The 111851-nt window shown below is 38.8% G+C and overlaps 1 protein-coding gene across 9 annotated transcripts; it reads right to left on the bottom strand.

Annotated features, from left to right (window-relative positions):
* Positions 1 to 19183: 19183 nt before the first annotated feature.
* Positions 19184 to 111496, bottom strand: mast4 (microtubule associated serine/threonine kinase family member 4). 9 transcript variants are annotated; one of them, XM_086152345.1, is made up of 30 exons: positions 110903 to 111496; positions 94368 to 94521; positions 91379 to 91512; positions 71276 to 71307; positions 51425 to 51513; positions 46863 to 46932; positions 46545 to 46565; positions 46100 to 46178; positions 44962 to 45116; positions 44809 to 44884; positions 44516 to 44725; positions 43444 to 43545; positions 41770 to 41902; positions 39611 to 39672; positions 39426 to 39511; positions 37886 to 38094; positions 37639 to 37777; positions 37221 to 37353; positions 36963 to 37128; positions 34657 to 34758; positions 33888 to 34010; positions 32243 to 32352; positions 31171 to 31292; positions 30530 to 30744; positions 29360 to 29560; positions 28685 to 28911; positions 28073 to 28195; positions 27797 to 27933; positions 26611 to 26795; positions 19184 to 26509 (listed from the first exon to the last, which is right to left on the bottom strand). In XM_086152345.1, exons 1-30 carry the CDS (start codon positions 111131 to 111133, stop codon positions 22923 to 22925), a joined length of 7413 nt encoding a protein of 2470 aa, XP_086008471.1. In that variant the 5' UTR covers positions 111134 to 111496; the 3' UTR covers positions 19184 to 22922. The 9 variants fall into 9 exon arrangements, with proteins under 9 accessions (XP_086008471.1, XP_086008475.1, XP_086008472.1 ...); XM_086152349.1 differs by having other exon boundaries at positions 26701 to 26795; XM_086152346.1 differs by having other exon boundaries at positions 44962 to 45098.
* Positions 111497 to 111851: the final 355 nt, after the last annotated feature.

Here is a 111851-nt window from a genome sequence, read left to right as displayed (position 1 = left end):
ATTTTTTCATCTTCTACGGGTTCTTTTTCTTTTAAAATACTTATTCCGGCAGAAGCTCGGTTGTAAAAGAGCGATGTCTCATGACTACTGAGAGATAAGAGGAGCACGCATATGGTTGGAATCAATAACATTCATGTTAGCCATCCACTGATGCAATACCACTTATGCTACCCATACATCAGAAGACTTTGAAAGGATTTGAAATAGACTTGAGGAAAACCATTATCTCACACCGGCTCACATCCAAAGACATGTTGCTAGAGTTTTTTAGTCACAGCCAAGAGATTTTACTAAGAGCGTGAATCTTACAGGGTCACTGTTTACAAGATTACAACTTGATTCTTTCAGCAATTTTTTTTCCACCATGCAATGTTTTCCCCATCATTCGCAGAGCCTCTGCTATTTCAGTCCATTGCTTTTTGGTTGTGACACATGGGAAGGTTGTCATCGTACAAGGTGGATACTGATACAGATAGGGGAGGGAATACTGATAAGGAAGTCCTTCGCCAAAGAAATACTGTCTCTGGTGCTCTGGTGATTGTTTGTCTACCAGTTTCCTTTCTCTGGTTTTGTTGGAGCTCATGTATCGGTTGTCGATTGTGTTACGTAATAGTAAAGACTGAAAGGCTTGCAACAGTATCAAACATGTTTGATATTGCCGTGAGCCCGAGACAAGGAAAGGAATGATCTAATGCCACTCAGATTACCATTTTATACTAAACGATTGATACGACGGGAGCGCTGTGCTTATTCTTTGTCATATCTTCACATGCCTTCCTTGGTGGAAATCTTCAATTGCTGAATCAGTGGTTTTTTTTTTTTTTGTCAGATTTCATTTTTATCCAACATTTTGGCACACGCTAAGAGATCGCGTAATAGGTGTTCTTATTTGCGGCGACGTTCCTTTTGTCCTCCAGTTATCGCAAACATGAGATTTTGACTTTCCATCGAAGCAGAGGTTCCACAATTCAAATCAGAGAACAGAAACTGACTGCATGAACTAGAAAATTTTGGCCTGATGTCTCATCTGGCTTTTCCATACAAGCTTAAACAGGTCTGCATGTCTGGAGGCTGCGACTGCGTGTGCAACCAGAATAGACTCATAAAACAGGATTGAGCATTGTTTGACATATATTATTAATTAAGTGGCGCAGTCTTCTGTCGGGGCATGACAGACATTTATGAACATGGCTGTGAGGCATTTCATCGCTCTGGGACAAGATGGAGAAAATATTTCAGCTCCCTGTCGGATCACAGGGCCCGTCTCACACACAACTGGGAGAAGAATTGCCTGGAAGATTCCTTAAGGGCAAGAAATAATGTCTTAACCCTCAAAACACCAATAATGATGAATGAAGATACCTTTGAAAATAATTCTGTCCATTCATGTGGAAAAAAAAAGGGAATATTTAACAATAATATTAGAATTAATATGACTTAATTATACATTAATAAAGATGGAGTAATGATATGAGGAGTAAAGTCTATTATTTTTAAGATATTCAGATATTTGTTATTTTGTAGGGAAAAGGTCAGCAGGTCAGTCCGCTTAATTGTATTAGCATATTATGAGGGACGTGGAAGACGTAATTAAGTTGATAATTTGAAGTAAAGGATTTGCAAACAATCCCTCATGTTGTGACCCACTTTCTCATCTTCAGCAAAAACATCACCAGCAAATTGACAAGAGATGTGTGTGTGACCCAACAAGGTTATAGATGATACACATTTTTTTCTTGAAATATGGTGATCTTTTCAAATGAAGAAACGTATTCACTCATAGGTTCTTCAGATATTAGAAGTTTACAACTACAATTTTTCTAATTTCTATTGATTTCGCTATTTTTTTTCTTCCATTCTTTCCAAGCTGTCGAACTTGTAAAAGTCATCTCAGTTTGCCATTATTAGCAAAATGATAATGTTGATGATGAAAATCTTGGGGTAATGACATCCAAATAAGTAGCGCCTCCTGTTCAGACAAACTTTAGAAAATAATTGCCAAAATTATGGCAAAAAATGTGGTCTGGACAGAGTTACTGCTTAATTGCCCATGTGACTTGGCAGACACATTTCTCAAACGAATTCCCCTTTTTCGATGAATGAAAATTTAATTTTAACATTTTAACTAACCAGGTATCATGTGTAATAATGGTGCCTCCTTAAATTAAAACTCAACAAGAAGCTAACCATAACCCCCCAAAAAAGAAACAAAAAAAATATATAAGAGAAGCTTTCAGTTGAATATAAAAGACACAGAAAACAAACAAAATGGATTTTATGTGTTTTCCAGTCTGGTAGAATTCTGGTAACTCTGTTTCTTGTGGAAAAACTCTTACATGAATCAACACCCCGGACCGAATTCAGATGTAAATTCCTCTTACACAATTTAAGCACACATTCTTAGCAGTTACACTCTGAAAGTGCCTCTTCTCCAAGCGTGTAACCAGTAAATTGCTTGTGAGTGACTTCATGGGGGTCATGTGTACAGAGTGGGTTGGCCGTGTCTCTTCAAAAACGGTTTTGCTTTCAAAGTCTCCAATGTTTGTTTTTTTTTTTTTTTTCTTGAATCCCCGGCGCCAGAAAAAGTCCGTGACGCAGGAGCTCACAATGTTATCGCGGTACCTCCGGACTATCTCAAACTCAAAATCGATGCTCATTTGTTTTATCTCAGGTAAAAATTAATTAAAAATTCGAAATGCGCGGCCATGCTGGAAAAATAAATACTGTTCGAAATGAGAAGAAAAAAAAAGAAAAGAGAGAGATAGAGACTCGGGTGGGGGAAGTGGGTATTAGCCCATGTGATAACCTGGCGCTTAATTCAACACTAAATGGATAATGTGAGTGGGAGGTTTTTCATTACCAGCTTCTAGGAACACCGGGCCGTGCTCTCGTCAACAACAAGCAGCGTGAGTCATCCATTAGGGCCGAATGCTTCCTACAGGATGAGGGAGAGGAGGCCAAACGGGGCTGCGTCAGAACAGATGTAAGGCTCGACATTTGCTAAAGGATTTTAAATAAATGCTTGGTTTGATGGTTAAATGGATCTCAACATGTATACACCCCTCCCGCTGGAATGTTTCAGTGAGCCTGCTCATAGGAAGGGGACTAAAAGAACTGTGACGTATTTTAACGGAGCTTTTTTTCTGCATCTGTTCCCGCCGTCTATTATTACCATGTGAAATGAGCAATTTTCTGCATTAATGGGTGAATCTGAGGCCGCCCTGTGAAGAGCTTGGCTTCTGTCCGAGACCAGCAGGCATCGGTGTGACCACGCAAATGTGGATGTGTGATCCGTTTCATACGTTTCCTTACGACTCAATGAGAATTCATTGTTGCACACATTTGCAACGTTGGCTGAGAGGCAGATATTTAGGAAGCAAAACACACAAACAAACAAACGTAACTTCATGCGGTTGATATTCGATATCAGAGCCCTGGAGTTTACTACGAGTGGTTACACTTCATACTCAGAAGTAATAATGAGGCCTTTTGAGAGGTTTATTATCTGATTCAGTGGCGTTACGTATAAATGCATAATGAGCATATTTATATAGACATTCAGACACCAAAATTGCCAAGATGAGTGAACGAGAGATTGAACGGCTGCATGTCTCTCTGTGTTGCCCTGTGATTGACAGCTGGGAAAGGACGGGTCGTATATAGATAATGAATAAATGAATGACTTTATACATCAGTGTGTTTACGTGTTATTACTTGCTCTAACTCCCCTGATAATGTTGATATATGTGTTCCTTATTGTGGGATTATGAATACAGTTATTCATTCTTACTCAGATATTTATTGTGTTTAAATTCTTAGAAAAATGTAACCTTATTTTCAAAACACTGGCAATAGAAAAAATAAGCGAAAGCAAGTTTCCGTCTTCTGCTTTAATTGGAATCGTAAGAGCGGATCTGTCGAGACGGACGCCGGGCTTCGGACCCTCTTCGGTCTGACAGAACGACAGATGTCCACCGTCTCTCTGTCGAACTGGAAAGGGTTCTTGAAGCCGTTCCATTCAAGATTTTTGTAGACTTGGATCGGTCTCTTGAACTGGCAAGAGCTTTCTGTTTAAGAGCAGAACAATTGCGTCAATGGAGGATATTTGATATCGAAAAACACTCCCAGATGGACCAGAAGTGAGAATCGGATCGGAGGATAGTTGGTTCTGTTGTGAAGGTGCTGTTTTGTTTAAAAAAAAAAAAAAAAAAGAATAAATAAAAAATTAGAAAACACTGAAAATGGTGAAAAGTCAAATAAAGCCAAGAAGACTGGCAACTTTATTTCAAATGTTTATGTATCCTGGTATAATGAAATGTTCCAGCCAAGAACTATTTAATACCCATTAATAAAACGTCATAGCCAAAAGAGTGTGGAACGGAAAGTCGGCAAAATTATACTGAGCAATGAGAGTGTTTATAGTTCACATGCAAAACAATTAAATATGGTCAGAAAATCTAACTTGAATGAAGAAAATTAAGGCGTTTCTCACTTCGGAGTTGAAATGTTGAAAACACTGTTATTTCCTTGTACCTTAAACATTAACTGCTCAAACTGTTCTTTGGGATCAGAATCAGAATAACTTTAACTGCTTTATTCGCCCGGTCATTTTGAAACTACGAGGAATTTGCTTTGGTCGACGGTGCTGAACAGACAACATGTAACCGACATTAAATAAGTGAAAAATAAAAGTGAGAACAGGGCGTCCGAGGTTGGTTGTCCAAAATGGCAAGTTGTACAAAGCAGTGCATGGCAGTGCATGATGGGAATACATGCTCACGTCCTGTTTGTGATTGGACTTCTCATAAAAAAAAAATGCTGAACGCATTTGTCCCATCATGACAAGAATCCACTGGTAACAATAATCACCCCATTAAGGCCTTACTAAAATTGTCTAACACTAGGGCATTGATATCGCCCTCCTGGGTCCAGGAACTTTGAGGTGCAAAGTCCATTTACGGTCAGCTCAGGCACAGAACACACTCTGCTAATAAGAGAGTGAGCACGTCTCCACCAACCTGATTATTGCACAAGCCTGTAATCTGCAAACATCTGCAGCCCGACTCCTGTCCCCGCCGGGCTCCGCCATGTGAGAAATCTGTCTAAAAGCTGATTTGTCTACTTTTGCTCAGAAGAACGATTACCGTTCGGAGGTTACCGTGGCTTTTGCTCAATGTTTGGCACGGCGGCGGGGTAAAATCGGAGGCTGGATCCGGCTCATGCGACTCGGAACAATCCCCCCCCTCCCTCCCTCTCGCTACCACGTAGAGATTGTTGGTGCAACTCGAGAACGGTCACGGTCGCCGAACCGCGTCGTGTGCGCAGCAAGCTCTACGTTTTTCCTGACGCTGAATGTTTAGATGAACTGACAAGGCTCGGCGCAAGCGCTGATGGGAAAATGATTTGTATATAGAGATGGATCCCTTCAACAAAATGTAAACAAGGAGCCGTGAAGCCGGCTGAAATATATTCCAATAATCCGGGATTTTGGTATCGCGGCCCAGAGACGCTCCGCGCTCCGGCCGAGGCCCCGTCGTCCCGGTTTGTGTAACTTTGGCGGTATGAGAATGTATGTTCTTTGCCTTTCGCATGATTTCCGAGTTTTCTCCCTGTAACACAAAGTCAAACGCATCCATGGAAACGGCACAACTGTGCCCTGACAGCGGAGGGATCCCAGACGTGCCCCTCTGTGCAGCGGGAAACATTGGGAACGCCTTAAATCATTTAGTGTACACGTTTGCCGGATAATAGCCTTAATCTTTGGTGGATTTAGAGTGTCACTCAAATATTCTTGTGGGTTTTAGACTTGAAAAGGTCTCGAAAGTAAATGAAAAAAAAAAAATCCCGCAAGACAACCGCAGGGACAAACAACAACTCTGCAAGTGGGAAATGGAAACCGATCGAATATCACGAGAGCGTATGACAAACCCCGAATTAGGCTTCGGCTGGAAAGGACACTTTTTGCCTACATTTTTCTGTCCTTCTACTGAATCTGAGGTTTTGAGGCTTAAAATTTGGGTGTAAGCTGACCAGACCCACTATTATTTGGGTTGACTGTTTGGTATAATGTAACATAGCGCCCAACCTTCCAAAATAATCATGTCATCTCAATAGGATATATTCAAATTACGAACCAGATCTACAAACCTTTCCTGCATTTTTTTTTTTTTTTTTTAAACAAAATCTGCAGTGCTCAATGCAAACATCTGCTGGACAAAAATATTAGCCGTACAAATCAGCTTGACAAGCTTCTTTTCAACAGTAGCTCATTGTTGCAGTGGTTCTGGGCAGTAATCCGATGAGTTGAGCAGATGTAAGCCACAAGGTCCGGGGACAGTTTGGACTGTGCCATTCTGGCAGAGCGATCGGGGCGGATGCAGTTCATGCCAGTCATACCGCGGCACATGCTTTACAACTGCTCGCTGGAGTGCATTAAACTAGTAGACCGGACTTGCTGGTTCATGTCCTCCCCTCGTATTCGTGCTACGGTAAGTGTTCCAAAAAACAAAACAAATAAACAAACAAAAAAACTCCAATTATCCAACCGCAGAGAATTCTCGCATCCATTCTCATTCGGAGAGGCATCTATTTATGCGTCGCCTAAAGAAAGAAACATTTAAAGAATTGAATTGTTTTCTTTTTTTTTTTCTGCCCCCCGGTCCGTCGCATCGGCTCGGTCTTTTCATAGAACTTCCATTTTTGAATGGGTTCCTGTGGTATTTCGGGATTTCAACTCGCCCACGTATATTGGAAAAGACAAACTCCGTTCATTAGACCAAAGCTGTGATCCTTCCCAGCCGCCGTACATGGATAAAGTCACACAGTTGTCTCACGAGCCAAAGCAAGGTTTTACTGCTCGACAAAATATGACTTCATCACAGTTTCCCAAAGTGGAGCCAAGACCTTTTCCATCAATTGTTTCTCGAATAGAAAATCAAATGATTTCATGGCTGCTGTAGCCAAAAGCGGTCGGATGCAGCATCTTAACCTGGACGTGCCCCTCCTTCGAGGGCCCCCCAATGCCTCCGTGGGATATTTATGAAATAACATTTTCAAAAACACACGTGACCAGTGAAGCCTTATCTCCGGCCACGACTCCGATTGCTTGAGCCTTTCTCCGTTAGTGCGGTTTGCAAAAATGCAACATCGAGGTCTGTACTTAACTAGCACGTTAACGGCCTCGACAGCTAAGTCTCGGGAAATTCGGAGACGGTCAAAACAGTTTGATGGGGCGTATTTGGCCGCGGGGCCATTTCGGGACTTGGTGTGCCGCGCCGGGGAGGTGAGCCGCAAAAATGTTAAGCCATAAGCTTCGAAGGATTTCGCCGAACATTTTCCACCAGTTTCCTCTCTGCGCCGTCGCGTTCACCGGCTCGTGGCGCCAAACGCGGCTCCGACTTATCGCCGTGACCTTTTCCAGAATCACAGCAGAACATCGGAGCGGCCGCCCCCGGGTCCGAGGCTGCGGCTCACAGGCAGCCTCACCCTTCGCGTCACTGCCGGCTCAAACTCGTAACGGTTTGTGACATCACGTCCGGAGGTGACTGAGAGTGGGCTGACGGACGGACACACTTGGGTTTGCCCTTTTCATATCTGCTCTTCTGGGCCGGACTAACAAATGGATTAACGCCTCCGCTCTCATCCCTGGACGCCGCAACCACTTTCGCCGGTTTCCTGCGTATCACGTTTTTGCATCGTGTCGTCACCTGTCCCAATAACACGAGCACTACCGGGGACACTTTACAACCCCCCTCCTTCTGATTATTCTATTCTATTACCCCCTTCTTCTATTCTATTTGTCTAATATATTTTTATCAAAAGCCACCCCTAACCCCTCTCGCTGTGCTTCTGGCCTCCAGCCACAAACAAAACTAGGCTCGTCCAGAATCCTTCAGACTTTGTGTGTGAAGGAAGTGTTTCACAGATGCTTCGGCGCTCCGTTATTTTTGTTGCTTCCCTTTCGTCTGAGGGTGGATGTCCTGTTACACAAATATTGGATTGTAAATGTAAACCGTGTCTTCCTGCGGCGCGTGCAGGGGGAACCTCGGCGAAGCTATCCAGAGGTCTCCGTTTCTGTTTGCGTCCCTTTTTAGCGACGAGCTGCTCGCGGCCATCGTCGAGTCCGAGTCCGCTACGATTCATTTGCGGGGAAAACAGACACCGCTCCGACCCTACTTGATCTCCGGCCTGTTAACAGGTTAACTGGATTACCCGGCTTTGTGCTTAATTCACACTAACCTCTGCCAAGTCTAGGGTTAAGTGAGCCGGTCGGTATCGGTTAGTCAGATCGCCACGGGGTCGTGTTTCCATATTTAAATCGGCCGGCAACCCGGTTGTGCGGCAGTGGAAACATTTTCAGACTCTATTTGTGATTCCGGCCTCTGTGCGGCGTATTGTTATAACAGAGGAGCAGTCAGCGGGGGGATTAGTGGCCCTGAGGTGGAGAAATGACACAATGGCTTCTAGTGAAGACTCGGCTCGGGCTCCTCGTGAGGACTTTAACTCCTACTGGAGAGATCGGCTCTTTAAAGCGGCCAACTGTGAGAGCATTCAGGGTTTTTGCGGAGCTAAATAAAGACGAGATGCAGGCGACATGAAAGGGGCCTTCGGCGGGCGTAAATATTTGATGTGCGGCGGAGGAAAGTGCAAACGCCCCGGCAGGAGGGGCGTTGTAGTTCAGGTGAAAGAAAAAAGAAAAAAGAAAAAAAAAAGAAAAAGGAGCTCCCACGGCTTGGACCGCAGCGGGGAGAAAGGAATGTTCTGGAGATAGAGAAGTTAAGACACGAGGCCCCGTCTCTGGGAAACTGATCTGGCCCGTGCCCAGGCCAAACAGAATTTACAGTTTGAGCCCTAAAGGTTTGGTCTTATAAATAAAGCGAGCCTTCAGGTTGTGCCAGATTTGCAGAGATAAATTTCACATGCCTCTTCGACTGCATCGGCGCAGACGTTCTGCCAACTTATGGTGGATCCCGTTGTTCAACGAGAGACGAGACAACGTTCGTGCGCCGCCGGCTCGCTTTGTCATTTGCAGACGCCGACCAAGATTGTGCCGAAGCCGCCGGCGAGGCTGGAAGCGTTTGACACACACTGGGTTTGGGCTTCTACCAGCAGCGCGGATGAGAGACGCTCACAAAAATTAATGTCTGGCGTCGACGAGACAAAATGAAACCCTACCGAGCCCTCCGGAGCAACCACGGCATTTCAGTGCAAGAGAAACAGTGTGTGAGTGTGTGTGTGTGTGTGTGTGTGTGCGTACAGTCACACACCCTCTTCCTCAGAGGTTGTTTGAGGCTACAGAGCAGGAACAAACCGATTCCCGGGCTAATGAGGAGATTGACCCCGCTCGTTCTGCAGTCGGCACCAGATGGTTGTTTCACTGGTGAGGAGCGGCAGGAAAGTACCTCCGAAGATATTAAGCCATTCAAGGACACGGTACTTTTTAGGGTTTGTGTGTGTGTGTTTTCTCTCTGTTGACTTGCTGGTTTCACCGTTGGCACATTCAGGTTAAAATAAACGGACGGGAGTTACAAAGTGCATCGGGGGGGCGGGGGGTGGGTGCAGTTAAAAAAAAAAAAAAAAAAAAAAAGCAAAAGTGGATCACGTTACAATCCGGTATAAAACCCCCCGGTGACCCGCTGGGAGAAAAAAAAAAGTTTCACGGGAGCTTTTGGAAATCACTTAGAGGAAAAGTCTCGTTATCTGGGCCAACCTCAATCCCGCGTTTATGTTAATCCATCCGATGCAGTGCCATGCAGCCGGTGGTTCTGACACAGGACTGAACTAAAGCAGATTTCCAGTGATCTGCAAAGCCGGCTGGTGTACACAGTCTGAGCCAGGGGCCTCTTACGCAAGTTCAGCCAGCTGTGGCTTTTTGGGTTGTGCGTGCCAGGTATGTGTTTACATAACACTCCTTTTTTCTCTCCTGCTCTCTTTCTCCTCACAGGTCCTGTGGAAAGTTGAAAGCGCAAAGTTTTCGACTCCAAGTAATGCTTGGAAAAAAAAAAAAGCCTTTTTTTTTTTTTTTCCTCCTCTGAGCCTGGATATTTGGTCATTAATGAAATCGAAAATACTGAATGAATGATGGCTTTGGGTTTTCCTGGAGTGAATGAGGTGGTTTTTAAACGGTCGTATTGGACAACGTCCAACATTCGGACGTTCTCCTCCAACTTTCAGCCCAGGAGTTCACTAGATAGTCAGGTCCACGTTCTAAAAATGAAGGCGTCTCCATAACAACCAGGTTGAAACCGCTCAGTTGCCGCGTTCAAAAAAACAGGCCTGTCAGATCTCAAATCGGAATCGTTATAAATTGTTTTCATCTGGAAAAATGTTGATATAAGCAGGATCCTCGATTTGGAGTGACTTCTTGATGATCTATTTCATTTTTTTTTTTTTTACTTTCAATTACTTTTATTACTTTTCTCTATCATGTGTCAAATTACGGGAGGGAAGTGAATTCCCTGCAGCGCTTGCACAAACGACCCAGCGGCTCAAAGTCGAGTTACGGTGACACTCTGTGTCATGTGACCAGTAAAAACATTAACATGCAAACACTGTTCAAACAAAGTCCACCGTGGAGTCACAGTTGATGCTTTCAAAATAGGAAGAAAAAAAAAAAAATGGCTGGAAAAAAAAGTTAATTTTCCCGCTCATAATTCATTATTGTCACACTTGAAAGCATCTATTACCTTTAAACAAACAGTGTTTTTGTTAATGCGCTGTGAGCTCACACCATGAGTCTGTTAGTTATAAAAAGGCCAAAGCTGGATATGAACAGTTCCCTTGGCCAACACCATTACCAACACTTCTAACAACTTTGAACCGACACAATTAAATACATGGTAAAATCCCATTAATAAAGCCCAACTTGGATTTCTTGGAATCGACAGGATGAAAAACAGCCCCGAATAAAAATGTGAAGGAAAAAAATCACGGAGCGACAAAAAAAAAAGAACTGCAGCAAAAGCAAAAGGTGAGGAAAATGAGGGACGACAAGGAGCTGATTGGACAAAGGAAGTGGGCGGTTCTATGACTGATTAATGGAAGAGACGTGTCGGACCACATGAAAAGGGGTCGTGTGGAAAAAACAGGAAGTCGGATGGATAATGAGGTACAAAATAAATGCATCATAAAATGAAGGGAAGTGACTGAAACTGATGCAAAGTGCAGGGCGATACTGAGCGGCGACCACAGGCCGGTTTGCGCGTTGTTTATTTTTCCAGCTCCGTATTGAAAACAAAACCCAACTGTGCGACGACATATAGAAGAAGAAAATCCCCGACCGCGATAATCATCATGGATATGGCTGAGAAAAGCTCATCCTTCCGCCAGTTTCACCCAGAGATTCTTTTTCCACGCTGCCCTATAAAGTGTCCCATTGTCTCTTTCAACATCAACAACATTGGCCGTATTTTCTCTTAATAACTACAATATGAAAGGGCCCAACTGTGACGGAGACTGTCCGTGCACTGGTGCACTTCATGGCCCTTCGGATGCTGGATTCAATAAACTTGACTCGAGAGATCTTTATCACGGTTGACCTTTTACTTTTTTGATATTATTAGCATTGGCAGGGAAGTTTGGAGAACAAACAGGGGACTTTTTTTTCCATTTATGAAAGGGATTGTATGAAAAACAAAATAAAGACAGGGAACCTCAGGTCTTGCATACATTTGCATTCAAATGTTCGCGTCCTCCCGCGCACGGGTCTTGGGCCCGGGGTTGATCGGAAGAGTCTTAAAGGGTTTCCTGCACGTCTGCCTTCATGACGGCGGCTCAGACTCGTCCCGCTTTCCTGAAACAGAGATTCAGCGCCTGATCTGTGCTAAGCCCTGGACCTTAAATCCCTCTCAGACGTTCATTAATGCGCTCGGTGTGGACCCACACCGGGGTCACGTCACTCTCCTGAGGCCAGACCCCTGTCCCCTGTCTGATAGGAGGATCATTTTGTCCCTCCGATGCTGACTTTAACCAGAAATGACTTCCCATCCCAAACAGGCTTCCTGTCACCCAGTTTAGATTTAAAAAAGATGAAAATAAGATGGAAATATAAATATTAAGAGGAGGAAAAAAATACAATAAATCAATAACATCTCATAAACCAGAGTTTGAGATTTGATCGCAAGGATTTACATACCGACAGGAGACAGTAGTCAAAATGCAAACGTAACCATGCAGTCTTTGTAAAGGTCCTTATGGGGAATAATTCAAAGTTGAAGACATTTGCAGGAACAAATCGGACGAGATGAAATTAAAAGGACGCGTTGTACTTGTCGCGGTTTGACCTTCGACCCGTCTTTGCCTGTGGCGCGGTTATTCTCCAAAGTAAATCAAAGTGATTTCTATCTCCCGCTTCAAATGGGCTCGGCAGGCAGGAGGAGCCGCCGGAGGGCCGACTGGAGCCCAGAGTGGGAAACACAAGGACAGACAGGAGGGTCCAGAGTCACAGGTGACCCTGAAGGCGCAAGACTGACTGACAGCTCATGTTCTCTCCTACAAACATTAACTGGAATATTATTGGCTTCAGGTCTTAATCCTATATTTTGTTTGCATCTTCACTCATCACTGATTTTCTTTTTTTTTCCCCTTTTGCTGTAGCACATTGCTAAATTTCCAAGGAAGCACAAAATTATAGTGGCTCAGTCTGGACCCGCCGGTCAGCCGCTCCCCGTCTCTGTACGATGTGGTGAGAGCCGAAACACCGGTTAAACACAGTTTTTCAATTCCATCGCTATGTTGGTTTTGAAATGATCTCAGAATGCACAAAATTCTGCAAACATTCCCCCCCTCACACTTCCTTCCTGCATGTATAAATAAAGACCTCTTATACCATTGCAAACTCATGACAGAGCCCAGATATGACACATCATCATATGCAGCTATTCCCCTTCCTGACTGAAGCCCAAAAAGCTTTGTTATGCACTTATAACACATGTGTATATTTATTTAGAGTGAATATCTTTCGGCATATCTGTGGCTCTCCGAAATTATTTATTGACATTCCAGACCGCTCACAACTTCCATGGCGCAAACTCAGAAGTCCAGAAACTGACAGACCCGTTTCCCTGGGTTCGCAAGGAGTCATTTGTCTGCTTTTGTAGGCGGGGCTTTGTCGGGCCAGCGAAATATGTTACAACAGTTAAAACGTCACATGTCTGACTGGTTGGCCACAAGGGACGTTTAACTGTTGAAACAGTTGCTGGGTCATCAAGAATGTTGTTCCTCTTCTTTTAGAGAGAGAGAGGCTTGCTTGTAAATGGTTGAATATATACTTTGTTGCTTTAAATATGCTTTTCCTCGGCTATTAACCTCCTGTGACAGAGGCTCTCAAATGTTCTCGTGTTTTGGACCCCCCGCGCCAACTCTTGACCTCCAAACCGTCTTTTGAAGGGATCTAAATATCTGGAGCTAGTTTGAAGTGGTTTGCATTGATATGCTATTTCAAAAACGAAAACATCCGTCACTAGTCCGAACCTCAAAAATAGACATTCATACACATATGATATTATATAAATGTTTTTAGATATTTTCTGTATTTCTTCTTCTTCAAATTGCGGGGAATTTCATAGGACCTGCAAAATACGGACAAAATAATCATTCTTTTTTAAATGTGGAAAGAGAGAAATCCCTAATTTGATTTAAAGGTCAGGTGAGAGTTACCTGATCCGGCTACAGGCGGAATCACACCTGCGCGGAAAGGAAAAGCCAAACTAAACAAGGCGCAGACTGAGAGACTCCATGGACTTTTGTTCTATAGTGTCCAGCTTAAAGATGGATCTTATTTCAAATAATCAGGGTTTATTTTGATAAGGGTCAAAGGTGCGGTCAACCCGCTGAAATCATTCTTCCCTGATGCGGGAGTGGAGAGTTATAAAATCACTGTTGAAAGAAAGTTGAAAAGGAGGAGAAGGAGAACCAGCAACCTAGTACAAATCAGAATGCCGTTGTTGATGTTTTAACCGAGGGAATAAGGATCTGCATTCCGCACTCAGTGGTTCTAATGCCACTTGTAAAATGTGAGCTACGATAAGCTGGCTCCCCTCTGCGTGCCCGATCGTCCGACGGCCCGGCTCGAAGGCTCGGACAGAAGCCATTAGTTTCCACATGAGCTTTGAGAGCTGGGCTGCGGCCCTGGCTCGCGCCCAAGTAACAGAGTGTACTTGAACAAATTCCAGAGGCAAAAGTTAATACGGGCCAGAGTGGATTTATCTATCGCGCTCTCAGATTGCACGAGTCCACACAAAATAGCAATCTTCCCACTGCTGACTGAGATGTCGCAACCTCTTTATTTACTGTTGCGGTCTCTTTCCTCGTCGCCCGGCCCGCTTGTACGCACGTGTCGTTGTCGTTGCCTGAAGTAACCGTGCACACTTTGCCCCTTCTATTGTCGTAGAACATTCGCAGTTTTCATCCAGCTCAGCGACAACCACGCAAACACTCTTTAACAGCGCCAATGATGGTCGCCAACGGAGACGAAATACAACAGATATGCTGGTCCGGTCCCCTGCATCATGAAGAACTTTGACTTATTAAACTGAAGAGACAATTAATATTATACACACACACACACACACACACACACACACACACACACACACATATGATCACTTGATACTTTGAGGGCCTTTTTTAGTTAGCTAATATGACTTATTGCAGTTTCTGTTCTTAATTTTTATGCAGATTTAAAAAAAAAAAAAAACAGCTATTTTCCAAACAAATAGTGGCACAGCTGTTGTCATGAAGTGATGGACAAGGGCCCACGTCTGGATGCAGACACGTGATGAGGATATATATCAAGGCTGGATGATATTGGCTAAGATGTGATTTACGGTCTAGTCCCATCTCTGATGCACATGGTTAATAAAATACAGATGGATTCCAATAGCGAGCGACTTCGTCAGCCAAGTGGGCTGTGAGCCAGCATGGTGAGAGAAGCTGAGGAAAGGGTTAAAAGTCACTGGGAATAAATCACGGTTCACGCTTTGTGAAGAGAAGGTGTCAAGCACATGTGGAGAGATGTGGAGCCCGGAGAAGAAGGGCATGTCGTCGGAGCCACGGGACCTTTGGCTGGCGGCAGCCCAAGAGAGGAAGGATGGCCGGGTGTGTTTGAGAAACCCACACAATTATTACAAAGTTTACGGTTTTAATATCATCAGCGGGCCAAATAATCCACGGTAATCCCAGGGAGGAGAACATATCGAGGCTGCAGGTCACCGAGAGCCAGTGGTGACAGGTTTGGGAGCAGAATATGGTGACTCACCGAACTGACACCTGCCAATCATCTGATATCCGTGAGTGAGTCATACAGCGACACACACTGACAGTAAATCCTGCGCGTGTGCGAGAGGCACAATGCTCTAACAATATGAGCCTATCACGTGCAGAAAATTAGTAGCTGTTTTTGAAATCGACAGATTTAGAGGAAAAAAGGATGAAAAGAATATTAAATGACGTAATCACAGGCTGGAGGGCGATTACTTGAATTTTAGAGACTACTTTTCACTGGGGTGTTCATGGTATCTATCAGTTTCAAGAAAATGGATCACAAAGCCGCCGCCCATCCCTGGAAGGAACCCGAAAAGAACCAAGATGCATTTTTTTTGCGACGGCTTTTGATCCATTGAATGACAATACAGTGCAATTTATTCTCACCCAAGTTAAAACTAGACTAGTTTGGTGCGAAGAAGATGAGTGACTGAAATGCCCACATTGAGACCACCGGTGCGAGTGTTTGCGGATGACACTAATGAAAGGCGACAACAAAAGAGACAGGGATTAGAGATGGTAACACACAGAGGATTTTGTTTTCATCAATGTTCCCTTTGAAGCCGGACAGAGGTGACGCGCAGAACGCACTTCATCATTTGAAATGTTTTCTCTGAGGAAGTGGTGGAGCCGAGAAGCTAGCAGCACCGGTGTCACAAAGATAGCATTTGGGTCCATTGAAAGTGTAATTCAAATTTCTATCAGCCTCAGTCATTCATCTGGCATGAAAGTTGTTTTCCAGTGGTAAAAAGCAGAGTTGTGTGATAATTAGTTATATTGTCTAGTTCCTTCTCGCCTCAATTTTTCTTTGAGTTGCCTGATGTTGGAGATATTGGACAAAGAAATGTCAGCTACCTGTGAAAAATGCTGGAACTGAATAGGGTTTCTCTTATGGTTCTCAAAGTACCAAAAAACCCAATCAGATTTACAAAAAAAAAAAGACACATATTTATATGTGACTTTCTGGTCAGTGGTTGCATCAAGTGTTATTTTCACTCAGCCATATACCCAACGCTGAGGGTCAACCGTAAATCGCTGACAGTCAAGTCCGTTGATCCTTTGGACAAGAGGATTTTTTGAAACACCTGCAAATCCCTCTAGGAAGAGTGGTGTCAATAAATGGCATGAGAGGCAAATTAAAATGTCTAAGGATTACAAATATTTCATGGCAAACTATCCCTTTAATGCTTTTCAGCAGTTTTCACGATCCATCATGTCACCTATTGTTTATTTTATTCCTGTTTACAACATTCCTTGCTCGGAGTGACCTGAGCCACTCTTTTCCTTGGACGGGTCATCTGGTTCATTTTGGCCATGTTACATTGTACTGTGAGGGTATGACACAAAGAAATTGACTTTACCACCAGTCTGAGTGAAACGGCAGACAAAACACCAAGTCTTTTGGACGTTGTAAAAAGAAAAAATAATAAATTAAAAAAATAAAGAAGCTCTGCGACAGCCTGATGACTGATTAGTGGAGTGGCGAGGAGGTGCAGATATAGGCCGCCGCTTCGGTGTTCCAGTTTGTTGCACTTGAATGCACCACAGAAACGACATTCTGTGCCAGCTTGGGATAGTTAGCCCTCCGCAGCAGCAGGGGGAGGTAGGTTGGGCCTGTCGTGGCCGAGGGAAGTCAGAGGAGCTCGGGCTGCGAGGGAAGGCAACAGCCCCGCTGCACTCACATTTGGAAATTAGCTCATTTTACGAGAAAATGCGCCTACAAGTTTAGAAATGGCTCCTTCTATCCAGAATGAGAGGAAGTCGAAAAAATGCCAGAACTATTTTCTGTATGTTCCCGTGATCAAAGTTATTTGTCGCTTTCGCCCGCTTCTGTTTCTCGTTATCGCGCGCTGAATCACTGGAGCCGAACAGCCAGAGTGATTTCTCTCACCAACGCCCCCGGCCACAGATTCACTTTGATAAAACATTGGGGGTGGGGGGTGGGGTGCAGGGGAAATACCAACAAGAGCCAATGAGTGGAACTCGCTGCAAAACACTTGGAGCAGGACACGGAGCGAGAGCCAGTGAGCTGTCACTGTGTCAGGGCCTCGAGAAGCAGGCTGACGCTGCGGATCCACTGGGGCGTAATCTGAGGCGAGGGGTTTAAGCCGCTTCCCAGGGTCGCAACATGTCAGTGTAACCGCGCTGCACCTGGTTGGAGTTTAATGACCGAAGCATTTTCAGGGAGACGCCATCTATACGGCCGAATCTGTCACCCATTTGCAAATGACATCACCTTGGTTCCCCCGCATTCGGATCAAGTCAGCCTGGTTGGATTTAATGCAAATGAATGAGCGTGAAACAAAACACCCTTTTCTGTCCAAATGCAATGTAATGCAACCAGAACGTGTTGTGGGCTGGTGTGCCTGAACAATGAATGGGAAAGAGGGTGGGTGGGGTGTTTTATGGCTGCTGTGGAATAGAAGTTTTCTCATCCACACACACGCACACACTCTTTCCAGTAATACCAGTACTCAAACTGCAAAAAGTCAGTTTGTCTTTACAGAGCTGTACACAGTACAAATATGCTGTTCAAACAATTAAAGTATAGACGAAAGGGATTACAGTGAAAGCAAATTACACATTAAGCCAAACTCAATACTTCCACCCAGATTAAGTATACAGCCCTTCAAAAAACCTGTCTTTATGCTAAACTTGTTTAAATACATCTGAGGGACACATGGATCCGTTTCAACGGACGGGGTTCTACTGAGGGCACAAATGCAATCTAAATATTCTGCATTGGTGTAAAAAAAATATCAATAAATTAATGATTAAAAACAGCAATAGGCGAGCTTAAGCGGCAAATGCTGAAAATAGCACTGAACTACAAAGAAGCAGATACACTGGTCAAGATATGGCAGCTTTCAACTCTGTGAATAAGAAATGATGCCACAAGATGTTATTCAGCAGGTGACATTTTCCCGACGAAACCTAAATTTGCACGATTGGTGAACTTCTCGGCACGGTCATGAATTACAGCCCAACAGAGCCTGAGCACCCGCCAATGAAACGTTTTCACCTGCAAAATGAATGCAAATGTGAAGTTTGTCGCTCTGGATTTGTCCTCACAAAGGCACTTTGATCGAGCCCTTTCCTTCTGACTGGCTCGAATCTGGAGAGGATCGCTGTCTTCTGCTGAGATGTTGCGTAACAGGAGGATCCACCCAAAGGCACACATGGAGGAATATTGCCCCCTGTTGGTGGGATGTACAAACACAGTACTTTGAGGAACATCTTTTCATCCAGTCATGTTTTTGTAAAATAAAGGTTCCAGATTGCAAATTTTGGCGGTGCAAAACAAGCTCACTTAAAAATGACAGGAATGTTCCGTCCCACAATTTGATAGAAAACATCTACTGGTTATTTGAATGTCACAGCCCAACAAGTTAGTATTGTATTCATTTATACGCTTGGTGACTTACATCTTTTTGAGGGTGTTATCCAGGCATGAGGCAGCAAAACCAAGACTTTGAAGTCAAGAAGATGGTGGGATTTGAATCAGAGCTCCGTCGAACCCGGACTCAGGAAAGAAGCACCTGAAAAAACAAATGGCTTCGGTCAGTTGAAGCAGATTTCTCCTTTAGCCCCAAGATATTTATCTTGAATTCACAGACAATAAAATCTTACCTGACACTTTGAAATGAGGCCTGAGCTGGTGAGACGTCCTCTAGTGGTCGGCAGACGAAACCTTTTTACAACATGTTTTTAAATTGTTGACACAAATATGTATTCACTACGTTTTTATAGATTGTTCATAATAGAATACAAACATACTAGACTTGAATTTTACACTAACTTTTAAACTTCAACTGAAGTGACCCATATGTTATCAGTCATTGGCCCATTTGAAGCATCCTAGTGATTTGTATTTCTGAAATGAACACTTTCCACTGTGAGTAAAAAGAGAACTGGAAATGTGTAACTTATAATTTCATTTTATTTTCAGTATTACGCAACATTAGAAGTATAAATATCTGTTTTAATATACAACATCTATGACATCCATAGAGCTCTCCTTGGGCAAAATACAAAACTCAAAACACTTTTATTGCACATTTTCTAAAAGACAAACCATCATAAGCAAGTTCATCTAATACTAGATTTGCACGGAGGAAAAAAAACAAACAAAAAACAAAATAAAACAAAACAGAAAAGACGAGCAGACAAATAATCAGTGTGGTATCGACAGACGACTACTGCACCAACAAAGGTCGTGGTGGTGATCCTGGCGGCAAGGGAGCAAGTTTCACACTATAAACAACATCTGTGACACAGAACAGATTTGGCAAATCAACAATATACAAAATATACATCCGTGAAGCTTTGTAAACAAACATTGAATGTGCTTTTAGGGTTGAAATGAAGGAAACCGTGTTCATAAGGGGGAAACTACGTGTTCAATCATTCAAATAAAGATTCTGTGATTCAGTTTAGTCTTAATTCCAAACAAACGGGGAATTCATCGATATTTTCAGCGCGTCTTCCCTCTCAGTCACCCGCTGAACTGAAAACTGGCAAGCAATAAGGTGCATTTCTTCCTTCACAATACATTACTGATACTTGAACAATATTTAACAGGACCTAGTTTTAAGAGCTCTGTAACTAGTTTGATTTTCGAAACACAGGGCTGGATGATATGACGGTTCACCATGTGATAGAAAAAAATCTACCCCAGCGTCAGGTCTTCAGAGAAAATCCTCAACATGTCTATAATCCTGCTTTCATGGTGATGCAAAGCAGCAAAGTGGGATATATATGGAGCAATCACAGGTGATTTGGGTTCTTTAACTTTCTTCGTTGTTTGAATGGAGCACCTGAAAGGTGATTAAAACTCTCAAACGTGACTGTTTATACATTCAAACCCTTCTGTCGTTTAAAACTCCATTATTGAAAGCCTTACGGTGATACAAAATTCTTCCCGCGTGATATCACCTGCTCCACTCAGACTGAAATTCAGATGAACTTATTCTGTGTCAACTTTAATGATGGAGATCTTTGAATTCAAGGTCGAGTACATGTGTTACACAAGAACATTATTTTCCTTTAGCCAGCACAACAGAGCAAATACTGAATTACATAGGTATTGTCCTAGGCTACTTCCTGTTTGCTGCTTAAAGACTGCATTTGAAGACGTCCACAAAGTAGAAACGGTGTAAATAGTAGAAAGATAGATGACAGCTTGTATGTGTAGTACCAGGTATTCACACATTAACATCAAACACATGATGTGAACATGAACTACATGGAAACACTTCATAGTAAAAGCACATTAAGAGCAGTGAATTGTTCATATAATACTTGAGTATTAGGCAACAAATCCATTCATAAGGTGGGAGATTTTCATTGTTTTTTAACTTCTGAGAACTGTAAGACTTGCTTTGAGGTTTGCATACTGAAATTCACCATTTTGAATGATTTTTGCAGTCAATATTTTCACCCTCCTCATCTTGCCATTTTCTCAGCGAACAACCTAATAATAGTCATGGAAATTGTGACATTTTAAATGACTTCTTCCTGACATTTCTGTAATTTCTTGCTACAAAGATTTCATGGCTAATTCTCAGCCTAAGTGAAAAAACTCCCAGCGGTGTGTTGATGACCAAGTGTAGCGATTTAAGTATGGTTGATTACATTTCTTCATTTCGTGGATGCTAACACTCCCTGCACTAGAACTGATAAACAATCATTGATGCATTTTCCTTCAATATGATTGCAGTCAAGTTCAAAATAATGTTCCAAATGTTTCCATTTATAAAGGCAACAGAAATAGGCGCTGCTTGAGATTTCACTAAAATAAAAAGATACAATAGTGACCATGAGCACACATAACAGTTGAAATTGCATGTGATTTCACAGTGTTGCCCTTCTAATTACTTAATGACAAAGACACAGTAGCTCAGCTTCAAAGGACAGAAAAATTGTGAGGTGGTTAAGAAGTAAAGCTTGGTTCATCGTGATTGTACAGAGCAATGAACCGAAAGCTTGTGTTCTCAGTCTGAGAATTAGCCATGAGGGCTGCAGCCATCAACAGCCATTTTGGATCAGGCGATTATTTTCAGTTTCTACACTTGTCCATAAAAATTCAGCGAAAGGCTCAGAAGCGTCAGCCGTTTGCTGCGACGGAACGAGAAAGCAAACAGATAATATCCACTTTAGATGAGCTTAGAGTTATTTTACAATGCATCTTTATAATCAGTTAATCACATGACAAGTCGGCAATTACAAGGTAACAACTCACTGATTCATCTTTGTAGCCCCAAACTTGAGGTTTGAAGTGCTGTTCTTTTTGCATTTCGCTCCCATACAATCTGACAGGACAGCCTTCTAATCCTTGTGGATTACATGCAGCTCTACGTGAATGAATTCCTGCTTTTTGAAGTCTCTTATCACAAAGTGTTGCCAACTACAAATATGAGAATTCCTTTTGATAAGATCCTTGGCCAGGTGAAGCTTTAACCCTGGTGCTGCTCTTTACGAAGAATCTTTAGAGACCAAACCACACACAAGTAACTTTTACAACACAGTACAAAGCCTGACATCAAAATCCTTTGAAACCCTGACAGTGCCTGCGGTCTTTCGGGGAAATAACTTACACGGGTCCGAGATGAGGCCGAAGACTACTTGAATTCAACTAATTACTGGCAAACGTGTGCAGAATTGTTTTAGTCATTTCGTATTAAGCAAAAAAATATTTCATTCCTCAAAATATAATCAGCCTCTAAACACACCATCAACAGTAAAGACATTCTTGGGGAAACGGTGACAGCCCTCACAGTTTTCTTATAGGATGCTACATTTTTAGAAGTGGCCCAGATACCCACTCGTGCCTTTTTCTCTCTGTCACTCTTCAAGTTCACTTTGTCACAAAGAGGAGGATGTCCGTGTCAACGTACGGCAGCTCACGTTAGGCCACAGATTTCCAAGTGGACTTGCGTATATTAAGGGTACAAACATGACACTGCAAAATCTATACATATAATACAAATAACAATCATGTAAGCCCCATGTATCCCAGTTTTACAGTGGTATCATAATTACACAATATTGCATAAAGTTAAAAAAAATATGTACAGATGTCAGAGGAATGTGACTAAATACCACATCTTGCTAGGAACAGCTTTTAATTCCCGTTATTTCTAAGGCCCCTTCACTAATCAATGGATTAAAGAATCGTAATTCATGGTTTTAGATGAAAAGTATAGCGCGTTGCCTCCAGGTACCTCTACATGAAAGCCCCAAAATAACATGTCATGGGATTACAATGAACCCAAGTCATTGTGATACAACATCGTGTGGTCTTACTGCATTTAAAAAGACATCAGGTCCTCCATGTCTAGAAGTAAGAGTGCAATTCAAAAAATGTTTATGGCACTGGCTCTACAGTACATTGCAACCTTTGTAAGGCTCCTCTCTATTGCCCCTGACACTGATTGCACTGAGCATTACTGAGCATCAAACATTCACTTGATGGAAAACTTCAGAAATAAACATAACATTCACATGTAGAAGCATTTAAACACATGCACACCCACCCACCCACGCGCACACACACCTCAATCAGCATGTAACAGCTTCCCCGGTCCTCTAACAAAATGAAGGCATGATGATACTTGCACAAACTACATCGAAGGTAGTGTGAAATTCTCTGGCGGATTTCTTTACTTCTTGTTGCTGGAGCTACGCGGCGATTCCTTCTGCTTACACCTGCCAGTGTCGGAGTTCTCCTTTACCCCTAAGGGTGCGACTCGCTCTCTCTTACTGTTTTTTTGTGCAAACGTAACATCTGGAGACATTTTCTTCTTCTCAGTTTGTTCCTTCCGGCTCTGTTTGTCGGGGGATGTAATTCTGATATCTGGGCCCCTGGGACTGTCAGATTTAAGTGTCTCAGACTTTGGGCTTTCCTTGGAAACTTTGACTACAGGCTCCTGAGGTGCAGTGCTGGACACCCTGCTAGAAATGCCTACCCAGCTAGTTTCTTCTTTAACTGCTGATTTTGGCAGCACAAGTGGTGGATCCAGCTGGGGGGGATGACATGATACCAGAGGAGGATCCTTCTTGACGTGCTGCTGCTGCTGGGGCAGGGAAAGTGGGGAAACAGCCTCTTTTGGTTTGGGATCATGATCTTTATTGACCACAGCCTGCTTTTTGGGTGAGGGGTCTTTATGTTTGGCATCAACACTTTGCTTAATGATTGGTGTTACAGCAGGCTTTTGAGTTGAGGATGATGGAAAACTTTTCGGGGATTTGGGCTTCGAATCAGTGCTATCTTTCCCAATAAGAGTTGATTTTGCAACAGACGGTTTGGATTCTCGTGGCTTCAAAGTCGGAGGAGGTTTCGATGCCACAGATTCCTCCAGTTTCAACACAGGGGAAGGACTGACAGAGTTACCTTTCTGTTCGGCATCAGTGCTCACTTGTATGGCTGAAAGGGATTCTTTAGGTAAATCTACTAGTGTTAAAGTTGGAGGAGGGGGTGTGCTATTAGATTGCACTTCCTGTGTTTTTGTGTCCTTGTTAGACCTCAGAGTTGTACGTTGTGCAGGTGGCTGGTCAGGTTTCAATTTACTGAGACTCAAAACATTTTCATGAACAACTGCTGAAGTAAAACATTTCTGTTTTGCTGATTGGGCCCCCATGTTTTCTTTGACAACATTAATAGTTTCTTGTTTTTTAGGGTAACAATAATCATGTACAAATGGTTTGTGTTGTGCTTTGTCAGGTGGACAGTCTTTTAATAATGGTTCTTTAGTCTTTGGTGATACAGGAGTCTCTTTCTCTCGCACCGACGAGCTACTACTCTCTATCGCACCAGCTGACACAGAGTTCTCTTTATTTTTGTTCGGCATCACTTGTGTCGAAGTCTTTAACGGCACTGCAACGTTACCTGCAGCAACTCCATTTTTTTGTGCCACCTTTGCCACTGTTGCACATGTGGCTTCCCTCTTCAGGCCTGAGCTGCTTGAACCACCAGCCACCATGGCGGACGACTTGTTACATGGAACAATGTCCCCATTTGGAGAGTTTCCAGAGCTGCTCTCTGGTTTTGTGCTTCTGGGTTTACATTCATGTGCAGAACCAGAAGTTGTGACGGAATCTTTCCCTTCTCTATTTGACAGAGATGTTGATGTTACATTTTCTGGGAAAGATGCATAGTTGCTCTGTGTCGTAGCATTAGAAACAGAGGCCGTGTTGGAGTTCTTCCCAGAAGCCAGTTTGTCACTGGTCTGGGTTTCATCTTTATTAAAACCAGATTTTAAGCTCTGCTTAACTGACACAGGCAATGGTGCATTAGCATCTGTAATGGGAGTTGAGACCTCCAGCTTTGCAGAGGCGAAAGAGACTCCTGTCTTGCAGCTGTTAATCTTTTGTGACGTAGCGTGTGGCTTGACTTCCAGTGGTTCCAATTCGTCGTCCTGATCTTCATTGCTAACTTCCCGTATGGCAGGTGTTTTTCCGCAGGAGGAGAAATGACAGTTGTGTCGAGGGCCTCGGTGTTCATGAGCCAGTGAAGAGCTGGGCTTCAAACTGGGTCTGTTTTCTTGTTTACTAATAAAGCTTGAACTTTCTACTTTGCTTGTTTGTGGCTTTAATGATTCGTTATGTCTATTTTGTGTTTTCTCCACGCTTGAATTGGTTTTCACTTCTGTGGGTGAATTACTTGACTGCTCTTTGGGGAAGCCAGTTGGGGAAGAAGCAGCTTCGAGGCTTGAGGTGCAAGTCAGGGGGCTCTTCAGTTTGTCTGTTTTCATTAGAGGGATGGTTATCTGTCTCTCAGTAGGAGTCTGTAGCCAAATAGGCGGACTCAGAGAAACAGCGGTCTCCGCCATTTTGGATAAACACGTGTCGGTTTTAGAGATTCTCGGCCCAGAGAGAAGTCCAATATCCAAAGTGCCCTCCAGAGGTTTGAGAGAAGAGACGTGGCGCCCCTCTAGTTTATACTCAGATGATGTCTTTCTTAGTGGGGCCTCCGCTGAGGAGATGAGCTGTAGTTTCTCTACAGCGGTCTCTCCTCTGCCAGAAAAATGCTTTGGAGCCAGACCTTCAGGGCTGGAATGAACACTTCCCAGTCCAGCCTTCATGTGGTCATGAGGCATTGCTGAGTCAAGCTGGAGGCTTTTTGACCTGGCAGCACCAAAGTGCAGGTTCTCGTGAATATTAGAGGACATTCGACACATGCAGTCTTCTCGTTCTTCAAATGACAACCTCTTCCTAGTGAAATCAATGTTGGGAGCCTTGAAGTCCATTCTTTCAGACTTTATACCGTCTTTTCCTGGTCTGGAGAGTGGCCACTCAGGGTGAGTTGAACAGAAGGGTGACCGCAGTCCTCCATCTACTTCACTGCTGCTACCAGCTGGTTCTGTGATGCCCTCAGCAGCACGTGTGGTGAGTTTTTTATAAAGCATGTCTTTCAGTGTGATACTGGCAGCTTTAGCCTCCAGAGGGCCAGATTCTGAGCTACTTGGAGGTTTGTTTTGACCACGGATAGAGAAACTTTCATCCCTGTCATCACTGTACAATGTAGATGAGTCTGCGTCCCGCAGGGCGTCTTGTTTCTGCAGAGACTCCCTCCTCTCTGACCAGTCCTGTCTCTTCACAACAGTCTTGGACTTCAGCTCTTTGTCCATTTCCTCCACTGATTCCTGACGGCCCACCTTACGGCTTACAGGCCTCTTTAAGCATCCCTGCTCGACCGGCCTTACACGAGTGATTCCCAGTGTCTCGCAAGCTGTGTCCTCCACACTCTGCAGGCTGCTATGATCTCCAGTCCTCTGTTCTTCATCCTGCACTTCCTCCTGGGTGACTTCCAGGCTGTGTTTTCTTGGACACAGGTGCTTCTTTTCTCCAGCGTACGAGGGGGAAAGCTTCTCCTCAGATTGAACTCTTTTTAGGAGCGGTGAGCGAGGTGGCTCTGCGCTTTTAGGGCGGACAATATGCCGAACAATTGTGGGTGGCGAATGTATTTTGGCAGGGAAGGTTTGCGATGTCTTTGCAATGGCAACAGAATGTCCACTAAGAAGAGGAGAGGGTGAGCGCTGAGGCGACGTTGGCTGGGGAGTTGGTGAAGGCGTGCGAGCCAAAGGAGATAGAGGAATGCTACCAGCTGACTTGCGGCGCCCCTGACGAAGCCGCTGACCTGGCAGTTTGGGGCCGAGGCCATGGAGAGTGCTTGGCCGAATGTGGCCTGAGCCGGCAGGTGAATTTGGAGCACTGGAGCTAGGAGAGCTACTTTGGGAAGAGTTCCCACCTTAGAGTCAAAAAGAAACAAAAAGAGTGTTAGTAATTAAACAATCAATAAGTCAAAGGAACACAATTAAATCTTAAGAACATTTAAGCTACAATCTCCACCTGACTGGGTGAAATCGGGTGTGGGGCGAAAGGCTGCAGTAGGGGAACGAGGGGAGAGACTGTGGGTGGGGGAGCCAGGGAGACTCTCACCAGATGAGAGAGAATGATTGAGAGAGGAGAAGCTTCGGCTGGTATGCAGGAGAGGAGATGGCTGCATCGCGAAGCGCCTGAAAAGGGAGCGGCGTCTAAAAAAAAAAAAAGGGGGTGAGGAAAACAAATAAGCAAACATGGTACTGAGTACATGTCAATTAATTGTTTCATCAATTCACAAATGATTACAGGGCCTGTATAAAAAACTAACTTGAGATGTTATAGTTTCAAACATCAAACTTTACAATTTTTTACTTTCTTTGCAAATATCAATGTCATACTGTTTGCAAACAAAATGATTACCCAGGTGATAGAAAACGATAAAGAAGTAACACATAAGATGAATCAGATGATTTTATCTCATATGAACACGACTGGCTACAGCTGACTTCGTATTTTTGTATTCAATGAAAACATACAGGGTTGTAAGCAGAGGCTTTTACACAGCTGTATGTTCACACAGGTTAGTCCACAAACACAAATGACCCACACAATAGGACATAAATACATGCATGTCATTACGTGACGCTGTTATCTGTCTTCACTTTTAGCCAATTGACAGGTCAGCATTGCTATATTCATTATTATATGAGCATTTATTAACTTCTCTTTTTGGGACAATCAAAGGGAATCATAAAACAACTGTTTTGTGGCATGTGTGTCCATTATATAACAGACTCCTCCAAATTTTAGTGTGCTTAGAAATCCGTTGATATTAAATTTTGGTAATTGAATGCCATGTCTATTTTCAAATCCTGTTCAACACAAATTTCTATTAAAAAACATTTGTTGTAACTTAGTGTAAAAACCATTTGCTGTACTACTGTTTTTTCCACTCAGCTGAATATTGGCATCTGTTTACGGCTTTTTCTAAACTACAAAAATGGATTTTCAAATTAAAAAAGGAAAAAAAAAGCTGTCAATTTTTAATGACGACCATAATGACAGAAATGGTCAAAGTAGCCTTAGCTTCTGTTTGAATACATTCATACAATCATTGTAAGCACTTCCTCGTGGAATGGAGGGACTCGAGAAAAAAAAAACCTTACACATTATCAAATAAAAACCTGTTGAGATTACATCAGATAGATTTTACCTTTCTGGTGTTTTCTCCTTCTTGGGCTTCTTGGAACATCTGACCATCTTGCTGCGGTAGCTGTTCCTCCTTGCAGGGCCAGTTTTGATAGAGGTATTTTCAAAAGGAGTTGTGGAGATTGCTACTTTACTTCCACTCTGAAAAGGGTGCAAAAAGATACATTTTTTAATTTCCTACAGCAAGGAAGACTGTTGGGAAGACAACAACGGGGAATGCTATTGACAAGAAAACCAACAAAAATGATGAACAATACCAAGAATAAACATTCCGACTTACCTTGAGCAAGAGCTCTACCACCTCAGTATGGACAAGGCCATGGACTGGTTCTCCATTCACGTGTGTGATAAGGTCTCCAGCCTTGAGTCCAGCCTTATGTGCAGGCCCACTGTCCTCTACATTCTGATTGAAAACGAGAGATATTCCATTTAATTTAAGTTGTGAATCCTTTACATTCAGGATATTCTTACAAAAGCAGTTTAGTTCAGTTGTTTTGCAACAACTGTGGTTGTACAACAAAAATGTGGACCTGCATTTTGCGTGTGTATGTATGTATGTATGTATGCATGTATGTATGTATGTATCCATAGAATTATTTTTGAACTGTTCTATTTGGGTAAACTCAATCTAATAATTGTGTCATGTGGATATTGAGAACACTTGATGCAGGTATGTTTTATTTTAATTAAATTTTGGATGATTTTGGAGTTTACCCTTTGGGTTCATAATAAAATAATACACCAATCACTCAATCCTGCTCTTGGAATGCTGAACTGTGACAGCCTTCATTACCCCAAACTGAACTGAACTCCAAGTACCATTGCATGGATATGCACTTTTTTATTTTGAATAACTGAATAATTGTGTCTTACAACCTGACTTGGTTCTTACCCAGACCATGTGGTACACAGTGAAGATATCACTGTCACAAGCGTAAACCCGGATGGCCTTCAGCGTGAAGCCAAACTTTTTGCCAGAACTGTGAATGATTATAGGCTGACGTGTGTTGGTTGTGCAGAGGGAGGAATCCCGGCTTGGTGAAGAGTCTCTTGAGGAAGGGTCTGAAGACAGTGAGTAAGGAGACAGGGGGCTGGCCAGAGGAGATACACCGAAGATATCTGGAAAAAATGGTGATGATGAACGCATAAGTGACTTCTCTTCAAATCAGCACAGCTACCAGAAGGTACCTCCTGCTTGTGAAAATTGGGACATTTTCACATTTCCTATGTTTGTTCTGGACTCTCTGACTAATAATTTAGGTATAAATGATATTAACAAGTATGAAAGATCCAGAGACTGTCTTCACCAATATGAAACTGAACCTAAGTATATTTCATTTGAGGTGTGAGGACACTCTTAGACCAATTAACGGAAGCTGAGACGGGCCCCCCAGAAGTTAATATCTCAAACTGTACAACGATTACATGTTTCATCCTTTTCCATTTGTTTCACTGATAGTTTCAAAATTGAATTAAGTATGATAATAATGAAATATCTAAAACCATTTTAAACCTGCAACCAAGGTATCTTAAACAGTTAGAAAATATATGTGTTTTTTTATCTCACCGCCAGGGATCATAAGTGAAAGGGCTCCAGTAGAGATAGACTTTGGGACTTTCACCACTGCCCTGTTCTTGTCTCCAGCACTCTCAGGCTGCAGGGAGGTGGTCTGGGCTGGCGGGTCCCCACAGGTATGACTGTTAACGTCAGGACTCTCCATCTCCTCACCTCTGGGTGTCAGCTGGTCCAAGTGCTCCGAGAAACTTCCTGATGAAGAGACACGTATGAAGTTGGGAAGGCACGTTCTGAGTTACATAGTATTTTGCTGCAAAAACAAAGGAAACATCCTGATGGTGAGTTTAACTACAACTGGGTATTTCTGATGCTGATACGCAGTGATATTCCTTATAAAGTACATAAAAGTACCTGAAAAATTGCCCATTAAGAGTCTTATTCCCTGTGAGTCTATTTATGATTCATATTCCTTAATTCATTGCGATTTTGCTTGCTATAATTATTCTCTCTCAGTATTTCTGGAACATCTGTTCCTTTTAGATTAAAATGACATTTCTATTCCTTTGTTCATTCCTTTCTTGGAAGCTCTTGACAACAGACAAAAAGGTGAGTACATGACTTCTTTCTGAGAGAGTGATCATCCAATTATCCAGCACCAATTTAAGACAAAAGAAGAGCATTGTGCTGAATGTCATCCTGTGAAATTTGGCAATAACTGCCAAATGACATCCTGGCAATTATATTTCTTTATATATTTTATTTCACTGAGATTACTTTGTAGAAATCTATTTTCACTTTGACATTAAAGAGTTTTTTCCTATATTTTTTTGTGTTAAAAAAAGCCAAATTTTATTGACCATGATTGATTTATGAAAGCATTAAAAGGGTAAAACATCCAAGGGGGTGAATACTTATGATAGGCACTGTAGTTGGATACATCATTTGTGTGGCTTCTATTGCATATTATAAAGACATATCAGACATTTTCATACTGACATCAGTATTATTATTTACTGTTTTGTTGACTGGCCTAGTTCAATTTATGAATATGACCCCGGTCCCTGGCTGCAGATAATTACAGCTCTTTGGATAGAGAAGCATGGCACTTGACAAAGTAGGCTGCAAATCTGCAAGGGACATCACCACTGCACTGCCAAGGTCTTTCATGTGGGTGACAGCATTTTCCCAAATGTTCATACAAAAGGTGCCATGATTTTGTACCAGAGAGTGTTGCTCCACTGTGTGTGCTGCCAGGAGTAGTGACATCAGGCTCATCCTGCGGGAGCTCTCCAATGGAGAAGGATGTCTTGCTGGGGTCAGCAAAGCCAGACGACTCATCTCCTTCACTCTCTGCTGAGATGGCAAACTTTGGTAGCTGGCTTGGATGAGGGGCTCTGTTAATGCTCTCAGAATCAGTGGAGTGGGACAGTGATGGCCTGATAAACAGAAGAATCAGCTGTTATTTTGCTGATTTGTCAGGGTGACTTAATATTTTCATAATTGTAGTGGTGAGTAATGGCTGACAAATATTGTATGTGGGAACAGATAACGACTTCGAAATAATATTGACATTTTCATTACAGTACTTTTAAAAGGATAATTACCCAAAATACGGATAAATTAACAATGGCAATACTGATCAATATGTACTTCCGGTCTTGCCTGTCAATGATGCCCTTAATTCTAAAGCATAATGACAGACTTGTTTTATGACAGATGCAAATAAACACTTCTGGTTAAAAAAGAAGACTATGGGTGCCCTCCAAGGTTTGACTTTTTTGGAATACCTAGGATTCAGGCACATTTAAGTTGTTTCCAGAACTCATGGTTTAAACTTGTGTAATAGATAAAGGTGTGCATACATGTCTGCAAAGTCTGGTGTCCAGCTCAGTGTGTCCACAGTCAGTGGGCTCTCACTCTTCTTCTCATCCAACTCTCCTTTCTCCTCCAGGTGGCCTCGAGGAAGATCTAGACTGCTGTAGACCTGAAAAGAGAATGGCATGTACACACATATTCACAATTGTGCTCTTCATAGAGATGTTTGGAATTGCATTGTCTGACTACTTCAGATTAGACGTGGTTGTATGCAGAGTTTCTTCAAGTGTTATAGCATGAAATGTTTACAGAGTCTGCTTGCTGGTGTAGCAACAGTTTCAGAGTCACTATCACTTATGTCAGAATCTGAAACAGGCTGCTCACCTTGATTGTGCTTAGAAAAGTGTATTTCAAATGCTGTACATTTATCCATCACTTTGAAGAGTTTTACCCAGCCCCGACACTCCTAATAGTTTTGATGTTCCGTTAAATATATGTTTAAATATTGAAAGAAATAAACATGAAAAAACACCCAATCAGTGGGTTAATGCAGCCAGTTCAAAACTAAAATTGAAAATTCTGTCACAAACATGATTACTGATGATAGTAACAATGACATTTGGAACCAAGTCCTCCATGAGGCCTATTTGAGACTCCTTGTCTAACAAGCTGGCCGTTTTGGTGCAGCCACGGGAAGGCTCAAACCTGCTCAACATTTCCTCTCAGACTCCTTGCCATTGCTTCAGACACATTGTAATGCTTTGTTCTAATGTGAGAGGCTAGCACACTGCAATGCAGCATTACAAGGACACCAAACATATATCCCTGTATTTTTTCCCACACGACTGAAAAATAAGAGACTGATGTGATTTGCAAGTGGAAAATGTATGCAAAGCCGAAATGTATGTTTAATGCTGTAGGGTGTACGGAGGGGGTGGGGGAGGCATGTATTTAGTCACACATTTACATTTGAAACACCAACTGCTTATGCTTTCTCTCCCATGAGAAAACGACTGAGGCAGAAGATCACAAAGACTCATTCACATGATTGTGGCATTAAAGAGAAACCCATCAGTTGGTTGGGGACATAAGAAACATGAGTGAAAATTAACAGCATACCTTTGAGAATCTGTGAGAACACGAGGAGAACTGTCGCAGCTCTACATTGAAGTCTTCATCGTTTGTGTCCTCCTCCTCCATTTCCAGGTGATGGTATCTTTCAGAACGGGCTAAGAATGATAAGTTATTGAGAATTATTGCAGGTGCCACAAGAGAACTCGAATCGGATGAAATCCATGATAATCATATTACAGTCATTAAGTCTACTTATTGATTTCCAAAGTGTTTGATTTTTTTTTAACCTTTTATTATTATCAGTTTTGTATTTGTTGTTTGGAAACTTATTAGGGGGTAAAAGCACCAATCAGAGGCAAGAAAATAAGTTTTGCATTGGCAATTTGTCCATATTACAATGCTATATAAAGAAGTTATATGATTTATGTACAATTTTTGTATAATGCTTTCTCTGCCTATTTGTTACGTTTTCCATATATTAATAATGTATTTTATCATGACCGCTAACCATAAGGTGCTGCCCTCAGGCTAAACATAGCAGGGGTGACCTCTCACGGGCAAGAGGACATATACACCTCATCATCAGTAACAGTACAGCTAACTAATGCTCCAAACTCAGAAGGGAGATTCTGGCGTACAACATATCTGCAACCATAAATGGACTTATTTGAGCTGGTGTCAGACGTGCCAGCTTAGGATTCGAGATGACACAGACTAGATTTGTGGTAAACTTTGCAAAGCCCCCCGACAATATTAAGGTTATAGTAATTCTTGTCAAAATCTTCTCCCTGTGGCAACTGGACTTGATTTTCTTCCCTTGAAGACGTTTCACCTCTTACCCAAGAGGCTTCTTCAGTCCACGATCCAATTTCTTTCCTCCGCGCACTGGGCTAAAGAATCCTCTTGGATGAGAGGTGAAACATCTTCAAGGGAAGAAAATCAAGTCCAGTTGCCACGAGAAGAAGATTTTGACAAGAATTAACCATGAGCCAGATGACTGAGAACCTCCAGAGACATACAGTTATAGTGAAAAATTTTACAATTATACAAGCACTATACAAGTATCTTTAAATTATGCAAACATACAAATATCAAGAAAACAATAATAACTAGCAGGCTCAACATTTTCATTTGTGCTTGATGAGATTAATAACTGGCCTATTGTGTTCTTGCTGACTTGTATAGCAGTACCTTCGCAATATTTTCATAATTGTATAATAAGGGAAAGATTTCAAACTATTTTGGTGACTTTACAAAAACTTGACAACTTTATGCCTTCATCTTGATTTGGAGTACACAGGTATGAAAAGAAAAAAGTTTCAATCCAATTTTTTTCCTTACTGCAGTGGAACCCCATTATTAAAGAATGAACAGTTGCCTGAGAGAGAGCATATTTAAGAAGAGTTGGACTTTCTGGCAGAGATTTGCATTTCAAAGCTGTAGGACTGAGAAAAGAGGGGCGTGTGAAATCCTATAAAGGTGGATGCATATATCTGGAACAACTTACACATGACAATGACGATAATTAATGGTACGTTGCTATATCTTAGTAACTTACGCTGAATCAAAACCCTGATTATTCCTCTTCCTGAATGATAAGAACCATCTTTTTTTTTTCTATGACTTTGTAAATGTGTAAATATCTGAAAGTCAGCTACAAGATATTGGAGGTTTTGGTTCCTTAACTCACTGTCAAAGTAGCTGGTATCATCCTCAGATTCCAGTTGGGGAATAAACTCAGCTTTTTGTCTAAGCAGGCCATTCCAGTCTAGATTGTGAAAAAACTGGTGCTGTTTCACCTCAGGAGCCCCACCTGAAAATACAAAAATACACAACTTATTTGCAGACATATAATTCCTGGGAGTAATGTGAGAATTGATCGTATGAACAGAGAAAAACACCAAGCACTAGGCAATGGCACTGAGCGAGTTAATACAGGGAGGTGAGGAAATGCTTAGTCGATGTGTTTTCATTTCCCCGTTGATGGCAGGTCAATCAGATCATGACCATAAATTATGTACAAGTATTCCTGCTTGTGACCTTTCATGGAATGGCAGGAGCCTTTGTGAATGGCAGCTACTTAAGGCATGGCTCTATATGGGGTGCATGTGGTACGCCTGTCGAAATGAACTGACTACATGCATCTCTCTGATTAAAAGCTTTTATTCCAGGTCACAGCCACTTTTACAGTCCACAGATCCGAACGCTTTTAGTAACTGATCATGTGTGGAATTATTATATCTTCATGTATAGATACTTGCATGTGATAGACTGGAAAAGGTAAGGAGGCCACCGGATGAACTGCCCCGCTGCTGGATGACCCCATTTTCTTCCTGGTGACTTGGAATAATGAGTTTGCTGAGGTGGCACCAACGGCCACAAGAGAATTTATGATGACCTACTGTGCCTTGCTTGTCCTGACAGATTACTAACATTCTTTTGCCACTTTATATTCATACCTGTACCCATCCTTTCCAGAGGATTCTGTCTGAGTAGCAAGGTTACAAGCTCCTGAGCTTCATGAGGTGGGGCATCCTCTCCTTCAGGCCAGTTGATCTCATCTGGCAACACACAATAAATGCAAATGCAAGCATAAAACGTCTGTGTAAAACAAAAAAAATCAAAAGCCACTGACTTTCTCCTATATTTTTCTTAACGGACAATTTTCAATAATATTAAATGTTTACATCAAGTTGCCATATTATAAAATATAAATAATGAAATTCCTCTGACAAAAGCACAGCTAAGGCTTATGTTATATTGTACTTTATTTTTTAAATCAAAAATCATCAAAAATAAAAGTCTAATTTTACTACACATATCCTGTGATGGACTAATGTCGGGTAAAAATATATTGGTAATGCTATATTTTCTCATTGTGCCTTGGCTGAATTGAACTTACGTGCAAACATTTACCAAAAAAAACAAAAAAAATACTTGTATGATGCAAGAAATTACTTCAAAATGAGCAAGTCATTAACTAAAAAATTGGCCAACAAGGATGTGAAAATGTCTGGAAGGGTCAATCTAGAGTGAAACTGAGGAAGCATTAAAAGGGAGAGCAGAACCTGTCTGTGACACTTATTGTGTTGCCTGTGCTCCATTTGTCCCTAGTTTTAATCATATTTGGGAGGTAGCTATGAATATGTATGTAAGGCCTGAGGCCACAATGGCAGGCATTCATTTTGTTCAGGCCCCTTTAATTAAGAGCCATTGTCAGAGGTTGGGTACAATTTGAACGAGGGCATAGCAAATCAGTCCTGGCATTCCATTCATCTACAGACAGAGGCGGTTATTTAACTCAATATAACAATTCATCAGAAACATGCTGGTGACAAGATAAAACCTGTTTTTCAAGATTAAGATTCTTATTGTGCCATTGCCTCGAGACCTCAACTAAACAAAGCAGCACCATCAAATTATGAAAACTTAATTTGTGCTCTAATGTCAAAACAAATCCACTCATTGCCATCTGTAAAGTTGCTGTTCTGCAGGGAAATCTTTGCCTTCAATAAATGGAGAAATATTCATACCAACTAATTCAGTGCAGTCCCTATGCAAATGTTCAATTTAATTCTTAATGGGGTTTGAGCTTTTTTTGTCATGTGATAAAACCCACCACTCCATGTGACAGCTATGCGTTCATAAATGTCATATTGATAGACAATATACCGTTCTTAAAATAAATATTTCAGATGGATATTTCTAATACAGCTAAGAAATAGTTTAAAGTTGATATAATGACCTTACAAGTAACCTCAGTACATAATAATTTTGAAAACAATTCAATTTGAATTCTAGAGAGGACATTGAGGCACAGCGTTGCCGCGGCAGGGTGAGGTCAACCAGTTACTGCAAAGTTAGAAGTTCAAATATCAACAATTTTTTATTGATAACAGTTTTCTTACATTCTACTGTCACCAAACCCTGTAACATTTATTATGTATTCTTGGTCTCTATGTCAAACCTCTAAAACTGTGTCAGAACTTTGTGAATTCATTTGATTAGTTGATAGTGGCTTTTGGGCAAGTGTCCACAACCATTTAGCAGGGCAGGTTATTATGAGCATAGAAGAGGAAGTACATGAAGATGATTGATATTAAACACACTCTAAAATATCTGATTTGCTGCTACTTAACTGGCAAACAGCACCCCCGTTGACAAAAACAGAAAAAAAAACTCAACTGGAAGATAACCAATAGCTACTAAAGCACTCTCTTGCTATGGAAAATATTACTTTATATTGCATTCAGTTTTCATTAATAGAATTAAAAACAAACATATTCATGAGACACATTGACAAGGACTGCCAAATAAAACAGTGTAAATGAGTATTTGTGGTCACCTAAAATTTGCGGAGCTAAGTCAGGACTCAACCAAACAGATGATTTTTTTTTATTTTTTTATTTTTTTCTAAATAGAGCTGAAACTGTTTAGTAGTGTAGGATTAATGTATGGACTCATCCACATTTTGCATATCAAGCTCAGGGGTTACTAGGGGGCAAACCGCTGAATGACGATGTGTCAAAGGATTAGGATGGGTTATGAATTAGTCTGTTGCTGCAGGTTTGAATGCTGATTGTAAATAGTTGATTTATTGCTTTTTTCATTAAACTCTTCTGCAACTGAAACCACTTAAAATACAGTCTTGTTGATTCCCAGCACCATAAATGTATTTCTAAATGCTGACTGTTACAGATGTGAAACAGTTTACTCAATCCTGGTTTTGAATTATTGTCAAAGAAGCGAGAGGGGTGACACTGACCACTGATGACTTGTCCAAACAGCTCCTCTGGTGTGTCTCCAAAAAAAGGTACACAGCCAACGAGAAACTCATAGAGGATGATGCCCATAGCCCACCAGTCCACTGGCTTCCCGTAGCCCTGTCTCAGGATTACTTCCGGAGCAATATATTCTGGGGTTCCACACACCTTCAAAGAGCAGAAACAAAGACACGAAATAAATTAGATTATGGTGGAAACTACTGCCAAAATGCTCCACTCTATAGTGAAATAAGATTTACCTGTTTATCAGAGAACTCCCTGGCATCCTTCTCTATATGTCCTTCATACAGGTTTGTGGTCATGTTCATTAGTCCAACTTTGGACAGACCAAAATCTGTTAGCTTAATGTGACCCATTGAAGTGACCAGCAAGCTGTGGTTGTGAGTGAATACAAGAAGAGAAGAAAAGAGGACAATTAAAGAACTCACATGAATGAACTGAAGGACAATGTTACTGACCACTCAGGCTTGTGTTTCAAATATTTGGAAATAATATTCATGATGGGGATAGAATTCAGAGTCTTGATCAAAATGAAAATGACAACCGATCAAAAAGTGCATCCAGTCCAATCTTTTCAACATTTAATGTCTAACTGTGAAATTATTGCAATTATACACAGCCAGGTATGTTGGTCATACGGGTTAAATATTTTCTCACTTGTCTGGTTTGAGGTCTCTGTGGACAATGCCATAGTTGTGGAGATACTCGAGAGCCAGGACAGTCTCTGCAAAGTACATCCTTGCCATATCAACTGGTAGGGGACCCATGTTCTTCAAAAGGGTAGCACAGTCTCCCCCTGCAAACATCAATGTAATCATTGTTCCACATGACACTCACAAAGAAGAGACATCAGTAGGAATTTGCTTTCGGCTCAAGTTACACCCTGAGAAGCCAAGGCGCTGACCTTCAACGTACTCCATGACCATGCACAGGTGCCGCCTGGTCTCAAAGGAGCAGTACATAGACACCACAAACGGGTTCTCAGCAAAGGTCAGAATATCTCTCTCCACAAAAGCCTGCTGAATCTGGTTTCTTAGAATCAGGTTCTGCTTGTTGATCTTTTTCATGGCAAATCGCTGCTTTGTTTCCTTGTGCCGAACCAAGTAGACAGCTCTGTGGAAGAAACATTTTACCAGTTAATTAGGAGAAGATGAATCTTAAATGTGGCTTCCAGTATAAACTATGTATAACACACTGATTTGTATGAAATTACTTGAAAACGTAATTTTTAATGTCACCTTTTTTTTTTGGGAATGACAGATCTTGTCAGGTTATGGTGACTTCACAAGAGATTGGAGTTAGCAAGGAACCAAGGTTGCATTACTAAGATAATGCAAGTTTTTGGTTGCTTTCACATCATTTTATTGCAGATATTTTATTTTTCTTACTGATTTCACAATTGAATGAAAATCTGATAAATGGGTTGCCAGCAGATGTCAGATGGCTTGGATCAGCTGATCCCAGCTAATTCACCAGGCTGGGAAAAGGACTTGACCTAATGGGCATCCTGAAGTAACAGTTAGTCTTTGCAGATTACAATTAGGTGAACACTCAAATCAGCATTCAAGGTGATGTAATGCTACGGGTTTGATTCCAAGCTGGTTGTTGATTCAAAAGGTAATATTGATAAGAAGTAGAATGGCGTTTAAAAATGGCAGAAAATTATTCAAAATAAAAAGTATCTTCATCTGATGGGTAATTAGAGGAGTCACGCAGTGTTGGAGGGATCCCGCAATTCTACCAGGAAAACACACTCTTTAAGCAAGTGTGTCACTCTTTGAGCAAGTGTGTGTGGGTGTGTCACAAACACACTCACCTCAACTGGGCCATGTGCAAAGCAGGTGAATGTTTAGGCAAAGAAAAAGAAAATCAGATACTTTCCTAACCAGTTGCTAAAACTGGAATTAAGAAGCGTGCACTGCCTCAGACAAGCTCAGGCTATATATTCTTTACCAACAGGAACCAAAGCATGAAAAATAAAACCTCATGAATGGGAATGATTTTAAGAAGCGTGCACTGCCTCAGACAAGCTCAGGCTATATATTCTTTACCAACAGGAACCAAAGCATGAAAAATAAAACCTCATGAATGGGAATGATTATCTCAGTGCACTGATGGGCAAGATACTACTGACACCAGATTCTAATCATGGTATTAAGGAGAGAAAATATGATTGCAATTCATGTTTTGGATTGTCTTACAGTTGCTTACAGAATGAGGTCAGCCCCGAGGCTTCTCGCCACTAAATGCAACCAGAATTTTTTTTAATAGACTCCTTCAAAGTGTTCCAGCTATATGCCCTGCTTTGTTTGATACTCTGAATGAGACCTTCTTGAGCAATTTCTACTAAAGTACTTCAGTATAAGTTTTGGAACAAGAAATTCAGGGGCACAGATGATCATATTTATGACGGCTTACCATTCCTGAAAAGACAATGTCCTTACCCATATGCACCATTGCTGATGAGCTTTGTCATCTCAAAGTCCAATTCACAGGGTTTACGTCGGCACCTCAGAGCTGTGCTCAGGCTCTGGGAGAGAGGGCAAGAGCAGATACAATAATGAAACAAGTATGTCCATGCTACAAACATGTAAGATCAAAACAGTAATCTAGTTTCCTGGGAACTTACAGAATCGTCTGTTTCTGGAGGTTCTGCAATCCCGCTGTCACAGCTGGTCAGCTGAGCAATTTCTATATTGAAAAAGAAAATTGATTTAAATAATAAAGCAGAAATGGAAAAATAAATTTAAAAAACAGGCTAGTAAAGTATAAACTTTTGTGAACCCTTGAGGACTGTATCTTGAAATGCTAATGATAAGGACCTACAGACTTCACTAAGCAAAGAAGGACATTTAAACATTTATTCACAAATTAAGTTTGATGTGCTGACTCCAAGGTAATTTGCATTGGGTAGAAATGGGTTGGAAATCAGCTGTGGCAACACAAACACATATCAAACACCCATTTTGAAAATCACCACTCCAGAACAAGAGCTCATTATAAGCCAACTTGCATTTCTGTGTATCTGGGTATATGTGTTTGCAGCAACCTTGCCATGTGTGTGATTTCACAAGGGTATGTTTTTCTTTCCTCAGAGAGCCTGTAAACACATTTCTGCTTCTATTTAACATCTGTCCTTGTAGGTTTGCAGAGCGAGTAAAACATCCAGGAGACTCAGGGGACAGAAACATTGAGACTGGCTGATGAGCCAGCCTGTGTGGAGCTGGATATGGTCTACAGGGAGGCCATTCCTTTCTAATTAGTCATAATGAATGAAGCTGGTTACTGAATCTGTGGAGACAGAGGGTCATTAGGAAGACAGTCTGTTCAATACAGGACATTAGTCAAGAGTATCTTTGTCTTCCAGTGCTTATTTCATTCCTTTACAGCCTCAACACAACACTAACCATGTGTTCAATTCGTTAATACAACACAATTCCCTCAAAGTTTAGACTCAGTTTAAAAATAACAAAAAAACTAAATTCGAAGAACATTTTGTTATTTGGAGATACATTTAGTAGAGTTCTATGCAAATACAAGTCCTAGTAGTCAAATGTGTTGGCTAATTGCCATTGCTAGATTTTTGGCTAATGCATTACAATATGGGTGAAAAAATGTTTTGAAAGTAACCGCAAGTCACTGGGTTAGGGTGTTGAACAGAGAGCAATTGTTATATCATATTTAGGGCATCATCTACTTATTCCTTAATGCAAAAGCCCAAGTCTTGCCAACAGCATTTCATCATTTTCATATCAGGACTCTGGAATTAAAACGAGAGAATCACACTAGTAGCGTATGATGTTTTCCAAAACAATATATTATTTCAGGAAAATCCAGACAATTTAGCAAGCTGTGATTGTGGAACATTTCACTTAATACAAGCAATAGACCTTGAAAGTTTTTTTAACCTGTACTTAAAAATGTGCTAATGCAGCATTTGAGAATTTCATTGAAAAAATATTTTGTACTTCCAAACATCCAAACTTGAAGTTGGGAGGATAAACTGGAATTTCACATAGTTTGTTTGCACCATGGAAACATTTTCTGGATGGGTTAGACATTTAGAGTAATGGCCAGATGTTTTGGCAGGCCGCAGACAATACGTGAGGAAATGCAATAGAAAGAAACCAAAGAGCACATTTGTGAAGAGGGAATGAAAAATGTAAGACCAGTATTGGTCAAAACAAAATGCATAAGAAATGAGACTAATAACAGGTTGTAATGGTGGAGTAGCAACAAAAACAAAGCCATGTTAAGTCCAACAGAAGGAACCACACGATGAGCACAACTCACAATACTGAACAATTACTGTTCAGAGTAGGGAGGTCAACATACTTCAAGTCAGTGAAAATGTAGGTGTATAAGTATGTTATACCTGGTTTTTGGTTAAAACCAACCAAAGCAAATGCAAAATGAAATAATTAATGAAAAATGGCAAAAAGCTCAACCAAAAATGGGTGAGTTCAAGGCACTCTTAAAAGTTTTACTCAAAGGCTTTTCCGTAATAAAGCAGATAAAAACCTCTTTTGGCCACAGATTCAACCCATTTTTGGTGATTACAATAGGAATAGTACTTCTGCTCTTAGTCTGGATATTCATGTGAAGAGACATTTTTGAATAGAATTAAGACAAATAAACACAATCCTGCACTCCTTTCTTCACACTGCTAGTGTAAAAACATTTTGTCTGCATGTGTACATATCAACTTTAGACAAACCTGCATATAAAATGTTTTCTGATGAGATTCTGTTCTCTGATCGGTTCAATTTCATTTTACCCATGCTTTACCTTCCAAAGGATCTCGAGTGAGTCCCAGCTGGCTGATGATGTATCGAGGGATGTCCGTTTTGATGCCCTGACCCTCTTTTGCGTGTCCTTCAGCTGCTTCCAGAAGGTGGTAAAATTCTTCAGGGTCAAACTCCTGGAGAAACAATATACTTTGATTCACTTTTCCAGTGTTTATAGTCTGATTTTCTGAAAGTGTACCTTGAACATACAAATAAGCCTGTTAATTATTTGATTATATACTAATAATATGTTGGTAGTATGAGAGACACAGAATAATTTGCTTACAATTATTGATCAATGCTGTGACATATTTTTGTAGGGGGTGCCAGAATAACCTCAGTTAAAGTATATTCAAACCAACCAAAAGGACACAAATGTTTTGCCAGTACTTTTCCAAATTACACCGACATTCCACCATAGTTGGCAGAGCATCTCTGTTTCCCTCAGATACTATATGGCTAAATATCATCTGGCAGCTGGTCTGTTACTAATAAGACACCACTAACATTCATAAGAGTTTTTTCTCTTTCCCTTTGCATGGAATCTGAGACCTAAGAGTAGAGCCTGAGTTAAAGATTGGTCGTCAATCAAATGTTGGTAATTTGTCGGCAGTTTGCTGGTCTAGACTGATATGGAAACTTTGCAAACTGGGACATTGCAAGTGGTATCAAAGTAGAAATCTGACATCAGGCATTAATCGGACTTTTACTTCAAACTGATTTTAATTTTCAATCAATTTACATTTCTTTCTATTGTTAAATTTAGTTCCAGTCCCCACAGGATTGCTGTGGACATATCAAAACATTCATCTTTAAATTAGTGCTATTATGACCGGATCTAAATGCTGATAAATGTCAAGTTTGATATAAATAGGTCTAATTATTTTGCACAAATCGGTACATTATTTATTAAGTTGAATGCTTTGGCACTTTGAGAACAATAGTATGACAACATTTTACTCAACAAGAGAGGCAGAGGGCTGTTTGCATCAGAACAACTATTTCAGACAAAGATCCAGGAATATACCAGGTGACCAGCAAAGAAAAACTGCTAAGTAACTCAAAAACCCAATACTGCCAAGGAAGAAGCACGATAGAGAGACAAACCCCTCCACCAAATGTATCACAGTCAGAAAGAACAAGTGGCTGAAAAAAATCTGAGCAGTGGCCGTGAAAAGCTTGTCTGAAAAAGAGCACAGAAGCACTAATTATGGCAGAACATGACCAGCAGAGCGATCCCGAGCAATGTCAGGAAGAGGGATCAAAAAAAGCTGGAAAAACTATCAAGAACTGAAATAGGAGCTTGCACAGTTGTGGGAAGTAAAGGGAACAGTAGTTTGTGTGGTGATTGGAGCACTGGGAGCATTGGTCCCAAACTAGGACAGGAGCTCCAGCAGATTCCATGTACAACACCTGAGGCCTCTGTTCATCGGGGCTAGTCCAAGGGGACAATGTGAGAGGAGGATAATACTGAGAGAGAAAGAGAAAGGAGAAAGAGATACTCCAAAATAATGAAAGAATCTTTGATGAAAAAAATAGAACATCTGCTGGGCTCAACAGAATATTCAATCAAGCGAGTATTTCACTTTTGTAAAATGTAATGTTATTTAGCCATGGCACTAGTAATCAACTGAGGAGGAATTGTAGAGATTTAGAAACAAATGGAAAAACATACCAGACATTCCAACAGCCGAGCAGGCCGGGCGATTACGATAAGGATCTTCTTCACCAGCTCTCTTATGAAGTTTACTTCATCACTGTCTGACCTCTCTGTGGACTACACATAACCAAACAGAAAGGACAAATGACCGACAATTCATGTTCTATCCCTGTCACAGCCAGTTAAATTAAAGAGGCTCAATGCTCCATCTTTGCATTTGTTGTGCAAATTCAAACTACCATTTTCTGTGAGGGAATTATTTAAAGGCACAACTTGTAAGCACCTGAACAAGCTAGCAGTGGTGGGTCTCATCCCGCCATATTGATTTATTCCTCAAGAGCTGAGTGTGAGTTTGTCACATGCTGCCCTCTAATGGTTAAAATATTCAGAAAAATAAAGGAAGCCTGTTTCCACACCTCTTTCGAATAAGTCTTAGAATTAATAATAATTAATAATTCTCATAATTTTTTTGACTTCTGTAGATATTCCTTTCTTTATACTTAAAACTAAGATATTTTCATTGTATGAGAAACAATGTTAACGTCACATTCAGTGTTTTGACTGAGGTATGTGATCAGAAAAAGAACATCCGACAAACTTTTATTTTTTATTTTTGATGTTATGTTCATGCCATTTGTCACCTTTGTTAAAATGAAGTGCAAAAAGAAAGACTAAAAAGAGGTTCAAATGCACCTTTTTTTCCCCATTCAAGATTCAGATTTTTCTTAAAATTAGATCGTGTTTATTTTCTTAAACACTTTTAGATATATTCCATGTTCCTACGTTTGTAAAATTCTATATTGTCTGGATAATTATCAAAGAATGATATACTGATACATTTTCAGACAGCTTTGAAAATGACTGAATGGGTTGGATGAAGTATTACATTGTGAGTTGATGTGTGCCTATACACATATATATGTAAATGTATTTCTGGAAAATATACATCATCGTGACTATGCGTAAAGCAATAAGGAAAGGATTAGTTATCTACAGTATTATTAAAACTTTTATTTAAACAAATTTCTCTTCAGATAACCTTGACCAACAGATGCATATTGGTTAAAGAATGTCATGTCAATTTCACCTCTTGAACAAGCCTCTCTAGCTTGTCAGTGAGCTCACAGAAGTAACTGGAGGTGATGAGATCCAGTCGGCTCTTTTCCAGACAGTCACGGGCCAGCTCAATGATCTGGTGGTGAGCAAAGCCAAGCACACCATCTGCCAGCGGGAGCACACTCTCGGGAGAGTTTCCGCGGATAATATCCTGGATTTTTTCCTCCATTTGAGCAGTGGCCTGTGGTAAAATGGGGAGAGTGAGAAATTGATAATGAGTGTGTGGCAAGGTAAAGCTGTGAAGACTACATTGTTAGCTGTTACCTTTGGAAAACGCTCCTTATAGACGTGATTCATCATAATAATCTCATGGTCATAACAGGATGGAGATCTTCCAGGGCTGTAAAGAGAAGTTGGACTTAAATCTGACATGTCTAAAAGGTGTAAAGCAAAATATGAAAATAATTTAGCCATTACCTGAGACTACGGGAACGAGGTCGCATGGCTGCTGCTCTCCGACAGTCCTCTGCAGAGATACTCTCAGTGCAGAAGTGCTTTGAGAGGAAATGCAGTTCATCTGGCGTAGGCTGGAAGGGCAACTGGTGCAGCTTCTCCTGTGATGAACAGGATGACTGGAAATGAAACAAATATATATTCAATATGAAAAGAAAAAGAAATAAAAGATACTGCATGTCTTTGGATGTAGACATTGAATTAAAATGATGAATTGGTAGTTTATCCCAAATTTGACCTTGGAAATTATGCTGTAGGAAAATGTTGGCATTTATCCTTTTTATCTTTTTTTCTGCTAGGAATCAAACATTAAAACATTAAATCAGGGCTTTGGGAATTTGGTTTTAAAGCTCTAACAATTTGAAATAGCCTACATGTGAAATCCAACAGCCTTCTTTTATTGATATTTATATTCACAAGTGTGAATATATTTATATTTATAATAATATATTCATTTATATTTCACAATCACGTTTTCTGTTTGGTCTATTATGTCATGAAATGTGTTATTAAAACAGTGTTGATTTCAGAGTGATCAAATAAAACTTCAGACCAAATCCAGTCAAACATGAAAAATGTGTCAAAATGTCAAAGATCTTTGGAGTAAGCCCTGTCTGACAAGGAAAAAACAACAGTGTTTAAGCTACATCAGATGGAGGACATAACATTATCAGTACATCATTTGTCATAGTTGGTTAGCACCATAAATCTAGTTGGATGCATTAAAATGATCAGGTGATTAAAATAACTCTGACTTTCACTTTTAGATGAAAAATGATACTGTCACAGAAACACTATGAAATTGACTATATATTGCAACCCAATTATAAAATTTAAAATGCATTTTGTCATAGTTTTGGAACCGTGAATGATGTAGCTATTGGGCATTCTAAAACCACTACACTCAGGAGTAAAGCATGCCTGCTTTGTAGGGCCGCATCTAATTCTCTACCATGTACCAAAATTGTACTGTCACTTTGGGTTGTCATGCGATTTCATAACAAGTAGAAAGTTGTGTGTGTGCATGTGTTAAATCATGGACAGCTAGCTTTAACAACTCTATTGTGTTTATCAGTTAACTGTGTGATAGAGCTGTACTCACAGAAACAGTGGAGCTGGGTGTGTTGGTTCCATAGCCGGAGGAGGGAAGAGACGCCAGTGACCAACGGCGACCATCAGTCCTGCAATAAAACAGCAAATACAAGCAGAGTGCTTTGACACTTTGGAGTGCACCTCCGTTCCCAGAATAAATACACATCATCAGTAAGAAAAAAAACAGCTTTCAAAAGATATTGTTCTTGTTTTTATGTTTACTTAAAACGTGATGTATTTCTAAAAATTTCAATGGTTATAGAGTTTTAGATGAATGATGAACAGCCTCTAATTGAAATGGCTCTGCTAGTTTAAGCAGAAAAATAAAGAAAGATGTGCTATGATTGGATGCTATGATGAAGTAAGTCCGAAGAAAAGATGACACAAAATACTCATGAACTCTATAAAATGGGATCATGAATACTGAGGGGCAAAAAAGCCCAACATCACATTACCTGTCTGCTCTGTGGCAATGACTGTGGATTATAATATGAAAAATACAAAATTACATGAAGTCATGTTGAGAAATGGCACAAAGGAAGTACAATACTGGAACTGCATTTAAAAATATGTACATGCTGGCTAAGAATGACTCCAGCTGTGAATAATGTTGAATAGCTTCAGATAGAACAGTCTCAAATACTTAAAATATGCAAAAAGGAAATTTCTCTCCATTTGGTATTTCTGAGAAACACAAAAAGGGGAAGAACTAGGTTGCTTTTAACTAGTTAATGTCTTTCATTGTGAAGCAAATACAGATTATTTTTAATTACCTTCGGGCAAAGGAAAAATGTGCAGAGGCACTAGGGGAGAAATTTCTAGGACTGTCTTGAGGGCTTGTTCCTGTAAGCATACAAACACATTGAAAAAAGTTTTCAGAGGGCTTTTCTTAACAGAGCATGAAGCCATGCATACCAAAATAAAACTGCTGAATGAGACCTTCAAAAAAATGTGTGATTAACCAATGATGGCAGAACAACTAGTAAAAATGCTTGAGGATTGTCATTTTATAATAGTGCAGCGCTGCCTTGATTAAAACAGAAGCCTGTTGTGTGTTGTAATCTAACCAGAACTTTCACTAGGTCATTTTTCTGAATGTTAACCTGGTTTGACGGACAGGTGTCACACAGAAACAAAACTGTTGTGTCTGTCTGTGAATTCCTAAAGAAAGGTCATCCTACTTGACTTTTAAGGGATGCTGCTAATAAATTAATTTGCAAGATGTTATTTGGATTGTAAGAATGCAAAAGGCCAAAAAAATATAACAGCAAACCTATTTCCATTAAAAAAAAATAAAAGATCAAATTAATTAAAATACCCAGAATTTGACTCTTAACATAGATGAAAAGAAACTTCAGCTATTTGAGACCGTAGTCTAATTCCTTTTGAGAAGCTCTCAAAGCACAGAAAAATGTGTTTAATGTAATTTTCAGAGAAAAATATTTCTTTCAGCACATAACTTTTTTTTTTTTTCCACAATTTTCAATGTGCTTTTCAAGACTTGAAAACATATCTAAGACATGTTTTGGTGACCCCAAACATACCTTCATAAAAAACCATCTTCATCAACGACAGAAAGTGTCACGCACAGATGGTCTGAACATAAAGGAGACTCGCCCATCATTGTTGAGTTATTTTAGGATTACTTTGGGATATAGACAGAGGCCACTAATGCATACGGAAAATGCTAAAATGGTCTAACAAGTCCACCTTTCACCTTTTACGGATAGTGACTGTCACAAATTTCAGGCCAAATGGGGATGGGGCCTCCAACAGTTACCAGCGCAAACTGCAAAAGTTAATTTCTGTGATGAGAAACTCTTTTAAAATGCTATTCATGCCATAACATACAAGGTTGGGAATTAACTATGCTGATATCCAGTATATCTTTTTACTTCTCCATAATGCTTTAAGACTACAGCAAGTCACAGCCTGCATGTCAAACATTTGTGACCTCTCTCTCACTTTGTTTTGCATTTTAAATACGACAGTGGAGATGTTGACATGGCTTGCAATTCTCACGTAAGTCATATTTCAAGGAAGAACAGGAAAGAATTAAACTTTCAAAACTTCAAAGAATAGTGTTCTCCTCCTGTCCCAACTATTCTCGGAACACACTGCAGGCAGCAAAGTCAGAACAAGCATATATATATATATATATATATATATATATATATATATATATATATATATATAAAAATTTCGAATTCAATTCTGTCAGTTTGAATGTTACATTTTATTGTCAATATACTGTTTGATTAAATATAGGTTAAGTTGGACTTGAAAATTGTCATAACTTTTCTAAATGAAACGGGATGAAGTGGATGGCCTGACATCTCAGTTACATATAAATATTACTTAACACCGATTTGCATTGTTAATAGAAACAAAGCAACACTTCTACAGTTACATAAATGTAGCTGGACTCTACAAAAGTATACATTTGGCCAACTACTTAAGATCGCTGGGCCCTGATCATGTGGACAGAAAATAGGTGATAAATCTCAGGATCCGCCTCTGGTAACCCACTGTGATGATATACACAGGTTCTTTCTATGTTTGGGAATAAATGATGCAAATTGATAGCCTGTTGCACTACTTGTTGCATTGAATTATTACATTTCATTCTGACTTGCAATTAACTGGAACACAACCTTCATGTTCAACAGAGTTCATGAGGAGACGAGACAGATTACCTTCCTTGACTGGTTAATGTTTACATTTCAAGATAATTTAGTTCACAAGAAGAAGCAAATACAAAAGAAAAGACATGAGAGTCCAACTTCTTCAGTTTTGGAGATGATTCAGATGTTTATACAGAAGTATATAAAACAATGGTACCAGTATAGTAACAGTAGCATAAAGGGGGAAGTTCCCATTTTTAACCAGGACCTATTTTGCATTGTCCAGGCGGAGGGCAAATAACTGACAGGAATTGGATTTTATGTGATCAACACAGAAGTTTAGATGCCCAAAATGACCATTATATACCATGTTCTTGCCATTGAAAAGATAAACAACACTTACTGTGTGGTGGTGGGGGGGAAATAACCGATCACATTTATTTAAATTATTCCTCTTGGGGAGTCTGTCTTTGTGTCAACTGGAGTTTCCAGAAGACAAACATATTTTTGAAAAATAAAATGATAATTATTGGTTTCACTGCACTTAACTAGCTGAAACTGGGAAGGGAGCCTGGCTGCTGTAGGGTAACAGTATGGTGGTGTTGTACATGACTGAAAGAGAGCAGTGTGTGGAGTGTGTGTGTGTGTGTGTGTGTGTGTGTGTGTGTGCTTAAAAACAATAATCTAAGATCGCTTGGGGTATGTTGTTTTGAGTAAGGATAAAGGCATTGATCTCCAATGCTGAATGGTTTGATCTCCTGAGGACAAAAGACAGACTCACTGAAACAAAGACGCCTCTCCATGTAATGATTTATTCCAATATTTTCACATGTTGAAAAGATTATTAGATTATGTTGGCCCTAAAAACAGACAGACGTTCAGCAGTACATTTGCTTCCAGCAAATTGTAGCAGTTCTCAAAGAGCAAATTTTACTGCAATTACTACAATCATTTGGTATCTTTCAATCATTCAGGGACTGGCATGGGGAAATGGAGCTCTGGTTGAAAAATACCACTATTTCCCTTCAAATGCTGTCATTCTAGTACTTACTTAAGAATATGACATTGATAGATAGCATAAAACAATAAGCTGTTCGTGAAGCATTTAGACAATTTAATATCACAAAATTGTCTGGATTTTTAGTTTACTATCTGAGGCTGGACTCCCAAAAAATATCAAAAGGTAATAAAATGTCATGTGTATGGGATATAATTTGGAGATTAAAAAAATTGATTCTTGGTTAACATGACAACACAGTAATGAAAGTGTCTCCTTTCATTACCCTACTGACCATCCTGATACTGAAGATATCATTTATTTTAAACATCAACAACATTTGTGAACAGCTGGGCACATACTTGTAATTGGCTTGAAACAAACTGATCAAGTCTTTTCACATAAATTATCAATAAACAATCATTTAAACCTATCTATGCAGTTATGAAAGTGTATTTTTCTTACCTTTAGTTCCAACACTACGTCTGAGCCACAGAGTAAGGTCATCCCAAAGCAGAGCACATTCATTAGCGGGAACACTGTGGTTTTCTGAATCTGGGTCCATCTTACAGGCCAAATGGGTTCTTAAGGCTGAAATTCAGACTAAACAGTGTGGCTGTGCTTTTGCTCCCAATTCCAGGAAATAAAACGCCCTGTGGTAAATGAAGTCTCCCCTCCCTCTGCTCCTGTGCATTTCCGCTCTACAGGCCAACACTTCCTTACACTGCAGTCTCTGACCCTCAGCTCAGTACTTCACAATTAAAATCTCAACCACTCTGCAAGTTGACCTCAAAAAGCTTCGCTATTGAACGAAAAATGAGATTATTATCTTGTTAAGTACTTAACACATATCAAGTCACTGCTTCCAATTATGACTGAGTCAGTCAATAGCAGTTGAAGACCACCCCCCCCCCCCACACACACACACACACATTTGGCAACATCCATCATCCCTACAAGTGTCATTTCATTTAACTTCCTGAGAGGGAAGCTGTCTCTTTCAGTATTGTTTGGGGGGGGGGGGGGGTATTTTTTCTACTTTATACAATCTATTGTATCCATGTTAGACCATTGTGAACATCTGAACCTCCACGCTTCTGTATTAAAAGTGGACCACACAAGACACACCACACCTAAGAAATCAAGACAACGTAGCCACATGTTGCCACCTGGACTTTAATTACCCCTAAGGTAATTAAAGGTTGGTTAATCTTAGTTAATATACTTATTTTGCTGCCAATCAGTCTCCTTTGTTGCTTAATCAATATGCTCAATAGTCTGTAAGAACTGCAGATATCAGACAATAAAAGCCGGTGTGCCTGACACTGGCAATGAGTGCACAGCCGAGAGTCCTGCATGAGGCAACTGTCAAACCAGCCACAAGACGATGACCTGATGATTTTTATTAATTATTAAAATAGTAATTAAAAGTATCAGTCATTCACTGGTTCAGTTCCGGTCATAACCAAGAACATGTAGGTCAGATCACAAGTGTGAAATGTATTTTCCTAGCCTATGTTTTTTAGTATACTTTGGTGATTATGCCACACTACGACCTGTCATATATGTAGATTAATGGGGTGGGTATGAATAGCAGGGTTTTGAAAGTCAAACCCATAAAAGATTCTTCAACAGATGCTCGATAATGAGTTCACATTGCATATGCAGAGCATATGCTCATGTGAAAGGAGCTGACATAAAAACACACACTTACCTGTAAAAGATGAAAGGGGGGAGTGAGGTCGCGGTAAACCTGAAGATTGTCCACTTCCAATCAGGCTCTTTCTGTTGCTTGTTCTGCAGCTGGAAAGCCAAAGATGCACATGTCATACCGGGCCCTTGTTGTCAGAAGATAAAGCCCTTAAAATGTACGGAATACATGTAAGAATTCACACAGTGTAACAAAAAGAAAATCGAACTGAAATAGAGATTAGAAGAATGTTTAATCAGCATTACTAAATCTAGATTTTTAATTTTGTTTAGAAATGTAAACAACACAAAACCATTGTCACATTTTGATTCAAGCTGGAAAATTACATTATTGTACATTTCTGTACTATAGCACATTGTGCTAAGCTAGATTCTAACATTGTCTACAGTGGGATTCAAAAGCTTGAAGACTGATATCTTTTTCTATTTAATAATATTGCACAGTCCCTGTCTAAGCTGAAAAAGAAAGATATGTTTAAGTTCCTCAATTTCAATGAAATCAGTAAAATTTACAAACTTAAATATTAAAACTGCAAATGAGGTAACTAACTTTTGTCATCTCATGTGTTCAGTCCTTGATACCCCAAGATTGGTTTTAAGTAACTTATGGAAGATATAGGATTCACAGAAAGATGGATTTAACTTGACAGCAAAACTAATTTAGTTGCAGTCATATTCATAAATATAAACTTAATATATGCATTTAGTTTTCTTTAATGGAATTTATAATGGCCTTGGTAGGCTTAAGAGTCTCTTCAGAAAAAAACAAGTACCATATGCCCAATGTAAAACTCTGAAATCAGAATCAACCCTGACATATGGGAGCAGGTTATGACTACATCATCGATGTTGAATGTTAAACAAGTGCCATTTATCTATCCTGCTATGCAAATCTAAGCTATGTTTTGGCAGTGATTCAGATCCACTTTTGTTTTCATAAATAACAAACATATATTTTGTATGCTAGTAATTGTGTCTCTTTTCAAACTAAAATATCAAATGTGAAAGTCCTTTTATACCAAGTGTCTCATTTAATGTTGACTTCACTGATATTTTAGTAACAATTTAATGCCCGGGTAGAGTTGATTTCAACACAAGACACTGGAATTTTGTCGAAAAAATTAGAATTGGCAAAACTTAAAAAAAAAAAAAACCTTCTTCCTTAAATGGTCAGGAATAGACATGTGCTGACATTACAAATTACATATGAATAATAACCACCGTCTAAGCATCCACAGTCAATATTATCACATAGTGCAACATCTTGGTTTCGTCACTGAAACACAGCTGTCAGAATGTTATGTTTGTGAGCCCTTTGTTTGACTGTGACTCTGAGGGAACCACTGAGGTCATCAGCACGTGACGAAAATGTAGCTGCATTTTTAACCTTGAGAGAAACAGGAAGATGTAGCAGCTGTTCTATGTCCTGATTATACATTGGTTACCCTATCAAATGAGACTAACACTGTGAAGACAGATAATGCCTGAAGAAATTTAATTCAATTCAAGGTCTCAGGCTCAGTGACATCTCAGTTACATAACCTCAGAGAGCTCAGCCATTTCCGAATGAAATTTCCCAATGTATTAAATGATTCCAATGTTGACCATTACATGAGTTACAAAAAACCTTTACCCTCTCTCTCTCTCCAGAATTCAGAAATTTGAAGTTAAAGCACTTAAAGAACTATTTTCATAATAATGGGATATATCCTTTGAGTAATCTGATATTCAACCTTTCATGAAAAAAAATTAAAAAAAAAATAGAAAAACAAACAAAAAAAATAGCAGGCTGCTATCAAAATATATGCATGAAATAACTTTAGAATAAGCGAAAGACCTACTAAATTGGACAACTATGAGCACCAAATTGATGAGCAATGACAACTTTGTACACTTTTTAATCTTTGAGTTTTATTAAACATCACTTCCCTTAATAACTATTTTGAATAGTGACAATACCGAAACCAAATCTGTTCAAAGGTTCCAAATAAGAGAGTTGAAAATCTCATAGACAAAACATTACTTATTAGGCACATCAATTAGTAAATTAATTGTACCAGTGCCTTGTTGAGCAGCTGAAATGAATGCTAGGTGAAAATCACTGATATTAATCATGCACTTTGAGGCTGAGACAGTTATATACTGTATCTTAAGTCTGACATGTAAGGGAGCAATGGCTTCAAGGTCATTGAGACCAGGATTGACTTCTACTGCTAGTGAAGTGCTAGTTGAACCTTGATAACTAGACAGAAGTGCAATAACCTTTCCTTATTTCTTCTGAACTACTGGTGAAAACTGCAGCTGAAATTAGAGAAATATACGACTGACACTGAAAACAATTCTTTAGATATTAATAAGTGACAGCAACTGGAAGGCCTAAAATTATCACCATAAATTTTCCAGAAAAAATGTAAATTCCTCTGAGTTTGAGCACTGTTGGAAGAATTTCAATACAAAAGCGCAACAGTTGCAGACATTTTAACAATTCATTATCCTTATTGTGTCATCAAATGCAAAGATAAATTTAATAAATGTTCTACCTGACTTCCTGTCTTCCTGTCAAGAACCAAAACTTGGTGAACCTTCGGCCTCATCTGATCAAGCGCGTGCACCATAAGTTAAAGAATACCGAAAACAGAATGTATCCAGAGCTGGATAAAGTTTGTTGCCGCTCTGTTGTCCAAACAAAATCTACATTGATCCCCTTAATTCGAACAGGAAACACAATTTTCAATAAAATGCCAATCACCTCTTTTTAGGTGGTTTCACTTACTAATCCCTGCAATCAGAAGTGTGGACACATGCCATGAATCATTTATTGCGATGGTGACAGAGGGAATAATATCTGGTACACAGGTGCTCAGTCAAAGAGGATCAGATTTAGTTAGATCTATTTATACCATCTCACTGTGGATTAGGGCGAGAGAATGCCATGCCGCTGCCCAATCTACCCTCTTGTTGCTTCATCCTCTCATTTCCTATCCCAGTGTCAGTATCAAACTATCCCCTTGTAGAGTCGCCTGCCAGTCACAGAGTCACAGAGACATTCAAATTACAGCTTTTGGATTACTTTACAAAAAAAGCCAAATGTAATCATGGTAAGCTGGCCTTTTTTGTCACTTTTGGTACTGGAAGCCTGCCTTGGTGGAGGCACCTCTGTGGCTCGAAAACGTGAGTGAGGGGACAAATCACAATAGTCCCATGAAGATTTACAGGGAGGATAAAGAAGCTTTAGGCAGAGATGATACGGAGAAAGTAGGCCAGTGTTTTATGTTGGATTGCAGATGTTGGAGATTCCTGGAATGGATCCATACGAGATTATTATTCAAAACCCACAAGCTTATCTAATCATTGTTGTTATGTATGACAGCTCCAAGAGTGTGGCTCTTACTGACAAAAAAGAAACATAAGAGTTACATAAATTATTATTAGGATACTATACAATGAAGTCTGTTTTATTCACAAACATGTTTAAATGTATTCTAATACTTGTAATTATGTCAGTTATGTCATTATGTTTGAGGATGCTGCTGCTGCTTATCTTGCAGATTCTTAAACAGATGCTAGTAGCAGAGGTATTTGATTATCAATAATAAATTTGATGTATAAACCTTTGTAATATCTCCATATTTGTGATTTTTAATCATTTGAAAGTAATCTCATTCTGTCAAAGTCAGTTGCTCTGATTTAAGATTCCCTATTTATTTTTGGATAAGCAAGAGACAAAAATAGATCAAACCCTTTTGTTTCACAAGGCTCCAGTAAAATCAAATGCATTCTAACCCTGTCCTGTGCCAACACAGGCCATGATGTTTTTTGTTTTTTTTAAAAGAACTCTTGTCAGAGCTGTCAGGTGAGCTGAGTAGATGAAACACCACATAAATTTCTGTGTTTTGCTGAAAAAGTCAAATTCAAACAAACATTTGTCTATTATTAGCATTTCAATAACACTCCTTGGGTAAAAAATGCTGTGGCTTACTTTTTTACATCTGAAGGTGTACAGCACCAGCTTGAAATAGCTTTGACAAATGACTTTATTGTGGTGACGGGTCTGTCTCTCACCACAAATCTAACTTCACATTGATGCATAGCAGGGGGGAAATGACATTAACAGAATCTAACACACACACACACACACATATATATATGTATATATGAGAGAGAGTATTATAAACATTAATTTTTTTTTTATTTCTTTATTTTTAATTGAAGAGGTAGACTCTTCCACTAAATAAATAGGCTCAAATGTGGCATACATCTCTTATGATGTATTGTAATTTAAGATATGTTTTTTTTTTTTGTAAAATACGCATGCATTTGAAAAAGTATTTAAAGCTTCCGTCAGTCATTTGCCACTGCAATTTTACATAGTAGGGACAACATGGTGATTTCTGGAGTAACATATATATTATATATATACATATAAACACACATACATATGTGTATATATAAACACACACACGCACACACACACACACGCATGCATGCACACACACACACACATATATTACAGATAGACACACGATTTTCAATCCGATCAAATCTGAATGTGGTTTTCTTATGAAGAAAAATAACCACTGATGTATGGTGTCCAAAACCAGCTAGCATTTCATGTTAAGCTGTTCTGCAGTATAAAATAGGTCAGGACACAGATTAAAAATAAATATCAGTTATTTGGGCTTCACAAACACTGTGGCTCTACCATGAATAAAGTCCCGGGATGAGGTGGCTTTGATAAAAACCAGTTTCCACACACACAATCACAGAATAGTCAAAGATTAATTTCGTGATGTTGAGGATGAGGTTAAATGACATTTTTGTATAAATTTTGTATAAACATCATTTTATCACATCACAACATTTTAAGCCAAACAAAAGTATGTTAAGAAAAAGCTACTTCACAATTTTTAATTAAGTACAGTAGATGCCAAAGTATACATGTGCATGTAACATGAGTATATAACACGAATATAATTGTGTCTCATTCCAAATACAACCTGTACACCTGGCTTTTAAGACCTCAGCTGACCGAATGTAAGCATCCTAGCTGACACTGCACAAGGCTTGCTGCAACGGGTGTTCCTAGCAGTGCTAACTTAGTATTTCACACCAAAATCGTTGGTCTGAAAAGACAAACCCCAGCGCAGAAATAATGAAACACTTTTGTTTAAATGGTTACCTTTTAGACCGGCGCAGGTGTGTTCCACCAAAGAAATGTGGAACGGTAAAGTTGGACAAAGCGGTCCACAGGGTAGAGTCAGACATTGTATTTAAGTCATGCCAGAGGGGGAGATGAAGAGGGGGCTTCGAAAGACTTGAGGAAAAAGGCTGACTTTCAGAGTTCACAGAGGCCCGACCCCCAAAACAATCCTTGCAAGTACTCCTACAACAGCTTTCTTGAGGTCCAAATTTCCTCTTCACAGACACATCCTCAGACAGCCACGGCATAAACTCACTTGCAGGGAGGACACGTTGCCCTCTCTCCTCAAACAAAAAGTAAGCCAGAGAGGGATGTGAAAGGCATACAGCGTGTGATCCAGGTCAGGTGCCAACTGCCTCGACTTTGGCTAAGGAATGACACACAACACTAGGTGACTTCTGTTTTCCGGTCTCACTGCGACTGTGTTCTGTATTCTGAATCCTCACTCTGCTCCCTTCGCTCAACATGCTTCATATCATGTAACAGGCATCTACCACTTCGCATCCTGTGAAGGGGGAGGGCATGAGACAGAGAGGAGCTGCATCATCAGCAGATGCTGTTGTATACTTGCAGTGCTGACGTGCTGGCACCCCTTCAAAAGTCCAGTGGGTCAGTGTATTAGGCAGGACCAAATGGCAACCGCTTATAATTCCTTCCTCACCTATGTCTGAGTACAGGGAGCACCATCTTAATAATTTCAGCAGCTAACAGTCATGTTATTACCTTAGCCTCTTGATTCAAGGTTTGGGATCAGCTCAAGAGTACTAAACCAATATCAATAATTGTTTTGAAAAGGTCAAGGGTCAACCAAACACACATTACAATTATATCGGGCCCCAGGGGTTAAAATAGTGTGATCTGTATTTTTGCCATAAACTATGGAAAAAGTGACGTAAAGAGATTTTTTTTAATAAATTTTGGGAAACACTGAAGTTTTGCCAGACTTAATTAATGGTTTACATGTCTTTAATGCCAGTCAACTTGGGGTTTTCAACTATTCACTGTTTTTTCCAAAATTAAAAGCAGATTATGTTCTTTTTGTTGCTATGACACTGCTTCTCTACTTGTTCCAAATTATGGATTTCCTGCTACACTGACGGGAACAGACTTGTAAATACATGTTATAACACCTGAGATTTTGTTATTCCTTAAACTAAACATTATGAAACAAATTTAAAAGACATAGAAAATCTAAAGACTCTTTGTTCTCACAGCATCTGATCATGAGATCGACTAATGGAGTTTTTCAATTTCAGATAGCGAACACTGAATTCACTTTTTATAAACCACATTTTCAGGAAGGTGTCAGATAGTTCTGGAAGAGCCATGGAAATTCCAGGACCCAAGGGCTGATGATTTCCTGAACTTAGAAACAAGGAAGACATTACCGATACTGAATGGGGTACCTCGCAGTTGAAAACCAAATTCAGCCACTGAAAGAGACAGCTGCCCAAGTCTGATTGATCTTTCCAATACTGTGATGTCATCACCTTAGCGAGGGTCTCCGTATTCATCACGAGGGATGGAGTCATGAGTGCTTGTTACTTTCAAAATTTTACAATCAGACATTTAATTTATCACATCTTGGCTTGAGCCACATAAGAAATATAAGCTATTGAGCAGATATGAAAAGTAAAAACTAAATGAATGAATGTTTTAATACAAAATATCTCAGCAATTACCTATGCCCAACATTTACATTACAACCAAAGCACATAAAACAATAGACAAAGTGGATATGAATTCTGACATTTTGTTCCATAAAGAGAAGGGTAAAGGTAGAAAGTAACAGCTGTGTACTTGTCCTTCTAAATATTATGTTTATTATTTTATTCTGTATCAAATTAAGATTTCATTCATTACTGTAACTTTTTTAACAGTTATCTGTATTGTGATTATGGACAGACTGCATTAATAAGTCAATCGAGGCCACATATTAAATGGTCATGAGCCCACAGATAACTTTTTAAGTACTTATAATTACAATTGACAGAAATTAACTGCATTTCTGCATTCCATAATTTTCTTATTTCTTGTGAGATCATGTTGGACAGTATTCAATTAGCTGTCTTGTCAACAGATGCAGTGAACAGAAGGGGGGAAATAATACTTAAAATAGAGTTTGCATCACTAAGACAGTTGGACCTGGGGACCATCAGGATGCTGAGGACGGGTCTAATCACGTGCCAAGTGTTCTGCCTGGAAACGGTCCAAGAAAATTCAGGAAATGCAACAGTAAATCTAATGGAGAGCAAAGGCCAGCAGTGGTGTGATCCTCTTATAGTGTAGTGAAAAGAATTTTTTGTGCATAAACAGGCTGCTTTGTGTGAGAGCACTCCCTCAGAGTGGCTCATTCCTTCTCCCTACAGGCCAGTGTGACAGCCTTCACTCTAATTATGGCTCTGCTCTGTTTCTGTGTTCTACATAAGAAATGATGGTTCAGATGGTTCAAAGTCAAACTTGCAAAGAACAGCATGAATAGGAGGTCACCAGCAGGACTGACAACACAAGCAAAAAGCATACTGTGATTGTGCTGATGTAGAACTTTCTTCTGATTACTTGAAAAGCATATATTGTAACACACAATTTTCTAAGCAAATCAGGAAAAAAAAATCAAAAAGAACACAAAAATTAGGATCTTAGCCAGAAAATGGCGTGGCTAAGTTGTCAACATTACAGTTTGATGGTCTCCCATTGGATCTCACTACCCTTAAACTTCAACTGCTATCAAATCAGTTTCCACACGTTTAAGGATGGATTTCATTTGACTTGATTGACCAAATTTATATAAATGAGTGTGTGTGTACACACACACACATATATATAAACAAACACATACATACATAAAGTGGCAGGGGTACTATGTGAGAGTCATTCCGCCGCTTAAAACATTCATCCTCGTCACATCGGACCGATGAAATGACAGGGAAATTCTGAGTCTGATAACTCAACACCGAAGAAGAGAACTGACAGTTTTGGTGCGCAGGAGGAAGCCCAAGACAGCGATTGGCTACCTGGTGCGCCTCATATTGAGGTGCACTCAATAATCCAGAAATTACGGAATATACATACACATATACATGTGTACGTGCATACATACATGCATACACACAAACGCGCGCGCACGCACGCGCGCACACGCACACACACACACACACACACACACACACACACACACACACACACACACAAATATATATATATATAAAAAGAGCCATGCTGAAACAAGTGTTAGAGAAGGAATTAGAGAAGCCATATGACCTTGCTGAATTGTGAAGCTGTATGGGCAAAGCTATAGGGCACAAATATAGGGTCAAACCGAAAATCTCAATTTTGAGTAAACTAGTTTTCTTTCTTAGATCCCAAAGACTAAGACTACAACTAATTTTGTCAAATAAACTGAATGGTATTTGGTACAGCGACATAAAAACACCACAGATATAAATGCTGTTGACTTTAACAGTGATATGTTACTCTTTAAAAGACACCAGAGAACCCAGATCAAAAACGTTGTCTTTTAGACCTGCTGCAACTGCTCAAACTGAGTTTGGTAATGCTGGTTGCTATTGAAGCTGTGTAGCAAGATTAGCTTATCCAGCCAGGCTAGGGGAGACAGCAGGAGACGAATTGATTCAGCAGAAGTTCTCATATCACATCAGTTTGGCTGAACACCTGTTTTGCCGGTGTCACAATCCATCTGAATCAGACTTAGAACCACCCTTGGAGAAGTCTTGAAGAGTACCTTCTAGCACAGCCTCCAGGAAAAAGGAGATGAGCTCCACATCCTGCAGCAACACAGCTGTTTCACTGTAGTTTCACTTCATAAACCAGAAAAATCCACACATGATTTACATTTGAGTATCAGCCCGTATATTACCACGAAAGTTCTATCTCAAATACAGTCAACAATTCAGTCAATGGTGAACCACCTGCTTAGTTTTGGACCGTTGGAGGAAATTTGAGAACCACAACAGAACCCCCGTAACCACAAGGAGAGCTTGCTAATTCCATGGGTCAGCCAACCTTCTAATTGTGAGAGGTGAAAACTAACTCCTATGCAGCAGCATACTGTCTCATTTTTTATTGGATTCTATTTACATTAACAAAAAAATAGATTAGACAAAGAGTGACCTCTGTTTGCAAAAAATACAAGTGATGACTTAAAGCAACAGCTTAGGATTTATTATGGTTCTTTCAAGCCAGTACAGGCCATTTAAAATGTGCTTTAATCTGCTCCTTATCTTAATTATCAGATCCAGAAATCCTGAGAAGTTCAAACATGAGCCAGTTTGAAAGCAAAGGAAAATAAAAAGGTCAAATGTTCAAAATAAGCAAATCAGGGGCACTCAAAGTCAGTGTGTCAGTAAATTCACATTCTTTTACCAAATTATACACAAGAAAACCAAATATTAGGTTTGGTCAAACACTTCTTTCATCTGGCAAAAGACGATGGAACTCAGGCACATGAGCAATAAACCAGTAATTATGTAAAAATGAGTCAACCAACATGAAACCACAATGAAACACATCAGATTTAATGACCTATTTAAAAGTGAAACCCTAAACTAGGAGGAAAGCCTGATTCAGAAGAGTAAATTCCTCGATGTTCATTTAAGACTATGAAGCTGCAGCCATGGCACACTTATTTTAAAGACATATGAGATAGGGTTTGGTATGGATCCATTATAGCCAAAAGGAGAACCAGCTTTAGGAATGCTTCGTTTTTTCCTACCCTAAATGAATCAATCGGGCCAGAATTCAGGCAGATTGAGACCATTCTTCACTTTGATGTAGAGCAATTGCCACAAATCCTACTTAGCACATGAAAGGGAAGCAAAAACCCAACCTCGGAATAGAGGGGCAAAATGGGGGAAGGGGTGACACCATCAGCATTATATAAGCACCATGTCCTCCCCTTTCAATGTCATTCCACTGGCAGATGATTTTAGGAGGGTGAACTCAATACTCACTTTTAGCCTTATGACACATTAACACTGATTGACTCAAACATGCACTAACAGGCCTTTTAAAAACAAAACAGCCATGGTTGAAGAGCTCTCGCTTACCTCCAAAAATGAAAAGCGTGCAGTGGGCTGCACGGACTGCAAGGGCTAGTGGGAGTGGGGCTCAAGCTTCTGGGAGTGAGGCTGTAAGTTAAATGGAGTGCAGTGAATAGTTGTCCTTTATCACACACAAGACAGATTCCCTCTACCCACCACAGCTATGACAGCAGCACCACAGAGAGTAAAGGAGTCCTGTCACTGTAGGTTCCCAAGGCATTTGTCTAGTTCTGGTTTGTTTTACATTGGGGATATATGAGCCTTCACAGAAAAATCAAAGAAAACAAGCAAGCATTTTTACCTAAATGTTCAGTCAGTCTTTCAAATCTTGTGCAAAATGTTCATGATGTGATTAAAAAGGTGTCGCTCAGCTTTTATAAGACCTCATTGAAAGACTTTCAGCTTGGCCTCAGCCCCATTTATACTTTCAGCTGTGGCACTGCAGAGCATGAGGTCATGAGGAGGTGAAACATTTTTACTGCAGTGGAGTCGGAACGTGCTGACATTCAAATACTTAAAGAATACAGAAAATTAGCAATAAAATTGTTGAAATTCTAAAACTGGTTTCTGTTAGGTTTCAGAGATAGTATAATTCATTTTTCTGTATTTGGTCATGATTGACACAATCATCGATCAGCAGAAAACATCAATTTAAAAAAGGGAATGAATTTCAAATCTTCAAGTCAAGATGAATGGGTAATATGCATCGTTTTTTTCAGATTTTTATTTTGGATTTTTCACATTAAAGCTTCAACTGAGAACTAACTACCACACTTTTTCACATGTAGCAGCCATATAACAAGAATCAAAAGGGTATCATAAGTATTCTATATTGAAGGCAGATATAAATTTAAGTACAAATAATGGCTATCTGGAAAAAAAAATCTTAACGCTATTCAATGATCAACATGGACATTGGCAAGAAAGGGAGAGTGAGAAGTGACTCAAGATTTTACGAGAAATCAACATGGTGGGAAAAAAAAAAAATTAAAAATAATCATGAAATTACCTAAAAAACAAAAGGCATGGAAATTACTCGCAGTAACAAAAAGATCACAACCTTTTTGGAACAAAATGTGGAAAAAAAGCAATCCAATTCGTAACATCTGCGCTACAATTGATCTTATTCCTCTTGAAAAAATTAACAATTGTAGTAGCTTCAATCGTAGTTGCCCTGGTATTGGAACAAAAGAATCCATGATGGGATGCCACCTTTGACAATCGATATATTACTATATAACACAGAATTTCATATTGTGTCGGTATGACAAACCCGATCCTGGCAGTCTGTTTGTTTATAACTGTGTTAATGCAAAAATTACCAGTGGAGATACATCCCAACTCACTAGAGCTGCGTGTCATGGCCACAAGAGGAACCAAGTGAATGTTAGGGCAGAGCAATATATTTGTTAATCTATTTGCAAAAATCTACCTTTACATGGTACCATTCGGTCAGCAAAATGCTGAGTAGACTAACAGGCTTGTTTTTATGAGGTGCTTCGTGCGCCACAAAATGAAAAATCCATCACAATTCGGGGTATCATAAACCTCGCCTTTAAATGTAATTATTTTTTCTTGCTTGCTTAAGTGCCATACCGGTGTCAATTAATCCAATCGGTAGCAGTGCTCAGAGCAGATACCGCATTCTTTTATTCAAGAACTATTCTGTAATAGCTAGTCTTTCTGAATAGATGTCCAATTTGTCTGATGGCTGGGGCCAATAGGTAAATTAGGATTGTCATAGGATTTAAAGCATCTTTTTAATCTCGGTCTTTTTATGGAATTAGTCAACAAACTCAAATCAAGAGTATTGCTAGCTTTGAGGAAGAAGATTTCAAGTTCTAAATCATTGTGCATCTCCTTATGGACAGAATATTGTATTGTTGATTTAAAATGTACCTGTACTTTGTAGATGGGTCTATGTACCTTTTAGAGGCGCTTGTCATAATCTACCAAAATCCACTCAGAAATTTAATATGATCTCCCAACCATCCATGATTCTTCTTCCGTGCAGATTGTAAAGGCTCAGAAGATGGAACCAAAACAAATGCCTTGGTAACCTGACAATCAGATGATCATTGCTGTGGAAAAAAACAAAAACAAAAACTGCCACGTTACCACAACGCTAGCCCTGATTTTTCATTTCATTGATCTGATCCAACTAACATTACCACAAGGCTTGTGTGATTTTACCACAAGGCTTGTGTGATTTAAGTGACGGGATTTCCTCCGTCTGCACTGTTTGTGTGATGTGTCTCACACCAGCGAAGTGAAAAAAACATGTTGTGCTGTTGCGGCAGTCCTTTCCATGATATATGATCTTTCTCTTTATCATTCACACGTGCAAGAACACATGAGATACAGAAGCAGACCTTTCTGGCTGGCAGTGAAGGATTTAATATCAGACTTTCTGCTGCAAATGGTGCTGCTAATGCTAATGCTGCACATAGCTTAAAGCAAAACAGAGACAGCAACAAATATGATACAGAGACAGATGAAGCCACACACTGCAGAGAAGCTCCCTTCCTTTTGGGAAGGATAACTGAGGAAAATACTCACTCTAGCGTCAGCCCTGGAATCCTCAGCCTCTCCCGTTGGGCTTTCATGGCTGAACTGTGTTCGTTTGCTCTATTGTGGTCATGATATGCATTCACACTGCCAGTCCCCCCCCCCCCACCCCCTGCACTGACAAAAGAACCAAACCCAGCCACAACGCTGCGATGAGACACTGGTGCTCCCCCCCCCCACATAAAAAGTGGGGGTAAAAAAAGGGGAGCAACAGATCTTGTTCACGTCTTTCCACGTTCCACCTTGGAGCTGTCAAATGAGATCCTCAGTTGCCTGCGGAGGACACCGAGGCAGGACAATACCCCTCTTCCCTCCCCTTATACACGCCCCCTGCTCCTCCAAAACACGCACGCTTGCACACGCGCACGAACACACGCACACGCGCACACGCACACACGCACACACGCACACACGCACACACGCACACACTCCTCCACCAGCTGGTGACCCACTCCAAAGAAGAAATGTATGCAATGCACTGGATGAGCATTTTGTCTGGTCTTCTACAAGCAGTCACCTTGGTAGCTGCAAACCCGAGGCTTGCACCATTTGATGCAATGTCAAAATGATGATGTCATCCTTGAATGAAAAACTGATGCACCACAACCTGCCTGTCCTTGTAAAGCAACATAGGAGATATATTACACACTACAGATTCATCAGCAACAACAAAAAGAAAAAACAATATTTAAAGAAATGAAACTTTGAGTAGAATTTTGGATTTAAAATCTAGCTTCTCACTTTAAGGGAAGAATGAATTTAGAACTCATGTTGAAAACACACATTTAGTACATGTGCTGCTAGACTCTGAAACTCTGCAGGGATCTAAGTGTCCCTCCCCCTGCAGGGACTCAAAACACTGCAAAGATGACCCTCGTAGAAATTGCTGACTTCATATTGACAAAATGAAGATGAGAGACTGGAGGCTTCATTTATCCGCTCAATAATGATCACTGTGAGCAAATGCATTTCCGTAATCCAACTGATATAACCTACAAGAACAATTTTGACAATAATAGACCTAAGTGACACCGTTGTTTGTAAAATAGCCATTCAACAGCAAGGCGAGGACTGATAATATTCTTATTTTCACTTCATTTGCAGTAATTAACAGGATGTTTAATGAAACATTCAACATGAATGTAGTTACAGCTACAGGTATAAAGACAGTGTAGTCATTATGGTAAACGGAGATTTGAGAGACAGCCTGTGTGTGTAAAGTATATAGTGAGACCTGATGCTGAGACAGGGTAACATCTACCTAGATCATATATTATATCTTTTTTGAATAAAATATCTATATAAGAGAAAGACATTTATAACAATCAAGAAGTGCAGTAGCCCTCAGGGAAAGGGCCAGGCCACAAAGTCAGTTTGAAATTATGAAAAAAAAAACATACAAAAAAAAAAGTTGTACAATATAGTGAATAAGGTAAGATGGAGAAAGTTCATTCGCTGTGGCGACCCCTGAAGGGAAAGGCAGAAAAGAGAAGAAGATGGTGATGCACACTGTACTACCCAAAGACATTTTTCTCCTAGAATAAGTATTCTGATTCATATCAAAATGTCAATTCTCAATCGGTAATACAAAAACCCAACTGTAAAAATAGGTGAAAACAGTATTTGAAAAAATATATAAAACTAAATAATAAAAATTAGGATCTGCAAGATTTATCAACGACAAAATAAATCCTTATAGTAACCCAAGGGGAAATAAGCATCAAGTCTGACGGTACTTTGCCATAGTTACGATCTATGAGTGAGAGGAAAAATGTGAAGTTATTTGGTAGTTTATTCTGTAGTGCTTTACAGATAGAGACAAAGGGCATATGGGATACGCAGAGCTCATATGGCGTAGTATTGATGGCGAAAACAAAGATCATTTTCTCTTCCATGCTTCAGCTGGGAAGTAGACAAACAGCCTCTGGTTCTTTACGAGAAGCACTTTGGATTGTGAGGTTTGGTCAGGAGTTATATAAGCGCCTGTCAGATTGTATATGTAAGAGCCTTTGACAGCAATGTGTATGACATTTAAGTTTGGATAGCTTGTTATTGTGCATTCAATACACAGGTTCATATACTTATTATTCTATTTTAAAAATATGCAAGGTACAGTGCCACTGTCATGTATAAATAGAATTTCGTAATTAATACCAATGCCACAGTCAACATTGTGTGTTTATTACATGATAATCACACACACAAACACGCACACACCCGCTATTAATATTGACATTTTTGGTATATTAGTGCCACTGCCATGCATTTACATACCTGTTATCTAGCATACAACACTGAGCTATTAAAATGTTGAATTTATGTTAAAAAAAATGGGTGGAGGGATTGTAAAGGAAATCTGATTTTATGAGCCCCCTGCAGGACCTTCACTGCCCCCCTGTTGAAGACTACTGCTATAGCTATAATAGTACAAATACTTGGGCAAAAACTAGGCTTTGGCAGCTTAGGTAAATATTGAGAATCAATTAAAAAACAACAGGCATAACAGCAGTGGCCACCATGGTCAATCACTTTCATTGCATTTGATTTTAACTGCTAAATTGACAGAGACAAAGTGACATTGAAAAAGTAACATGGGAGTTTTTTTTTTCTGGTTGGCATTATTGTGGGCATAAAAAATACAATAAATCATAGATATGTTTTGTTTGCTTGCTTGTTTTTCCTTTCTTACAGCTGCTGGCACTTCAGGTTTTGCTTCCACTTGCTTAACTGGGAAGTTAACATGAATGGCTCGCTTGAAAAGGACCAGCTATTCCTGTCTTCTTCTTGCTTCTCTCCTAGATAATTAATCAAGAATGGAAGTCCAAGCGATCTCTGCTGGCTCATGCATAGATTAATTTCGCTTTGTCTTGGATACATAAAAATTGTTTCCTGGGCTTTATCACTCAACGATTCAAGTAGGCACATGAGATTATTTGTTATTTCACAATCTGTCAAGTCTAACCACTACTATTGCATTGACTTAAAAAATATTATATTTCATCAAATTAAAGATTTAATTTGCAAGCCGTTGTCCCTTAAGGATAAAAATAGATATAACTTTGACGAAGATCGACACATTTTAAAACAGAGAAATTGAAATTGACATGTTAGTATTTTTCAAATACAAAACTTGTTCAAAGTCATAATTGCTATTGCTCTTAGCTATGATTAAGAGGACTGCATGAATTCTCTTTAAAGCTGAAACCAATAAATATAGATGCCAGACTAGAGAACTAGATGAGGACAACGCCAGCTAATTACAGGTAAATAACTAGGATGCCCTGTTGCTTGTTTTATTATCAAGCCAAGGAAAAAAATGTATCTGTTTTTTTGTTATAAAATGACTAGATTTAGTAATTACAAACATTTTTGGTTGTATTTATACTGGGGTAGACCATGTTTTATACAAGTCTATTCTAAAAGGGTAATTTTTCATTCCTTTAAGATTAATGACATAAATAGTCTGCACTGACTTTTCTCAGTGAAGCAAAATGGTTCTTATTTAAAAAAAAAAAATTGTTTGTGATTACATGTGACTTTTTTTTTTTTTACGAGATGCACTAGAAAAAAAAAAGAGAAAAAAAAAACAACCAACCAGAAGTAGAGACACTAGAAAATGTTTAAGTGCTGATTTCTCTTTGAAAACATGTCTTACTTTCTGGTGTTAAGATTCTACTGTGTCCAGCTGCATTTGCTGAAAACAGATCAGACGGAAATTTGAATACATATGCACAAAGTTTAAAAAGAATTTGGCTGTTTTCTTCAGGGGAGGGCTTATTAATACTCATGTTAAAATGATTAAGATATAAAGTTGAATGCTTTTAATGTGTGTCATGTACTCCTGAAAATGTTCTAGAATCTGAACAACAAATAAAAAAGGAGCACAAGTCAAAGCAGGGAAGAAGTTAATCTAAGCAGGGTTGACTGCACCTGATAAAGCAAACATCACAAAGTAATATAGTGTAATAGAACCTACAGTAAACAGTCTCTTTTCAGTCTCTGGTTACATGGAAAAAGAAGCTGATATAGGGGTGCCTCAAAACTGCAACAGGTTGTATGTTTGTTTCCCAATGATTAGATAGGAGTATGTGTGATACTTACATGTGATATGAGTGATGATAATGTCTTGACTTGCCAACAAATGATTAGTTTTCAGTCATTTAAAGTGGACCCATCAGAAGACTCCCAATTATTAAGGTCAGTGTATAAATAGGATCAAGAAATCTTTCAACCAGATTGAGTCATGTTGGAAACAACTTCCAACAAAAAGGTCCACTATATCACTCGTGTGTTAGTGGAAAATACGCACAACTGCAATGATATCCCCCAATGACCAAAGAGCACACTTAAAAAGTTGGTTCCACCATCATGTTGGTGACACCAAGTGCTCAGCAGATGGCTCTCTGACACAGTAAACCTCTAGATGCCTCTCCATTCAGCCATTAAAGATGCAGGTTCTAGGGAATAAAGTGCTTTTTAATAAATGTTTACTTTTTGCAATCAACAGATAAACAAAACGTCACTATCACTACAGATTTAACAGATTCTGGCAGGGCAATTAAAAAAAGAAAAGCAGGCAAGAAAAAAAAAACGGAATGGTAAAGCGTATTACATGAATATTAAAATATCAATTGATCGGACACTTTCCTTTGAGTTGGAATTGCTCACCAATTTCCCTCACTTTTCAGCATTTCATTTTCCGGTTCAATTTCCAATAAGGGAACACTATGAGTGGGAAAAATTCTGCTTTGCTAAACATTACCAAAAGCAAACACAAAATAGTACGGGTCAGCAGCTCACCTTTTTTAATTCTCTAGATGAGAAGATTAAAATTTTGCATTCTGCAATTTCTGGACTGCAGTTATCATTTATTTGAAGCAGTCATGTCAATTTTGTCAGATGCAAAGATGATTTCTATGGTTACCAAGGTCACTGGAGACCCTTTTTACAAGAGTCAATCTGAGCCAAAACCAATGAATTCTCTTAAACCTTATTGGAATTTACAAGTTATCTTTCATCTCACATTAATGTAAGAACTGATCAAAGTAAAAATCCTCCCTATGTTATTCAGAATGTCCAATATGGGTTTTGCAAGTAAATTACAGTGCAGTAGTTCATTTACAGGACTAACAGAAGGATTAGCAGAAGGTTGTGCACATCATTTTAGATACCATACACAGTACAGCAACTATTATATCATATGCAAAGGAAAAATATGGCAGTTGTGGTAGTATAAACATGCAACCAAGAAAAATAATAGTCATTGTCTTGCCAAAGGTTGTAGAATAAAAGGTTCAAAGTTGCTCAAAAAAGAATTGACAGTACTTGTTAACATAATGCCACTTTAATCTTCAGAAGGGTAAAAAGATTGCATTAATGAAATTGATCTTGTTCTAATTTGATGAGAAAATCCTTTACCTCAACCAATGTAAAATGCTTCTAGATTAAAACAAAGGTATTGCCTGTTAATTAAATAGTGAGAAGTGATAAATATGAATCAGAGTAAGAATATGAATGAGTTCTATTATTCAATGGCAAATAAAGCTATGAAGCTATGACATGGTTGTAGATGCACTCATATTAAATGCATTTACAACAATGATGATGTTGGTAAGAAATTAAAACAAAAACCCACAGCATCATAGTAAAGCTATACCAATCCTGAGGTGGCTGCCCTGATGGTTGAGCTTTAGCTAGAGGTACGTGGACCATCCAGACTGTGGTCACCCAAACTGTGGACACTATGTGGACACCCATAATTTTCCCAGAAGATGGAGACAGCCTGGTGTCCTGATGCAAAAGTTTATGAATGAGGAAAACCCAACTGAGTTACAGTTGCAAGCATGAGCATAAAGGAAAAGGACACACAAGGACTAAATATAAAAGATAGAAATATAACAAGTCAAAAATTGAAGTGGACAGAAAGGGAACTTCAAAGAAAAGGGGAAAAAAAACATATGATGCGATTCCATGAGCCATTGTGCGTGTGCTTCAAGGGAGTTTCTGCCAATTAGACTCCTCATATCTTGTCTTTTGTTATCAACAAAAGAAAGATTTCCTGAGTTTTAAATCATTTATGTACCAAAGCAAAATACTGAATTTCAGAGACCACCACAACCTTAAGAAACAAGTGCTGATGCCATTAAAACGGAACAGGACAATAAAAGTGCTTATATATTTTCGATACTGTCCAATGCATACAAACAAAAATATAACATATATATGCGTTTATATGTACAAAAACACACTTATGTCAAACAAGGGTACAAACAAGGGTACACACACACACAGTAAGTGGTTATAGCATGAAATATCCATGCCACTTGACACTATGTGTGGAAAAAAAGCCATTGATATCACTTTTACCGAGCAAACTCTTAGTTGTAAATGAATGTGGGGTTTTTTTAATCACATTATCTGTGATGTACTATGAAAATGATCCACCAACAAAACTATTTGAGAATTTTTTATGTAGTTTCAGAGTTCTGGTTTCAGATAGATAGATATGGGATTTTTCTGAACAAGCCAGCAAATCTTATCCATGTTTTTGTTCTGGATGTATACAGTTTATTTGGAGGTTCTTTGATTGCATTCATATTATGTTCCAGGCTACACACTCCAGATGGCTAACATATATTTCAATACTTGTTTGTCTAACCCCGAGTACCAGACACCACGTAAATGAAAACAGCTTGTATGGTTTGTTTTTGTTTGTTTTTGTTTGTTTTTTTGTTTTTTTTTTAAAAAAAGGGGGGGGGGCTGAAAAGATTGGGTAAAGGAAGCAAATTTGTCATGCGAGTCCAGAGAGTTTAAAAGATGGTAAAATCATTGAATTAAAAGTATCAGCAAATCTGCCATGAACCTTGAACATTCAGATTCAATCATGGGTACAAAGAACTATACATATTATATCAAGAACCTTTTATATAAAGATAAGTTTTATAGCTATGACTGAATCAAACTAAAAAAAAAAAAAAAAGATACTATGTATGAATTTACTAAGACCAGAAAAAGAATGTGTACTTACAAACTGCCCCTTCTAGGAAGGCTCAGCTCCTTCTGCAAAGAAAGAAATAAAAGTTAAGTCTCATATCTATATCTTTGTCACTTTACTAGCCCATTGAACTAAGAGGAACAATAGCCATACTTGATAGCTCTTTACTTGAAGTTTAATACAACTGAAAATAGATTTTGAAAAAAAAATCAAAATAAATCCTTGGAGTTGTTAGAAATATATGACTCAATTTCACCTTAAAATCAATCCTAACATTAATTCTGATTCCAATCTTTCAATGCCAACTTTCAGAGTTCACACAACATTAGCAATAATACTGAAATATTTTACAAATTCTATCTCTCTCCCTCGCTCAATGAACACACACACATATATATATACACACACACACACACACACACATACTGTATCTATACATTTATGTACATATATGTACACACACACACACACACACACACACACACACACACATATATATATGTATATATATATTGACCTGCACCAGGCTGGAAAGACTGAATCTGTAATAGGTAAGCAGCATGAAGAAATCAACTGTGGGAGCAATTACTAGAAAATGGAAGACATACAAGACAACTGATAATCTCTCTTGATCTGGGGCTCCACGCGAGATCTCACCCCGTGGGGTCAAAATGATCACAAGAACGGTGAACAAAAATCCCAGAACCACAAGGGGGAACCTTCTGAATGACCTGCGGAGAGCTTGGACCAAAATAACAAGGGCTACCATCAGTAACACACTACGCCGCCAGGTATTCAAATCCTGGTGTGCCGGCGTGTCCCCCTGCTTAGGCAAGTACATGTCCAGGCCTGTCAGAAGTTTGCTAGAGAGCATTTGGATGATCCAGAAGAGGATTGGGAGAGTGTCCTCTGGTCAGATGAAACCAAAATAGAACTTTTTGGTAAAAACTCAACTTGTGTTTGGAGGAGAAAGAATGCGGAGTTGCATCCAAATAACACCATACCTATTGTAAAGAATGGTGGTGGAAACATCATGCTTTGGGGCTGTTTTTCTGCAAAGGGACCAGGACAACTGATCCGTGTAAAGGAATGTATCGTGAGATTTTGAGTGAAAACCTCCTTCCATCAGCAAGGGCATTGACGATGAAATGTGGCTGGGTCTTTCGGCATGACAATGATCCCAAACACACTGCCCGGGTAACAAAAGAGTGGCTTCGTAAGACGCATTTCAAGGTCCTGGAGTGAACTAGCCTGTCTCCAGAGCTCTACCCCATAGAAAATCTTTGGAGGGAATCGAAAGTTCATGTTTCCCAGCGAGAGCCCCAAAACATCATTGCTGAAGAGGAGATCTACAGTGTGTGAAAACCTTGTGAAGACTTACAGAAAACAATTGACCTCGGTCATTGAAACAAAGGGTATATAACAAAGTATTGAGATGAACTTTTGTTGTCAATCAAATACTTATTTTAATATTTTTGTTTGCAAATAAATTCTTTAAAAATCAGACAACGTGATTTTCTGGATTTTGTTGCACTAAACTTGCACTATTGGTGGCTGACAGAATACTTTTTTGCCCCACTGTATGTCCTTTGTTTAGATCCACAAAGACATGGCGTGGCTCTCTCACCTTCTCCGTAGTTCTCTACAAGCATTCTTAAAGCAAATGCTGCATCTATGGTAGGTTTTCGAGGGATGAAACCATATCACTACTCACAAATGACTTCTGCTCTGTCTAGTTTCCACTACTCTTTCCTATCACTATTTTATAAGAACTATTTTAATACATTAAAAAGGTTTTACATGATTATTTGGACATTGAGATGCCAACTTGCCATTCTCAAAGGAGAACTTTCAAAAGATTGCTTAAAATACTTTCCTGAAGACCTGAGAAATAAGCCATTCTTGAAGGCTAATTTTGCAACCGGTTTGCCAAAATGTGTATTAAATTAAAAGAAAATATCTGCCATATCTGCCATTGAGCCACAGCAACAGACAAACCCAACATAAATTGGGTATCACTGTCAGTTACCAAGCAAGTTTAATTACTGCAACAAAGCATTTTGTTAATTGGCCTGACAACATTTCCCTGTGTTTTTCATATCAGCAGTGTTGAACAGATAGAAAATATATCCTCAAATGCCTCTCAAGGTATGTATCTATACCAGGGGTATCAAACATACAGCCCGTGGGCCGGAACCGTCCCGCAAGGAGGTTCAATCAGGCCTCCAGATTAATTTGAAAGTGAAAAAATGCATAAAAATGAGAATTAAATTTTTTTAATGATCGGTAAGTTCAATGCAAGAATTGCACTATTTTGGTCAAAGTAGAAGACAAGCCGCATCTCTGAGACAGACCAATCAGCAGACGTTATCAATGCGCCACCTGCTGCTTATTACGACGTTATTTCTACCCTTTTCTCTACCTCCCTGCTACACCCTCATTAGCCAAAATATCGTTATCAATACAAGATAAAAGAGAGATCAAGAGATAGAGATAGATAAAGAGTGTAGAATTTTCAAAGAAAAATAGACTACGTTCTGTTTATTCACGGAGACGCACAGGAAACCTTTGTGCTTGGTGTGTTTGCAACAAGTTTTGGTATATAAGTAATATAATATTCAGCGCCACTACGAGACTCATCACAGCGAAAGGACAACTTGCAATAGCTTGCAAGGAAAACTGCGAAGAGATAAGATCAACGAATTGCTGGTTTGTCTGAGGAAACAGCAGTCCACTTTCACCGATATCCGAGAAATCAGTGAAGCACTGGTAAAAGCCAGCTACCTAATTGCTAGCGAAAATGTGCAATTTAATCTCAGTCACCAGCTTCACTACAAAAGAGTATGGTGGAATTCTACTGTTCATGCAACTCCATACATTTTCAGTATGTATTGCATGTGTATGCATGTTTCATGGATGAAGTTTACACATTTACAGGACAGGTGAATACTTTCTTCCTTACACATTAAGTAGTACTCTCTTTAGTTTGTAAGGTGTAGGCAGGGATTCAATTTAGATTTTATATGCACATGTGTAAATGGATTAAGAAATCCCTTTCTTTATAAGTCTCATTTAATCTTAAACTGCATAACTATATTTTTCAATACCAACTACTTGTTAAAATTTTGTGCCTTTGTACCATCAGTGAGATAAGTTGCAATGCATACATTTGAATGATAAAAGTAAACTACACGTTTGTCTAAGGTGCTTTTTTACACCAAAGCAGAGGAAAGACGTGATATTTTGGTTATTTATTGCTGAGTATGCAATAATTTTACTGGTCCGGCCCACTTGACATCTACCTTGGCTGTATGTGGCCCACGATGAAAAATGAGTTTGACACCCCTGGTCTATACTGTAAACATTTAGGCTTTAAATTTAATTTGGTTCTTCAAATCTAAATGATTTGATCATTGAAAAAATGTCAGATAATTGTCCAATAATCTGATAAAGGTTAGGCCTTTTGTTTGAAACAGTGTAGGACACGGAGTTGATGTGCTGCTCCAGTCAGCAGAAAAAGTGCTAAGCCGTGCTATCCCTTTGCTATCAATTAAGGTTTATTGTCTAGCTTCTCCCGCTGCCTATAGAAAATCAAGGGCAGGGCTTGCTTGAGAGATGTGACCACATCTCAAACAACACTAATTATTAGTAGGGAAAGATTTACAGCAATCCAAAAAAATCTAGCATTCAGACCTCAGGGTCCAACAACTATCTACTGTTATGATTTAAGATCAAAAAGGGTAATTAAAAAAAAACAAACAAAAGAAATGTATGTATTTTATAAGGATGCATTCACTCAAGATTAATGATGTCAGCAGATGATTTGCTCAGTCATTCTGAGATTTGACAACATCTTAATTGGCAGGGCTGTGTCAGAGACTGTCCCAACCTTTTTGTGAACCATGGCACATATCTTACATTAGCAAGAATAAATAAATAGATCACACGTCACACCACCAAATAAATATGTCAAAAATATTTTTAATGAAACAGAATGAAACTGTAGTCTCACTTGACTCAATGTAAAAACATTTACTTGTTCTGCCTGTCAATACATGCTGCCCATATTTAGATGTATGAAGACACATTATTTGCATTACAATAAATAGTTTTTGGAACATTCAGATAAAAGTGGTCATTTTTCCACGGCACACGTGATTATCTCTCATGGCATACTAATGTGCAACGGCGCAGTGGTTGGGAAACACTGCTCTAAGGAGAGGTCTTACATGGCTTAACCTGACTATACAAAGCAAAATCCAACCAATGACAAACCCAGAGGGACTCTGAGTGCCCCTGAGCAGGTACTGTATCCTCTGACATCTCACTGCACCACAATGAACCCAGAGTGTAACAAAATGCTGCCATTTTAGAAAAACAACCTTTATACAATTTGTCCTTTCTGGTCTGTTTATTTTATCATAATGTCTGACAAATGCAAATACAATACTGTTGCCTGTTGGCTGCTCATGAATCAGCTGAGAGCAACAGGGGAGCATGTTCTGTTGTCAACCTCACTTGACAAAAGCTTCAATGAGTGGTTTCATTGTTGATCTGCTTCTATAGATCAAAGAGTCTCACGTCTTGCTAGCTTTTTATAACTCGTCTTAGTAGTATTTTCGACAAGCGGAATTGTGTAGCACTTTTTTCCTTTACGGTATTTTTTTCTCTTTTTTTGTAATACATGCAGGAGATAAATTTCATCTCGACTTGCACAAAAGTAATAGTGCTAACATGTTATCTATTTGATTATTCAAATAAGTTCTAAATATTGAATATAAAAAGTTTATAAAAGTTTAACAAGAAGAATCCTATTTTGTTTTTATGAGAATTAAAGCGGTACTGGAGTCGTGTGACATCTGAAACCTCAGCAAAAGGAAAATCAGTGCTGTCTTTATGAGAATATTTTTAGGTCTGGTATTTTATGCCCCACTTGCAGACAATGGTCAGTTGCAATGATAACATTTTAATCTTGTCAGTTAACAATGGATTGTTGCTTAATGAATTAGAATTATCTGTCCGAAAAAATAATTCAAAATGGCACCCTACTGTGAGGCAATCATAAGCAGAGCAATGCATTCGTCACAGAAGTAAGGACTGGCTGTGGCTGTTGCCTGCTCTAGCTTGTAATACTGCTTACTTGCTTTGTGACAATACAGGTGAGATGGTATAAAATACCAGGATCCAATTTCTCTGTTAATGATAGAGACTGATTAAATTAGCTTGACGGACTGTCTTCTCAATGAGAGGATTTTTTTTTTTGCTCTACATTACTCTCCGGTATGGTATGGAAAAATTAAATATCCTTCCCCAAATACGGTTCAAGCTGAAGGTGTAAAAATGAGCATAACCAAGTAATAATTCTTTTTGACACAAAGAGCTTCTTCATTGGCCTATGTTTCTCCCTTCCACCATTATTTTAAATATGGTCAGGAAATATCCTTTCTGAAAAAGGGTAAGTAATAATGCATTTGACAGATGGAACAGAGTTGAAACAGAGCACCAATCTTTTCTTTTCCAATTAAATCTAAGACTGGAACTTATCTCGCTACAGAAAGGAAATTAGTTCAATTTGAAACATCTTTTTGTCATTTTAAATCTATATAAGCGAATCCAGAGTCCAGCTGTTTTTTTTTTTAATTTAAGCATACTGTGTCATAATATCTATGTATTTATTTAGACATAACTATTATGCTCTTGTGACAAAGGAATGTCCTCTATGAGGATCAATAAAGTTCATCTCACCTGATTTCATCCTGAATAAAATCCCAGTTCTTCATTCATTAATCAGGGCAAACTGAAGATGAGAAGTGAATACAAACATGTAATAATTTCAATTGTGCTTACCTTTTGGAGATTTTAAAGCTAATTCTCTTGACATGATGAGCCTGAGTCACATTTTCATCTGTAACAAACTAGAAGGCATCCCTTCTTGAAAGTCTAGGTGGAATCCTTCATTAATAATTCCCCTTGATTTACTCGGGATGTCCCCCAACATCTCCTAATCACAAGTGTTCAATTTACCGTATATGCAGCTGAATGACTTCTCCCATTCTTGAGTGAAAGTTAAATGAAAGAAGCCAAATCCCTAATTTTTTTTTTCTGTTGCATATGTTTCTGGTTCTGATTCCTAATGAAACATAGTGAAACAATTTTGCTTTTTTTTTGCAAGTTATGCTAATTAATCATCTCTCAATCACATTATCACAAACCGAAACCTGGAAATGAGTTTTAAATGTTCTTTCTTTAGGCCATTATCTGCATTTTACAGATATATATTGGTACATTCATGTTGGCAGGTATAAAAACTCTGCATGATGGATGAATATTGGGTAAATAAAAGATCTGATTGTTTAAGTGTTGATATTTGTTGGATAAATCTGACACAGAATTCTGATAGCAGACACTTTTTTCTTTTTTTTTTAGTTTTGCCATTTACTGTCAAAAAAAAATTCAAACACACACACACACACACACACACACACACACACACACACACACACACACACACACACACACAAGTGCAGCTGAACCAAGTGATGAACAGCCAAAGTCTGTTCAAAGGCGAGTTTGTGGAATGCAGTTTCGTGTCACAGGTCATACTGGTGTGTATGACCTGTGACACGAAACTGCATCCCACAAATGGCAGGACTAGGCTCAGCAACAAGACACAGGCTAGTTATACTGTATCAGCAAGGTCTATCCCAGACAACGATTTCAATGACACCAGGCTTTCAAGATGTGCTGTTTAAGCTTTTTTGAAGAATCACAGAATCACAAAGAAACGGGCAATGTTGAGGATCGCAGATCAATTGACAAGAGGACCTCAAGAGTATCAGATGAAAACACATCAAGCTTATTTTCCTTCGAAAATTAGAGCTGTCAGTAAGACGCAGGTACTGTCTGGAGATGTCAGGCCAGAAGTGGTCTTCAATAGATGTAACAGCCAAAAAGAAATACAGTGCATCTGATTTGGAAACAAGGCCAAGCAATTCAACTATGCACAAACACATCAACTCTGTTTTCATTTCCAAATAAAAATCAAATGTCATCTTTGTGGCTTTAAACTGAGAAATGTTAATGTTTGACATTGTTAAAACAGAAGTATTTTGAAGAAACACTGTCTTAGACAAGCAGTACAAATGGAATGTCCCATCTTCCAAACTGCTATTTCAGTGAGCAACATGAAAGAAATCATTCTAAAGCAGATAAAAGAATGCAGATCTGATCAAATATGCCCCCATGTCGGCTTGACAATATGTTACATAACTCCTAAATGGACTGGGAACAGCTAAATGTGACTGCAAAATATCATAAGGTAGCCCTTTTTTCCGTTTTTTTCATTAAATTTTCAATAAATGTCCAAATGACATTTCAGATCATTTAGAATAAAATATCGACATTAATTCTTTAGGTCTAATGTTTTAATCATATTCCTGCTGCTCAACTGTTTAAAATCAGCAAAAAAAAAAAAATGGTAGACCTTTTTTAAAGTGTCTATCAAAATCACAACATGAATTAATTTTTCACCATTTGTAAAAAAAATAAATAAATTAATTAATTAATTTAAAAAAAAGCTTAAAAACCTTATGTTCTATTCCACTACCAAAAGAAAATAAAGCTTAACTAAACCACCCTCTACACTTTCACATTCATCTGACTCCCCGCTCTACTTGCTTACTTGAAAATTACTTCTGAAATTACTTCTGAATGAGACTACAATACAAGATTCATGAAAATATGATGACCGACATAATCATGGAGATAAAGATATGCCATAAGATCAGCTGTATATTCATACAAGTACCGGTAATTAGAACAGTTTGTGCTTCGAAATAATTCTTTCACTGATACAGATGTAGATGGTAGATCAAGACAATCAAGTTTATTTTGAAACAAATAGGTCTTTAGAAAGACCAAAACAGTGTAATACTGCATTGATTTCATAAATCAGCTTTTATCAAATCGAAATGATGTCTCAAAGTCAGGATAGGTCACGTAGTTCATCTTTTGATCAATGAAACCAGTTAGTTGTATGTAGTCCAAGCATGCAGACCATGGGAGCATTTGAAGGTTTACTGTCTCACCCACGGACCTTTCAGCATGCAGACAAGATGAGCTGGGAATTGAAGTGCCAACCTTGCAATTGGAGGTATGCCCACTCTCCTCAGTGAGCCCAAGCCACCCAAAGTTATCACCTCTCTTTTCAATCATGTATATAAAAACACTCGAGGTTTGCCAACCATTACATATGTAAAGAAATTGTGCAGAACCGTGTCACACTGGTTTTGACAGTTTGCAGGACTTTGTGTGTTGCTTCTGGTATTTCATATTATTTTATAACAATTCATTTTTGATGGATTTTTTTCCCGCCTCTCAACCATGTATAACCTACTCTTTAAGTCAGCCATTATAATCATCATATCAGCTCAGTTTTATGATTACATTTTCCCCCCATATTTGTACAAGTCAGTGTCATTTACTGAATAAATGGAATAACTCTTGCTTCATTCGTGAATAGGTGGTAAGGATGTTTATCATAATGTTATTATCACATCAATGTAACACATTGCACAAGCAAGATATTTCTTCATTCTTTGGGGTTTAATATAAAAGGAAGTTGTCCTAAGTACATGTTTCCCTGCAAAGGAAACCCCCCAAGACTGCTTAAAGACTGGCCTGACTAGAGCTACATTTCAACCACTATTCCCCTGCTTGACATGAATGATGTCATCCTTTCCTGGCCTGTGAATGAATGGGAAATTGTGGAGCTAGAGTAGCCGCATTCACTTTTCTTACAAACTAACTTCCGTGTTTCCTTTTGAATGTGAAAGCTGTTGAGCAGCCTGACCGATAGAGCAGCCGTTATATTTGCTTTGACTGATATGTGTTGGGCAACAGAAAGAGGCTTTTTACAATGGGCTGTGTAGAAGAAAATGAGAAGGGAAGGAGGCACCCATGCCCACTAAAAAGGATACAGAGATTAGGCCAATGGTTCACAAAAGTACAGTTTAAAAGTGTTAACACAGTTCTTTCAGTAGCGTTTCTGTTTATTCCATTGTTGCAATATAAACAGCAGAACACATTGAATTACATACATCTGTCTAATATTTTTATCAAATTTGCTGTCATATTCTAGAGCAGTCAAGTGTAATATTGACAGCTTGTGAATTAGTTTTGACTAGTCCGTTTGAGTTGTATTATCAGTCCCAATTTCCATTCTTCCTCCCTCCTTTGTCATGAAACCCTTGTGTTACAGAATTAATTTTAGTTACATTCATCTTGGGCTCGTGTCTTCCTTTTGTTTCACACTGCTCAAATACCTGTCAGCTGCCAAATATCACTTCCATGTTCTCATCTTGCCTCTTCATTAGAACATTAAATAGGGAAATAATTAATGTGTTGTATGCATTTAATGCAAATCAAATTCGCGAATGATAAAATTAATGGTCAGAAAATCCACCTAATTTTGTTAAGTTCACAAGCTGCCTAAATAAAACATATTTGATGTACAAGAGATCACAAGAAGACTGATCACAACGAAGGATCGAGATGTTACTCTAACTACCAACCAGTCAACAAATTAGAAACTAAATCTAAATTAAAACCACCACCCAGAGTGTCTGCTCAGCCGCACAAAAATTTACATAAAATATTAGCATTTTTATATTCAGGACCAAGCTTTCATTCCTTCCCACTTCAATTTATATCAGTTATGGCAGCTGGACCACAGATTTATTTCAGTATACATTCATTCTTACAGCTGATACCCCGAAGTGAGCTCACACTTTTTGTGACAGGAACACACTGTGCACTTAATTATCATACCAAGTCAATAAAATATAAAAAAAAAGCACTCTGCACAACATAATCAATTCAGCTCCATGAATGTACACACTCATTAGTGCAGCAGACAGCCAACTGAAATGAACGTTGACAAATGATTAAGGTTGTTAAACAAAACCCCAATCTATTACCAACTAATGTTTTTTAAACAAAACAAGACATTTTGCATGTATCTGTAGCCAAATGTGCACTGATTCTTCTTTGTAGCTAATGAAGCAGTTATGTCAGGAGATTGACAAAATCAAAAATTTTATTCATGCAATCCTGCCAAGTGTTAATACAGAAAAGTTCTCAAAGTACAAACTGTGCTCTTTGGAAAGAAAAATATATTCAGGAGTCTAACAATCAATACACACGATGTACAAGATCAGCTGGGACAAACACACACACCAATGGATAAAAAAAAAGGCATGTTGAAAACTGCTTGCCTACCTGTAGCCCTCGTCTCCTAAGAATGCTGGACTCATCCATGGTACACAGCCCGTACTTATCATGCATCCTTACCGGTGCTTGACCATGCTGCACTGCCTAGCTCTAGCCTCCTGCAACCTCCTTCCTGCCTTCTCTCTCTTGCTCTCGCTCGTTCTCCCTCGCTCTCTCTCTCTCTCTCTCTCTCTCTCCCCCTCAGGCTAAATCTGATCTTAGCAGCTGCTAAATACTTCTATCAGAACTTATCTGATTGGAGGGGGGCAGTCAGCTGACGTCTTTTTCCTCTCCTCTAACTTCAGGAGTGAAGGAGGGTGATGGAGAGAAACAGAGACACAGACAGAGAGCGACACAGAGAGGGAGAGGGAGAGAGAGAGAAAGAGAGGAAGAGAGCGAGAATAAGAAGACAGACAGCTCTAATTTAGCGTAGAAACAGCTGAGAGTTAGTGGTTGGGTAGGTAGGGGGTTACTGCAGACAAGTGGAAACCCCAGGATTCAGTTCTCTCTGCATCCATGCAGTTGGGGCACCCTTGGCAACCATGAAAATGAGGATATCCTTCCCGGCATTTTTTTTCTGCCTCATCGCTAACAATGAATCTATGAATCTGACATCCTGTCTGCAGCAGGCAGTCAAACTAATCTCACAGGTCCTATTGCAGCCACTGAGTCACATGAAGACTACAAACTAAATACCTGAAGGCTGTGTTGGTGAGAGGGGACTTCAGCTGACATGAAATGTAGATGAGACAAAGAAGTGAAAATTGGCAATACAGAGTATTTAAATATAAATGTTACCAGCCAAGACCTTTACAACCCATAGTGAAAATGTAATGTTAACTCCTGGGGTTTTTTTCCACTCTCTTAACATGGGAATGCTTTATTCCCTTTGAAAAAACCCAATACTGAATCATTATCATGCTGAAATCAGCAGCAGCTCCCTTCACAACCTTTTGTGTGTATCCTGTGTCGATTTCCATCAATTTCACACGCTACTCCTGGTTTTTGCAGCTCTGATCAGAGATGAGTTTTGAGTCTAGTCACCACATTTCTTCACACTCACTAACGGAGTGTCCCCACACCCTTCTGATTTATTAGCATTTGGAAAATAAGTTGTTTTCAGGACCCAACTGCCAATCCTGTCCAGCAATTTTGCATTCAGTTTCTGTGTGTTTTCCCTGCCCCCCCCCCCCCCGCTTTTTTTTTTTTTTTTTTTTTTACTCTCTCTCACTCATTTCCATTCACTGTGGCACTGCTCTGTGAATATTAAGCAGGCCTCTGCCATTCTCCTGATCTCCATCCGAACCAAAATGATTTCTCTAAGAGCACAACCTAGAGTGACAGCTAGTATCCACTGTGGCAGAGGAGGAGGTGAAAGGGATTTTCAGACAGGTGAATACTACATTGACATCTTCCATTTTGAAACCTGTGAACAGGAAGCTTATGGAGAGTAGAAGCAGCACACACTGTCATTTGTGCTGCAATACTGATAAGAAAGCAAACAGGGGAAATCCAGAGTCTGCTCTCAAGAAATCAGCCTGCTTTTTGTTATAATAGTCAAACCTCAGAGTGAGAATGAGAATGACAATTGTCATCTTTTTCAGCTTGAACAATGCCGTTCAGATTACCTGACAGAATAAAAGAATCCTGTTATGTTCAACAGACTAGTCTCGATTCACTGCTTTGAGTACTTACAGGAGCAATTAGGAGTATTTCAAAATGGACTAAGAATGAAGAAACTGTAGTGACAGGGGCTGTTGGTCTTATTAAAGGGGAGAAATTCTACTGTGAAACACTGAAACAGGCATTGGACACTTTACCAGCGCTGAAACAATAGCCAAAATAGCTGAAAGAAAAAAAAGGATAAGACTATGATGCATGGTGTTCCATACTCTCAAGAAAATAAAGCCAAATATCAAAGTAGCTACACACCCTGCAGCAAAGACAAATTACACTGACAATCATCTTTAAACAAATCCAATAGTTATAGATACAGAGTTAGCCCTATTTCTGAATTTCAATTACTAAATATAGAGCCTGTCAGGTAAATAGTGTGACAAACGTCAACACATGGAACTTGCAGACACACCGCAGCATCAAAGTACGGACTAGAATGAACAAAACTGAATGTTGGGTTTTTTAATTATTATGCACTGATGTGACTTAAAAACACTGGCATAATCCCCATCTACACCCCTTTTTACTATCTTCGTAAAATAGTGGCTAATAAATCTTGTGCTTTTTTCAGGGGAGAGTATCTCTGCAGTGAGACTTGTGTCAATCATCGCTAATGAACAACTCAAAACCTAAGGGCAGTTGCATGTGCAAGTACCTATCTGCAAGGGAGACTGATAGATCATCAGTAAAAACAAATCTCACCTGTTCTTTCAAAATATCAACTAAGCACTTATCTACATTTCTTTCAGTTATTTGATTAACTACTATAGTTTTCCCTTGGAAATGCTGAATATATATACAAATTATGTCAATAACCTTAAGATATTCTGCCATAGAAAGATGAAGAAACAAAGAAAAAAAGGTGCAATCAGCATCATGATTACATGTTTTCACTGTTGCTACATTAACTATGACTCGAACTTATTTATCAACTATCAAAATAGCTGAATATTCATTCACATTGAGACAAGTGACCAATCAATCAATTGCCGTAGCTCAAATCTGGATACAAACATGCAGACCAACAGCTAGAATAAGTTCAGAGAAAATTGTTTTGTATTGTTTCCTATTTTGAATATGCACACGAAACATATGAAAATATACGAATATACCAGCATTTAGAGGCGATCCATCATTATACAAAGCTGCTATGAAGGCATTGTGTGTCAAAGGCGTTTGTGCTGTGTCTCAGAACAAGTGGACTAAAACCACACTGCCTCCTCTCAGCTTGAGCTTGCATGACTCGAAGACAACCTGAAGCGCTGAAGAAAGAAGACATGGACTATTAAAACAAAAAAGAACTATAGGAAGGCGTGATTAAATAGATTTGTTTCTTTTTGAGCAGTTATAGCCAATAAGGTGAGTTCCTTCATGATAAAACCCTGTGAACCTTCCAAATGATGATTCTTTAACCTTGATGAAGTCCAAAAACAGAAGATGAACCTATTAAGAGCATCCACTTTTGCACAATTTTCTATTGATGTAAATATCCTCTACTAACAAAAAAATAACCTGCTTAAGTAAGCTCTAAAAACCCAGAGGGTGATTCTCTCAATCATTTTCCCTTACTCATAAAGATGTGCAACATCGCTTAACACCATCACATTTGAATCTCAAAATAAGGCACACTATCTGCACCAGACCAGAAGACAGGGTCATTATACAACAAAGTTATTTTAAGTGACAGCAGTATTTATGTCACAGCACTATGATGACAGTAACAGGCTTGGTGGTTTGTATTTTACGAATATGGAAGGCAAAATGATCACCCAGTACTACTCATTACAAACAGGTGTATGAGAGAAATTTAATTGTGGCAGGAAATGCTTGTCCACGGTAACATAGGTTTGACTTCTCTTTAAGTTTGGGTAAAAGACTATTGTAAACGGTAACCTTTTTTGTTTGTTTTATTTATTGATATTTCCCAGTTTCAGTATTTTAACAATGGCATTGCTGTCAGAGTTAGATTGATAGCTAATGGACAGAAAGTAATTAAATAAAGTGTAATTATAGAATGGAAGCTTATCTATTTATAATTTGTTTTATTTTCTTTCATTACACGCATTTTGTCAGTACCCGTATGTACTACAGATTGCTGTAGCAACAATATCAGTGAAGGTCATCACTGACTGCAATTACGAGGGAGACAAAAGGCACAACATCAGGATTATGACAGTCTTATCTCCATATCACACCAGAAGTGAAGTATTGATTTTCTGTCAAAAAGCATCACAGTCAAGAGATATGCCACCTTAGCAGAAGAACCATGCACACCCGGGGCATGATGGGAGCCAATAAAATTGAAAAGAAAAGGCAAAAAGAAACAATGATGGGAATCCTGCAAGGCAAATAAGAGTGAAGCATGGCCAAGAGAGGAATCCTTCAACTTCAGGTGAAGGTGCAGATAAGGCGCCCAAGGGAAAATAATGAAGACTCATTCTATTGTCATGTTTGTTTTTCAATCTTTTAAAATCTTAATCCAACTGTTATAAAACTCCAACTCCAAACTCCAACAGCCAATTGTGTCGATATATTTTACACGTTCCAGTCAAAAGAAAAATCTTATACTTAGTATTGAAAAAAAATCCCAAAGCCATAAAAATAGATTGTGTTGTCCAAAAACAACATAAGATTGCTAAGGTAATTTAGTCAAAACCAAAAAAAAAAAAAAAAAGACTCCTAATTCAGAGTTCTTATCAGAAAACTTGTCTGTAGACAATTAACTTATTCCAACCCAAACCAATCAGCTTCATGAGCTCACAAGTTCAATACAGCTTATTCACGTTAACATCTTATACTCATCTCCCTCACAGCAGTTGTGAGGACAAATACAAACACACTAGCGGTCAAGGAAGCCAGGCTAAGTTATCAGGAACCCACCTAGGGGTATCCATTGACTAAGGGATGTTCATTCTCAAATCATTATTCAAGCACTCTTTCCATCTTGCTGGCGAAATAAACGAGTCACAGCGCACCAGATCCATTAAGGTTTGGAACAAACATCAAAAGTTTCGAAACACCTCTTTAAAAAGGTTATAAATCCAATCGGTCTGCCACAGAAAGTGAGAGACCCACCTTCAACCAGACAGAAAATATTTCTTAATATTAGGGAAACATTATTTTAAGAATAGTGCAGAAATGAATACGACCAATGAGAGCTGAGAGGAGGAAAAAAAGAGAAAAAAGGAAAAAAACATCTTTTTATTATTTACAATATTGGATTAAGTAAACAACAAACTTCAGCAGGACTTTCAATATCATCACATGTAGAAAATCTACCTTGCACTTGCAACAGTATTTCAAATTCAAAGCATAATACATTTGTATTTGTAGTTTACAGAACACAAGAAAAATTCTATATGAAGCTGTGAGAAAGATAGAAAATGGCACCTTCTGTTGAGCAGCTGAAAGCAGAGTCCTGATGTCTTTCAATGGTCTCCCAAGGTCAATTAATACACCATCTTTTTGAGCCCATAGTGGAGGCAGGATAATACAGCACTGTAGAGGCATGCCTGAGGTGCCAGTTGCCATGAACCACAAACAATTCAGTCAAGATGCACCCACATATCCGCAATTCAGCTTGTGTTTTTAAAACGAGTCCCTGAGCAGGCAGCACTGCGTTATCTTCAAGGCACTTGCAAAGTTAGTCAAACAAATTTTTATCCACGGACCGTATGACAATAGCCAAAATGTGAAGACATCATGAAACAGCAAAGATGTGGAATTCATGCACAGAATTCAATTGACATATGTCAATGACAAAGGATTAGTATTGAAGGACAGTGTTTAATAATATTTTTTATTTAAACATGAAACATGAGTGTAAGGTGAGGAATTAATTTATGAAAATAAATTATAAATATGCTTTACTTTTTGTCTCATTCTAAAATTTGTTGTTAAAAAACAGAATTGTTGTTTATAAAAAAATAAATAAATAAAAGGCACAATTTATAAAACAAAATTCAACCAAGGGGTAGTGCCATTAGTTTACTCGTGCAATGCATGCTGGGTTGATAATTTATACTGGTTGCTCGTGTTAAATTTGTCTTTCTGCAAGTGTTAACTTTTGCTTTGTACGGTACAGTGCATACGGTAGCAATGCCACATTGTGCGGCTTTTGGGTGCAATTTCCTGAACAAGGGAAACATGGGGACAGATGCTCATTTACACAGCTTTCTAAGGGACAAGAAGAAAGGATTGCGAAATAGCTTGTTGATGTCCACAACTTCCTAAGGATTCACGGCTATGTTCTCGCCGCTTCTCTCCTGATGCATTTGACACATTTAGCTGAGCCAAGCTGCTGAAAGTGCTCTGGGGGCCTGCTAGTTTTAAACAGAGACTAAAGCCAAACGCCGTGCCTAAAATTTTCTTTCACAAGCACATTCCTCGGGAAATGAGTGAAGCACACTCAAAGAAACGCCACAGGCAGGAGATGCTGGATATTCTCCTGCGAGGATGTCAACAATCCACGACTGCAAAGTTGATGATGAAAGACTGGGCACTAGCACAATCACCGATTAAGCTGATGACGAGTCACCTAGTCAGTCAGCATAGCAGTTCGCAAGTCTACAGTGAACAGTTGATGACAAAAAAGGGGAGCTTCTTACAATAGACGTTCGCAGCGCAGTTACTGTATGCACACCCACAACTTGCCTCTTAGCATCCTTGTTCGTCTTCATGTTGAAGCTCATTTTGACTTCTGTCTTCAGCATTATACTCCTCACTCACAGGTGACATGTTTTAGCACCATAGGGCAAAATGAATGGGATGAAACCCAATACAACTACATTATGTCATTAACAACACTCTATGAGTGAAAAGTTGTTCTTTTTTTATAAATTTCATAGAAAATAAGATATGTTGAGATATTTTATCGATTTTCTGTAGCTGGTACAAATATTGATCAAATAACAATAACATCTTGGTAACCAGGGATCCCTTTAAACATTTGGCATACCTGTTACATATTAGCCCTTTAATAAATCATCTATAAATATTAGAAGAAACGAGTGTATCGTGTTCCACACACACAGAGTACAAGGGCCACATGTTGTCTAAAAGCTGAGATTTGAAACAATAAGGCTTTATAAACTTAAAGAGAAAGAGTCAAAATAGAAACACAAAAACAATAATTTGCTCCTGCACTGAAACAAGGAGGACAGAGGAGACAATAGTTCAAAGAATCATCAATTCGCTGCAGAAAATAGCTTCAAATCAGGAAGGAAATACCTTCAATATGCTGAAAAAGCCCTGTTGTAAACATGTGCTTCAATGCCAAGATTGCCAAGCACCACAGCTTCCTGCTTGAGCAGCATGTTTGTTAGGGTGAGGAAGAGGCCATTATGTTTTGAGTTGCAATATCCCCATGGCACCATGTAGGGAAGCTAAGCACCTACCTCATTAAATAAGAAAACTGAAATGAAAAAGTGCCCTGCGAAAATACTCAAGATTAGTCAATTATATGGGAGCAGAACTGATGGTGTATTTTGCCAAACTAAATAATAATGTAAATAGGATTTACTAATATCAATACTAATAAGTTTAAATTGGAGAACCTTTGTGCAAGAAAAGGGGGACAAAGGCTCAATATAGAAACACCAACAATAAAAGAGGTCCCATGTATGTGCCCATGTTTTAAATGTGTTCCTCAGACACATGGCAAAACAAAGGAAAATTATCATTGTTTAAATTTAACTGACTGAAAGAGCTCCAATAACTGATATGTCAATGTATGTGGATAGATGTGTCTGCAAGTGCATCAATTACCATGTCTGTAGCATCTACAGACTTTGTAAACACACAAAACAATTAGCTGTACCAGAGATATCAAAGGTATTAACTGCCTTTTACAAAGTCATCAGTTGATTCGTTACAAGAATACATCCATTATCTATAATGAAGTTAGATCCAAATTCAATTATTGTTAGAAAGAGCTGACTTCAGCAGTATTCTGTTCAGTAGTGTGTAACAGCCGGTGCCAATCATAAGCATTTAACATTAGAAAACGCTAGATTATTTCAAAAGCTAGTGTGTGAAACCTGGTTCAAGTTTATATCACAAATACAGAAATCATGGGTTGAAATATTGCAGCACTTGGACATCAGCATATATAAAACGCTTAATCTGTATGTAACACGACATATAAACAACAAACAAATGTTACACCAACTGTTGGCAGTGCTTTAAATCTGATTCATTTTGGTCTCATCACAATCTATGGTCAACTAAATATCAACATCCTAAAGCTGTTGTTGACCTGCTATGCCTTATATGGACTGTATGAGGAAGAGTCTGATAATATCTTACAAATAAAATATGTATCTGCAAAATCAGGGTGGACATTAGTCCACATACAGATTCAAAACGTTACCCAGCAGATATCAGCTGATAAAATCAACAGGCCAATATATTGGTCAGACTCTGCTGACTGTGAGATGAAATAGCCAGCAGTGCACTTTTATATCCAATACTCTTTTATTTGTTCCTGGGTAGGTAAAGAAATTACACTGAGACATTCCGATCCCCAGCAATGTCGATTGTCCTCGGGAAACAGGATATCTTCACGCTCAGTGCTGCGATGAAACTGAGCTCATGTTGAGTTTCTTGCAAGTTATTTTGGCAGGTATCTCAAATATCTATAAAGATGACAAATAGAAGGATAGGACTAATTCAAAATGCTTGGGATTCAAGTTTAAATTCTCTCTGCAAGGCACAGTAACCAAAGGGATCAGTTTAAGGAGTTTATCAGCATACATGTGCAACTCCTGATGCAGTAGTGCCCCCTAGTGTGAGGTTTCGGTTGCGTGACTTACTGATCTGCACCAGTTTTTATATACAGTACACAAGGCAAGCACGACATTCACTATGGGCATCCCCATATAACCCAAGTAAGGATATTTATGTGCGATCAAAATAGAATATGAGGATTTGTTTTATCTTTTATGCCATCAAAATGACTACAAAGAAAAGTCTATTATCATAAGCATAGACTGATGTAACATCATCAAGTGTCATCGACCTGGTCACTACCATGTAATTTGAGAAACAGACCTCTAGTTCTGGTAACAAAGCCTTGTTCTGACACATTGCACACACCACACAAAAATGACTGCAACTTCAAAATCGCTCAGACACAAGCACATACAGAAATGTGTACATGAAAACCCAACTTCACATTTTCTACTGTTAACATTTTCTCTAACCAATTCAGAGCACGCACAGAGGGTGACTCATAGCTTGCTGGCATTGGATTAACCCTTGTGTCTGATTGTATCTCACACTGAGACAATAAGATCATGATAAAGCCCATTGACATCATGTGAAACTAAAGATTAGAACTGGCCTGAAGGTCACTACTTTAGGGACTTTGCAAGGTGATTTTTCTTTGAAATAGGACCACGTTTGGCTTCAATTTCTGCAGTGCATCTACACAATAAATGTGCAGAAAGGGGTAATGTTAAGAGAAGCTCTGATATTATTCCACTGTTTAAGGGATGGATAGGGAGACTCTTGGGAGGAATTTTCTATTTTGACCAATTAGTTTTGTATTGGTGCAATATTTTACACTTACATTACAGCCCTTTAGCAGACGATTTTATCCAACTTACAATAATTCCAATTCAATAACCGAAGATCCAAAGTACCAATAGTCTTTATGAAGAGGTCACCACCCTACCAAATAATCATCTCAAAACCATATACATACATACCTTAATTTCTTCCTTTTTTATTTGTTTTTGATTTTTTTTGGGGGGGGGGGGGTTTTAAGTGGGATTAGTGGGGTAGTGCTTGATGAAGAGGTAAGTTTTCAGCTCAGCTCTACATAAAACTATAATGCACATCACAATTAGATCATACAGTATATTATATACTAGATAATTCATAGGAAAAAGGGTTTTACGAATAGAATCTAAACAAAATCAATTCATTTGAATCTTTGTATATGCAGTCAGTGAGAAATTATTTGGGTTGTAAAGGATATTCCATTTCCATGGAACATGGAACACGTTTTGATGTTCCAATATGATGTTTCATGACAGTAAACGACAAAAAAAAAATATTTATAAAATTACTTCTGAACAAACTGCCATTAGTGTCATTAACTAGTACAATGCCTGATCAGAATGGATCAGAAAAATAAAGTTTCAATGTTGTTTTTGTTAATTTTTTGCACAATCTCAAAGTACTTACCAGACTGGAAGTAAGGGAGGGGTCTGATTTTCCAAGGTTCAGGGAACACATCCGAACCAAATTAGAGATCTCAGACGATGGCTGCCAAGCTGACTGGACCTGCTGGGAATGGCTGGGTAGTAGGAGATATTTCCCTGCAGATATAACATGATGGGGTCAGATGAAGAGCCATAAGCAAGAGCGCTTATGGTTCAACAAAATACATCACTCTACATTTGAACAATTGTATGTCATACGGCAGACCAGCAACATTAGGAGATAAACAGGATGACAGTGCCAGTCACGTGACCTAGCTGTGATCTTTAAGCAAAGCCAAAGTCGTTGACATTGTGGAGCAGACTGAATGTCAAATTGAGCAAAAGGAGAGAAAATCTCATTAAGGGATCACTGGCCATATTATGCAATCACAACACAAGCACATTTCAGACCATGAGGTAAATTTAAAACACACACACACACACACACACACACACACACACACACACACACACACACACACACACACACACACACACACACACACACACACACACACACACACACACACACACACACACACACACACACACACACACACACACACACACACACACACAGAGAGAGAGAGAGAGAGAGAGAAAACCATGTTGTTTTAATCAACTGCAGAAGACTGAAGAGACACAGAGGGCGCACAAGACTCACAAACAAACTTGCTGTCTCTGTCTTTCAGAATTAACAGTCAACTGCCTTCTAGAAAAACAAAGAAGTGTGAAAGTCCTTGAAAGAGATCTGAACTTATATGTCCATTGTTTAAGGCCTCCTTACATTGACCCTGTGTGTATTTTGGCAGACACTCTTCTGGCCACCTGCTATCAAATAATTAATTATCTGTAGTTTTTTTTTTCCCCACTATACATTTCGTGCTAGAAATTGGAGCGGATTAAATACTGTTCATTTCAATGAAATATCAGGGAAACAAAATGATTCAATTCCAGGTCCTATCAAAATGCACAGAAACATGCCAAATTTTGATGTCTGTTCTATTTTGTTGGCGATTCAAAAGTGGAAGACTGGTGAGAGCTGAGGTTGGCATGCTCACCGGCTCATAAATGTTAAGGAATATATGGCGGAGTTGAATGGATTGGAATTGAATGGTGACAGAACAGGATGAGAAGGGAAATTTGTGGTCCTTCCTTCCTTACCAGAAAATGTTTTCCCTCATTGGAGCCCATCACATTCCAGCAAAACGGAAGTCTCTCATCAGACAGTAGTCAACACTTTCAGAAAGTAGTTAAATTTATTGACATGGGTTTTTTTTCCCTTTGTATTCAGGGCAGGACGTTCAAGTTACAAAAAAAATTATTATATTATTAAAATGTATTGCATGTGTGATTAAAAGCTTTCTAATCAGCTATTATTTTGATATGCTACAATCATGTAGACCTTACAACTTTAATATGCAGTCAAGTGAATGACTACATGAATGAATCTTGCAACAGCAAACAACCCCATTTTTGAAGGTTTTAATTAAGCTTAATCTTCTGATCCAAGGACACAACTGTCTGCATTTGTCCATAAGATGAGACTCTGCTCATGATGACCAATGTCTTTTTTCCTTTTGCTTTTTTCTTTTGATGATCAATGTTCCTTTAGTTACTATGATTTACATGCTAAGTAGAGTAAAGATAAAATATGGACATCTTAGACTTATCTTTTTTGGCAACTTCCTTATTCAATTAACAAAGCACAGAAGACATACAGTGAACGGTTTAGAAACTTAAAGGCAAAGTCTGTAATAAGTGTATGAATATGAAATTTCCCCACTGTGGGATGAAATAAAGGCACATTCTATTCTATATAACTGAAGCTGATTAGCCAAGGGCACAACGGATTTCTGAATAGAGACAACCAAGGCCATAGTCACAATAGAGGAGCTGTAACTGACCATAAAGACGAGTACTGCATCAATTCATGTGATTTGGAGTTCCAATCTCCGATCCTGAGACAGTTCAAAGTTAGAGTCGTACTACACATAAAAAGATGTGTGGTATGTTCTTAAATCTGTGAAATATTGTGCATTGATTCCAACTGGAGAAAAATCAATCTGTTGCATAAAGTTACTGTCAACAAAATCTTTGATTTTTACACCACACATCATTGTGGTATAGAGAGTCACATGTACAAAAAAAACAAAACAAAACATTGTAACATGGTTCCTGTTCTTATGTCCAAACAGTAGAACTTCAAGGAAAGGAAATTTCCAACATATTTCAACACAAGTCCAAGGAGGAACAGAGGCGGGATGTGCTAACACTAAACTCAGATGAACTAGGATACAGATCAGAGTGTGGAAATATAACTTCTAATACAATTTTCAACATTAAAGCACCATAAAACCTCAGATGATCTATTGGATTTATTTAACTATTACAAGTATCACCTCCTAAAGTGAGTGTTTGTATAGACGGATGTGATTATTGCCTTTTTAGCATAAAAGCATCAGAATTGCACCTACTAGAGCAGCGATTGTGTTCGGATCACCGAGTGTTATAGTCCTGAATTAGAGGTCTAAGTGGTTTTCCAGTACATAAGGCTCCAATTTGAAATGGTATGAAGAAATAAGTGTCTTTCTTTAACTCCTTCAGTCATTCAAATAATATTTGTCGAAGTGACACTGTTATCAGTACTTTCTGCAAGTGGAAAAACTAAAAAAGGTATATATGCACGCACTCACACACACTTATTAACACAGCATATAATGGCCTACAAAATTTCTCTTTTGGTGACTCTTTTGGTAACTCACTCATTAATGCATAATGTACATGTATTCATTTAGACCATCACCCTAATTTACAACAACATGTTGTCCTCAGGATCTGTGACAAGGAAAAATATTTTGATTTATCAATTGTTTTCCTCTTATACAAATTTCCATAAAACCAATACTCAGCACTGCAGTGACAGCCATACGATGCGCTGAGATTATATCTCAGATCCGCAGAACAATTACCTGTGAGCCCACCCCCCAGGCTTCTTCTTCGAACAAATTTTCCATCCTCGCTGAGATGACGCTTCAGCTTAAGGGCGGAGCTTGTTCCATTACTCAATTCTGGGTTACTAAACTTCCTCAGTGATGCTGAAGGAGGGCAGAGGATGTGGTCCAACTGGAGAGGGAAATGACAAAAAGAGAGAAAGGTTTGGATAATGATGTAACCTCTTTGTTTTGTTAAAAAAGTACAAAGTAAAAGATATAAGTAAAATTGTAAAGGTTAATTTAGTGTGTGCAGATGAAAATTATTTTTGGTATCCTATTTCAATGTTTCAATATATTTTCTTTGAGGACTTCTGAGGTCCTCTTCTAAACTTTAGTTTCAAGCCTTGCAACAGCAGTTTCAACATTTGTGAGGCTTTCGAAGGCATGGGTCTGTTACAAAATAAAAAAAACTAACAAGACACCACTCTACACTTCAAATTTCTAAGATTTGGAATAAATTTACTTAATTTGTTAAAACGAAGATCAATGGCATTGGTTGTTTTTTTAACCATCATGCACTTCACACAAAAAGATGCAGAAGGGGGGGGGCAGTATGAGCCCAAAATCTGCAGTTGCTTCAAATGCAGGCACATGCGACCAGCAAATGTTTTTTTTTACATTTGCATCCGGAGGAACCTTCACAGCAACAACAAACACTGCTAAAATCTTTGGACAGTTAATATGATTGAGATCTTAACAGAGAGAGTGAATACCACATCTGGTAATGTTTCCCATTCCCCTAAACAGCAGTGCGACCACCAACTATTAGTGTAAACACCTCCTCTTCATCCCTCCAGACGCTTGTGCTCAGCGGGCTCAGAACACAATCCGCCCATCAAGTGGAACAGTTTGGTATGTGATGTTTTGATGGAGCCAAGTGATTTAAGAGTGGACAAAGTGCAACTAGTGAGTTTATGCTTGAACAGCTCAAACTTGGTTGATTCTAACTCTATTATTCCTTTTTCCAAAAACATTTTCACTGATTTGCAATGAAGACTGAGTCGTTTCTGTGAAGAGGGAGAGTAAGCACTGACTCACTGAACGTTAACAGAAAACCACCGCCAATCCTATCTGTGCCAGAAGGTTCAGTAAAGATTGAGTGAAGAAAATAAAAAGGGAAAATTGAGAAATGTCACAGAGGGCAAAATGGTGCAACTTTTAAGCTGGTCTTTTGATTTTCACCACCAACAATGTAAGAAGGGTTAACTTAATTCATCTCCACTTCAAGAACTAAAGGCGTAAATAAAATGATGCATCTTATCAATAACATATGGGATACTTTCACATACACACTTCCAAAAGACTATTGTATCCAAAGAAGATAACATCCTTGCCTCAAGCTCAGACCACTTTACAATGCCCAGTGTTAAGGAAGGGGCCCTCCCTGCTAATACAAAGACACACATGGCCTCGGGCATTGTGTGGAAGGAAATATGCTCTGCTCCTCTGTGGAATGATTGATTATGCAAATGAAAATCCTTGTTTTGTGCATTACGGTTTCAATAAATGATACTAAGTGCAAAAGAACAGAGGAGATTAATTAAAAGGTTTTCTAAAACTTTCTCTGCTATCAATGACAGCCTTATTGGATATACTACTTCATGTTGTAAATTGTGATACTGGGTGTGTCATGACTCTAAATTAACAATTAAAGGTCATTTTTGATCATGCAATATATATATATATATATTCACACACACAACAGATGGTGTCAATACAATTGTAAGACAACATGTGTTCCACATAACGTTTCTGTGAAGAGGAAAAGGATCTGGAGGTTTTCAACTATGTTTTTCCTGTTAAATTGCACGATTTTGAACATCTGTGAGTAAATTAGAAAGGCCAGGGAAATAGTAGTAATAGTAAGATAGTCTAGTAAAATCAGAAAACCAAAGATTAAATACAGAACAATTTAGGAAAACATATGAAAACACTGAAAAACAAACACAAACACAAACGCTGAAAAAAAAAGAATCTGCATAAAAATGTCCAAAAGATATTTAATGATTGTGAAAGATACGGCGTAAATGTTGTGAGACTTGACATTGTAATGTCACGTTGGTATACCATTGAGTGACTTCTGGTAATGTACAAATCAAGGGAGTTGTTGACAAAAGTGATATATGCACCATCTCATTTAAGCTAATGTAGTTGAACTCCGTCTCCAACTTGTCCTTGTTCGCCAAAAGTGAAGCAGGTGGGAAAAAGGGAATTAGTGTAAACACATGTTGAGAAGATTTATGGACGTAGTGAAACAGGATATGAAGTTAGTTGGTTTGAGAGGAGGAGGATTCAGAGAACATGGTTAGATGGAGAGGGTTGATACGCTGAGGCGACCCCTGAAGGGAAAAGCTGAAAGGAAGAAGTGTAAACCCATGTGGATTATACAGTACTGAATCATATGTTGTTTCAAATATCACTGAGCTTCACTGAGTGTCACACCTAATCACAGGAAAACAAACAACGTGCAGAAAGGAAATATTTCTTCCTAATTTGCTATGAAATCATCATGACTAAACTTCCTCTATGAATTATTTCTCAAAATCAAGAACTTCATATGAAGAAAAACAATAAAGAAATGGAAATCTAAAAAAAACTATTAAATCAGCAATAATAAACAAAATGTATTAAAGCAAATAGAAGCAATGCAAGGGAAATTTAAATCATCAGGCAAACCCACAAAAGTGTGGTTTAAGAAGAGAAGTTAAAAAGCTTGCTGTGTCAGCAGAACTAATTTCCTCTGACTGCAAAAACCTATGCTCCCCTCAGTTTTTAGCTGTGATTCTTGATCAGGCAAACTACTGCAATACGCGTTACAGAGACTAACTATGATGCTGCCTGCCAAATCCTGCATGATGTAAAATTTGCCTCAATAGTCTGAAGGTGAGGAAGAACCATCATTTGTTGATATATTGTACGACATCCCGTTGAGTTTTTCACTCCAGTATTGTAAAAAGCTTTTACCCATTATGTAGATTAATTCAGTTTGTGCATGATTTCCATTCAGCTGTGAAGGGGATGGGGGATGCTGGATCTATAGTGTGTGATTATGCTAAGAAGCATACTTATTCCTATTAAACCGGAATACAGTTTAAATCAAGGTACAGTCGATGATTTGTGAGCTGCAGTATATTCAGTTGTAATCAGGAAACAAGCATCTGGCTCCAACTTAGCTTCCTGATTGCAGGTTATCCCGACCCTACTCCCATAAACACTACTGGCCATCACAAGTTTGTACATCACAAAGGAAGCCGACTAAGCTTCTGCTTTTTCCAATATTCTACTTCAGCTTCCTTAGTCAGGAAGTCTGTTCCAACCCAGTTCTAAGTGGAAAGGACAAATGTCCAATAAATGTGTACAGCAAGATAAGATCATCAGTGATCACTTTATTACCTTTAATGTTTGAAAGAAACACAGTAAATATCATCTATTGGATTATGCATACTGGGGCAAAGTCTGAAACTAACAGGCTAGTGTTATCTTTTTTGTATTTGCTTTTGACTTTTGAAATATCAATTAATCATTTTAAAAAAGAAAATAGCTCACCAAAACATGAAATACAAGAAAAAAAGAAGTTTTCAAAGTTTCAATATTGTGCAAATTAATATTTTTAAAAGTACAAATCAAATGGCATTTTAAATCTCAAAAAACATTTTCACAGCAAACTGTTTTCATTCTCCATTAGGCACACTAACAGAACTATTAAACAGGTGCCCTGCCAAGATGGACAGAGCTCCATCAAATGTTTTGACAGTTGGAATTGCCTTGATCACTAAACTTACACTGAAATGCCTATTAAAAAATGCTCAACCATTAGATTGCCTTGTTACAATGTAACTGCATGACATATTAGGTGAATAGAAAATGATTTTATTTTTCTGCTCAAGGCTTTTTTCCCATAATACCATTAATATTTAATTCTACACATCTAATGTTTCATGTGATTCTGTCAAATTCAGTTGCTCCTAGATTAACTACTTGATACTACGCTGACAAGACAGCAATCCAGAAATTGGGCATAGATGAGCAGTGAATCAAGTATAATAGGAGAATATTACAAATATTGTAAATATTATACTGAAATTGTGATAGATTGTCATATACAGAAAGGCAGGTTTTTGAATTTGATCAAAACCACTTATTGGTTTGTCTCTTTGATAGAAAAACTATTTGATGGGTAAAGCGGTTATAGAGGCAAATCAAAGCTGGAGCTATGGGCAACTCATAAAACTGCCTGATGTAAGCTTTATTACTGAAGATTTAGTAAAATGCCCATTACTTCAGCCCTAGCAGTGAACTGCATATACTGTAGGTTTCCATGAAAAAGCACTTGCAAAATCCAATCACATATTGTATTCAAAGTACACGGTAGGCAGCACACTGCAGACTTGGCAGTCAACGATGCCCTCTCACCTACTGTTCTTCGCTGCAGAATGCATCTACCAGGAGATCCTGAATGCAAGATCTTACCTGACAAGCCCCTCCTCCCTTCACCCTTTTTACCATCCTCAACATCATACAGAGTAGACAGTACCAACAATCCCTTGTTGTCAAAGCAAAGAACACACAAGGCAAATATGGAGCGAAGAAGCTGAACTCCATAACAAAGTCTGCTGTGTTTACCAACTTTCCACATTGACATAAAAATGTCCATGTTGGTACTGCATGTTTTCATCTCAACATTCAAGAAAGTTTTCACTGCTGCTTTCAGATCAGAATCCTGAGACTTTGAAAGATGAACCCATAATTATATAAGGCTTATCTACAATCCATAGTATTCAATTTTTGTTTTGGGTTTCACTCATCAGGGCAAACTTCCAGCATATTTAAAATACTTTCTATAAAGGTCTACAATTTTTATGCAGTGTAATACTGAATTGTCCTGAGGCTAAAACAAAACATGTAAAATAAAAAAGTTCAAGTAATATCTTTATGATTTCAATGGTTAATACTTATGGTGAGAATTAAAAGACCCCTTACAAGGTTCAGTTTTACCAAATGGTAGGGGTGCTTACACAATCAAAAAAACAAACAATCTTGAGGAATGAATAATTTGTTGATATTATACTAAATTAGAAAAACATGAGCTCTTAATATTTCGAAGGTACCCAAACAACGCCAAAATCTGACCACAAAGCCACATGTACACATATAAAACAATTTTTTATGTGCTAAACTGTATATATTTAAGAGTCCTAAGAGTAGAAGGACTGAACTGATAGTGGAAAACACTGAGGATATAAAAAGTAGGGCAAACACTTGGTAGACCCTTTACTCTTGTTGTTGACCTTTACCAGCAAAGATGACAAACACGACATATGCAGGGTGTGGGCAAACTAGCATGAAACGCACTTTGTACACCTGCATACTACCACACTGAAGGCAGATACAATAATACTATAATCACTCAAGCGATTGCATCCATATTCAAGCAAGCTTGTGCATACACTAAATGGGACTATTTGTGCATTAGCATTTTGACAATGTAATACATTTCTAAAAGAATGTTGACTACTCCATATTGGAATAATTTCTTTCTGATTTGTAGACATTTCTTTGATACTTTTTAAGTCCATGAATGTTGAAATTAGTTTGTTTACAGTCACTTCATGTTACCGTTGGTGATTTTTTTTACCTGTTTGCTATTATAAGATGGCCAGTTTTAAACTTACATCAGCAGCTGAAAAGGGTTGTTGCTTGAGAATAAAAATCTGTCAGAAAGCATTTAAATCATTTTCTGAAATTGCAAACAATTACAATACAGTGTGTGATACTCAAGACCGTAAAATGTAGCACTACAAAAGTAGAAAGACAATTTATACTGAAAAACACATCTGAAGAAGCTTTTCAATGGAAGGATAAGCAAACATTCACAACCCAGATATGGTGTCCCTTTGAGGGATTTGTGAGGAAGTGTTGCTTATCATTTCACTGAGATGGACGAAAGGCACCTCTTAAAAGAAAGTACTAAATGTTAGACTGTCGCTGGTTGCTAAGACAATGAATATACATTTGAAGCACAACAGGAAGAGATTCTCCATTCTTTATGCCTTTGCTTTTCATTGGGTATTCAATCCCGAGCAGAAAAAAACAATACAGCAGATTAAATGAAAAGATACATTTCATTTACATGTGGTGGTGGCATATACATTTCAAATTGAGAACTCTGAATTCTGGCAAAAAGATATTTTCTATACTAGATGATGGATTGATGCTCAAAACAAATAAATCTGTCTCAAAGTATTAGATTACATGATGATATTAGGGTGCAAAGCTGAATTGCACCAGTCTCCATTTGCGTAAGGTTATTCTGTTATGAGCTCTGTCAAATAACCTGGTTTTTAGTGAAAGAGATTTAGCAAATTGTTTCATCAAAGTCATCAATTTAATGTAGCAGTGTAAAGAAAAAGCAGTTAAGTCAACCAGAAATGCATATTGAAAAGCTGTTGAATTTTTATATTTTCTATATTTTAGAGGGATTAAGAAGTTTCCTTACAATCTGCACTTCTTTGTGGTCTTACTGCCTTCAATGAAAGGAAAACATGCACAGTTTTGTAAAGACCAGGTGACTGATTTTGGTCGTTGTACATCTCATTTATTTCCACAATTAACAGTCACACATGACCATGTATGACTACCATGTTTGGGGGATACTTGAAGGTAACAGATACTTCAGATCACAATTAAAATTTTCCTCTTCATACTTCCCAAATTGCAATTTGAAAACCTTGAAAAATCAATACCTGACCATCATTCATCTTAATTTAATTGAACATCAAATAAAACCACCATTTGGCAAGAAAACATCTATTGGTTGGCAAAGTACTTTTGAGCCTCTCACAATAGAAGTTCAATTAGGCTAAAATTTCTAGACCGCAACTAAAATATTCAGTTGTGTCACAGTCACTGATTGGTAGTTGTGAAGACTAAAGTAATTGTATTGTTATTTAGTGATATTGTAATTGTCTTTATTCCAAACAGGTATGACTATATTATTAATCAAAAGTTCATGCATGCTGATTCAACACAAGATGATTATCTACTGCTTGACCACCTAACTATGCGTGGTTACTGTTGCTAAATTTTTGATTGGCCACACTGTGAAGGAGAGACTAAATGACCAATCAGCTATAGTACAAACACAGCAGCACAGAAACTGAAAGTATTATTTTTAATGACCAAATTAATTCTAGTAACGACGACAAAAAGACACTTTTTACATATATTATGAGGTGCCTTCATTCAATTCTTTTAAGCTGCCACTTCAAATTAATGAGTTCAAGGGATAAGGAATACATTCAACTTTCCTTCCCCTGGGTCAGCTTAACTAAGCTATGCTCTAGCCGACCTTGTCACCCAACATCTGTCTTGTTGCTCTTCCCAAGTTCCAATCTCGCCAGAGTCTTTCTTCCCTTGCTCTCAGTACAAGGAGAAGAGTGCTTTTCCAGTGCAATGACCCAAAACTAAACATCTCAAAAGTGATCGAAACAACCCAAAACACATTTCAATCAACCAAGAGACAATCATTTCCTGACACTTCTACTTCATTCGCCTATGAAAGTCTGAGACTTTGAAGATTTATACTTTAGATTGTGTCAACACAGGAAACTGAAATCCCCTGTGAAAACAAAGACAGAAACTGCAGGGGTTGTTTTCCGAGACAATTTTATCAGTTTAACCATTAAAGATCCAGTATATTCAGCATGTAACATAATGAACCAAGCAATATGAATTTCCCTATTTTCCAAGGAAAATATGTTTTAAGACATTCCTGCAAGAAACTCTGAGATTAAATATATGCATTCCCTTAGTTTAAGGCAGTGGTTCTTAACCTTGTTGGAGGCACCGAACCCCACCAGTTTCATATGCTCATTCACCGCACCCTTCTTTAGTAAAAAATAAAATATGATTTTTTTTTACTGGTGCACGAAATGCATTAATGGTCTGATAGAGAGGTCTCACTCTGCTGCATAAACCAGCGACCTCAAAGCGGACCGGTAGGAAATCTCAGAGCAGGACGCTTTCAATGACTGTGCCCACTAACCGCAGACTAGAGTGAGGGGTGGACCTCTGCGGCGGAGGCTCCACCGAACCCCTGAGACCGACTCACCGAACCCCTAGGGTTCGATCGAACCCAGGTTAAGAACCACTGGTTTAAGGTCTTCATAATAATAATTTATCCTTTATTAATCCTCGTGGGGAAATTCGTTCTCTGCAATTAACCCAGCATGGATGAACCATGAGCATTAGGCTGCCATCCACCAGCGCCAAGGGAGCATTTAGGGGTCCAGCATCTTGCTCAACAGCACTTTGACATACTAAGGGGAGCCGGGAATCAAAATGGGAATGTTGCTCTACCTCCTGCGACATGCCGCCCCCCCCCCTTCCCCCAGCAACTAATTCTAACATGTTCTTTGGCCATTTGGTCATAAGTAAACAAAAGGAAGTCATGCAGTACTGCTTTTTTAAATAGTATGCTTTCTATGAGACAGAATAACACTGAGTTACACATTTGCCTCTTTTGTTGCAGGTCAACACCCTTTGCATTAATTGACGATATTTCAGATAAATTCATTGGATAAACTACTCTGGGTAAGCTTCATTATATAAATAAGGCTGGCATACATAGAAAAATTAAAGTCAAGATATCTATCACAATAGTTTAATCATATTTATAATTTTCTAAATAAAAACCTTTAGAATTGATAGTCTTAAGTTATTTATCTTCAGACAAATATTATCTTGATAGACTGTAATCATTTCTAAGTATTTTTGTAATTTTCATAACTATGTTGTAATCCTCAATCCGGTATTGACAACTTGCCACTTACCTGTTTTCCTGCCAGAGACGGACACTGACCTACAGTTAAACTGCAAGCAAAAGACATATTTTTGGATGTCCTGTATCTCTCTAAATCATCACAAAGAGTCCTGCTGGTATGTGTGTACAATTGAAAATAAACAAGTCAAAAATCAAAAGGATCCTGTGTTGGGGCAGAGTTGCAGAGTAGAAGCCTTCTTAACCAGTTAGAGTTAATCCTCTTAGCTACACAACGTAAACGGACACTGAACATCCATCTGATCTATCTAGCATGCTGCTAATCTGGGGCTACTGAGGAACATGTGACCTACTGTGAAGACAAAAAGTTAAATATTGTCAAACAGAAGCAAATAGTGACCAACAGGCAAACATTGATGCAACAGTTTATGGTGATGTCCCCAGCTGTTGGGAGAAGGGCTAACTTTAGTAATGCACCAGTCAAGGATGTTGTCAGACTGACAGACAGGAGTTGTGATGATATTTATAGAATAATGTGATTAAAATGTTTAAAGCAGTGTCAATAGGTTCCAGGAGAGGGGGGATGAAAATATAGCCATCAGGCAACATGAAATCTGAAAAGAGAGGTCAATATTGTTAGAAGTAACTTTGCAAGTTCTGTCACTGGCAAAATCTCTGTTGCCCTGTCCTATACCTGAATTTCATGTACAATTATTGCTATACTGATCAGTCCTTTTTCAACAGGTTTGAAAAAACAGCTTGAAATTGCTCCAGGTGCAATGATTAAATAAAGAACTACCCTTCTATAAATGATTGTTCTGTAAAATGTTGCTCTTTGCCCATATGAACAGGTTTTGAAAAAAAGATAAGATTTTTATCCTTTCATCCTCTGTTCATTAGATTTTTTTTTGTCTTGCGCTGCTTTACATGGCCATATAATAACCTTTCGTCAAAGTGTCACAAAAGTCTTTAAAAAGTCAACAAATTCAAGTTTAAATATCATCACCAAACACTGACAAACGGATACAGCATATTGGGGAGCAAAATGCTAATTGTTTTTGAAACACATGACTTATCATTGTTGATGTTTATCTGTAAAAAATGTCAAAGATATCAAAAGATTTCTGTCTTCTGCATGATATGAGCAAACAACAGATATCAGTGGTTGAAGTTGGATTGTTCAGGTAAGCACTAAACCATGTCTAATCTTGGTCGTTTAGTTTTTCAAACCAGGTAGATGGGGATAAGACTGAGGAAAAGTCAATCTCTCTGTTTCAGAGCAATTAATATAAGATAAGATCTGCTGTGACAAGCTGCTGTCTTCCAGTGCCATCTTGGGAAAAAAAGACATCCACACCCTATGTAAGGCGATCATTGTTAACCATATCCCAAAATATGTTATCCCAAACAGTGTAAGTAGCAAATGCGTCAACAAATTAGAACAGAAATCCACTTACATAATCAATTTGAGTACAAAAGGTCTCCACATGAATTCACTGTTTGCCTGCTTCCAGTGTTTGCCAAGATAAGTCTAATCTTAACTGATTTTACAATACCTTTTAAACGAATACCCCAAAATAGCTTTTCACACTTCAATAGAAAAGTGTAGTGTTGAAATTGAATCACAATCATTCAACATTACTGCATTAACAACACCTCCTGATTCAATCACTACCCACATAACTTCATTAATTCAAATTGTCACGGATAACTTCTGGCCTCTTGGCAGTGTGGTTCTCCTGCTGTCCTGTCCAAACATCAGTCACAATCAAAAGGACAAAGGTTTAAGGGGTGAGATTTCAAACTGTGACATATTATGACAGTTTAAATTACTTTGGATTTTTAAAATAAATCTTTTTAAAATCTCAACAACAGCATTGTAACAATTTTGTGCCTCCATCAAACACACACAATCAAATTATACATACACTATAAAAGCATCAAATTCTTTAGGCGAGAGTGAATATAAAATGTAGACTATTTTACACAAGAATGTGGTAATTGTGGTATCACTAACTGATGCAGCAGAAAGGAAGCAGTGTTGATTGCTGTGTGTGTTCACATGGAGCTTTTAGAACAGAAAGTTTATGGTGACATATGACTGTAAACTCTATAAATATGTATCCATATAACTTCCATGCTGAACACACAAATCTCTCCAGAGGCACTTACTGTATGCTTAACTCAGCAGAAGCAAATGAACATGTCTCATGAGATAAATAAGCATCCTGCTTGACTAAACAGACCTGTTCAAATTCAACAAAGCGTCCATGCTGTCTGAAGTATCAAGTAAATGCAGTTTGCAGAGTCAAGAGTTACACGTGACTTGAACAGTCTCATTACTCACTACAGACGAGCACAGTGGTTCAACATAAGATAAAATTTCCAACTTTTCTCAAACTGTGCCTATAGGCGGGTCTGTTTTTTTGAAAAACAGAACCAATATTACTGAATTCTGACTGTTAGCATTGTTTTAAATGATTATAGCGCTCCATGTAACAAGAAATTCACAGTCTGACACTGGTAAACATGGGTCAAAAACATCAAGTAACAACTGCTGCCAATTGAGAACTGATGGATGATATTCATTCTGGAAGATTAACCAAATTGCAGTGATTTTAACCTTAATGTAAAATACAATCTCCTCCCCTCTCGTCAAATTATTATAATTAAAAACCAACAACATATTCAACGTATTCTTTACCTGAGCTAGAAGAGAACTGTCATGTTGCTATTTAATTATTACTACTGTAATTACCAACACTTGTAAAATAGGATTCTAAAATTAAGCAAAAATATATCATCTTTGAAAAATGTGTCCATTCTGATTACAAAATATTTAAGACATTCAACTTAAATTGCAAGGATCCATTATTTTTAACATTTTGTATTGGTGTTTCATTATGTACATATCATCACTGAAATAACTATAAAACTACATTAACTATTTATGCATCTTTCTGATTTTGTCAATGTTTATTTTCATTATATTACAAAAGCATTAACAAACATTAACAAAAAGCTGTTTGATGCACAGAAAATTTAGGTAAAAAAAAGTATGTACTGTGTACAGGATAAAAACCACACAACACAAAAGGTTGCACAAAAATGTTGAAATCTTACATTGCTGGGTGGCTGCTTGATTTCAGTTTTTAACAAGATAAACATTTGTTGAACTTCATGAAGAAGCAGAAGTTGTGAAAAGAAATATAAAACAAAACAGATGAAACTAGAATGTCATACAGAGGGAATGAGTCACAATGGGCACAAGAGTTTATTGAGGGAAATAAAGACAAGGGGAGACATATAAACACGCTGATAGACTACATGCATTGTAACAGTTGAGAGTATCTCAGTGTGTTATACACAGGTGTAGTCTGAAAAGAATAGGATAGACATTAATCGTCATAATACAGCAAAATCTTACAGCATAGGACAAACTTTGAAAAGGAAGTTTGTAGGATTTTGAAGGACTATATCTAGTCCTGTGAAGAGGTAAAGCAAATATTAGTACATGTTACCGTGTTCTATCCTGAATAAAAAAATGTATTTAAAATACTGATAACTGTCATACCTAATCATCTAACCCTGTTCAAAATTGATATGCATGGTTATGCCACACAGGTCACCCAAGATGTCAGTAAACCTGTTCAATGGTGTGTTTTTGAGAGAGTGAGTCTACATGCATTATTATCCAAAGTTTCCCACAAAAAGACTATGCAGTTGAAGAAAACAGACTATTTGGCAACCCATCCATCCATCTTCTGCGGTTTTCCTGCACTCAGGGTCGTGGGGGATACTGGAGCCTATCCCAGCTACCATTGGACGAGAGGCTAGGGTGCGTGTGCGGGGTTGGCACTGGGTGCCAGTCAATCACAGAACTACGTATGTAAACAAACAGTTCACTCACTCATTTTGTATGAGACGATGACCCTTGCTTGTTATTCAACCAAGAGAGTCAAATTCAAATATTGAGCAAAAATAATGCCTGTTGCTAGGGAATCATTTGTGAGGACATTTCATAAAGTTTGAGTAAGATCATACAAGGTGCTTAAGAAGTGCACTTCTCCTGAAGGCATGCACTGCTAAGTGTGGAAACAGAATGTAACTGAGCCAGTCAGCCATGTGGCTGACATTGTTTGAGTTCTCAGAAGACTTCCCTTCTTAAACTCCACTGCAGCATGACGCAAGCCAAAGGTCAGAGTTCCCCGACTTACACTTCAGTGCCACAACTGGACTGTCTCTCGTCACTAGCTGATCTCCTGACCTGCTTTGGGTATTTCTGATTGTCATGCTTGAATTAGGCTCAAATATATCAGTATCAAGTATATCAGGTCAAATTACTGTATATCCAGCACACGAGATTCTAGGTTTTAAATAAACTCCAAACTGACATTTAAGGGGGATGAGAAAGACTGCAGGGTTCATCCAGTGCATGTACAGTTCAAAATGAGAGTTCAGTAAAAATATTTGAATGTAAAAATTTTGGAGACAGGGAGGGCAGCACAAACAATATACCATCTAATAATGAAAATATAGTAACTTGATCTCCCAAAGCTGCCAGCGGGTTTTTAAAATATACTTTATTTAGGAAATGCAAACAATTGTGCTATTTATCAGAGCCGCCACCTTCTTCTCCTTTTAGCTTTTCCCTTCAGGGAAATCACAGCGAATCAACCTTCTCCATCTAACCCTATTCTCTGTATCCTCATACACCCTCACCAACTACCTTCATATCCTCTCTCACTACATCCATAAATCTTCTTTTTGGTCTTCCTCGAGACCGCCTGCCTGACAGCTCCAATTCCAGCGTCTGACTACTACTATATTCACTATCCCTCCTCTGCACGTGACCAAACCATCTCAGTCTCTCCAAAACATCGAATGTGTTGTCCCCCTGATGGATTCATTCTTGATCCTATCCATCCTCATCACTCCCAACGAGAACCACAACATCTCCATCTCTGTGACCTCCAGCTCTGCCTCTTGTCTTTTCATCATTGTCACTGTTTCTAGACCATACAACGTCTCACCCGGCTCTCACCAGTGTCATATACACTATTTATCAGAGTGTGTAAAAACACATCTGATCAGAGGTCCAAAGTATAGGAATTTGTCAATTAGCAAAGAAAATCTATATATTTCAAAAGGCCCAATTTTCAATACTGCAATGCATCTTGATGACAATTGTGATATGGAAATCACATGTTACATAAACAAATAGAGTTGTGTTATCCCATTTAGTAAGGTACTTTCCTGCAGATTCAATTTAAAGAAGATTTTGGAAGTCATTTTTACCTCTGTCTGGAATTTTTTATCATTCTTCGTTAATTTCAGATAATATCCATTATACAATAGCTCAATACATCATTCATACCTGCTTCATAAATAAGCAATTCCCTTTTACCAGATGTTGTAAAAAAAGCACTATTTGAAAAAATTGCCGAAATATTGAATGTGATATCTCCATTAATATCAATGATATTGATATTAGTCTTTGTCTAAAGTATACAAAATAGTGGGACTAAAAACACTTGTGTTAAGCTAGTATCTATGTTTTTCTTTTACCAAAAAAAGAAATGTGTGTCAAACCAATCAGTCATATTTTTTTTCCATTTTCTGTTCACAATGAGGTCTACCTTCTTGTGTTTGACTTCACACAACTTCTAGTCATGATTTTGCTGTTTCCATAGAGATGCAGGACCTGATATTGCAGCAAAAAAAGATCTTCCAAACAGTAAAAATGTGCCCGGTTCAAACACGCGGACTGAATTCAATCCAACAGCGCAGACTACTTTGACCGTGAGAGCTTTAAAAACGTAGAACATTTCGCTGTTACTGAGTGCTAAATTAACTCTATTAAGTAAATGGACCATTCTACCAAATTTAATTAAGTGACACTAACGTTGTCAAATATGGCATCAGCCTTGGGATATTCTCATGGATTATCTGTGTATGTTGGCGCCTGCTGCGCACATGCTAAAAAAAAAGTTAAAGGCATCGTAATATCATAAGTATAAAAAATGTTTGCAATCCAAAGGTCTGGAAAAAACATGCAGATTTGGGCCTGCCGAAGATCAACAGTCAGAATTTTTATGCCTTAGTGAGTCATTTGCCATGACAAAATGTATCTATCGTTACAGCTCAGTGGTATATCAGTAGACACGTCCCAACCGAAATACTGTATTGTGGACTTGTTTTTGCTATCTTATATTAGAGAAATACAGTCAAATACAAAATAATGTGCTGTGAAGTGCAACATTTATTATTGAAAAAAACTAACACCAACAAAAGTGCATTTTTTTGTTTTCCCTTCACATCAGCCTGTCCGTTCCCATGAGCAAAGACACCCAAACCATGATGAGGTACAAAATGGAAAGTCATAGGTGGATACTACTACACTTCTCTCTTTCCTCCCATTGACTACACTGACAAAAACGAGATGACATTCAGCCACACCTATCGCCTGAGGTTATTTTGCAAGATACAATCATTTAAGGGGGGGAACAAGCTCTTGATGCCACAAACACACTTTAAATTTGGATTATATTGTGTTTGAGGTGGTTGAACCTGTTTGAAAGAGTATTCGAGCTTTCACCTCTGATCATCAACACAAAAATAGACCTAAGGCGGAATCTTTTTTTCCTCGTACGTTGTATGAAAACTGCAGCTTTTTCTAAAGATCAAAAATGCAACTTTTGTTTGTTTTTGTGTACTGTTTTTAAGTCATTTTACTTTTTTGACTTCATACCTTCCAACTATTTTACCAAAGGATGTCCAACACAAACTGTGAAGCAGCCTGCAATTCATTTATAAGCAGCCTGCGTATTTTTTGCAGAAATGACTGTCAGAATTGGCTGCACAGGTTCTGGCATTTTCTGTGGAGGACAGAGAAGGTCTTTGGGTCTGATTTGTCATTTGGCTGTGAAAAACAAAGACATATCTCTCAAAAGCAAAAAGAAAAAAAGGGGATGAACGAAGGCCCTGAGCCAGTACAGGTTTGGTATCCTTTGCAGCCTAAAGACAGATACATCTGAGGGGTCTTTGAACAATGAGAGAGAACTAGAATCCTGAATTCAATCACTTAGAACAGATTTTTTTTCAAATAAAGTGCGCAATTATTGACAGAGATAAGCAGACATGTTTGTTTCTAACCCATGAGGACAGCGTTGGGTCATTGGTGACAAGTGAAAGCCTGTCAGTCGACAGATCTGACGACTGAACAGTCAGGAAACGAGACAAAAATTTAATTTTTTTTGTATATATCATTATTATTATTATTATTATGTATTATTTTGTGTAAATTTAATTTTGTATTTTTTTTAAGTTGTTTTTTTTTCCGGTTGTTGTTTTTCCACATCTGTTTCAAGTTACGGTTTACTATAGATCATTAACGCAAAATATATTAAAAAACAATTAAATGAAAAAGAAAGAAAGAAAACCGAAGGGTGGGGTTAGACGTTATACTTCTAAAAGTAAACCATGAGGGATGCTGGGACATAACAGGACATGACATGTCAGCAGTAACGGGAAAAGGTCTCCAGCAGCATGATGAGTGTGTGACATGTAAATAGATCGGATAGGGTTTTACTGCAGGGATCATGACAGCGGCCTGCACGTTACCGCGTGTGTTTACAAGTAACTTCTCCGCCGACTGTTCTTTTTTTTTTTTAAATACGGATTAACGGCACTGTGTTGGGTCAAGAATATGAACTTTTAAAATCTTGCTCACCTTTTCTGCTGCTTCTTCTTCTTCTTCCTCCGCCGCCTCCTTGCCAGAGTCCGTGCTCGGCGTCTCGTCTTCTCCTTCGGTCAAACTCTGGAAATCCGAGCCGGGGCTGTCGCGTCCATCCCCGGACACTCTGATGTCCACCCCTGCGGTCACCTCGCCCTCGGACAAAGTGCTAGAACCGGAGGACGAGGACGGGCTCCCGCCGCTCCCGGACGCCCGGAAGGGCTCCATCGCAGCGCCGGTTAAGAATCTACGTCACAACCGAACATGCCGCTAATTAACCTGCAGGCGCACCTGGTGCTTTAGCGCTCCGAGCCCGGAAGAAAAACAAAGACGTACAACTTTTTTTTCCTTTTTGTCTTGCCCCGTTCAAAAAAAAAAAAAGTCACGACTTCGTCGAAGGTTTTAAGTTTAAAATACTCATTGTTCCCATTTGAAGGACGCTGGCACCGCGGAGCTTCGTCTCCTGTCGGCAGGTCAGCTGTAACCTCTCTGCCTTCTCGTTGCAAAAGTAGCGCCTGGCTACTGCTGCCCGAAATAGACCCCGCCCACAAGGTGCGAGGGTGGACCAATCAGAGCGCTCCCACGGCCAACCAGAACGCTCGCAGTTTTTGACCATCTTTAGCCAGGCATGGATTAAGACCCCGAGACGACCAGAGAGCAATAAATACATTTTTTAAAATTGACCGACCGCTGAAAATGCAGATTTTTTTTGTCCTTTTGTTTATTTTAAGTTCACATATTTCTTGGTAATTTGTTGTATCACTAAAAAACAGCATTTTAAATTTCAAGAAATTCCTATTTCTCACCATTTCGTTGAACCCTGTCGAGTGTCTCATCATTTATGTGTTCCTGTTTCCTGTGTTTCCTCTTGCAAATCAGCCACCCTTTTCAAACAAATTTAAATAGAAGTAATGCAGTCATTCACACACAACAACTCAGAAGACGA

The sequence above is a fragment of the Fistularia commersonii genome, chromosome 9 (assembly GCF_037954325.1).
Source record: "Fistularia commersonii isolate RoL2024-O1a breed Wild chromosome 9, RoL_Fcom_v1.0, whole genome shotgun sequence".
Lineage (NCBI taxonomy): Eukaryota > Metazoa > Chordata > Actinopteri > Syngnathiformes > Fistulariidae > Fistularia > Fistularia commersonii.
The sequence above is the reverse complement of the archived record's forward strand: the minus strand, read 5'-3'. Positions and strand labels throughout refer to the sequence as shown.

Coding starts and splice junctions, on each gene's coding strand:
- mast4 (XM_086152345.1), bottom strand. CDS start 111,133: ATGGAGCCCTTCCGGGCGTCCGGGAGCGGCGGGAGCCCGTCCTCGTCC. Junction 41,903..43,443: donor CTCGGCTGTTGGAATGTCTG/GTATGTTTTTCC, acceptor TTGTTTCTCCAG/GAGTTTGACCCTGAAGAATT. Junction 27,934..28,072: donor TGGTAGAGCTCTTGCTCAAG/GTAAGTCGGAAT, acceptor CACCCTTTTCAG/AGTGGAAGTAAAGTAGCAAT.